At 38.4% G+C, this 144,179-nt stretch overlaps 1 protein-coding gene across 2 annotated transcripts; it reads left to right on the forward strand.

Annotated features, from left to right (window-relative positions):
* Nucleotides 1-70,348: 70,348 nt before the first annotated feature.
* LOC135675062 (probable N-acetyltransferase HLS1-like) lies at nucleotides 70,349-72,096 on the forward strand. Of its 2 annotated transcripts, XM_065185326.1 has the most exons (3): nucleotides 70,349-70,646; nucleotides 70,713-70,891; nucleotides 70,974-72,096. In XM_065185326.1, the coding sequence occupies exons 1-3, from the start codon at nucleotides 70,482-70,484 to the stop codon at nucleotides 71,833-71,835; spliced, it is 1,206 nt and encodes a 401-aa protein (XP_065041398.1). In that variant the 5' UTR covers nucleotides 70,349-70,481; the 3' UTR covers nucleotides 71,836-72,096. The 2 variants fall into 2 exon arrangements, with proteins under 2 accessions (XP_065041398.1, XP_065041397.1); XM_065185325.1 differs by having other exon boundaries at nucleotides 70,349-70,891; nucleotides 70,974-71,971.
* Nucleotides 72,097-144,179: the final 72,083 nt, after the last annotated feature.

Consider the following 144,179-nt stretch of genomic DNA (forward strand, 5'->3'; position numbering starts at 1 on the left):
GTTCCGGCAGCACTTCCGATGAATCTTCGGACTCTCGGTGGACTCTCGAACACCCATCAAACTTGACTCCGGTAGACCTACTTTATGTCTTCAAGCTATCTAATTAATCCAACACACTTAACTTAATAATATGGATTAGATCAATTAACCCATCAATTGATTTTATCATCAAAATCCGAGATTCAACAGTCTCCCCCTTTTTGATAATGACAATCAATTGATGACGGAGTTAAACATAACTCCCCTATTTAAATGCCATATAATGAGAAGATAAAAATACTTGAATTCAATCTCTTTGAATTCAAGCCTAAACCGATAAGTTCTATCCATTGAACTTATCGTTATTCTCAATAAGCATGAGCAAATACAAAACTTCATATTTCTCATAATTTCAAGTTATTAAAATTATTTTCAAGTCGAATGATAAAAGACAATTGTCATTTCGGCAAGAGATATGAACTATCAACATAAATCTCATGATATAAATGTAAGGCATGATTTCATATGATCATGAGATGAAACGACAACCAATCTAAAAACTTTCATATTGCGATGTTCTCAAAAAGTTTTGCAATGCATATAAGACATTTTTGCGATGCATATAAGACATTTGTATTACACAACATATTAGCTTTTGCAATTCATATAAGTCATGCTATCACATTTGCGATGCATATAAGACATTTGCATTACACAAGCTTTTGCAATTCATATAAGTCATGCTATCGCATTGGCACAAGTCATCAATCTTTTGCTTATTCTTCTCCCCCTTTGTCATCGACAAAAAGGAGATGAGACTTTAAGCGTACAATTTATGATCATAAAATCATTAGAAAAGGAGTTCAGCATAAAGATCGATCATCCAGCATTCATAAGATTATACAAAATTCATCTTGTAACAACAAGTTCAGCATTCGTCCAAAATTCATATTATTAGAAAGAAAATCAGCATTTATTCGAACTTCATATCATTCGAAAGAAAATCAGCATTCATAAGATTCTACAAAATTCATCTAAAAAAGAATCAGGGCTTTCATACAAAAAGAACAAAGATAGCAAAGCTTTAACTTGGTATTAAGAGTAATTATACAAGGATCACATATCAAGGTAACAGAATAAGAAGGCATATCAATTAATCCTTAGGAGGAAATCCATAGTTCTTATACATGACATCTATCTTTTGATTCATTTGTCGCAATTCCCTCAAAATTTCAACTTGTTGAGATTGAATTTGCTCTTGCTGTGATTTGAATTGTTCTTATTGTGATTTGATCTGATGCAATTCTACCATAATGAGATCTTCAGAGGATGAAGTAGGAGCAGATTCTGAAGGTGCTACACCAAAGGAATTAGGAGGAGATTCATTTCCCCTAAAAATTGGTGTTTCGGGGTGTTCGACTAGTGGAGGAACTGGATCAGTCCTTCTAGGTTGCCTAACCCAAACACCATTGCTAAAGGTGTACCTAAGTCTTTTGAGCAGGTTTCTATTGATAGTGGTAAATCAATCAACTTGAATTATTTCTTCATTGGGTGAGACACAAATATTATGGAAGTATTAATCAAGTGACTAACCCCCCATATGGTGACATTGTGTCTTTAGCTATTATATCCTGCATATGTTGCCGGATCAAGTATCCAAAACAATTATGTTGGCTTGTCATTATCCAATACATAGTGCTTAGATCTATTTAAATAATTTCATCATGATGAAATTGTTTGGGAAGTAGTATGCTAGTCATGATGTGATGAAGAAATTTAGAGTTAAAGGGCAATAAGTGCTCGCAACTTTTAGGAATCATGCCTAGGTTTAGATTTGCAAAAATAGTTTCTAAAGCTTCGGAGTAGGTTGATCCTATTGCATTGATATCCCATTTATTTCTAAAATAACAGCCCCTGTCTTTTCCGGTAATTCGAATTAATTCGCATATAGTGCTATCAAATATTTTAATTTGTGTTCCTAAGAGGTAGGTAGTTAAGCTATCATTGTCCACACATTAGTTTGAGTAAAATAACCTAACTAACCTAGAATAAATTGGTTCATTGATTTGTAGGATAGGTAAGGCATCTAAATCTGTAAACCATCTAATGGGTTCTAGGTTTCCAAGATCATCTAGATCAACATGTTTGCCCTTATGTATAGTTCTTGTTTTGAAATTAGGAAACCTAAGAGCTACTTCATTAGATCTAAAAAGGTTTTGGTCATAGGAATCTACTTCCACACTCTTTTCTTTTGTTCTTGTTGATCTCTTAGGAGCCATGTTTAAACAAGATGATAAATCAAGGAAAAAACTGTGTAGAGTAGGCAAAATAATGAGAGGAAGAAGGAAAGATTTTAGATTTTACCTTATGGAGAATTTCTTGGAAGATAGAGAGCTTGATCAAACAAGAATCCTTCTCTTAGGCTTCTAAAGGTTAGAATGAGGGTGAGAGAGGTTTAGAGAGTTTTGTGAGAGTTCTAGAGAGAGTTCTCATGGGTTGGGGGCGATTCCACCGCCGGCCCTAACTTTTCCACTTGGATTCTTGAGCGGTGCCATCGCCAATCCGAGCGGTGCCACTGCCTGGGCACCGAGCACCCAGGTGGTGCTACCACCGGTTCTAGCGGTGCCACCGCTGGCGTGCCAAAAATTTTCCTTCCCTCCCCCCTTTTTTGTTTTCAGAGGTGTTTGATTCAAGATAGGATAGGATCTTGGATTGTTCTTTAAGATGTCATTTGGAATCGAAAAAGAAAGTCAAATCCACGAAAACCGGAAAGAGGAAAGAAAAAAAAAGAATTCAAAAAATACATAAAATCAAGTTTATTCAGAAGGACAATTTAACATGCCTAGTTCCCTTTTAATAAAGTTAAATTGGTCTTCATTTAAGGCTTTTATAAAAATATCTGCTAATTGATTTTTTGTGTCAATAAACTCTAGAATGACATTATTGTTAAGGACATGGTCGCGTATGAAATGATGTATAATATCGATATGCTTAGTTCTAGAGTGTTGAATTAGATTTTTGGTAAGACAAATGACACTTGTATTATCGTATTTTATGGGAATGTTCTTCAAATAAATTCTATAGTCTTCCAATGTATTCTTCATCCAAACAACTTGTGCACAGCATGTACTTGCAGTAATGTATTCGGCTTCTGCCGTAGATAGTGCAACTGAATTTTATTTCTTGGAAGTCCAAGAAACAAGTGCATGTCCTAAAAATTGGTATGTTCCGGATATGCTTTTTCTATCTATCCTGCATCTGCTAAAGTCGGCATATACATAAGCTATTAAATTAAATTTATCATATTTCAGATACCACAATCCTAAATTGGGAGTTCCTTTAAGATATCTACAAATTCTTTTAACACTTTTAAGATGAGATAATTTAGGATTAGATTGAAACCTAGTGTAAAGTCCTATACTAAACATGATATCCGGTCTAGTCGCGGTGAGGTAAAGTAGATTACCTATCATTCCCCTATACATTTTTTGATCAAAGTTTTCACCATTTTCATCCATATCTAACTTAGTGGAAGTACTCATAGGAGTGTTTATTGCTTTTGAACCATCCATGTTAAATCATTTTAACAATTCTAATGTATATTTAGAATGATTAGGAAATATACCATCACTAAGTTATTTAATTTACAATCCTAAAAAGAAGGTTAATTCACCCATTAGGCTCATTTCAAATTCATGACTCATATATTTGGCAAATGATTCACATAGTGATTCATCCGAAGAACCAAAAATAATATCGTCAACATAAATTTGAACAATAAGAAAATTATTTTTAAAATATTTGATAAACAATGTAGTATCAACCTTGCCTTTTGTAAAATTATTTAAAATAAGAAAGGAACTAAGCCTTTCATACCAAGCTTTAGGAGCTTGTTTTAAGCCATAGAAAGCCTTAGTTAATTTAAATACATGATTAGGAAGAAGAGAATTTTCAAATCCGGGAGGTTGTTCAACATACACTTCTTCGGAAATAAAACCATTCAAGAAAGTACTTTTGACATCCATTTAAAATAGTTTAAAATCATTACTACTAGCATAGGCAAGGAGCATCCTAATGGCTTCTAATCTTAACACAGGAGCGAAGGTCTCTTCGTAGTCGATACCTTCTTCTTGGTTGAAACCTTTGGCCACTAGTCTAGCCTTGTTTCTAACCACGATACCGCATTCATCTTGCTTATTTCTAAAGACCCATTTAGTACCAATGACTAAATGGTCACTAGGTCTAGGAACAAGCTTCCATACCTAATTCGTCTCAAATTGGTTCAATTCCTCTTGCATTGCAATAACCCATGAATCATCTTTCAAGGCTTCGTTAATGCATTTAGGTTCAATTTGAGAAAGGAAGGTGTCGTTAACATAAAAATTCTTGAAGAAAGAACAGGTTTGAACCCCTTTTGATGTATCTCCTATAATTTGCTCCTTTGGATGAGTATCTACATACTTCCATTCCTTGGGTAAGGAAATTTTGGAAGAAGATACATTTAAGTTACTATTTTGAGGAGGGGGTTCATTTAAATTCAATTTATCAAAACTAAGATCATCATCAAAATTATTTTTCTTTAACTTGAAAATTTCATTTAAAACTACATGAATAGACTCCTCTATAACTAAGGTTCTTTTGTTAAAAATATGAAAAGCCTTAGAAATGGAAGAGTAACCAAGAAAGATGCCTTCATCGGATTTAGCATCAAATTTTTCTAAGGCATCCTTTTTATTTAAAATAAAGCATTTACAACCGAAAACTTTAAAATAAGAAACATTTAGTTTTTTGTTATTCCATAATTCATAGGGAGTTTTTGATAGAGATTGTCTTATTAGAACCCTACTCATGACATAGCAAGCCGTATTAACGGCTTCGACCAAAAAATACTTAGGTAGACTATGTTCATTTAACATGGTTTTTGTTATTTCTTATAAATTTTTATTTTTTCTTTCAACTACCCCATTTTGTTAAGGATTTCTCGGAGTGGAGAAGTTATGATTATATCCATTGGATTCACAAAAACTTTGGAAGTCACAGTTTTGAAATTCGCCACCGTGATCACTCCGAATTGATGAAATCATGAAGCCTTTTTCGTTTTGAATAAATTTACAAAATTTAGAGAAACATTCGAGACAATCACATTTGTGAGCCAAAAAATAGGTCCAAGTGTATCTACTATAGTCATCGACAATTACGAAGGTATATTTGCTTCCTCCTAGACTCATTGTGTCAATTGGTCCAAATAAGTCCAAATGGATCAATTGTAATGGTCTAGTGGTGCTAATTTGATTTTTTTGGTTTGAAACTAGTTTTTATTTGTTTACCTAGTTGACACGCATAACATACTTTGTTCTTAACAAACTTCATATTGGGAATCCCTCGTACTAACTCTCTAGATGAGATCTTAGCTATTAGGTTCATATTTGCATGGCCTAATCTCCTATGCCAAAGCCAAGCATCATTATTTAAAGCGGAGAAGCACATTTCATTACTCAGTTCGTCAAGGTTGATTGTGTAGACATTATTTTGTTTAAAGCAATCATTGACATGTTATTGTTTGGTTTTTCAATAATACATACATTAGATTCAAATTTAACGATGTAACTTTTATCACATAATTGACTAATACTTAGAGATTATATTTTAATCTATCAACTAACAATACATCATCAATTGAAAATTTTAATTTGTTACCTATGGTTCCCTTGCCAATGATTTTGCCTTTGTTGTTGTCTCCGAAAGTGATGTACCCTTCTTCTTTGCTAGTGAGCATAGAGAAATGAGATGGATCTCCAATCATGTGTCTTGAGCATCTACTATTAAGATACCATCTCTTACTCCTAGCTTGTGAGTTTGTCTACAAAAGAGGATGGTTTTTAGGTACTCATTTGATTTTGGGTGCCTCAAAAATTGATCGACCAATTTTGTTATTCATCATTGAACTATTTATAGTTCCTTTAGGAACCTATATCAACTTATGTGGACTAATTTTCCTAAATGGACATTTGTAAGCAACATATCTAGATTTACAACAAAAGTTTCATTTCAAGCGAGGTGAAACAAGTAATGTGGGTCCTTTAATGAAAGTGGTAGGATTTTGGTGAGATCCTCTCACAAAACCAATTCCACTTCTATTTGTGATGTGACCCTTGTTTGCAAGGATCATGTCCAATCCCTTACTACCGACTTTAAACTTATTTAAGGTCTCTTTAAGTAGCAAATTTTTATTTTTTATTGCTTCTAAGTGTTCACACTTAGAGCATGTTTGAAGATTATCAAGCTTATTTTGTAGTAAGACATGCTTTTTCTTTAATAGATTAAACTTCTTACTAATAGTCCTACACTCATCAAATAATTCATGAAAAGCGATAGAAAGTTCATTGAAAGATAAATCTTCATTGATTAAATCACATACCTCTTCTCCTAAAGCCATTAGCACGAAGTTTGCCTCCTCTTTTTTGCTAGCTTCTTCACTTTCGGAATCACTTGAATCGTCCCAAGTCGCTTTTAAAGCTTTCTTCTTTTTCGATTGCTTCTTCTTGGCTTGGGGGCATTCATTTTTGAAGTGCCTCGGCTTCTTGCATTCGTAGCATATTACTTGGTCCTTTTTATGTTCAAGTTTGTTTTTAGTGTTATTTTTAAATTTGTTCTTTCTTATAAATTTTTAAAAGTTTTGAGTTAAAAGTGCAATGTCATCGTTACTGTCCTCATCACTTGATATTCCTTTCAAGTGGTCTTCTTGTGATGTAAGCACCATATCCTTCCTGTTCTTTGGAAGGGGGTTCTAGAGCTCTTCATGAGCATGACACGTTATTTCGTAGGTCATTAGAGACCCAATAAGTTCTTCAAGAGGAAATGTTTTAAGGTCCTTAGCCTCTTGAATGGCCGTAACTTTTGGATCCCAACTCTTTGGAAGGGATCTTAAAATTTTAGTTACTAGTTCAAAGTTAGAAAAACTTTTACTAAGAGCTTTGAGTCCATTGATGACATCTGTAAAACGGGTGTATATATCTTCGATGGACTCACTTGGTTTCATTCGAAAAAGTTCGTAAGAGTGCACAAGAATGTTGATTTTGGATTCTTTCACTTGGCTAGCGCCTTCATAAGTGACCTCAAGAGTTCTCCAAATATCAAAAGCCGAATCACAAATTGAAATGCGATTAATTTCATTCTTCTCCAATGCACAAAACAAGGCATTCATAGCCTTTGTATTTAAAACAAAAACCTTCTTCTCCAATTCATCCCATTCGCTCATCAGAAGAGAAGATTTTTTAAATCCATTTTTGACAATGGTCTAAAGCTCGAAATCCATAGAAATGAGGAAGATCCTCATTCGAGTTTTTTAATACGTGTAATCCGACCCATTAAACATAGGCGGACGTGTAATGGAATGACTCTCATGCATGCCGGAGTAAGCCATCTATCTTGGGTATTAAATCAAATATGAGAGTGAGCCTAGCTCTTGTTAGGATCGGAGTGGTACTAAGAAGGGGGGGTGGGGGGGGTGAATTAGTGCAGCGGATTAAAACTTATAAATTCCAATTCGTCCATAACTTAGAGAAAGTAGCTTGAGTAAAGTGAAAAGATGAAAACCGAAAGCTTGTTGCTATGTAAAGTGAGACTTCAATTCTTCTCGGTTGGTTCCGACAGCACTTCCAACAAATCTTCGGACTCTCAGCGGACTCTCGAACACCCATCAAACTAAACTTCGGTAGACTTGCTTTATGTCTTCAAGCTATCGTAGTTAATCTTACACACTTAACTCAATAATATGGATTAGATCAATTAACCCTTTAATTGATTTCATCATCAAAATATGAGATTCAATAGAAAGTTCATGAATATCCGTCAATAAAATCCGTTTCTCATTAAAAATTCACAAGAGTGAAATCCGTGAGAGATGTATTTGTCAATGAAATCTATGAATGAAAGGACTAAGTGTATCAAAAATTATTAAGTGATGGAGCAAGGGTATGAAGTAAATTTGATACCAAGTAAATTGAAATTTTGAATTTCATGAAAGCTTTATTTACAAAATTAAATAAATTCATGAAAGCTTTACTTACAAAAAATCGAGAAAGTTTGGAAAAGATATACAACAAACACATGCATTCGGACAGTTTAACATCCCAAACTCTCTTCTAATGAAATCAAATTATTCTTCATTTAAAGGTTTTATAAATATATCAGCTAATTAATGTTTCGTATCAATAAACTCTAAAGATATATCATGGTTATTAATATGATCTCTTATAAAATGATGCCTAACATCAAATATGTTTAGTTCTAGAGTGTTGAATAGGATTTTATGTTAAACATATTGCACTTGTGTTATCATTTTTTATGGGAATATTCTTAAGGTGAATTCTATAATATTCTAATGTATTTTTCATCCATACAACTTGTGCACAACATGCACCAGCGGCTATATACTCAACTTTGGTTGTAGATAATGCAACCGAGTTTTGTTTCTTAGAAGACCATGAGACAAGTGCATGACTTAATAATTAACATGTTCCAGTTGTGCTTTTTCTATCTTCTCTACATCTAGTAAAATCCGCATTAGCATAAGCAATTAATTCAAAGTTTTTGAATTTTGGATACCATAATCCTAGATTATGGGTTCCTTTAAGATATCTAAGAATTCTTTTAATGGATTTAAGATGAGATAGCTTAGGATTAGATTGAAACCTAGCACAAAGTCCTACGCTAAACATGATGTCTAGTCTAGTTGCGGTGAGGTATACTAAACTACCTATCATACCCCTATAAGTGTTTTGATCAAAGCTTTCTCCACTTTCGTCCATGTCTAACTTAGTGTTGGTACTCATAGGAGTATTGATAGGTTTTGAACCATCCATATTAAATCAGTTTAGAAATTCTAACACATATTTGGTTTGACTAAGAAAAATACCATCACTAAGTTGTTTGATTTGTAAACTAAAAAAGAAAGTTAATTTACCTATCAAACTCATTTCAAACTCTTGGCAAACGATTCACATAAAGATTCATTTGTAGAACTAAAAATAATATCATCAACATAAATTTAAATAATAAGAAAGTCATTTTCAAATTTTTTAATAAACAATGTAGCATCGACCTTGCATTTAGAGAAATTATTTTAGATAAGAAAGGAGCTAAGTCTCTCATACCAAGTCCTCGATGCTTATTTTAATCCATAGAGAGCTTTAGTTAACTTAAACACATGATTAGAAAAAAGAGAGTTCTCAAATACGGGTGGTTGATCAGCATACACTTCTTCGAAAATAAAGCCATTTAGGAAAGCGCTCTTGACATTCATTTGAAGTAACTTAAAATTATTACTACTAGCATAGGTAAGGAGTATCCTTATTATTGAATCTCGGATTTTGATGATGAAGTCAATTGTCATTTGTTGTCTAATGTATGTGTTGAGATAAGTGTGTAGGATTGACTACGATGAAAGTAAGACATGTAGCAGGAGTTGCGCCGGAGTCATGACAATGATCACGTTGGGAGTTCGAGAGCTCAACGGAAGTTCGGACAGTCGTCGGAGGTTCTACGAGAACAAATCCGAGAAGTCCAGAAGCTTGCCAAAGGAGCTCATCGGAACTTGCCAAGTGGATCGTCGCAAGTCCAGGAGTTTGCCGGAAGTCCGCAGGAGCATCACCGAGGGTTCGTCGGATGATCGACGGAAGTTCGCCGAAAACTCGCCGGAAGAAGCGATTGACGCATCGGAGCAAGCTGCAGAATTTGTCTTAGGAAATAATCGTAGTTAGCACATTGATTAAGTTAGAAATGAGAGGTGATCCCATTAGCTTAATCTTGGGGCAATTGGGCCCCTGAAGAACTTAAATTGGGCCAAATGAATCAACCCATTCGGACCCAGGTTGCTGTGGGAGGTGCAACCGCCCAGGCAGGGAGGTAGCACCGCCCAGGCTATGTCTCCCAGCGAGACAGGGCGGTGCAACTGCCCCAGCCAAGAGGTGGCACCGCCCCGGGCTCAATCTCCGAGCGAGACTAGGCGGTGCAAACTCTTCTGTCAAGAGGTAGCACCGCTAGAGCTCAAGTTTCGAGCTCTGCCAGGTGGTGCAACCTCTCCAGTCAAGCGGTGCAACCGCCTGAGCTCGGTCTTCGAGCTCTGGCAGAGAGGTGCAACCGCCCCTGATAGAGGTGGCACCGCCTAGAGGCTCAGTCTTCGAGCTCTGCCAGGCGGTGCAACCGCCCCAGTCAGGAGGTGCAACCGCCTGATCCCGGAATTTCGGGAATTGACAGATTTGAGCTCCAAATTTGAACTGGGTTGGGGCCTATAAATACCCCACCCATTCAACACTGAAAGCAACGAACACACACTCGAAATCTTGCTGTCTTTCTGTGTTTCTTAGAGCTCAAAACTGCTAGTTCTCCTCTTTCTATTCTTCAAGTTTGAGTTGTAAAGAGAGGAGAGAAAACTTCTGTAAGGGTTGTCTCCTAAGTCCGTCAAAAGGAGTGAATCTGTAAGAGGGTGGTTGGCCTTTGCCTATTGAAGGAAGGCCTCTAGTTGACGTCGGTGACCTCGTTGGTGGAGGAAGCCAAAAGTGGAGTAGGTCAAGATTGACCGAACCACTCTAAATCTCGGTTTGCATTTCCTTTGAGTATTTTACCTTCACTACAAACTTCTCAATAGCTTACTGCCCTCTGCGATTTTACGAACGAGTTTCAAGGTTCAGACGTAAATCTGCGTTTAGACTTAAATCTACGTTTAGACGTAAATCGGCTTTCCTCGTACAATCATCATATTTCAGTTTACGTTTACATTTTGATTTCAATCATAACTATTTACTGCCTTCTGCGATCTTACGAATAAGTTTCTAAGTTCAGAATTTTCCAAATCTGCGTTTAGACGTAAATCGGCTTTTCTCGTACGATCATCATATTTCATTTTACGTTTACGTTTTGATTTCAATCATAACTGCTTACTGCCTTCTGCGATCTTACGAACAAGTTTCTAAGTTCAGAACTTTCTAAATCTGCACTTAGACGTAAATCGTTTTTTTATCGAACGAACGCAGCTTTCGTTTTAATCGCTGAAAAATATCCGCTGCACTAATTCACCCCCCCCCTCTTAGTGCTCTCGATCCTAACACTTATGACTTCTAATCTTGCCACATGAGCGAAGGTTTATTCATAATCGATACATTCTTCTTAGTTGAAACCCTTAGCTAGTAATCTAGCCTTATTTCTAACCACGATACCAAATTCATCTTGCTTGTTTCTGAAGACCCATTTAGTACCAATAATTAAATGGTCATTAGGTCTTAGAATAAGCTTCCACACCTCATTTTTCTCAAATTGGTTCAACACTTCTTGCATTGTGATAACCTATGAATCATCTTTCAAGGCTTTGTCAATGTATTTCAATTCAATTTAAGAAAGAAAAACGACGTTGGCACAAAAATTTTTAAGAGAAGAACGAGTTTGAACACCCTTTGATGTGTCTCCTATGATTAGCTCCTTAAAATGAGCATCTACATACTTCCATTCTTTAAGTAAGGATGTTTCGAAAGAAGATATATCCAAGTTGCTAGTTAGAGGAGAGGTTTCATTCAAATTTAAAGCATCAAAATTAAGATCATCATCAAATCGTTTTTCTTAAATTCGGAAACTTCATTAAAGACAACATGAATAGACTCTCCTATAACCAAAGTTGTTTTATTAAAGACATGAAAGACATTAGAAATAGAATAACTAAGAAAAATACCTTCATTGGATTTTGCATCAAACTTTCCTAAGGCTTCTTTTTCATTCAAGATAAAACATTTACAACCGAAAACTTTTAAATACGAAACGTTGAGTTTTTTATTATTTCATAATTCATAAGGATTTTTGAAAAGTAATGGTCTTACTAGAATCCTATTCATGACATAGCATGCCGTATTAATGACTTCGGCCCAAAAATATTTGGATAGGCTATGTTCGTTTAATATGGTTCTTTATATTTCTTGTAAATTCTTATTTTTTTTTCTACTACTCCATTTTGTTGAGGATTTCTCAAAGTAGAGAAATTGTGGTTGTATCTAGTAGATTCACAAAAGTTTTGGAAATCATGATTTTGAAATTTACCATTGTGATCACTCCGAATTGATGAAATCATAAAGCTTTTTTCATTTTAAGCAAGTATATAAAACTTAGAAAAACACTCAAAGTAATCACTTTTGTGTTCCAAGAAGTATGTCTAAGTATATCTACTATAATCGTCTATAATTACAAAGGCGTATTTGCTACCTCCTAGGCTTGTTGTATCAATTGGTCCAAACAAATCCATATAGATCAATTGTAATGGTCTAGAGGTGCTTATTTGATTCTTTGATTTGAAACTACCTTTTATTTGTTTTCCTAATTGTCATACATCACACACATTATCTTTAATAAACTTAATATTTGGAATACCTCTTACAAGGTCTCTAGATGAGATTTGAGAGATTAGTTTTATGCTAAAATGACCCAATCTCCTATGCTAAAGCCAAGCGTCGTCATTCAAAATCGAAAAATACATTTCATTACAAAGATCATCAATGTCAATAGCGTATACATTATTATGTTTTAGGGAAATCATAGATGTGTTTCTGTATGATTTTTTAATAATGCAAGCATTGGATTCAAATCTAATGATGTATCCTTTATCACACAATTGACTAATGCTCAAAAGATTATGCTTTAAGCCATCAACCAACAACTTATCTTCAATTAAAAAGTTAGATTTGTTACCTATGGTTCCTTTGCCAATGATTTTGCCCTTGTTGTCTCCGAAGGTGACATACCCTTCGTCTAGACTAGTGAGCTTAGAGAATTTATATGGATCTTCGGTCATATGCCTTGAGCATCCACTATCAAAGTACCATCTCTTACTCTTAGTTTGTGATGGTAAATATTTCTTAAAAAAAGGTGATTTTTATGTAACCATTTGACCTTGGGTGCCTAAAAAATCGATCTACTCAACTTATTATTTTGCATGGAGTTCTTTACGGTTCCTTTAGGAATCCAAATCAATTTATGTGGATTGTCTCTTAAACATATATTTATAAGCAACATATTCAAGTTTGCAATAAAAGTTACATTTGGTGCGGGGTGATACATGCAAGGTAGGACCTTTAACAAAGGTGGTTGGGTTTTGGTGAGAGCTACTCATAAATCTGATCCCACCTCTTCTATGAACGTGACCTTTATTGGCAAGGATCGTGTTTATAGACTTGCTACCAACCTTAAATTTTTCTAGAGTTTCTTTGAGTAGCAAGTTTTCCTTCTCAAGTTTTCCTTTTCTTAAAACCTACTTCGATCTAGACAATTATTAAAAGGTTTAAATCAAATGTTGTCCGGCATGTCATTGGTTCATCGACACTTCATCCGATTCTTCGACGCATCGTCTTATCTTGCAGCCTATTGCCCAATCAACAAGTTGACCTCTGCAACTCCTATTTTCTTAGCACAATTTTTGCTCTTCTTGGCCTGATGCCTGAACCCATGGCCGAGGCCTTCTATTGATACGGCGACTGATCCTTCGGCTCAACGTCCAATCTTCTACATGTTTCTCTCAAACCTAACATGATTCTTCCTACTTTAATTATCTCTCCCTGATTGAAGCTTCTAGCGTCACTCAAAATGCAGATCAAATTATAAACACTATCAATTGGTTTCATCATCAAAATTCGAGATTCAATAATCTTCCCATTTTTGATGATGACAACCAATTGATGATGGAGTTAACCTTAACTCCCCCTATCAATATGCCATATTGATAGAACCTTGAAGTCAAATTGAATTCAAGTCAAAGCAATATTTCATCATGAATATTTGCAACATGTGATCATAAAATCATGCATAATCAAATTTTTAATACATCATTCCATGCATGATCATTAACATAAATTCTCCCCTTTTGTCATCAACAAAAAGGAGAAGTACAACTAGCAAATTTTAGAGATATGCAAGTTTTATAACATACAAGCTAGCGAATTTTTTTATCACTTTACAATATCCCTAATCACCAAACCATCATTAATTTTAAAGATGTGCAAGATTGTAAAGTTTGCACTTTTCCTTCTTAAGATAGACAAGCTAGCAATTTTTGGTGATGTTCAAGATAGCAAGTTCTTTTTCTCTTTTGAGAAGTGTAAGTTAGCATTTTTGCTTCTACTTGAGATGTGGAAGCTAGCGAGATAGTAAGTTTTACATCAAGCAAGCTAATAAATTTTACATCATTTTAGAACATGCAAGCTAGTTCTTTCTCCTCCTTTGTCATTGTCAAAAAGAAGGGAAGAAAATAATTTTGTAATTCTTTTTCCCTTTATAATAATTTTTAAATCATGACAAAGGTAAAGTATCAATCTTATTTCAGTATATTTGTGCATCATTATAGTTTTAAATTAAAATATGCACAATTTAAAATCCTTGCATTTCCTCCTTACTTCATGCATGATACCAAAAATAAATCATCACTATGGGCATATCATACATGATACTCAAGCATTCATGATGCATCATTATAACAACAAATCATAGCATTGTATGTATCATTCTAAATCATAAATAATTCAAATCATGATGGTATCAAAATGTCAAATTACATTACATCCTATCATGCATGATCATAACTTCTCATTTGTATACATCAACATAAATTCATGAGTATTTCATGCATAATTTCATATCATCACATGAAAAATATCAAGAGAATTTTGGTGTTGAGATATACTTCATAAATACAAGGAATTATAAAAATCATATAATGAAATATAAGGTCATGTGAATACCCAAAGACATGATTCATATAGAAAATTTTCTCTTAAACAAAATACAAGAATCATATGAAAATAAAGAGTAAAAAATCTTGATTCATAAAAGAAAATCTCAAGTTAAGAAATCAAGAGAAAGTTCATGATTCGATTGGAAAAATCTTATTTAGATTGAAATCATCAAAATCATAAGAGATTCAAAATGACATTAATTGATTTATCAATCTCTTGAGATGCTAGCGATTTTCTTTCTCCCTTTTGTCATTGTAAATAAGAACGAAGAAGGGAAGAAGTAGCATATCATGGTTTGTTAGGATAAGTCGCCCTTTTTTTTTTTGTGAATAGGAAAAAGAAATAAGGAGAAAATGATCTTAATTCATAGAAAGATTTCAAGTATCAAATATCGAGAAATCAAGATCATGAATTGGATTATTTTCCTCTTTAGCAAATGATAAAGGGAAACATAAGAGATCAAATAAGAGATCTTGATTCATAAAAGATTTCATATTATAAATCTCAAGAAATTATGATTTCGATAAAACTCATTCAAATTTATTTTCATAGTCCAAGAGATTCACAAAAGCATAATATACATAGATTCATAAATCTTTTATCGAAAAGTCAATAAGATAGAGATGTTTCATTTTAAGTTGTTTGTTTCATACAAGCATGCCTTTATCTTTTTTATACCAAATAAAAATATGCATAATTGTTTAAGATCGAAAAAATAAATTTCACCATCATGACAAAAAATATGACACATTAAACATATTGCTTCTTTAAACAAGAGATTTGATTTATCATTTTAATTCCAATGATTATATATTTTTCTTTTTATGTGTTTTATTTTATATTTTATATAAATATGCTCAAGTTTTTCATATGAAAACCATCTATCTTGTTTAAAACCGAAAAAGTAACTTTCATTGCAACAAAGATCAATAAGCGATGAATCATAAAAATCATCATGCATAATTTCGAAATATAAACTTATTAAGCATGATCAATATGCATTACTACTTCGGGCATGACATCAAAGCATGACTTCAAGTTTTCAAGGTATAACATGCAAAATTTCAAACTATAAACTCATTAAGCATGATATCATCATACATAATTTCATAAAGCATTTTCAATCAAAATAAAAAATAATCTATTTAGATACACATTATTTTTTTCTTAAAAACATACATAGGATTAATCATTAGATTTAAATCTAACATTTTGTTGTATTTTCATAAAACATGCAATTATCATTATCATTTTCAAAATTAACTAGAAAAAGAAGCATGATATATATTTTTTATTTACTAACTAATTTAAAAATAACTCATAAAAAAATATTAAGTAATTTTGAAATAAGGCAAAGAGGTTTTGGTTACCTTGTCGTCGAAAGTCGTTAAGGCGTAGTTTGCCACCTCGCCTTTGTCAATTTGTTCTTCATCTTCGGAGGAACTTGGTTCGTTCCAAGCCGCCTTAAGTGACCTCTTCTTCTTTAGCAACTTTTTTTTAAGTTTATTTTTATTTTTTTAATTCTTGTTTAATGAACCTTTTAAATTTTATAGTGAGAAGTTTGAGTTCATCATCATTTGAGCTTTCACTCGAGTGGTCTTCATTTGTTCTAAGTGTCAAATCCTTCCTGTTCTTTAAAAGGTTGTTCTCAAGTTCAAGTGTCACATAAGTCATTTCATAGGTCATCAAAGACCCAATAAGTTCTTCAATTGGAAAATAGTTCAAGTCTTTTGATTCTTGTATTATCGTTACTTTAGAATCCCAATTTTTAGAAAGTGATCGTAAAACTTTATTCACAAGTTCAAGATTCGAAAAACTTTTACCAAGAGCTTTTAGACTATTGACGACATCCATAAAACGGGTGTACCAATAGTCTCGCTTGGCTTCATACAAAATAATTTAAAATCACGGATCAAACTATTTATTTTAGAGTCTTTAACTCTACTAGTGCCTTCGTGTGTGATTTCAAAAGTGTGCCAAATATCGAAAACCGTTTCCCAAATAGGAACTTGATTGAATTCTGTTTTGTCTAAGGCACAAAATAGAGCATTCATAGCTCTAACATTTAAAGAAAAAGTTTTCTTCTCCAAATCATTCCATTCTTTTATTGAAGTAGAAGACTTTTTAAAACCGTTTTTGATAATATTCTATAAATTCAAATTCATAGAAAGCAAGAAAACTCTTATCCGAGTTTTCCAATAAGTGTAGTCCGTCCCATTGAATATGGGAGAACGAACGATAGAAAAACCATCTTGAAATATGAAAAGAGCCATTTCTCTTGGGTGTTAAACCAAACGAGAAATAACATGGCTTTGATACTAACTGTTAGGAACGAGTCATCACTAAGAGAGGTGGGGGGGTGAATTAGTGCAGTGGATAAAAGCATCGATGTGAAATTTTATTCATACAATAAAATCCGCTCTCGAAAATGTTCAACTTGAAAGCATGCGGAAGTGTAGTGAAAGTAAGAATTCCATTTGCAATAAAGGTAAATGACAAGAAATAAATGCAAACCGGATTTTTATAGTGGTTCGGTCTTCGTGACCTACATCCACTCCACCGATTTCTCTTTCGTCGAGGCCACAGGCATCCACTAACAATCTTCCTTCAATGGGCGAATATCAACTACCCATATAACTTGATTCTCCTTTTGACAGGTTCAGGAGAGAACCTTTACAACCCCTTTTTACAAAGCTTCCCTCATATTCTCCCTTACAATGGTCTCTAAGCTTTAGGAGGAGGGACTCTACACTTTACAAGGGTTTTCAACTTTAGAAACACAGAGTTTTTTTATCACATTTCTTACTATTCTATGCAGGAATAGCTAGGGTATTTATAGACCCCAAATGACTTCAAAACTTAGAGCCAAAGTTTAAATCCCCAAAATTTTGGGGTACGGGCGGTACCACCACCTGCACTAGGCGGTACACCGCTTGCAGCCTGACACTGGGTGGTACCAGCGCCTAGACTGGTGACATCACTGCTTGACAGCCTCGGAGATTGAGACAGGTGGTACCACCGCCCAGACAGGTGGTACCACCGCCCAGATTGGTGGTACCACCACCTGACACAGTCTCGAAGGCTGTGCTACGTCGATTCTACCTATTGGGTCACTATTTGAGCCTTTTCACATGGTCTAACACAGCCCAAACTTGGCCCAATTGCCCCTAATTGAGTTGGCCCAATTCTAACTCAATTATGTGCTAATTATGAATTTTAAGACATTTACTAAGCTAAATAAGTCCATAAGTCTAGGTTTCTTTCGACGATCTTCCGACGAACTTCCGATGATCTCTCGACAATGTTCCAACGGACTCCCGATAAGCTCCTGGACTTCACAACGATTTTCTTAGTCAGTTTTGACGAGCATCTCTAGCAAGCTCCTAGACTTCTCAATCAATTCTGACAGAACTTTCGACGAACATTTTGACTTTCGATGAACTCTCGAACTCCCAATGAAGTCTCGTTCTTGACTCCAAGACTTCATTATGCTTTATGTCTTGCTATTGTAGTTAATCCTGCACACTTAAAACCTACTTCGATCTAGATAATTATTATAAGGCTTAAATCAAATATTATCCGGCATGTCATTGGTTCATCGACGCTTCATCCGATTCTTCGGCGCATCGTCCTATCTTACGGCCTATTGCCCAATTGGCTAGTTGACCTCCACAATTTTGATTTTCTTGGCACAATTTTTGCTCTTCTTGGCTCGATGCCGAACCCATGGCCCGAGGCCTTCTATCGATATGTCAACCGATCCTTTGGCTCGACGTCCAATCTTCTGATATGTTTCTCTCCAGCCCAACATGATTCTTCTTGCTTTAATTACCTCTCCCTGATCGAAGCTTCCTGCATCACTCAAAATGCAGATCAAATCATAAACACTATCAGTTGGTTTCATCATCAAAATTCAAGATTCAACACCTCTAAGTGTTCACACATAGTGCATGGAGGCAATGAAGGATTGTCATGTTTAAGTTTTTCAAATTTATTATTTAAAAGGGCATGCTCCTTTTTCAAATAATTAAACTTTTTGCTCATTATTCTACATTCATCGAACAAATCATGAAAAACACTTAAAAGCTCATTGAAAGATAAATTTGCATCTAATGAACCACTTACCTCATCTCTGATAGTCATTAGTGCATAGTTAGTGATTTCCTTATTGCTTTGTTCTTCGTCTTCGGAATCACTCGAATCATCCCACATTGCTTTGAGCACCTTCTTCTTCTTTGGTTGTTTCTTCTTCATTTGGGGACATTCGCTTTTAAAATGTCCTGACTTTTTGCATTCGTAGTATATAACTTGTTCTTTCTTGGGTTCAATTTTATTTCTTGGCTTCTTGCATTTATTTCTTTTTATAAATTTTTTAAACTTTCTTGTCAAGAGTGCCAAGTCATTATCATAGTCCTCATCACTTGAACTTCCTTTCAAGTGGTCTTCATGAGTTTTTTGTGTCATATCCATCTTATTCTTTGGAATATTGTTCTCAAGCTCTTCATGAGTGTTGCAAGTTATCTCATAGGTCATTAATGACTCGATGAGTTCTTTGAGAGAAAAATTATTCAAATCTTTGGTCTCTTGAATGACTGTTACTTTAGGGTCTTAACTCTTTGGAAGAGATCTCAATATTTTATTAACGAGTTCAAAGTTAGAAAAACTTTTGCTAAGCGCTTTTAGACCATTGACGACATCCGTAAACCGGGTGTACATGTCTCCAATGGTTTCACTTGGTTTCATCCGAAATAATTTATAAGTATGGATTAAAAGATTTATTTTGGACTCCTTAATTAGTGCCTTCGTGAGTGATTTTGAGTATATGCCAAATATCGAAAGTCATTTCATAAATAGACACTCAATTGAACTCATTTTTATCTAAAGCGTAAAACAAGGCATTCATAGCCTTGGTATTTAAAGAGAAAGTCTTATTCTCTAACTCATTCCAATCTTTCATTAGAAGAGAAGACTTTTAAAAGCTATTTTTCATAATGTTCCATAACTCAAAATCCATAGAAATTAAAAAAATCCTCATTCTAGTTTTCCAATAAATGTAATCCATCCCATTGAACATGGGTGGATGTGTGATTGAGTGACCCTCTTGGTTGCCGGCAAATGTCATCTCTCTTGGTTTTCAAACCAAAATGAGAGTGACCTCGCTCTAATATCAATTATTAGGATCAAGAACGATACAAAGAGGGGGGGGGGGTGTGAATTAGTGGCAGCGGATAAAAATGATAAATTTAATCGATTTCAGAAAATTTATGATAAAACTCTTAGTTTGATGAAAACCGTATTGAAATGTTGTTTGACTTAAATAAGTTTGTAATGAGTAGAGAAGAGGGGATTGGACAATTTACAATGAAGTAAAGTGAAATGCAACAAAAGTAAAGTACGCACTAAAAATAGAACACGCCAATTTTATAATGGTTCAGTCATCTGACCAATGTCCACTCCCGATTCCTCCTCTGTTGAGGTCACCAGCATCCACTAATGGTCTTCCTTCAATAAGCGAAGACCAACCACCTCTTTATAGTGCTTTCTGCTTTTCACGGGTTTGTGAGACAACCTTTATAAGCCTCACACCTCTTCTTGGATGATTGCAAAACTAAAGAGAGAGAGGAGGACTCTTTGCACTTTTATTACACTTTTACACACTTTGATTGCCCTTTAATGCAGAAAAGGGTGAGGTATTTATATTAGAGCCAAAAAGTGTCTCATCTCGGGTTTCCAGGGTACTAGCGGTACCACCGCCTATGGTGGGTGGTACCACCACCTGCAGCACTGACACAAGGTGGTACCATCTTCCAATCTGGCAGTGCTACCGCTTGACAGAGCCTCAGAGACTGGGTTCTGGCGGTACCACGACTTGACAGGGCAGTACCATTGCTTGGCAGCAATAACTACCGATAGCACCATCGCCCAGCCTGGGCGGTACCATTGCCTAGGCTTCTTGGAGACAGATCCCTAGGTAGTTCCACCACCCTAGTCTAGAAGTGCCATCGCCAGACAAGGTTCAACAACCTCGTTGGGCTTATTAAATCTCGGATTTTGATGATGAAGTCAATTGTACTTTATTTGATCTAATCTATATGTTGAGAAAAGTGTGTAGGATTAAATACGATAGCAGTAAGACATAAAGCAGGTATTGTGCCAGAGTAAAAATTGAGATCTCATTGGGAGTTCGAGAGTTCGATAGAAGTCCTGACATTCGGCAGAAGTTCTACCGGAACCAACCGAGAAGTCCAGGAGCTTGCCAAAGAAGCTCGTCCGAACTCGCTAAGAAGATCATCATAAAGTCCAAGACCTTGCCGGGAGCCCGTTGGAACATTACCGAGAGTTTGTCGGATGTTTGCCGAAAGTACGCCGAAAGCTCACCGGAAGAGCAATTGACGCACCGGAACAAGCAGCACTGTAATTATATCTTAATTATCTAAGTTATAACGTAAATTAAGTTAAGATTAGGAGGTAATCCTACTAACTTAATTAGGAGACAACTGGGGCCCTTAACAAGGCTGAATTGGGCCGAATTGAGCACCCAATTCAGCCCTTGAATACATGGCCAATGGTGGCACCGCCTGGAAGGGAGTGCCCCTGGATTTCTAGGCAATGGTACTGCTAGTAGTAATGCTGCCAGCGGTGGTACCACCCCTGTTTGACGGTGGTACCACCCAATGTCAGATCAGTGGCGATAGTACCGCCCATTAATGGCGGTGGTACTGTCAATACCCCAGATTCCGGGGATATGCACTTTTTGGCTCTAATTTTGAAGCCATTAGGGCCTATAAAAACCTCACCCTTTTCTGCATGAAAAGGCATGAAAGTATTGGCTTAATCTTGAATTCTTGAGTCATAAAAGTGTTATAAAAGTTAGAGTTCTCCTCCTTTATCTCTTAGCCTTGTAACCATCCAAGAAAGGGGAGTGAGACTTATAATGGTTATCTCCTAAACCCGGGAAAAGGAGAAAGTGTTGTAAAGAGGTGTTCGATCTTCACCTATTGAAGAAAGGCCTTTAGTGGATGCCGGTGACCTCGTCGGAGGAGGAATTCGAAAGTGGATGTAGGTCACCTTGATCGAACCACTCTAAATTTTGGTTTGTTTTTCATTTATACAATTTACTTTACTGCAAACCTCCTTAATCTTCTCTTGCACTTTTATGAAAGCTTTCAAGTTCAACTTATCTCCGAAACAGATTGAATCAAAACCATTTTCGTCAGAATCAGTTTTAAACGAAATGAATTTTTTTCTAAAATCTTGAAAGTTTTTCGCTGCACTAATTCACCCCCCCTCTTAGTGCCGCTCTTGATCCTAACAATTGGTATCAAAGCAAGGTTCACTCTTATTTTGTTTTAAACCTAAGAGAGATGGCATTTGTCGGCAACCTAGAGGGCCATTTAATTACATGTCCGCCTATGTTCAGTGGGATGGATTACACATATTGGAAGACTCGAATGAGGATCTTCCTAATTTCAATGAATTTCAAATTATGGAATATTATAGAAAATGGCGTTCAAAAGTCTTCTCTTCGAATGAATGATTGGAATGAGTTGGAGAAGAAGACTTTCGCTTTAAACGCAAAGGCTACGAATGCCTTGTTTTGTGCATTAGATAAAAACGAGTTTAATCGAGTATTGATATGTGAAATGATTTTTGACATTTGGCACAAACTCGAAGTGACTCATGAAGGCACTAGTAGAGTGAAGGAGTCAAAAATTAATCTTTTAGTGCATTCTTATGAGTTGTTTCGAATGAAACCGAGTGAGACCATTGGAGACAAGTACACTCGATTTACGGATGTCGTCAATGGTCTAAAAGGACTTGGTAAAAGTTTCTCGGATTTTGAACTAGTTAATAAGATTTTAAGATCCCTTCCAAAAAGTTGGGACCCTAAAGTAACAGTCATTCAAAAGACCAAAGATCTAAATAATTTTCCTCTTGAAGAACTAATTGGGTCACTGATGACCTATGAAATGACATATAAAGCTCATGAATTGCTTGAGGACACCCTTCCAAAGAATAAGAAAGATATGGCACTAAGTGTTGAATCTCGGATTTTGATGATGAAGTCAATTGTCATTTGGTTATCTAATCCATATATTGAGATAAGTGTATAGGATTAACTACAATGACAGTAAGACATGTAGCAGGTGTTGCACCGGAGTCAAGACCAAGATCACGTTGGGGGTTCGAGAGTTCAACGGAAGTCCGGACAGTCGTCAGAGGTTCTACGGGAACAAATCCGAGAAGTCCAGGAGTTTGCCAAAGAAGCTTGTCGGAACTCGCCAAGAGGATCATCACAAGTCCAAGAGTTTACCGGAAGTCCACCGGACCATCACCAAGGGTTTATCGGATGTTCACTGGAAGTTCGCCAGAAGCTCGCCGGAAGAAGCGATTGACACACCAGAACACGAGTTGCAGTATTAATGTCTTAAATGTTGTAGTTAGCATAAAGATTAAGTTAGGAATGGGAGGTGATCCCATTAACTTAATCTGGGGCCAATTGGGCCCTTGATAGACCCAAATTGGGCCGAATGGATCAGCCCATTCAGACCTAGATTTCCTGGCCAATGGTGGCACCGCCCAGAAGCTCGATCTCCGAGCGAAGTCAAGCAGTGGTTCCACCCCTATCAAGCGTTGGTACCGCCTGAGCTCAGTTTCCAAGCAAAGTCAAGCGGTGGTACCGCCCTTGTCAGGTGGTGGTACCGCCTGAGCTCGGTCTTCGAGTAGTGTCAAGCGATAGTACCGCCTAGTTCTAGCGGTGGTATTGCTAGGACCCGGAAATCTAGGAGATGACACTTTTAAGCTCCAAATTCAAACCAGTTATGGGCCTATATAAACCCCACCCGTTCCTACATGAAAGGGCACCGAAAGCTTACATTTATTCTGAGAATTTGAGAGCTTAAAAGTATTGTAAAAGGCTAGAAGTTCTTCTCCCTCTTTTCTTCTAAGTTTTGATCATTCAAGATAGGAGTGGAAATCTGTAAGGGTTATCTCCTAAGCCCGTCAAAAGGAGTAAAGCTGTAAAAGGGTGGTTGGCCTTCACCTATTAAAGAAAGACCTCTAGTGGACGTCGGTGACTTCATCGGAGGAGGAGTCAAAAGTGGATGTAGCTCAAGATTGACCGAACTACTATAAATCTCGATTTACATTTACATTCTGCTCTCTATCTTATCTACAAATTACCTCTATTGCTTTACTTCAACTGTACTTTTGTTTGATCTTAAGTTGAAGAACTTTCTGAATCAATTTTCATTGAAAATGCTTTTATCGTACAAACGTCATTTTAAACCAATGAAAGTTTTTCACTACACTAATTCAACACCCCGGCCCCCCAACCAACCCACCCACACCCCACACCCCCACAGGCCCCCCCCCCCCCTCTTAGTGCTCTTGATCCTAACAATTGGTATCAGAGCGGGGTTCACTCTTAATCAGATTAAAACCCAAGAGAGATGGCATACACCAGAAACCAAGAGGGTCACTCTATTACATGTTCGCCCATGTTCAACGGGACGGACTACACCTATTGGAAGACCCGAATGAGGATCTTCCTTATTTCCATGGATTTTGAACTTTGGAATATTGTTGAAAATGGATTTCCAAAGTCTTCTCTTCCAATGATCGATTGAAATGAATTGGAGAAGAAGACTTTTGCTTTAAACAGAAAGGCTATGAATACCTTGTTTTGTGCATTAGATAAAACGAGTTTAATCGAGTATTGATTTGTGAAACGATTTTTAACATTTGGCACACACTCGAAGTGACTCATGAAGGCACTAGTAGAGTGAAGGAGTCAAAAATTAATCTTTTAGTGCATTCTTATGAGTTGTTTCGAATGAAACCGAGTGAAACCATTGAAGACAAGTACACTCAATTTATTGATGTCATCAATGGCCTAAAAGGACTTGGTAAAAGTTTCTCGGATTTTGAACTAGTTAATAAGATTTTAAGATCCCTTCCAAAAAGTTGGGACCCTAAAGTAACGGCCATTCAAGAGACCAAAGATCTAAATAATTTTTCTCTTCAAGAACTAATTGGGTCACTAATGACCTATGAAATAACATGTAAAGCTCATGAAGAGCTTGAGGACACCCTTCCAAAGAACAAGAAGGATATGGCACTAAGTGTTGAATCTCGGATTTTGATGATGAAGTCAATTGTCATTTAGTTATCTAATTCATATGTTGAGATAAGTGTGCAGGATTAACTATGATGGTAGTAAGACATGTAGCCGGTGTTGCGCCGGAGTCAAGACCAAGATCACGTTGGGGGTTCGAGAGTTCAACGGAAGTTCGGACGGTCGTCGAAGGTTCTGCGGGAACAAATCTGAGAAGTCTAGGAGTTTGCTAAAGAAGCTCGTCGGAACTCGCCAAGAGGATCGTCATAAGTCCAAGAGTTTACCGGAAGTCCACTGGAGCATCACCAAGGGTTCATCAGATGTTCACCGGAAGTTCACCAGAAGCTCGCCGGAAGAAGCGATTGACACACTGGAACACGAGTTGCAGTATTAACGTCATAAATGTCATAGTTAGCATGAAGATTAGGTTAGGAATGGGAGGTGATCCCATTAACTTAATCTGGGGCTAATTGGGCCCTTGATAGACCCAAATTGGGCTGAATGGATTAGCCCATTCAGACCCAGATTTCCTGGCTGACGGTGGCACCACCCAGAAGCTCGATCTCTGAGCAAAGTCAGGCAGTGGTATCACCCCTGTCAAGCGGTGGTACCGCCTGAGCTCGATCTCCAAGCGAAGTCAAGCGGTGGTACCACCCCTGTCAGGTGGTGGTACCGCCTGAGCTCGGTCTCCAAGCAGTGTCAGGCGATAGTACCGCCCAGTTCTAGCAGTGGTATCGCCAAGACCCCGAAATCCAAGAAATGACACTTTTGAGCTCCAAATTCAAACCAGTTGGGGGCCTATATAAACCCCACCCTTTCCTGCATAAAAGGGCACCAAAAGTTTACATTTATTCTGAGAATTTGAGGCTTAAAAGTATTGTAAAAGGCTAGAAGTTCTTCTCCTTGTTTTCTTCTAAGTTTTGATCATTCAAGAGAGGAGTGGAAATCTGTAAGGGTTGTCTCCTAAGCCCATCAAAGGAAGTAAAGCTGTAAAAGGGTGGTTGGCCTTTGCTTATTAAAGGAAGGCCTCTAGTAGACGTCGGTGACCTAATCGGAGAAGGAAGCCAAAAGTGGATGTAGGTCAAGATTGACCGAACTACTCTAAATCTCGATTTGTATTTACATTCTGCTCTCTATCTTAACTGCGAACTACCTCCGTTGCTTTACTTCAACTATACTTTTGTTTGATCTTAAGTTTAAGAACTTTCCGAAACGGTTTTCATTGAAAATGCTTTTATCGTACAAACATCGTTTTAAACCAACGAAAGTTTTTCACTGCGCTAATTCACCCCACCCCCCCCCCCCCCCCCCCCCCCTCTTAGTGCTCTTGATCCTAATAATTGGTATCAGAGCGGGGTTCACTCTCAATCAGATTAAAACCCAAGAGAAATGGCATACGCCGGAAACCAAGAGGGTCACTCTATTATACATCCTCCCATGTTCAACGGGACGGACTACACCTATTGGAAGACCCGAATGAGGATCTTCCTTATTTCCATGGATTTTGAACTTTGGAATATTGTTGAAAATAGATTTTCAAAGTCTTCTCTTCCAATGATCGATTGAAATGAATTGGAGAAGAAGACTTTCGCTCTTAATTTAAAGGCTATGAATGCCTTATTTTGTGTGCTTGATAAAAATGAGTTCAATCATGTTTCGATTTATAAAACTGCATTTGATATTTGGCATACACTCGAAGTGACTCACGAAGGCACAAGTAGAGTGAAAGAGTCAAAAATCAATCTTTTAGTATATTCTTATGAACTTTTTCGAATGAAACCGAGCGAGATCATAGGTGATATGTACACCCGTTTCACAGATGTCATCAATGGTCTAAAAGGACTCGGTAAAAGTTTTTCAGATTTTGAGCTCGTCAATAAAATTCTAAGATCCCTTCTAAAGAGTTGGGACCCCAAAGTCACTGTTATTCAAGAGGCTAAAGATTTAAACAACTTCCCTCTTGATGAATTAATCAGGTCATTAATGACCTACGAAATGACTTACAAAGCTCATGAAGAGCAAGAAGACATCCTTCCAAAGAACAGGAAGGATATGACACTTAGAATTCTAGAAGATCACTTGAGAGAAAACTCAAGTGATGAGGACTTTGACGATGACTTGGCACTTCTAACAAGAAAATTTAAAAAATTTATTAAAAGAAATAAATTTAAAAATGACACTAAAAATAAACTTGAACTAAAAAAGGACCAAGTTATTTGCTACGAATGCAAGAAGCCGGGACACTACAAAAGTGATTGTCCCCAAGCCAAGAAGAAGAGAACACCAAAGAAGAAGGCGCTCAAAGCAACGTGGGATGACTCGAGCGCGTCCAAAGAAGAGGAGTCCAACACCAAGCAAGTTGCTCATTATGCCCTAATGGCCATCGGAGAGGAAGTAATGAATTTAATTGATGCAGATTTATCATTTGATGAATTGTTAAATGCATTACATGACTTGTTTGATGAATGTAAAATAATTAGTACAAAATATAAATTGTTAAAAAAGGAGCATAATATTCTTATTAATAATTTTGATAAATTAAAAACTGAACATAATGAAGAAATTCAAGGTTGGTAATAAGTCTTTGAATATGATCCTTACAAATAAGGGTCACGTTCCTAAAAGAAGTGGAATCAGATTTGTGAGAAGTCCTCACCAAAATCCAACCACCTTCATTAAAGGCCCTATCTTGCATGTATCGCACCAAAACAAATGCAACTTTTGTTACAAACATAGAGATAGAACTTATCATTATCCATTTAAGAAAGTTAGTCCAAACAAATTGATTTGGATTCCTAAAGGAACCATGATAAATTCCATGCAACATGATAAACAATTTAGATCAGTTTTTGAGGCACCCAAGATTAAATGGGTACCTAAAAATCATCCTTTCTTATAGAAACATTTACCATCATAAGTTAGGAGCAAGAATTGATATCTTGCTTTTTGGGTACTCAATATTCATGACTCGAGATCCAAAAAGACTCATGATGCTCTCTAGCTAAAATGACAAAAGAGGATCAGTAGAATTAACACTAACAATTATAGAGCGATTGTTAGGACTCTAGCTTGGAGAGTCCTAATTGAGAGGGACATTCATGTAAAAATGTTAGGACTCTAGCTAGGAGAGTCCTAATTGAGAGGGACATTCTGTTAGGACTCTAGCTAGGAGAGTCCTAATTGAGAGGGGCATTCATGTATGAGGTTTTTTCTTAGAGAAGAATTAGGAGTTGTAAGGGAATAGGAGTCTTGAGTAGGAGTCTTATTAGGAGTTGGTTAGAAGTAAGAGTCTTAAGTAGGAGTCATATTAGGAGTTAGGGTTTAGAAGCCCTATAAATAGCCATGTATTCCTTCTCTTTTCATAAGCAATAGATGAATCTTGTCTGCAGCCTTGGAGTAGTAACTTGGAGGGAGGAACCCCTATAGAGTTCCAAGGAGGCCGATCCCTTAAAGAGATCAACCCCAAGTTTAGAATCTACAAGGGTTCTAACACCTGGTATCAGAGCAATGTTCTTGGCATCTCGCTGCCCTTCCATTGCCATCCATCAACCCTCCACAACCGCCCAAAGCAATTCCCACAATTGCTTAAAAGATCGTCGCCGAATTTCGCCATCATCTCCACCACCGCGGATCATCCTTTGATCTCCCCATGAATTGCAACAGGTTCTGGTTTCCTACCTTACTGCTGCTGCAATTTAGTTATCCTTATTCAAAAATATAAAAAAAAAACTGTTCCTATATTGCTGCATAAACCTTTCGTCACAAAGTTTTCATCTCTACGACGAAAGATACATTGCAGAATTCCAACCGCATAGTACCATCTGTTTGATCTTGCTACTATGCTTTTTCTATCCAAATTTCTATGAAATTTTTATGAGATCTTTGACACTTCCTAACAGCAGATTTTCCTTTAGTTTTTTCAAAAAATTCTCAATATAAACCATTTATCTTTTACATCAAATCTGCTATACTTGAAAATCTGCACTGTAAAATTTCAGCTGCATAGCACTATTTGTTTGATCTTGATACTACATTATTTCTATCCAAATCTCTACGAAATTTTTATGATAGCTTTGACACTTTCTAATAGTGGATTTCCCTTTGGTTTCATCAAAAAATTCTCAATATAAACCACTGATCTTTTATGTCCAATCTGCTATACCTAAAAATCTGTGCTGCAGAAAATTTCAGCCGCATATTGTTGCCTTAACCCATCTATTTGCAATCTTTTTTGAATAAATTTTTTTATACACTTCATAGATCATCTTGGCTTCCATCTAAGATTTATCTATTAAGAAATTCATCGCTAAAAATGATTTTATGTTGCTGCAAATTTTTGTCGTAACCCGCTGAAATTTTTCGATGAGAATTTTGCAATCGCAACTTGCACCAATTTCCTTGTTGTTATACTGCCGAAATTTTCTTGATTAAATTAGATATCCTTGCTGTCATATAAATTGTGATTTTTCTATCAATTCCCTCCTCAATTATCTCAAGTTTTTGGTGGAAATTACGTCGAGAAACCGTTGTTTCTTCGACGATAATTCTACTCTTACAAGACAGCACATACTTGCTGCAACTTCCACTGATTTCTATCAAACCTTTGCTACCATCTACCACAGATCCAAAACATTCATCCATAGCCCTAAAACTCCACTAAACCACACCCTCAAACTACACCCAAAACAGCCACAAAACAAGCCTAAATCGTAGCCTACATCCATCGATCCACCAATCCTTTCGACCATCACTTCTCTCAACTATACATGCCTTTAACCTGACAACAAAAGAGAGATATTAACATCATAGATTTGGAGGCATATACTATGGCATCTAAAGAGGCAATCAATGCTAAATTCGAAGCCTTGGAGGCGCGAATGGAGGATAAGATTCAGACGCTCTTTACCGAACTCAGATTGGGCCGACCACTAAGCCCGAAAAAATCATATCACGGAGAGAGCTTTGCCCAATCGCACCAGGCTCGAAGAGATGAGTTCCAAGGGAGGGGAGACTCTATGACTGAACCCAACTATCCATGCATGAGAGTGGACTTCCCTAAATGGGAAGAAGGAGACTCGATTGGTTGGATCTCGCGCGCGGAGCGATATTTTCAGTATCACAAAACCGCGGATGCATCTATGGTGAAAATTACAGCTATACATCTTGAAGGGGATGCTATACAGTAGTTTGATTGGTTTGAACATACTTATGGAGTCCTTTCATGGAGCCAATTCAAATAAGGACTACTGATCCGCTTCAGACCAACCGATTACGAGAATATTGATAGATAACTAGCAAAGATATGACAAACTTCCACCATTCAGGAGTACCAAACCAGGTTTGAAATATTATCTAATCAAACTCATGATTGGTCTCAAAAATAGCTATTGAGGACCTTCATTGAGGGCTTGAAGCCGGAGATCCGAAGAGAAGTTAAAGCGCGACAACCGTATACGCTTATGGCAGCCATCTCTTTCGCACAACATCAAGAGGAGCAATTGAACCATGAAGCTCGGAGGACTAGGGTCGCTCCTCAACTAGTAATATTGAAGCCCTCAGCCCCCCCTACTATTGATCAAGTCCCTACACCAAAGAGGTTAACAAGAGAAGAGCTTCGGGAGCGATATTCGAAGGGGTTATGTTGGCATTGTGACGAGCCGTGGAGTCGTGAGCGTCGTTGTAGTTAAGGAGGACTTCTTATGATTGAACCGATAGAAGAAGAGGTCATTGAACATTCAGAAAAGAGCCTTGAACACGAAGAAAAAGATGCAGAAGAAGAGCCACAACCGACCGAAGTTACGGTACATACACTAGTTGGCTACTCAAACCCGCAAACGATGAAAGTTGGAGGACTTCTCAAACAACAACCGATCACTGTTCTCATCGACATGAGCAACACTAATAACTTCCTAAATAGTAAGGTTGCTATCCATATGAACTTACCTATTGAGAATTGCAGCAGGTTTGTCGTTAAGGTCGCCAACAGACGGATTTTAAAGTGTGATCATAGGTGCCCGCAGGTGAAACTGTTGTTGTAGGACCAAGAGATAATTGCAGATTTCTTCCTCCTCCCTCTTGATGATCATGAAGCCATACTCAGAATTAAATGATTGATGACATTAGGTGATATTTCTTGAAATTTTATGCAACTATTTATAAAATTTTACAGTAAGGAGAAACATGTGATATTGCATGGGAAACATGAGGGCGACGTAACGATGATTTGCACACAACAAATGGAGAAGGTTTTGCATAAAGCATGCAGGGGCTTTTTGGTACAACTTGAGCAGCAAATTAAAGGAGAGCCAATAGAATTTGAAGTTCCAAACCTGCTTGCTAAATTTTCAGATATATTTGACGAGCCGCACAACCTACCTCTTAGTCGTCGGCATGATCATTGTATAATAATTTTTCCAGTCAAATCTCCAGTAAATACTCAGCCATATCGGTATCCACATCTCCAGAATGATGAAATAGAAATGATTTTAAAAGAGATGCTTGCAACAGGAGTTATTCGGCCAAGTTGCAACCTCTACTTTTCACCGGTGCTACTTGTACACAAGAAGGACGGAACATGACGAATATGCGTTGATTACCGAGCTCTCAATGGCATAACCATCAAGAACAAATACCTTATTCCAATAGCAGATGAATTGCTAGATGAAAGGGAGCACAAATCTTCACGAAGCTGGACCTTCGATCCGGGTATTATCAAATACGAGTGTATGAAGAAGTCACACAGAAAACCGCCTTTCGAACACACAACGACCACTACGAATTTTTACTTTCTTCAACAAAAGGTGAAATATCTTGGGCATATCATATCAGAGGAAGGTGTGACGGTGGACCCCTTCAAAATTGAAGCAATGCAAAACTGACCTACCCCAAGGAACATAAAATTGCTACATGGCTTTTTGGGTTTAACAGGCTACTACCGTAAGTTCGTGAAAAACTATGGAAAGATCAGTGCACCACTTACTTCCTTACTGGAAAAAGATGTCTTCCAATGGTCGGACAGAGCCTCCACTACCTTCGACAAACTTAAGGCAGCCATAACGACGACGCCGGTGCTAGCGCTACCAAATTTCAACCGACCCTTCATCATTAAGGCTGATGCATCTTGAGACAGAATGGGAGACGTTCTCATGCAAGATGGTCGACCACTCACATACATTAGCAAGACATTGTCTCCCCCCTCTCAAAACATGTTAACAGATGATAAGAAGATGCTCGCCATTGTGCACGTAGCAACGAGGTGGAGATCATACTTGATCACGCGATACTTTCAAATCAAGACCGACCATAAAAGCCTAAAATATCTCTTGGAGCAGAAGATATCTTCCCCCGAGCAGCAAAAATGGGTAACAAAACTTCTTGGATTTGATTATGAAATAACTTAAAAAAGGTGGAAAGAGAATGTTGTTGTAGATGCGCTTTCGCAACTACTTGAGCAAGCTGAATTTTCGGTCGTTTTACTTCCAACCAGCGACTTCCTTGAGGATATTAAGATGGAATGGCAGGAAGATTCGGAGACCAGTAAGATACAAAAAAAATTAGAGGAAGCACCAAGCTCTATGGCTTATTACAATCGGGACTCAAAAGAATTATGCTATAAGGGACGCATTGTGCTTGTGACAAATTCTACTTGCATCTTCAAGAGCAGATTTTGGACAAAGTTATTCTATATGCAGGGTACTAAATTGAAAAGAAGTACGACATATCACCCACAGACCAATAGCCAGCCGAAAGTTTTAAATAGGTGCTTGGAGACAGCCCAAAGTCACCCACCAAATATGACTACCCAAAGAGAACTCCAGACCCAGCTAAGTGCCATTATTGATCGACGGATCGTGACTCGACGACGACGACCCACTAATGAAGTGCTAATACAGTGGGCGAACCTACCAATAGAAGATGCCACTTGGGAGAACTATGACGACTTGAAGATCAAATTCTCAAAATTCACGAATCATCAGCCTCGAGGACAAGGCTGATTTGAAGAGGGCGGGTCTGTTAGGACTCTAGCTTGGAGAGTCCTAATTGAGAGGGACATTCATGTAAAAATGTTAGGACTCTAGCTAGGAGAGTCCCAATTGAGAGGGACATTCTGTTAGGACTCTAGCTATGAGAGTCCTAATTGAGAGGGGCATTCATGTAGGAGGTTTTTTCTTAGAGAAGAATTAGGAGTTGTAAGGGAATAGGAGTCTTGAGTAGGAGTCTTATTAGGAGTTGGTTAGAAGTAAGAGTCTTAAGTAGGAGTCCTATTAGGAGTTAGGGTTTAGAAGCCCTATAAATAGCCATGTATTCCTTCTCTTTTCATAAGTAATAGATGAATCTTTTCTGCAGCCTTTAAGCAGCAACTTGGAGGGAGGAACCCCTATAGAGTTCCAAGGAGGCCGATCCCCTAAAGAGATCAACCCCAAGTTTAGAATATGCAAGGGTTCTAACAGTGATACTGATACAATCCTGTTTGATCCCTCAAATTTTGAAACTCATAAATTCCCCTACACACATCCTCTGGATTTTCAAATTCATCGGATTCATTCCTTCTTCATTTATTTTCGGATCCAACTATATCTTACAAAATCATGAACTTACCTCTTGCAAGCTAAGTTTGTATACGATATAAATCATGAACTAGCGAGGCTTACAAACTTGCATAATAAGTCATGAACATGTCAAAAACTCTATACGACATTTGAAGTAGAGTATGCACTTCACAAGATCTATCATGAATGTACGAAATTTCTCATCTTGTGATGGAAACTTTTACGTAATTATGTAATTAAGGTTGATTACTCCACAAATAAAAACTCTCTTCAAATTGAAAACACCCACATTAGTCCACACAGCCCTGAAAGCAGTGCTCACTACCTATAGGTGGTGGCACCGCCCAGTTGGCGGTAGCACCGCTGACTGTCATGGGTGGCAAGCGATTGCACCGCCCAGCCAACGGTGCCACCGCTCGCAATCTGCCCCTTTTAAACCCGAGCTAGGGCCGATGGTAGAACCGACCCCAACTCATTCTCTTCTCCTCCTAGCAGCTCTAAACTCTCCTCCGCCTCCATTTCATGCCTTTTAGCTGCCCAAAAATTGCCCATTTCGTGCAAGACCAAGAATCAATCCTTCATCCTCTTGAAGATCTCAACTAAGGTATTCTCTAAGAGGCTTTGGATTTCTATATCATCTACTCTTGCTCATTATTATCTTCCTAAATAGCAGTAGTTATGGGCTCTAGAAGATCTTCTAGGGACAAAGGGAAGAGGAGATTAGAAGAAGACTTTGATTCCACACTTTTCGATTCAAAACTACATGCCCAAAAATTTGCTTCCAGAGAGTTTAGAAATGTTCATAAGGGAAAGTATGTTGATCTAAATAAACTAAGTGATTTAGAGATAATTCAATGGTTTGCAAATCTAGATCTACTCTCAATCCTACAAATAAACAAACCCATCTACCCTAGACTTGTTAGTTGTTTTACAACAATCTACATGTAGATGAAGAAGAAAGGGTGTCTACCTATCTCTTAGGATAACATATATCCATTATGGATAGATTCATTTGCAATATGATAGGCATCCCTGTAAAAGATAAAGGTCGTTATTTTAGAGGACTATGAGATGATGAAATAGTTGGGACCACATATGTTGATGCCTTAGGAACAATTTTCGATAATCCCAACTTAGTGATACTTCCTAAAAGCTGTGAACATCTATTACCACTAAACACCAAAGTACTTTATCATATATTAATTAGTATCATTCTCCCTAAACAATACCATCATAATGAAGTGAGTCAAATGGAACTAGGAACCATGTACTGGATCATGAAAGGACATAACAACTGTTTTGGTTACCTTATCCAACAAAACATGATAGAAATATCTAAAAAATACATGATGCTTCCACATGGTGGTATAATCACTAGAATACTTAATGCTTACGATATTTCAATACCACCCGACGAAGAGGTGATAAAAGTAGATAGATTTAGCATAATAAATAAAAATCTACTTCAGCGAATGAAATGTATATTTAGAAATGGTATATGGGTTAGAATGCCTAGAAGAACCGATCCCCCTCAACCTGAACCAAAACCAGAGACACCAATCTTTAGGGGTACTCAATCTCCTCTAACTGATCCCTTTGAGGAATCACATCCATTTGAGCAAGCTCCAGCATCATCTATCGAAGACATAGGGATTTGGATGGATCGCTTTGAACAAAGACAAGATCGGCTTGAACATTGCCAAGATCAAATCCAATCTGAGCTACAGTAAATTTATCAACAATTTGACTTTTTATTTAGGCATTTTAATTTTCTACCGCCTGAATGAACATGTATATGTAGACACAAATTCTTCTTGTCTTATTGTAACATTATGTTGTTGTAAACTCTTTATACTACTCACCTTGATCACAATGCCCCTTGCCTTGATGATTGGTAATCCTTGATATATTTTACTTGATATATTATTTGGTGAGCATATACAGTGTTAGGAATATTAATTGAACACCGTTTTTGGATTTTCCTTGAATCTCTTTATGCTACTCATTTTCGGATTTTCCTTGATCACTTAAATTCCACGTTGAGAATTTTACACAAATTTGACATGATTGAATGCTTCAATAGCATGCTTACTTTATAAGTTGAAAATCTTGTGCCTTGGTTTCCATGATGAGCATGTTATATTCTCATTGTGATTTGAGAAGGTTCATTCATACCGGATTCTTAATCCTTGAGTACTACAAAACTTTGTCCGAATGCATGAACTTATTAAATTTATTTTTCGGACTTTCTTGATTCAATGATCAATAACTTAATTGCTATGATGAGGATTTTACACAATTACATGTCTTAATAACATGTTGAAAAATATGTGTTTTGGATGCAGAACTTCCAGGATGATGAGCATGTTTTACATTCATGATTGTGTTTGAAAATCCATAGCAAAACCTTGTCCGAATGAATGAATGTGTTAAATTTCACTTTCGGACTTTCTTGATCCTAACAATACATGATTTAGTATTTCTCTTCCGGACTTAATGTAGCTTTCATAAGCCTATGTCATATCAAGTTTGTTTCATATCATTGATTTTTGACATATGAAATCAATTAACAAATGCATCTCTCATAGATTTACCTTGTGAAAAATATTTTTTCTAGAAATGGATTTGATGAAATGATTCCTTCTTATGAATTCCTTCTTGATGAAGGAAGATTTTTAAAATGAAGTATGATTTAATCTCTTATCATTTTAACTTCATTCAAGTAAGTTCACAATGGCTTTCCTCCTTTATGCAAAACGTTAATGACAAATAAAAGGGAAGAAGTAATGAAAGCTATCTTCATGTCATGTTTGCTTGAAAATTTTATATAATTGTTATCCTATCACTTATTGTTGAAAAATAACATGAATCTTTTTATGATATGAATCATTACCACACTTATGTTTAAAATTTGCTTAAATCGTTCTTCTTTTTACTAATGACAAAGGGGGAGAAATATGTAGTAAATTGATGGTAGAATTACTATAATTGCCATATTTGTATTATGTTAAGATATCAAAAGCTTGCATCGTAATTTTACAATATTGATATCTTAAAATATGTGGTAAATTAATGATAGAATTTCTATACACGTAAAATGTTTGCATTAATAAAAAGATATCTATAGCTTACATTGCAATTTTACAATGTTGATATCTTGCAATGTGATGAAATGCTATGATTGCTATATACTTGAAATGCTTGCATTGTGTTAAGATATCAATAGCTTACATCGTAATTTTACAATGTTGATATCTTGCCATGTGATGAAATGCTATGATTGCTATACACTTGAAATGTTTGCATTATGTTAAGATATCAAGAGCTTACATCGTAATTTTACATGTTGATATCTTATTATATGATGAATTGCTATGATTGTTATCTTTCATATTTAAAATGTAAGACATGAAAATGGATGTCAAGCCTTGACATCATTTTCAGAGAGACACATCATGATAGGAATCATGATGGGAGTATTGATAAGGTTAAATGAACTTAACTTATCAATATGTCTCTTGAATTCAAATGCTTTGAATTTAAGAATGACTTATCTCAACTATGGCATATAGATAGGGGGAGTTAATGTTAACTCAGTCATCAATTGATTATCATCATAAAAAAGGGGGAGATTGTTGAATCTCGGATTTTAATGATGAAGTCAATTGTCATTTGGTTATCTAATCCATATGTTGAGATAAGTATGCAGGATTAACTACGATGACAGTAAGACATGCAGTAGGTGTTGCGCCGGAGTCAAGACCAAGATCACATTGGGGTTTCGAGAGCTCGATGGAAGTCCGGACGGTCATTGGAGGTTCTACGGGAATAAATCCGAGAAGTCCAGGAGCTTACCAAAAGAAGCTCGTCAGAACTCACCAAGAGGATCGTCACAAGTCCAGGAGTTTGCCGGAAGTTCGCCGGAGCATCGCCAAGGGTTCGTCGAATGTTCACCGGAAGTTCGTCGGAAGAAGCGATTGACGCACTGGAACATGAGTTGCAGTATTAATGTCTTAAATGTTATAGTTAGCATGAATATTAAGTTAGGAATGGGAGATAATCCCATTAACTTAATCTGGGGCCAATTAAGACCTTGATAGGCCTAAATTAGGCTGAATGGATCAGCCTATTCGAACCCAGATTTCCTAGCGGCGATGGCACCGCCAAGGCCGATGATGGCACCACCCAGAAGCTCGGTCTCTGAACGAAGTCAAGCGGTGGTACCGCCCCTGTTAAGCAGTGGTACCACCTGAGCTTGGCCTCCGAGCAGTGTAGACAATAGTACCGCCTAGTTCTGGCAGTGGTACTACCAAGACCCCGGAAATCCGGGAGATGACACTTTTGAGCTCCAAATTCAAACCAGTTGGAGGTCTATATAAACCCCACCCTTTTTTGCATGAAAGGGCACCGAAAGCTTGCATTTATTATGAGAATTTGAGAGCTTAAAAGTGTTGTAAAATGCTAGAAGTTCTTCTCCCTCTTTTCTTCTAAGTTTTGATCATTCAAGAGAGGAGTGGAAATCTGTAAGGGTTGTCTCCTAAGCCCGTCAACAGGAGTAAAACTGTAAAAGGATGGTTGGCCTTCGCCTATTGAAGGAAGGCCTCTAGTGGACATCGTTGACCTCATCGGAGAAGGAAGCCAACAGTGGATGTAGGTCAAGATTGACTGAACCACTCTAAATCTAGGTTTGCATTTACATATGCTCTCTATCGTAACTGCAAACTGCCTCCGTTGCTTTACTTCAACTATACTTTTGTTTGAACTTAAGTTGAAGAACTTTCCGAAATGGTTTTCATCGAAAATGCCTTCATCGTACAAACGTCGTTTTAAACCAACGAAAGTTTTCTACTGCACTAATTCACCACCCCCAAACCCCCCCTCTTAGTGCTCTTAATACTAACACTTGTAAGGGTTATCTCCTAAACCCGGTAAAAGGAAAAGAGGGGTATAAAAGGTGATTGGCCTTAGCCTATTGAAAGAAGGCCTCTAGCGGACGCTAGTGACCTCGTCGGAGAAGGAAGCCGAAAGTGGATGTAGGTCACGTTGACCAAACCACTCTAAAACTCTGGTTTGCATTTACTTCCTGTCATTTACATACTGCAAACCTCTTTAATAGCTTTCTGCCTTCAATTCATCACGTACGCTTTCAAGGTAAGTTTCCAAAATCGGTTTTTCGTCGGAAACGGTTTTTATCGTACAAAATTTTTCAAACTGACGTAGTTTTTACTACTACACTAATTCACCCTCTCCCCCCCCCCCCCCCCCCCCCCCCCTCCTTAGTGCCAACCCCCGATCCTAACAATTGCATAAATAGAAAAAGCACCTTTAGAACATGTCAACTCCTAGGTCATGTACTTGTTTCTTGGTTTTTCAAAAAAATAAAATTATGTTGTATTATCTAAAACCAAGACTAAATATGTAGCACTAGGTGCATGTTGTGCATAAGTTATTTGGATGAAAAACACTTTAGAAGACTATAAACTTTATTTAAAAAATATCCCTATAAAATGTGATAATACTAATGCTATTTGTTTAACAAAAAATCTCATTTAATACTCTAGAACTAAATATATTGATATTAAATATTATTTTATTAGGGATCATGTTAATAATCATGATATATCTTTAGATTTTATTGACACAAAACATCAATTAACAGATTTTTTACTAAATCATTGAATGAGAAATAATTTGATTTTATTAGAAGAGAATTAGGAATCTTCCAAATATATGAATTCTTCTCATATATTTTTTTATGGATCATTATTTTGATTTCTCGATTTTCATAACATGAGTTTTCTTTTCAATCAAGATTGTTTCCTATGATTCCTTCTTTTTGCTATTTACAAAAGAAGAGATTTGTTAAAATGATTTATGGTTTTTTCATGACTTTCTTTCATGATCTTTGATATCTTTCATGTGATGATTGGAACATTGACGTAAATTTTGCACCATTATATCATTTTCTTCTTTTTTTCTTTTGATAATGATAAAAGAGAGAAAGAGAAGCAAAATTACTAACTTGCATATCCTAAGAGAAGCAAAAATTGCTAACTTACACATTTTAAGAGAAGTAAAAATTGCTAACTTGTACATCTCAAAAAATTGCACATCTTAAAACACATGTACTTTTCTCATGACAAAAGAGGAGAAGTTATGATAATTTAATTTTTTTATGGATTCATGCATGTTATAATGTACCTTGATGATTTGAAGTTATGATAATTTAAAATTTTAATCATGCACCTTAATAATTTGGAATCTTTTCTCAAACATTGATATTATGAATAATGCATATGATGTATGCAATGATATGATCACTATAATTCATGATTAAAATCATTTCGACTTGAATTCTAAGGTTATCATTTTCTGAATTTAAGTTTATTTTGATATGACATATAGATGGGGTTTTTTAGTTAAAACGTCATCATCAATTGGTTGTCATCATAAAAAAAGAAGAGATTGTTGAATCCCGAATTTTGATGATGAAATTAATTGATGAAATTATGAACTAATGAGTGTTTGAAAAATGTGACACAGGACTAACTTCGATCATGAAAAGACAAATCGATTAAAGTAGAAGAATCAAACGTTGGGCCAGAGTCAAAGATCGAGAATCGACCTGGAAGTATCAGACATTACGCTAAGATCGAATATTGCGGGAGTCAACATACTAATGGATCGGGCAATATACCAAAGGAAAGCACGATGCGCTGAGAGTTCGGATGAACTAATGACATGCCGGACAATATAGGATTCATGTTTTGTAATCATTTATGTCTTGATCGTCGTAGTTTAGGTTTTAATTGAGTAGATTTTGGGTGTAACCATGCCAACTCAATTAAGGGCTCGTTGGACCTGAATCAGGGCTAATTTGGACCTATTAGAAGGCTCATTCAGTGACCTACAGTTGGGGTCAAGGGGTAGCACCGACAAACCAAGTGGTGGAACTATCTATGAGTTGGAAAGTATGAAGTATACATTTTCGAAAGACTCGACGGTAGTACTGCTAGTGTTAGGCGATGGTACCGCTAGAACATAGTCTTCAAGACTATGTCAGGTGGTGGTACCACCTAAACTGATGATAGTACCACTAGTGCTCAATGTTATAGACGGTGGTATCACCCAACACTGGCGATAGTACTGCTAATATCCCAAAAACCTATGAATGAGACTTTTTGACTCTATTTTTTAAGTCATTTGTAGCCTATAAATACCTGACTTATTCTTGGTTGAGATAGCAAGAAAAGATTATGAAAAACTTGTGATTCCAAATGTCCAAACTCTATTGAAACTCTTGAGCTCCTTCCTCCTCAATCTTTATAAGGGAGTTTACGAGAACTACTATAAAAAGAGTTATAAAGGTTCTCTCTTAAACCTATAAAAATGAGAAAAAAGTTATAATAAGGATAGTTGATTTTTGTCTATTGAAATAATATCGTTAGCAAAAGTCGATGGTCTTGACAGAGGAGGAATCGGGAGTGGACGTAGGTCGCAACAATCGAACCACTATAAATCTAATATATATATTTTTATATTTTTTATTTTTATTACTTATTGATTTAGTTATCCACTACTTTTACTTATATTTCAAGTTAAACATATTTTTGAATAAAATTTTTTAAATCATTTTAATTTTTTGAAGACACTAAGCCATTATGATCCTAACACATATAAACACATGACTTACGCCCTTAATGTCGACAGTATCCTCTCTTCTGCCTCCAATTTTCATGTTTCTACTCTCTCTCTCTCTCTCACTATGTACTCGTAACATCTAACAAAGAAATACGTTTGTACTTTTGCACTCTCACGATCGTACCAAAAGAAATAATTTCTTCGGCTCAGACTACCCTACTAAATTATCTATGTACTCACACTCTCTACAGTTAGATTAAGTTCGCGCTTTCTCCTCTCTCTCCTCTCTCTCATATGCTATTCCGATAACCCAAAATCTATCATCACTCATGCGAGTTCTACTATTCTCTCTCTCATTATATATATATAGTTCAAAGTAGATTTTGATGTAGCCCTGGAGAGTAAGTACAGTGAAGGGTGGTTAGATGCAATAATGCACCAAGCTTTGCACCTTTACGCTGGAATGGGAATGACAATTACTGGTACCTTCTTTATCTTCCCACTCTTCTTGGACAAACTATTGGCACGTGAACGTCGTCCTCTGTTCTCGTGCACACGTATAATTAAGAGCGGCCACACGTGTAATGTAATTTTTGACATTAATAACATAAGAAATCACGGGTTCTTTTCATGAAATAATGATGTTTTGGATATACCCAAATTCGTTCCCTAGGAGAGGAGAATGTGAGGTTTTTTATTTTAGAAAAAAATTCTAATACTTTTAGTAATAGGATCAGAGGAAAAATTAATGTATATAACCTTATCCATCCTACTCAAAACTCCAATGGTCGATTTATGCAGCACCGTATTTTTTTGGGTATCCAAAGGTTTCTTCTTATTTTCTTAAAAGAAATCTTCTAGGAAGTGCCAACAAAGATAATTGATGTAGAAAAAAAACAGACACCAATTAATTAGTGTCGATTCGACATATCGAGTTAAAATATTTAATAAATTTTATTATAGTCTTATCATTCATTATCACATCATCCTCAAATCAAAATGATGCAATAAGTGATTATTCAACATAACCTAAATATGAACTTGTTTGCCTAACGATTCATTGAGCCATTAGTTGTTTTGGTGTTATTAAAAGAGCTTCCTCGAAACACAAAGTTGAAACACTGCATTCTAGAATCTTATTGGATATATTTCTTATTCTCTTTTTTGCATGATTATGATTTTATTCATGTCATCAAATTTAACTAGGCAAACTGTCACAACAGTGCTGACCTATTTAACGACAGAAAGAAGTAGGTCGACTCCCATCATCGAACTGGTACTAGAAAAGGATCTATCCATTAAAAAATAAAATAATAGAGCTGTAGTTTGAAGATCTTTGTCATCCGTATCAGCCTTTCCCTCACATCAATATTTAACAAGGTTAAGACAAGACATTTGAAAGAACAAATGGATGAAGAATATAATAAAAATGGAGTTCTCAAACTGACGTCGATCAATTAATTCCCATCTTGACAAAGTGAGTCAAAGTCCAAAGAAGATTGTAAGAAATTATAGTAGTTGGACGTCCAAGTCGTTGATGACGCCTTTGTCTGCCCACGAAAAGGACAAGTGACGGTGATCGGTGGGGAAGAAAAAAGAACAGCTGAAAACCTTGTGTAAATATATTTCTTGAAACTCTCCTCAAGCGGCATGATCTTAAATGTGATATAATTCAAATAATTAAAATTAAATAAAATAAAAGTTTAAAATTAAAATAAATAAAAGAGGGTAAAAAATTTTATTAGAATATAATAATTTTTTATTATTTAAAAAATTATATTTTATTTTTTAGTTAATATAAATAAGTGTTCTTGATTCAATCCAATACATAACATATTAAAAATACTCATAGTTTCTTCTATTATTTTTTAAATTTTATAAAAAAATAAGTATGATATCAGTGCTCGATTTAAATAAGAAGATGATAGACATTGGAATAAGTATTCCTAATTAACTTCTTCCTATTTTCAAAGACAAGAATTAATAATTTTGGACTGTTAAGATGAAAACTCTATTTTATTTTATAAGAATTATGAAATTTGAGAGAAGATGATTTTATTAAGTATAATATATAGGATCCTAATGTTACTGAAGATAAAAAATTAAATAAATAAGAACACGTAGAAAGATGCAAGAGTCTTCTACGTGATATATAACAAGTAATAGATGAGTCTCTATTTTTTTTAATCATGATGATATCATCCACAGAAGCTTGAAAAATATTAAAATTAAAAAATATTAAAAAGTATATTTGAAGGTACAAATAAAATAAAATTTTCAAAGCTTCAAATTCTTTGAGTGAATTTGAAACTCTTACGTAAAAAATTTTGAATCGTTTGTTGACTTTTTCTCAAATGTCTCTTCTATTATAAACTAAATGAGGTCTTATGGTAAAAATCTAAGAGATCAAACTATAGTAAAATATTTTATGGAGTCTATCCCCAAATTTTGATATGATTTCTACTAATATAGAAAAGCTGAAGAGATAAGTATATTATCTATTGATAAATTAATAAACTCATTTTTAATCTATGAATAAAAAATAAATAGATATTTGAATAAAACTTCTGAATATGTTCTTAAATGAAGATAGATAAAAAAAGATAAAAAAATTAGAAATCAAATTTCAAGGGAGAGATCAAAATGGTAGAGGTCACAGATGATCTAGTATTCGAGATAAGGGACAAAGTTGATCAAATAAGGGTCAAAGGAACCTCGAAGGTAACAAAGAAATTTGTTAATGTTTTTGCTCTAAAAAAATTAGATATATTAAAAAGGATTGTTGGTACAAAAATAAAAATCCAAATGTTCATATATATTTTCACTATAAAAAATATAACTATCTTGAAAAATATTATTAAAATAAAAATCAGAGCCTACTCGTTCCTAACAGTTGATATCAGAGCATCATAATTTCTCATTTGGTTTAACACCCAAGAGAAATTGCTCTTTTCGGCTTTCAAGAATATCACTCTCTCATTCGTCCTTTCTTATTCATGGGACAGACTACACATATTGGAAAACTCGAATGAGAGTTTTCTTGCTTTTGTTGGATTTGAACTTATGAAATATTATTGAAAGCGGTTTTCGAAGGTCTTCTCTTCTAATGAACCATTGAAATGATTTGGAGAAGAAGACTTTTTCTTTAAATGCTAGAGCTATGAATGCTCTATTTTGCGCTTTAGATAAAACTGAGTTTAATTGGGTTTCTACTTGTGAAACGACTTTCGAAATATGGCACACTCTCAAAATCACACACGAAGGCACGAGTAGAGTAAAAGATTCTAAAGTCAATCTTTTAATGCATGATTTTGAACTATTTCATATGAAACCAAGCGAAACCATTGGAGACATGTACACCCATTTTACGGATGTCATCAATGGTTTAAAAGTACTTGGTAGAAGTTTTTCGGATTTTGAACTTGTTAACAAGATTTTACGATCGCTTTCTAAAAATTGGGATTTGAAAATAACAGCAATACAAGAATCAAAGAACTTGAACTATTTTTCAATTGAAGAACTTATAGGGTCTTTGATAACTTATGAAATGACATGCAATACACATAAAGAACTTAAGAACCACCTTCCAAATAACAAAAAGGATTTCGGACTTAGAACAATTGAAGACCACTCGAGCATAAGCTCAAGTGATAGTAAACTTGAACTCCTCATGAAAATTTTAAAACAAGAATCAAAAATTAAAAATGAACTTAAAAAGAAGAAGAAGACGACTTTGGATGAATTAAGCTTATCCGAAGACAAGAAGAAAATCAACAAAGGCGAGATGGCAAATTATGCTTTAACGGCTTTCGACAATGAGGTAAACAACTCAAACGAAACTCCTTTAATTTATTTTGAAATTACATAATACTTTTCATGAGTTATTCTTAAATTAGTTTAGAAAAATTATATATATATATATATATATATATATATATATATATATATATATATATAATTGCATGTTTAATGAAAATGTAAAAAAAATTGGATCATGCTTACTTTTCTAGTGATTTATGGATTATCAATTTTTACCACAACGAATGTGACTTTTTCAGTTTTAAAAAGGATACATATCTTGATTTGGCATAAATGATAAAGGCATGCTTATATGAAATAATATAAGTATCATGCTTGACAATTTTATATTTAATTAAGCATGATGATTTGAAGAAATGATGAATTTATATTTCAAACTTATGCATGATAGTTTTTATGACATTTTGAAAGTTCTTTTTTGTTGTTAATGAATGATGTATGGATTTGACATAAAAGAAAAGAACATGCTTGTATGAAATCAAATCACTTAGATTAAAACAAAAAGGGAAAATGCATATTTTTTGAAAATACCTCTAAAGCTTTTCAATTTTTCAACAAGTGATTCTTAGTGATGAATCTATCTTATCTAATCTTTTGAAAATGATCTTGATTTGACGATTTAAATTTAAATGAGCTTTATCTTAATTTTTTGAAATTTATAACTTGAGATTTCTTATACACAAATCAAGATCTCCTATGTTTCTTTTATCCACTTATAAAAGAAGAGATTTCTTGAAATAAATCGTCTAATGATATTTATGAAAAATTGAGACATTATGCATGAATCGAGTTCTCATGAGAATCTATTTACGTTGTCTTCATTGAATTTTTTTGAAAAAATGTTGATGATTTTGACGATCTGAATTTGAATAAGTTTTATCAAAATCATGATATTGGTTTATTGGAATTACTTGAGATATTTTTTTTTAATCAAGATCTCTTCTTTGTGCTCCTACGATTTTTCTTGGTATTTTACTAAAGATGAGATTTTCTATGTGAATCATAATATTTTATATGCATGAATTGATGTCTTATTCTCCTACAAGATTAAATGAATTTTATCTATATCATGATCTCCTAAGAGTTCTTTTCATTAATTATTTAAGAGGAGATTTCTTAAAATGGATCATGGTTTCTCTTGATTTCTCGAATTTTAGACTTGATCTTTCATTTTTTATGATTGAAATATTGATGATATGAATGCATGAAATACTCATGATATTGTTTTGATGCTCTAAAATGATATAAATTTACTAGCTTCTAAGTATCATGTATGATATGATAATTGATTTATTTTTAGTATCATGCATAGAGTAAGGATGATATGTAAAGTTTTAAAATTATGCATATTGTAAATTGAAACTATAATGATGCACAAACATATTGAAATAATGATTAAAACATTGATGTAATTATGAATGATGATTTAATATTATGCATGTAATACTTCAACTTACGGTAATGATGCATGTAATGATAAAATATTCATGATGAAAAATTATTTTGACATTCATAACTTGATTTTTCATCTTTGTTATTCATCCTTTGTCATGATTTAAAAATTATTGTAAAGAGAAAAAGAGATACAAAATTATATTCTTCTCTTCTTTTTTATAATGACAAAGGGGGAGATAGCTAACTTGCTATGGATTGGATGTCGGGCCGGAGGATCGGTCGACGTATCGACAGAAAGCTTCGGGCTATAGATTCGGGCATCGGGCCAAGAAGAGTGGATATTGTGCAAAGGATATCGGAGTTGCGGAGGTCGACTGGCCGATTGGGCAATAGGCCACAAGAGAGGACGAAGCGTCAAAGAATTGGACGAAGCGTCGATGGACCAATAACATGTCGGACGACATGATTCAAGCTTAGTAATAATTGTCTAGATCATAATATGTTTTTATGTGTGCAAGATTAACTACGATAGCAAGATATAAGACAAAATGAAGTCCTGGAGTCAAGAACGCGATTTCATTGGGAGTTCGAGAGTTCGTTGGAAATCCAGATGTTCGTCAGAAGTTCTATCAGAACCAACTGAGATGTCCAGGAGCTTGCCAAAGAAGCTTATCAGAACTCACCAAGAAGATCATCATGAAGTCCAGGAGATTGCTAGGAGTCCGCCGGAACATTGTCGGGAGTTCGTCGGAAGTTCACCGGTAGATCGTCGGAAGCTCGCCGGAAGAGCAATTGATGTACTAGAACTAGAATGCTTAGAATATGTCTTAGGAATTGTAGTTAGCACATAATTGGAGTTGGGATTGGGAGGTAATCCCATCAACTCTATTAGGGGCCAACTAGGCCCGAAGTTGGGCTAGTTTGGGCTGGATTCGAGGCCCAACCAGGATGCTGAAAGCCTGGTTGGTGGTGGCACTACCTGGGAAACTCAATCTCCCAAGTGATCTGGGCGGTGGTATCACTGATAGTAAATGCTGCTAGTGGTGGTACCACCCTTGTCAGGAGGTGGTACCGCTAGAGCTCGGTCTCCGAGCTTTGTCAAGCGGTGGTACCACCCAGTGTTAGGATGCTAGGCGATGGTATCGCTCGTACCTGAGAAACCCGGGATGAGATGTTTTTAGGCTCCAAGTTTAAATCAACTTGAAACCTATAAATACCCCTCTCATCCCTGGTTAAGAAATGCATGCACTGAGAATTTAAAAAGGGAAAAACATTGTTGTAATCTCTTGTAAGAATCTTCCTCTTCTAGTGTAAGTTTTAGAATAGTTTGAGAGATGAGTGAGTACTTGTAAAGGTTGTCTCCTAAATTTGTGAAAAAGAGAAGAGGGGTGTAAGAAGAAGGTTGATTTTCGCCTATTAAAGGAAGATCGATAGTGGATGTCGGTGGCCTCGACGGAAGAGGAATCGACGGAGTGGATGTAGGTCACGACGACCGAACCACTATAAAATTCGGTTTGCATTTCTATTTATGCAATTTACCATTACTACAAACTTACCTACTTTACATCCACTATGCTCTTCCATACGCTTTCGATCTCAAGTATTTTTCCGAAATCGGTTATATCGTACGAAGATTTTCGAACCGATGTAATTTTTACCACTACACTAATTCACCCCACCCCCTCTTAGTGTCGACTCGTTCCTAACAGTAATCATAAGATAAAGGTCAAAAGTTTATTTCAAAAGCTTGATGATTTAATCAGATTTATAGTGTAGATGGGAAATGATAATAAGATTCAAATAAAAAAAAAACAATTACTATGAATACCAAATCTAATTAAATATTTATTAATGACATTTCATTTGTGAACTGATTAATAATAGAGAAATTAAATTGGACTACTATAGTACCAAAGATCATATCTTTACAAAAGCTTTAGCAAAAAAAAAATTTATTTTTTCTCGGAACAACTTCAAGTTATAACTATTTTGAATTAAAGGGGTGTGATAAGATTAATTTAAAAAGTTAAGTCTAGATAAAATAAAAAATAAAAATTTAGATTAAAATAAATAGATGAGGGTGAAAATATTTATTGGGATATAGTATATTTTTTATGTTAGGATCGTGATAGCATTAAGAGAGGGGGAGGGCTGGTTTGAATTAGTGCTATCGTAAAAATTAAGTCGATTAGAAACTTTTGGCTAAATAAAAATATATCAAAAAAGATATTGAAAGTGTGCTTGACCTAGAATAAGAGTGATAAGCAATTAAGGCATAAAACAATAGTAATGAAAAGTAATAAGAAAGTGCACACCAATTTTATAATGGTTCGGTCGTCATGACCTACGTCCACTCTCAATTCCTCCTTTTTTGAGGCCACCCACACTCAATAATAGTCTTCTTTCAATGGGTGAAAACTAACTACTCTCTTATAACTCTTTTCTCCTTTTCACAAGTTTAGGAGATAACCTTTACAACCACTCAACCCTCCCTTAAATAGAAATTACACTCGTAGAAAAGAGGCGTGAACTCTTAAGATTACAATAGTGTTTTCCCCAATTAATGTTCTCAGTTCATATGTTTACTGAGCAAGGATGAGTAAGGCTTTTATAGGCCCCAAATAGATTCAAAAAGTGAAACCAAAATTTAAATCCTGAGGATTTCGGGATACTAGCGGTACCACCGCCAATACTCTATGACACTGGGTGGTACCACTGCCCAGTCTAGCGATACCACCACTTGATATAGTCTCGAAGACTATGTCTTAAAGACTGAGCCGTTGACGGTTCCACCGCTTGACCCTACTTTTGGATCACTGAATGGGCCTTCCACTTGGTCCAAAATAGGCCTAATTTGAGCCTAGTTGACCCCTAATTGAGTTGACCTAATTAAATTCTTAATCAACCTAATTAGAACTAAAACCACTTCGATCTAGATAATTATTACAAAGCATTAATCACATGTTGTTCGACATGTCATTAGTTCATCCGGTGCTCCGTCCGATCCTTTGGTGCATCGTCCTCTCCTTCGGCATATTGCCCATTGACATGTTGTCTTCTCACAATATCTGATCTCCTTAGTGTAATGTTTGATCTCCTTAGCATAATGTTTGATCTCCTTGGCAAGATGTCTGAACTCATGGCACGAAATCTTCTGCCGATATATCGACCGATCCTTTAGCTCGATGTCCAATCTTTTGATATCTTCCTACTTTAATCAAATTATCTTTCTATGATCGAAGCTAGTCTTACGTCACTCAAAATGCATATTAGATCATAAACTTATCGATTGATTTCATCATCAAAATCCGAGATTCAACAATCTCCCCCCTTTTTATGATGACAATCAATTGATAACGGAGTTTAATTAAACTTCCCCGATCAATATGTCATTTTGATAAAATCTTTAAATTCAGAAAATTATGCAATGTTTTAAAATATAAAAGTACATCCTACCATGCATGATTCAACTCATTATCATATCTTCTTCCCCTTTGTCATCAACAAAAAGGAGAAGTGCATTTAGCAATTTTGTTAAATATACAAGTTTTATAACATACAAACTAGCAACAATTTTGAGTTGTGCAAGTTTATAAATTTTGCTTCTTGAGATGTGTAAGTTTGTACTTTTGCTTCTCTTAGATGTGCAAGTTAGCAAATTCTTCTTCTTGAAATGAGCTAAGCTAGCAAGTTTTTCTCCTTGAAATGTGTAAGCTAGCACTACTTTCTCTCTCTTTGTTATTGTCAAAAAGAATAGAAGAATATAATATTGTAGTTTATTTCCCTTTACATCAATTATCAAATCATCATATAAAGAACATCAAGAAAAATTAATTTGGTGATGAGATATACACTTCATGAATACAAGCGAGTACTAAAATTACTTTTAAGTTATGAATCAAATATAAAAAAAAAATCAAGAGAAAAATTATGATTTATTTGGATAAATCAAATAGCGAAAAGAAGAATCATAGTAAATGATCTTGATTCATATAAAGAAAATCTCAAGTTATAATTTCGAGAAATCAAAATCATGATTTTGATTAATAACTCATTCAAATTCAAATCGTCATATCATCAAAATCACTTTCAAGATATTCAAAATGACATAAATAGATTTATCAATTTCTTAAGATGCTAGCAATTTTCTTTCTCCCCTTTGTCATTGTAAACAAGAAATAAGAAGAGGGGAATTATATAATGGTGCAATTCATTTTCCTTACATCAATGCTCTACTCATAACATAAGGTTTACAACCACAAATACAAAGGAATTATTTATAATAAAAATCATGTCATGAAAGATATTGTCAAAGATCATATGAATACTAAAAGACATGATTCATTTTAACAAATATCATCTTAAATAATAAAAACATATTGAGAGATTAAATAGTAAGGAAAATCTAAAAGTCATGAATTTCAAAAACGATATTCTCTTTAGTAAATAGTGAATAGAATCATAGGAGATCAAATAAGAGATCTTAATTCACATAAAATAAATCTCAAATCATTAATGTCGAGAATCTAGATTCGTTTGGATAAATCTTCTCTCAGAAAATAAAATCATATGAGAACAAAGTGATTCATATAAAATACATCTCATGTGATTCATATAAAATAAATCAAGTGCTTGGATAAATATGAAAACAAATTATCAAATCCAAAATCATCATCAAAATCACTTTTTATTTATTCGAAATATTTATTGAAAGTAATGTAGATTGATTCCTATAAGATTAAAAGTAGCTAAAGTTCTTTTAGTTCTAAATTTTGTGATTGATTTCATGCTTTAGTCTTCCATACAAAAGTCATGCATCATCATTTAAAATTGAAAAGTAATATAAAAATCATAAAAATACACATTATTGCTTATTAAAACATACATAGAATTAATCTTATTAGGTGTATAAGCATTAGATTTAAATCGAACATTTTGTTCCTTTATCATAAAATATGTAATTATCATGATCATTTTTTTTAAATCACTAGAAAGAGATGCATGATCCCACTTTTTTTTTAATATTTATATACTAATTAAAAAATAACTCATGAAATGCATCAAGTGATTTCGTAGTAAAGTAAAGGGGTTTTGGTTAAATCACTTACCTCATTGTTGAAAGCCACCAAGGTGTAGTTCACCATATCTTCTTTGTCAGTTTGCACCTCGTCTCCATATGCACTTGAATCGTCCTAAGTCGCATTAAGTGTTTTCTTCTTCTTTTGTAGCATCTTCTTCACTTGCGAATATTCGCTTTTGAAGTGCCTGGGCTAAGTGCATTCATAGCAAGTTGTTTTATCTTTTAAAAGTTTATTTTTATTTTTTTATTCTTGTTTTATGAACCTTTTAAATTTACTAGTGAGAAGTTCAAAGTCATCATCACTTCAGCCAAGTGGTCATCATTTGTTTTAAGTGTCAAATGTTGAATCTCGAATTTTGATGATGAAATAAATTAGTAAATTATTTAATTTAACCTATATGTTGAGAAATATGTATAGGATTAACTACGATAGTAGTAAGACATAAAGCAAGTATTGTGCCAGAGTCAAGATCGAGATTTTGTTGGGAATTTAAGAGTTCGTCGGAAGTCCGGACGTTTGTCGGAAGTTCTGTCGGAACTAACCGAGAAGTCTAGGATCTTACTAAAGAAGCTCATCGTAACTCACCAAGAAGATCATTGTGAAGTCCAATAGCTTGCCAGAAGTCCGTCGGAACATGATCGAGAGATTGTTGGAAGTTCGTCGAAAGATTATCGGAAGCTCGTTGGAAGAACAATTGACATTCTGGAACTAGAATGTTTTGTTAAATATCTTAATTATTATAGTTAGACCATAAATTGAGTTAGGATTGGGAGGTGATCCCACTAACTCAAATAGGGGCCAACTGGGCCCTAAATAGGGCTGAGTTGGGCAAGATTGAATAGCCCATTCAGCACTTGAAATCATGGTTGGCGATGGCACTGCTAGGGCCAGCAATGGCATCACTTGGGACTCAATCTCCTAGGTATGTTGGGCAGTGGTACCACCTAGACTAGATGGTGGTACCGCTGACAGTTAATGATGTCAAGCGGTGGTACCGCCAGAGCTCGGTCTTCGAGCTTTGTCAAGCAATTATACCGCCTAGACTAAGCGGTGGTACCGCCTAGATTGAGCGGTGGTACTGCCTAGTGTCAGTTCACAGGTGGTAGTACCATCCAATAATGGAGGTGGTACCGCCAGTACCTCAAATCCGGGGAAGTGACACTTTTTGGATCCAATTCAGAAGCTATTGGGGCTTATAAATACCCCACCCTTTTATGCATGAAAGCACACAAAAAGTATTAACATAATCTTGAATTCCTACAGTGTTAAAGTGTTGTAATAGTGATAAGAGTCCTCCCCTCCCTCTCTTAACTTTGTAACCATCCAAGAAAGATGAGTGAGGCTTGTAAGGGTCATCTCCTAAACCCAGTAAACGGAGAAAGAGATATAAAAGGTGGTTGGTCTTCGCCTATTGAAGGAAAACCATTAGTAGACGTCGGTGACCTCGACGGAGGAGGAATCCGAAGTGGATGTAGGTCACAACGATCGAACCACTCTAAATACTGGTTTGCATTTCTATTTGAGCAATTTATATTACTACAATCTTCCTTAACTTTCTCTTAAGAATGCCTTCAAATTCAATATCTTTCCGAAACGGATTTAATTTGAACGAGTATTTTTCGAAATCAATGATTTTTTCGCTATACTAATTCACCCCTCCCCCCCTCTTAGTGCTGCTCTTGATCCTAACATCAAATCCTTCATATTTTTTGGAATGATGTTCTCAAGTTTATAAAGTTTTATGTACATCATTTCATAGGTCATCAAGACTCGATAAGTTCTTCAAGCGGAAAGTTATCTAGATCCTTTGCCTCTTGTATTGCAGTTATTTTTGAATTTTAATTTTTAGAAAGTAATCATAAAACTTTATTAACAAGTTCAAAATTCAAAAAATATTTGCCAAGAGCTTTTAAACCATTGACGACATCTGTAAAAAGGGTGTACATATCAATAATAGTTTCACTTGACTTTATTTGAAATAGTTCAAAATCATGCATCAAAAATTTATTTTAGATTTGTGCCTTCATAAGTTACTTCTAGTGTGTGTCAAATCTCATGTACAGTTTCACATAAAAAAATATAATTAAACTTATTTTTGCTCAAAGCACAAATAGAGCATTCATAGCTTTAGCATTCAAAGAAAATATTTTCTTCTCTAAATTATTCTATTCGTTCATTGGATTAAAAAACTTTTGAAAATCATTTTCAATGATATTCCATAAATTAAAATATAAAGAAAGTAAAAAAACTCTCATTCGAGTTTTTCAACATATGTATTCCATCCCATTGAACATAGGAGGACAAATGATAGAAAGACCCTCTTGATTACTAGCAAAAGCTATTTCTTTTATGTGTTAAACCAAATGAGAGAAACATGGCTTTGATACAAACTGTTAGGATCATGACGACATTGAGAGGGGGGGGTGAATTAGTGTTATCGTAAAAATTAAGTTGATTTGAAACTTTTGGCTAGATAAAAATGCATCAAAAAAGATATTGAAAGTGTGATTGACTTAGAATAAGAGTGATAAGCACTTAAGGCAGAAAATAATAGTAATAAAGAGCAATAAGAAAGTGTACAATAATTTTATAGTGGTTCGGTCGTCATAACTTACGTCCACTCCCGATTCCTCCTCCGTTGAGGTCATTGACATCCACTAACAGTCTTCTTTCAATGGGCGAAGACCAACTATCCTCTTACAACTATTTTCTCATTTTCACAGGTTTAGGAAATAACATTTACAACCACTCAACCATCCCTTAAACAGATATTATACTCTTACAGAAGAGGAGGGGAACTCTCAAGATTATAATAGTGTTTTCTCCAATTTATGTTCTCAATTCATGTGTTTACTGAGCAGGGATGAGTGGGGTTTTTATAGGCCCCAAATAGATTAAAAAAGTAGAGCTAAAATTCAAATCCTCGGGATTTCGAGGTACTGGCGGTACCACCACTAGTACTCTCTAACACTGGGCGGTTGTTAGGACTCTAGCTAGGAGAGTCCTAATTGAGAGAGACATTCATGTAAAACTGTTAGGACTTTAGCTAGGAGAGTCCTAATTGAGAGGGACATTCTGTTAAGACTCTAGCTAGGAGAGTCCTAATTGAGAGGGACATTCTGTTAGGACTCTAGTTAGGAGAGTCCTAATTGAGAGGGACATTCATGTAGGAGGTTGTTTCTTAGAGAAGAATTAGGAGTTGTAAAGGAATATGAGTCTTAAGAAGGAGTCCTATTAGGAGTTGGTTAGAAGTAGGAGTCTTGAGTAGGAGTCCTATAAGGAGTTAGGGTTTAGAAGCCCTATAAATAGTCATGTATTCCTCCTCTTTTCATAAGCAATAGATGAATCTTTTCTGCAGCCTTTGAGCAGCAACTTGGAGGGAGGAACCCCCTATAGAGTTCCAAGGAGGCCGATCCCCTAAAGAGATCAACCCAAAGTTTAGAATCTGCAAGGGTTCTATCACCTAGTATCAGAGCAGCATTCTTGGCGTCTCGCTGCCCTTCCACAGCCATCCATCAACCCTCCACAACCGTCCAAAGCAATTCCCACAATTGCTTAAAAGATCATCGCCAAATTCCGCCATCATCTCCACCACCACGGATCATCCCTTGATCTCCCCGTGAATTACAACATGTTCTGGTTTCCTACCTTACTGCTGCTGCAATTTAGTTATCCTTATTCGAAAATCCAAAAAAAAAAAATTGTTCCTATATTGCTGCATAAACTTTTCGTCACAAAGTTTTCATCTCTACGACGAAAGATACATTGCAGAATTCCAGCCGCATAGCACCATCTATTTGATCTTGCTACTGTGCTTTTTCTATCCAAATTTCTACAAAATTTTTATGACATCTTTGACACTTCCTAATAGTGGATTTCCCTTTGGTTTCATCAAAAAATTCTCAATATAAACTACTGATATTTTATGTCCAATCTGCTGCACTTGAATTGTAGAATTCAAGCCGCATAGCACCATCTGTTTGATCTTGCTACTCTGCTTTTTCTATCCAAATTTCTACGAAATTTTTATGACATCTTTGACACTTCCTAACAGTGGGTTTCCCTTTGGTTTCATTGAAAAATTCTCAATATAAACTACTGATCTTTTATGTCCAATCTGCTGCACTTGAAAATCTATGCTTCAGAAAATTTCAGCTGCATACCGTTGCCTTAACCCATCTATTTGCAATCTTTTTTGAATGAAATTTCTTATTCACTTCATAGATCATCTTGGCTTACATCTAAGATTGATCTATTAAGAAATTCATCTCTAAAAATGATTTTATGTTGCTGTAAATTTTCATCGTAACCCGCTGAAATTTTTCGATGACAATTCTGCAATTGCAACTTGCACCAATTTCCTTGCTGTTATACTGCCAAAATTTTCTTGATTAAATTAGATATCCTTGCTGTCATATAAACTGTGATTTTGGTATCAATTCCCTCCTCAATTCTCTTAAGTTTTTGGTAGAAATTACGTCGAGAAACCGTTGTTTCTTCAACGATAATTCTACTCTTACAAGACAGCACATACTTGCTGCAACTTCTACGGATTTCTGTCAAACCTTTGCTACCATCTACCATAGATCCAAAACTTTCATCCATAACCCTAAAACTCTGCCAAACCACACCCTCAAACTGTACCCAAAACAGCCACAAAACAAGCCTAAACCGCAGCCTACATCCACCAATCCACCAACCCTTTCAACCATCACTTCTCTCAACCTATACATGCCTTTAACCCAACAACAAAAGAGAGATTTAGGGGCATATACTATGGCATCTAAGGAGGTAATCAATGCTAAATTCGAAGCCTTGGAGGTGCGAATGGAGGATAAGATTCGGATGATCTTTACCGAACTCAGATTGGGCCGACCACTAAGCCCGAAGAAATCAAATCAAGGAGAGAGCTTTGCCCAATCACACCAAGCCCGAATAGATGACTTCCAAGGGAGGGGAGGCTATATGACTGACCCCAACTATCCATACATGAGAGTGAACTTCCCTAGATGGGAAGAAGGAGACCCGATTGGTTGGATCTCGCGCGCGGAGCGATATTTTCAGTACCACAAAATCGCGGATGCATCTATGGTGAAAATTGCAGCTATACATCTTGAAGGGGATGCTATACAGTGGTTTGACTAGTTTGAACATACTTATGGAGTCCTTTCCTGGCGACAATTCAAAGAAGGATTGCTGATCCGCTTCAGACCAACCGATTACGAGAATATTGACGAACAACTAGCAAAGATCCGACAAACCTCTACCATTCAGGAGTACCAAACCAGGTTTGAAAGGTTATCTAATCAAACTCATGATTGGTCTCAAAAACAGCTATTGAGAACCTTTATTGAGGGCTTGAAGCCGGAGATCCGAGGAGAAGTTAAAGCGCGACAATCGTATACGCTTATGGCAGCCATCTCTTTCGCACGACATCAAGAGGAGCAATTGAACCATGAAGCTCGGAGGACTAGGATCGCTCCTCAACCAGTAATATTGAAGCCCTTAGCCCCCCCTACTATCGACCAAGTCCCTACACCAAAGAGGTTAACAAGAGAAGAGCTTCGGGAGCGATATGCGAAGGGGTTATGTTGGCATTGTGACGAGCCGTGGAGCCGTGAGCATCGCTGTAGTAAAGGGAGACTTTTTATGATTGAACCAATAGAAGAAGAGGTCATTGAACATCTAGAAGAGAGCCTTGAACATGAAGAAGAAGATGCAGAAGAAGAGCCACAACCGACTGAAGTTACGGTACATGCACTAGCCGGCTACTCAAACCCGAAAACGATGAAAGTTGGAGGCCTTCTCAAACAACAACCGATCACTGTTCTCATCGACACGGGCAGTTCTAATAACTTTATAAATAGTAAGGTTACTATCCAGATGGCCTTACCTATTGAGAATTGCAGCAGGTTTGACGTTAAGGTCGTCGACGGACGGATTTTGAATTGTGATCGTAGGCGCCCGCAAGAGAAACTATTGCTGCAGGACCAAGAGATAATTGCATATTTCTTCCTTCTCCCTCTTGATGATCATGAGGCCATACTCAGAATTAAATGGTTGATGACATTAGGTGATATTTCTTGGAATTTTATGCAACTAATTATAAAATTTTACAGTAAGGAGAAACAGGTGATACTGCATGGGAAACGTGAGGGCGACGTAACGACGATTTGCACACAACAAATGGAGAAGGTTTTGCATAAAGCATGCAGCGGCTTTTTGGTACAACTTGAGCAACAAACTAAGGGAGAGCCAACAAAATTTGAAGATCCAAATCTACTTCCTTTGCTTGCTGAATTTTCATATATATTTGACGAACCGCGCAACCTACCTCTTACCCGTCGGCATGATCATTGTATAATGATTCTTCCATGCAAATCTCCAGCAAATGCTCAGCCATATCAATATCCACATCTCCAGAAGGATGAAATAGAAAGGATTGTAAAAGAGATGCTCAAAACAGGAGTTATTCAGCCAAGTTGCAGCCCCTACTCTTCACCGGTGCTCCTCATACGAAAGAAGGATGGAATATGGCGATTATGTGTTGATTACCGAGCTCTCAATGGCATAACCATCAAAGATAAATACCCTATTCCAGTAGTAGATGAGTTGCTAAGGGAGCACAAATCTTCATAAAGCTGGACCTTCGATCCGGGTATCATCAAATACGAGTATGCGAAGAAGACATACCGAAAACCACCTTTTAAACACACAACAACCACTATGAATTTTTGCTTTCTTCATAAGAAGGTGGAATATCTTGGGAATATCATATCAGAGGAAGGTGTGGTAGTAGACCCCTTCAAAATTGGAGCAATGCAAAACTGGCTGACCCCGTGGAACATAAAATTGCTACATGGCCTTCTGGGTTTAACAGGCTACTACTGCAAGTTCATGAATAACTATGGAGAGATCAGTGCATCACTTACTTCCTTACTGAAAAAAGATGTCTTCCAATGGTCGGACAGAGCCTCCGTTGCCTTCGACAAACTTAAGGCAACCATGACGACGACGCCGGTGCTAACACTACCAGATTTCAACCGACCCTTCATTATTGAGGCTGACGCATCTGGAGTTAGAATTGGAGCAATTCTCATGCAAGATGGTCGACCACTCACATACACTAGCAAGGCATTATCTCCCTCCCATCAAAATAAGTCAACATATGATAAGGAGATGCTCGCAATTGTGCGCGCAGCAACGAGGTGGAGACCCTACTTGATTGGTCGACGATTTCAAATTAAAACCGACCATAAAAGCCTCAAGTACTTTTTGGAGCGAAAGATATCATCCCCTAAGCAGCAAAACTGGGTAACAAAACTTCTTGGATTTGATTATGAAATAACTTACAAAAAGGGGAAAGAGAATGTTCTTGCAGATGCGCTTTCGTAGCTACCCGAGCAAGCTGAAGTTTTGGCCATTTCACTTCCGACCAGCGACTTCCTTGAGGATATTAAGATGGAATGGCAGGAAGATTCAGAGACTAGTAAGATTATAAAAAAATTGGAGGAAGCACCAAGCTCCGTAGCTCATTACAATTGGGACTCAAAAGAATTACACTATAAGAGTACTAAATTGAAAAGGAGTATGGCATATCACTCACAAACCGACGGCCAGACAGAAGTTGTAAATAGGTGCTTGGAGATAGCCCAAAGCCACCCACCAAAGATGACTACCCAAGGAGGACTTCAGACTCAGCCAAGTGCCATTATTGATCGACGGATTATGACTCGACGACGACGATCCACTACTGAATTGCTAATACAGTGGGCTGTTGGGAAATCATAAGGGGGCGACATCATATGCGCAGCGGAAGAACAAGAAAACAAAAATCCCCGATTCCCAAAAGATGTTCATCGTCGTGCGAAGATTGGTGCGCAAAAATCCGCAAAACACAAAACTGCGTATATTGATTGTGTTACCTAGGGAGATCGTATATCCCTGTTTCCTTGCAGATCCTTAGGATAGGGTGAAGGAGGTCAAGCGTCCTCCTCTCTAGCGGTGATCCACACAGCAGGGTTGCGACGACGCTCCTCAAAACTCCAGGCCTACTCTGAGGTGGAGAGGGAGAGGAGAATAGGAAGGGCAAGCAAAGACTCTAGCCTATGAGGCTGTGAATCCCTCCTATTTATAGAGATCCCGTGTCAAAACCCTAATGGGTCCTTTCCCTAGTGGGTATTGGATCTGCATCCAATAAGACAAGGGCTCCGTCGGATATCTCATATCCGAACCTCTACTCATCGCAATGCCTACCATATGTGTGTGACCCTCTAGGCCCAATATCGAGCTGGCCGTGAGTCATACCTGTCAGAACTCCTTCTAACTCAGTGAATTATTATCTCTGTAATAATTCACTCGACTCATCGACTACGGAAGTACTAGGCCACTACGCCGTAGTCCCCAGACGATACAGGGGAATCCAATCCATTGGACCTGTCTGTCCTCAGTTACCATGTACCTATAGTCCCTCATCCATCTAATATCCCAGAGACCGTATATCGAGCATGGTGCTGTCAGACCCATACGGTTTCTACTCGAGTCTCGCTCTAATCGAATTCTCCCGGAGAACTCTTTCTCTCTCAACCCGAATGACCCTGGCCAGGGATTTGTCTGAGCAAGAACACATGGGATATTCCTCTCATGATACCGAGAGTGGATGATCCTCTATCGACACTCAATAGCCCTCGTAAGGTCGACTACCACTCCCAATGACCAGCTGTACTAGATCTGGGAACAGCCAAACCTATAAGTCTGGTATCAAAGAGTGGAGCACTCATACAGGACATCCTTGGTGTCTCAAGTCTAAGAACCAGATACACTACTAGGACTACGGAATCGTTGTCTGACAATAAGGCATCATCAACCATCCAGCATTCCGTAAGCGGATCAATCAGTGAACTCATTCTCCAATGAGCACCTGTACTGTATCCCTAGTGTCCCTACACGAGCAGCTATGAGACCAGCTGCATCCATCATATGGACGGGTATACAGCACACCAGTCTATCCGGTTATCACGATGTCCCTCTCGAGTAACCTATGACCGGGATTATTTAGGATATGTGTTTAAAGGTGAATCGATCTCATTATCGTGATCTCATCACGATCCGATTCCCATTGTACAAATCCAAGGACATCACAATATATATGCATTTATGCAATAGTTATAAAGTGATATACGCCAAAATATAATAAGCAAAAAGATTCTGTATCAAGTCACACGTGCCATCACTCACGTGATTGGCTTGCTGGGCACCTATGACTAGCAATCTCCCACTTGACCTAAAGCCAATCACCTATGTGTCTGATCCCCATCAGACCCCTGTGACGCTCAAAGACAATCTGAGACAACGTCTTTGTCAGTGGATCTGCAATGTTATCTTCGGATGGAACTCTTTCCACTACTACATCTCCTCGGGTTACGATCTCTCTTATAAGCTGGAACCTCCTCAGAACACTTCTGATGAGACCCGGGTTCCCTTATTTGAGTAATCACCCCATAGTTGTCGCAATATAAGGAAGTCGACTTGTCGCTATCTGTATCGACTCCCAAATCTGTGATGAACTTCTTCACCCAGACTCCCTCCTTTGTTGCATCTAATGCAGCAATGTACTCCGCCTCTGTGGTCGAGTCAGCAGTGGTATCTTGCTTGGAACTCTTCCAGCACACTGCTCCTCCATTCAAGGTGTACACACACCCTGAATTCGACTTGCTATCATCGACATCAGACTGAAAACTTGAGTCAGTGTAGCCTTCAACCTTAAGGCTATTACCTCCATATACTAGTAAAAGATCCTTAGTCCTTCTCAAGTACTTAAGGATACACTTTACTGCTTTCCAGTGCTCCAAGCCTGGATCCGCCTGATACCTGCTCGTGACACTCAGAGCATGCGCTATATCAGGCCTAGTACATAGCATGACATACATGATAGACCCTATTGCTGAGGCATAAGGTATCATATTCATGTTTGCCCTTTGGAATTTTCCATGCCAAACCTTTTGACAATGGTTTCTATGTACCTGGACTGGGACAAGCCAAGCATCCTCTTGGATCTATCTCTATAGATTCTAATCCCCAAGATTTAGGATGCTTCCCCTAAGTCCTTTATGGAGAAGTGTCTAGATAACCAAGTCTTTACTGTGGATAGCATTCCTACGTCATTCCCAATGATGAGAATGTCATCCACATATAACACCAAAAAGGTGATAGCGCTCCCACTTACCTTTCTGTATACACAAGGCTCATCTTCGTTCTTAACGAAGTCATAAGATCTGATTGCCTCATCAAATCTTATGTTCCAACTTCGGGAAGCTTGCTTTAGTCCATAAATGGATCTAAGCAACCTACACACCTTATCTGGGCAGTTCTTGGACATGAATCCCTCAGGTTGCATCATATACATCTCCTCCTCGAGGTTCCCGTTGAGGAATGCGGTTTTCACATCCATCTGCCAGATCTCATAATCATAGTGTGCTGCAATAACCAATAGAATTCTGATGGATTTTAGCATTGCTACGGGTGAGAAGGTTTCGTCGTAGTCAACACCTTGCCTTTGACGATACCCTTTAGCCACTTGCCTTGCTTTATAGGTCTCTACCTTTCCATCTACTCCGATCTTTTTCTTAAAGATCTATTTGCAACCGATGGGTACAATACCTTCGGGCGCATCAACTAGGTTCCAAACCTTATTGGAGTACATAGAATCCATCTCAGAATTCATGGCTTCTTTCCACTTCCCGGAGTCTATACTCATAATAGCCTCCTCGTAGGTCTGAGGATCAATATCCTCTACATCCTCTGCTCTAATATGTCCCACATATCTCTCAGGAGGATGGGATACCCTATCAGACCTGCGTAAAGTTGATACTTGTGTATTAGGTACCTGAACAGACTCGAGCTGTAGAGTGGTGCTTGAGCTTGGTTCTCCAACCTCGCTCAATTCTATCATTCTCCCACTGTCTCCGTCAAGAATGTGTTCCTTCTCAAGGAACACTGCTCTCTTAGCTACAAAGACCTTTTGGTCCTCGAGATGATAGAAGTAATACCCACAAGTTTCCTTGGGGTATCCCACAAATTTACATCGCCCTGTCCTTGATTCTAACTTATCGGGGTTGTGTCTTTTAACGTGGGTAGGGCAGCCCCAAATCTTAACAACCTTAAGATCAGGCTTCTTCCCTTTCCATATCTCATATGGTGTAGACACTACCGACTTAGTTGGAACTCTGTTCAGAAGGTAAGCTGCGGTTTCTAGGGCATATCCCCAGAATGAGATGGGTAGGTCAGCGAAACTCATCATGGACCGTACCATATCTAATAATGTACGATTTCTCCTTTCAGAGACACCATTGAGCTGAGGTGTATAAGGAGGTGTCCATTGGGATAATATCCCATGGTCCTTGAGGAAGTGAGTAAACTCTGTACTTAAGTACTCACCTCCTCGATCTGATCGAAGAGTTTTGATACTCTTTCCAGTCTGGTTCTCCACCTCATTCTTATACTCTCTGAATTTCTCAAAGGCCTCGGACTTGTACTTCATTAAGTACACATATCCATACCTTGAGAAATCATCAGTAAATGTAATGAAGTAGGAGTAACCTCCAATGGCATGAGTTGACATGGGTCCACATACATCACTATGTATGAGTTCCAACAACTCAGTGGCTCTCTCTCCAGTTCCACTAAATGGAGAGTTGGTCAGTTTTCCACGAATGCAAGGCTCACAAGTTGCATATGACACATAGTCGAATGGATCTAGATATCCATCATTTAGCAACTTTTGAATCCTTCTTTCATGGATGTGACCTAGCCTACAATGCCTAGGTATGCACTGTTCACCTCATCTCGTTTCCTCTTAGACACTTACATTCATGATATGTGGAGTAGTGTCTTGCATAAACAAACCTTTATGCAATATTCCTCTCGTCAATCTCCCCTCGGCTTTGCTAGAATTTACAATAAATTGTAGATGTGATAAGCAATATTGGTATCCAATACCAATGCATTATCACAAAAATCTGCCAATTGGAGATTGATCATGAATATACCTGAAGCTTCTCCAAGCTTCTATTTCGCCCTTTCTACAAGGTATTCTTTGTAGTTCCTCTTCCAGTGCCCATCTTTACCACAGTGGAAGCACTGGCCTTTGTCCTTTGTTGGGTCTTTCTTAGCAACCTTTGCTTTACCTTGTTTGCCCTTGCCCTTTCCCTTCTTAAGGGACCTTTCTGCTTTCCTTTTCTTTCTGGTCTCACCAGTGTAGAGAACTGGCTTCTCTTTCTTAATAGTACTCTCTGCCTCCCTCAACATATTGAGGAGCTCTGGGAGAGTCACCTCAAGCTTGTTCATATTAAAGTTCATTATGAACTGTGAAAAGGAATCTGGTAGGGACTGAAGCACAATGTCCACACACAAGTTATCCTCTAGGACCATTCCTAGACCTGTGAGTTTCTCTATCCACTCAATCATCTTTAGGACATGGTTCTGAACCGGCGTCCCCTCAGTCATCCTAGCGCGGAAAAGGCTCTTGGATATCTTATATCGTTGAGTCCTTCCCTGTTCCTCAAACAATTTACGGACATGTAGGAGAATGGATCTGGCATCCATCTTTTCATGTTGTCTCTGTAACTCTGGAGTCATAGAGCCCAACATATAGCACTGAGCAAGAGTGGAGTCATCAATGTACTTCACGTAGCGAGCGATCTCATCCTCGCTTGCCCCTTCTTCGGGCGTAGGCATCACTGTATCAAGGACGTACACGATTTTCTCCGCTGTGAGAACAATTCTCAAGTTACGGAGCCAATCCGTATAATTTGGACCAGTGAGGCGGTTGACATCAAGTATGCCACGTAAGGGATTTGAAAGCGACATTTTCTGAAAATAAAGATGTAGCAAAAATGAATAACATGCAGATTTTGCAAGATATAAACTATCAAGATATGGACTTCTATCTTAATATGCTCCCACTATTTTACTAACGAGTCACGCGACACCCTCAGCACGTGAAACGGAAGTCTCCGGCAGACTTCTAGTGGGGATCAGGATCCAATCAGCGTCTTAGTGTAACCTCGAGGGACTCGACCAATCACACTAAGCCTAAAAGGTAGACAACTCTTGCCGATCACAACTCCTTGTGATTCCCGTCCTGTTCGGCCTCCGAATCACCATAGCCTCGAGGGACTCGACCAACCATGATGCTCGGTTAAGTCAACACCTTCGTTACAAGATGAGTCTGATTTGATGATATACCCTCGAGGGACTCGACCAAGCATATCATGCCCTCAGGTCACCGGTGACATCTCTATGTCGTAAGCAAGATAGCGAATCGCGATATAGGTGAGTCTCGAGGGACTCGACCAACTCAACCTACACCGGGATTCGGTTCCTACTCATAACGATGGAAGGCCACGTGGGTCAATCTAATTGCCTCACGTTTACCGACTTAATATTATCGAGAGATGTTTCTATGATTTGGTCTCCTAATATGACATGTCACACATATACATATTTAATATATATCTACATCGCATGCAAATATATATACATATCTAGTATGTGTATAAGCAATCACACCAGATGATCATGGACCACAACCTAATATGATTAGGCCCGAGCCAGTAGGCCTAATCACTCACATCAAGATCTATGTGTGCAACGGTGCATCTCCATGCCTTGTGATCGTCCATCTCGTCCTCGTTGGTTCCGTCGACATCTTGATGCATCTCCATGCATCACGATCGTCCGTCTCGTGGGTCCCGCTATAGCTTCCACGCTCCCGCTGCGCCTCCTCATGTGATTACAACTTAATCATAGGCACGCAGGCCCGACAATAAACGAGAAATATAATGGAGGTTCGCAGACCTCAATAATAATAATCACAAGTACACACATCACACGGTCCATGATCATCCGTCCACTCATCATACATCACATGTATAAATAATCATCATCATGTAGGACTACTAGATAATAATAAAAATAATAATCAACTAAACCTTTTAATTAATTAATATTTTCTGAAATCAGGGATATATAGGGAATTTCTCAATTCCTAAGGGTATTTTCGTAATTTGGACAAAAGACAGAAACTGGAATTTCTCAAATTCCGAGGGGCAAAACTGTCTTTTTCCCAGAAAACCCTAATGCCCTTTCCCCTTTTCGCTGCTGCCGCCGCCGCCACCCTGCCGGCGGCGGCCTGTGCGGCGAGGGGCGGGGCGCTGCCCTCGCCTGCGGGCGGCACGCCCGCTGGGGTCGCTGCCGCTGCAGGTGGGCGCCCCCGCGGGCGCCGCCGCCTTCGCGGGCGGTTCTGCCCGCGAGTCAGCGCCCGCAGGTGGTGCTGTCTCGCTGGCGGCCGCCCCTGCGGGGTTTTTGCCCGTGGGAGCAGCGGCCACAGGCGCCGCTGCCCTGCGGTGCCTCAGCCCGCGCTGCTGCCCCGCGGCGCCTCTACCCGCGGGCTCAGCGGCCGCAGGCGCCTCTACCCGCGGGCTGCCAGCCCCGCCGGCAGCAAGCCTGCTGCAAGCAGGCCGCCGGCCGGCTGCTGCAGACACAGCGCTTGCGCATGCGCCGGCGCTGTGCTGCCTGGCTGCGACTGCGGCTGCCGCTGCAGGTGGCTGCAGGCATGCAGATCGAGGGCAGCAACTGTTGCTGCCCTTCCTCGCTTTTGCGTCAACGATTTTGACGTCAAAATTCTTCCTAAACACAATACACGCAGTTCAAAACCAATCATTCGCACGAACAACCTGGCTCTGATACCACTGTTGGGAAATCATAAGGGGGCGACATCATATGCGCAGCGGAAGAACAAGAAAACAAAAATCCCCGATTCCCAAAAGATGTTCATCGTCGTGCGAAGATTGGTGCGCAAAAATCCGCAAAACACAAAACTGCGTATATTGATTGTGTTACCTAGGGAGATCGTATATCCCTGTTTCCTTGCAGATCCTTAGGATAGGGTGAAGGAGGTCAAGCGTCCTCCTCTCTAGCGGTGATCCACACAGCAGGGTTGCGACGACGCTCCTCAAAACTCCAGGCCTACTCTGAGGTGGAGAGGGAGAGGAGAATAGGAAGGGCAAGCAAAGACTCTAGCCTATGAGGCTGTGAATCCCTCCTATTTATAGAGATCCCGTGTCAAAACCCTAATGGGTCCTTTCCCTAGTGGGTATTGGATCTGCATCCAATAAGACAAGGGCTCCGTCGGATATCTCATATCCGAACCTCTACTCATCGCAATGCCTACCATATGTGTGTGACCCTCTAGGCCCAATATCGAGCTGGCCGTGAGTCATACCTGTCAGAACTCCTTCTAACTCAGTGAATTATTATCTCTGTAATAATTCACTCGACTCATCGACTACGGAAGTACTAGGCCACTACGCCGTAGTCCCCAGACGATACAGGGGAATCCAATCCATTGGACCTGTCTGTCCTCAGTTACCATGTACCTATAGTCCCTCATCCATCTAATATCCCAGAGACCGTATATCGAGCATGGTGCTGTCAGACCCATACGGTTTCTACTCGAGTCTCGCTCTAATCGAATTCTCCCGGAGAACTCTTTCTCTCTCAACCCGAATGACCCTGGCCAGGGATTTGTCTGAGCAAGAACACATGGGATATTCCTCTCATGATACCGAGAGTGGATGATCCTCTATCGACACTCAATAGCCCTCGTAAGGTCGACTACCACTCCCAATGACCAGCTGTACTAGATCTGGGAACAGCCAAACCTATAAGTCTGGTATCAAAGAGTGGAGCACTCATACAGGACATCCTTGGTGTCTCAAGTCTAAGAACCAGATACACTACTAGGACTACGGAATCGTTGTCTGACAATAAGGCATCATCAACCATCCAGCATTCCGTAAGCGGATCAATCAGTGAACTCATTCTCCAATGAGCACCTGTACTGTATCCCTAGTGTCCCTACACGAGCAGCTATGAGACCAGCTGCATCCATCATATGGACGGGTATACAGCACACCAGTCTATCCGGTTATCACGATGTCCCTCTCGAGTAACCTATGACCGGGATTATTTAGGATATGTGTTTAAAGGTGAATCGATCTCATTATCGTGATCTCATCACGATCCGATTCCCATTGTACAAATCCAAGGACATCACAATATATATGCATTTATGCAATAGTTATAAAGTGATATACGCCAAAATATAATAAGCAAAAAGATTCTGTATCAAGTCACACGTTCCATCACTCACGTGATTGGCTTGCTGGGCACCTATGACTAGCATGGGCAAACCTACTAACAGAAAATGTCACTTTGGAGAACTATGATGACTTGAAGATCAAATTCCCAAAATTCATAAATCGTCAGCCTCGAGGACAAGGCTGATTTGAAGAGGGCGGGTTTGTTAGGACTCTAGCTAGGAGAGTCCTAATTGAGAGAGACATTTATGTAAAACTGTTAGGACTTTAGTTAGGAGAGTCCTAATTGAGAGGGACATTCTGTTAAGACTCTAGCTAGGAGAGTCCTAATTGAGAGGGACATTCTGTTAGGACTCTAGTTAGGAGAGTCCTAATTGAGAGGGACATTCATGTAGGAGGTTGTTTCTTAGAGAAGAATTAGGAGTTGTAAAGGAATATGAGTCTTAAGAAGGAGTCCTATTAGGAGTTGGTTAGAAGTAGAAGTCTTGAGTAGGAGTCCTATAAGGAGTTAGGGTTTAGAAGCCCTATAAATAGGCATGTATTCCTCCTCTTTTCATAAGCAATAGATGAATCTTTTCTGCAGCCTTTGAGTAGCAACTTGGATGGAGGAACCCCTATAGAGTTCCAAGAAGGCCGATCCCCTAAAGAGATCAACCCCAAGTTTAGAATCTGCAAGGGTTCTATCAGCGGTACCACTATCCAGTCTGGCGATACCATCACTTGATATTGGGTAGTACCATCGCCTAATCTAGCGGTACCATTACTTAACACAGTCTTAGAGATCGTGTCTTATAGTTTAAGCCGATGGTGGTTCCACCACTTGGACTAGCGATACCACCGCTTGACCCAACTTTTGGGTCATTGAATGGGTCTTCCACTTGGCTCAAAACAACCTTAATTCAGGCCTAGTTGGTCCCTAATTGAGTTAGCCTAATTATATTCTAAACCAACCAAATTAGAACTAAAAATACTTTGAACTAGATAATTATTATAAAGTATTAATTATATGTTGTCCAACATATTATTGGTTCATTCGAAACTTTGTCCGACCCTTCGATGCATCGTCCTCTCCTTTAGCATATTGCCCAATCGGCATGTTGTCTTCCCGTAACATCTGATCTCCTTAGCAATATCTTATCTTCTTGGCTCGATACCTGAACTCATAGTAAGAAACTTTTTGCCGACACATCGATCGATCATTCGGTTCGACGTCTAATCTTCTAACATGTTCCACTTTGGCCTAATATTAATTCTTCCTATTTGAATCAAATTATCTTTTCAAGATCGAAACTAGTCATGTATTATTCAAAACACATATTAGATGATAAACTTATCAATTGATTTCATCATCAAAATCTAAGATTTAATATTTTATTATTTAAAAAAATTATACTTTATTCTTTTAGCTAATATAAATATATGCTTTTGGATCAATTCCAAGCACTCCTAATTCTTTCTACTATTCTCTTTTACTTATGGATGTTAAAGTGTAATCAAACAAAGTTTTTGTGATGATGTTCCATCACTAAATTCACTTTCAAATTGAATGCATTGCTAAGGATTTTAATATCTTTCCTTGGATTCATAAAATATGCCAAATTATTGAATTGTTTAGCAATAATAACATCTCAAGTAATCCAATGAGAGGATGGATAAGAAGAATCATGTCCTTCATTTAAACTCATGTGATGTTAATTAATGGAGCCAATCATCATCACTATCATGGTGGTCATAATCTATCGACGTCGATCCCCATTACGTTACACCAGCATTTAACATTAGGCATATATAGAGCAATTATTGTAATATATTATTAACGAGGGTCATGCTCAAGCTCTTGCATGAAGTCAATGATTATGATATCATATTTTTCTATGGTCGATGATTAAGTTAGGGAGCCAGCCATCATTTTTTTTCTCTACTTGGAACATTTCTGGTGATGGTCAACCAAAAGATGATGACACATGAAGAAGATTACAACATAACTGCACCACCATGATCCTAATATTGAGTTTAATACGTTCATCAATAAGACGACATAATTTTAGGACTTGGTCACATCCTACCCTTGTCACGAGGAACTGTCATGAAGCTTCAGTTCACTGTTCTTGTGAACTGATTGAGTACCACGAGCTTAATTTAACATCGGAAAGTTGGCTATGGACACAAGCTATATCATTCTACTGTTTCATTAAACTATTTCAAGTCTCACTCGGATTATTTCATACCATGGCTTCCATCTAATTACTCTTTAAGAGGTCATAAACTGCTTCTTTGTGCATTTATATTATACAAAATCATATACAAGTCGTTTGATCGGACATTTCAGTGGTGAAGTGTCACAAGTCAGAGAAGGCTAATCCACGTACGCATAAAAGTTCAAATGAAATATTTTCAACAACATTAAGAGTAATTGTGAAGCTTGATGGAAATGCCGACATGTCACATCCGATTGCAGCGATCAACACTTTGGCCTTTGCGATGTGGCATGCGTGTTGGGTGAGCGGCCATGCATTCGTTACACGCCTCCAATGTTGGACGGCCATAAATGAATCAGGTGGCTCGTGATCGACGCGTACGGTCACAGCCGCCATTCCTTTTCCTACACCACCCACTCCCATGGCCATTATTGTCGTTGTTTAAGTCATGAAAAGATGGATTGATAGATTGATAGAGATAGATAGATAGAGATGCTTTGGATCAAACCCCTACCATCCTATTTATAGCACCCATTGCTGTCTCACTCTGGTCACTGGAAATTTACTACACCCAGGGAGGAGGATCACGATCGTGTGAGAATGAATCAGTTGTTTTCCTTTTTCGTTTCCGTCAGTCTGCTAATTTTCGCAGTCGCTTCATTAGAAGCTCAGCTTCCTCGATCTGTGTCTAATACAGTATCACTATAAGCGACGAGTGATAACTGTGGAGAGACTGTATCTCGGTAGGAGGAGGTAGAGGCCCTGGAGAGAGGGGAGATGGCGATTGCAGTCAGGGAGTACGACGCGAAAACAGACCGGTCGGCGGCGGAGGCGGTCGACCGGATGTGCGAGGTGGGCACGAGCGGGAAAGCGTCGCTGTGCATGGACCTTCTCGGCGACCCCCTCTCCCGCGTTCGCCACTCCCCCGCCTGCCTCATGCTGGTATATATATGTATCATTCGATCCCTTTCTGTGAGGTGGTTTACGATCCGTGTCGATCGTTCTCAGGTGGCTGAGACAACTGGCCCGGTGAAGGAGATCGTGGGCGTCGTCCGTGGCAGTGTGAAGGTGATCGCCTGCGGCAGGAACAACCCTCGACAAGGTGGCGGAGGGACGATGAAGAGCCGCACTCCGGTGTACACGAAGGTCGGCTACGTGCTTGGCCTTCGCGTCTTGCCTTCCCACAGGTAAGTTTGGTGCTGTCTGATGTGGAGTGGTGATTGGTTGTGTTCTTTGTTTCTGATGCTGATGAATCCGATGGACCCAAAGGAGGATTGGTGTTGGATTGGAGCTGGTGAAGCGGATGGAGGACTGGTTTCGGGAGAAGGCAGCGGAGTATGCGTACATGGCGACGGAGAAGGGCAACGCGGCGTCCCTTCGACTGTTCATCGGGCGATGCGGCTACACCAAGTTCCGCACGCCATCCATCCTCGTCCACCCGGTGTTCGCCCACCGCTTCGCCCTCCCCCGCTGCGCTGCGGTCCTCCGCCTCCCACCCGCCTACGCCGAAGCCATCTACCGCCGCCGCTTCTCTGCCACCGAGTTCTTCCCCCGCGACATCGACGCCGTCCTCGCCAACCCCCTCTCTGTGGCCACCCTCCTCGCCGTCCCAGCAGGCTGCGCCGCCGCGGAGCGGTGGCCAGGAGTCGAAGCCTTCCTGGCCGCCCCGCCGGAGTCGTGGGCGATGGCGAGCGTCTGGGACAGCGGGGGCGTGTTCCAGCTGGAGGTCCGGGGGGCGTCGCGGCTGCGGCGGGCCGCCGCAGCAGCCACGCGGGCGGCTGACAGGGCCGCGCCTTGGCTGCGGATCCCGTCGGTGCCGGACCTTTTCCGGCCGTTCAGGGCGTGGTTCCTGTACGGGATCGGCGGGGAGGGGCCGGAGGCGGCGGCGATGGCGGCTGCGGTGTGGCGAGTGGCGCACAACGGGGCGATGGGCGCGGCGGCGGTGGTGGCGGTGGAGGTGGCAGAGACGGAGCCGCTCCGCCAGGGCATCCCGCGGTGGCGGCGGCTGTCGGTGGCGGAGGACGTGTGGTGCGTGAAGCGGCTGGCGGAGGAGTACAGCGACGGGGCGGTCGGCGATTGGACCAAGTCAGCACCGGGGTCCTCCATATTCGTAGACCCCAGGGAGCTGTAAGGTGAAGCCAGGCTTCCCCATGTCACAGGTAGCTGCTAGCTGTAGGCTGTTGCCCATTTCCATGCTTTCTCCTTCTGCAGAAATGTTTTCATTTTGGTGTGTTTTCTGTAACATCCCGAGGAAGCTAAGGGTGAAAGCAAAGGTTTTTTTAAAAGAAAAAGACACGTTAAATTAAATGAAGTACGAACAGTACCAAGGAGGTGAAGCCCCTCTCAAAACATAGATGAAGATGAAAGGAGGTATCACACCTCTCGAACAAAAACAAGAAATAGAGTTAAAAGGGGGTGAGGCACCTCTCAAAACAGATGTAAAAGTCGGTGGAGCATCTTTTAAAAAAAAATTGTCTATAAAAAAAAATTGATTAAGTTGTGAGCAGAAGTGTGGAGGTTTATGTTTATCTAGGTTCATTGTGTGATCTTGATGTCTTGATATAATAGAAAATAATGTTACAGAGGGATTTGAAGTGTTATAGAATACTGTTAGGGTTGGAGAGCATATCGGTAATATTCTTGGAATCAGTAAAAACTTTTAGGATAATAAGCCCTCTACTTATAGGGGAGAGAGGGAGGGTGTCTATCGCAGCCTGTCAAAATCTAATTGTTCCTTGCATCGATTATAATGAAATCGAAATATACAAAAGCAAGGTAAGTGTTGAATGAGCTATTGCAGAATAAGTTAAAATAATAATAATGGCAGTAATCAGAGGCTTAGTAGTTAGTGGATGAGGGTTCTTGGGAGGGGTTCCTTGGTTCTTGGTAACGATTCCCTCTGGTTCCCCTTAGGACAAGTGATGGAGATAATATCATCATTAGTAAGAGTGATTGCTTTATGCCACGTGGAGCCAATTTGATAGTGAAGGTTGAGAAAATGATAATTATTGCTATGTTCTTTGAAAATCTAAGATTGTTGGTATAAAAGTTCGAATATAAGAGAAGATGAGTCTAGGTTTAACCCTTCCTCCAACCAAGAGCCATAAAATCAAGAATCAAAGATTTAAAAAGTATATTGAAGATTGATTTAAGTCACGTGCCAATAGTTTTCAGCAATTAGATAGTCGAAAAAGATATAATTAATTAAAACCTAGTTTGAGTTACGAATTGGGTAAGCTAATATATAGTTATGGAGGAATGGTAAAGTCCTTTCGAAGTAGGCAAGCATTTTCAAAGAAGCTTTCATAAAAAAATTTTGACTATAGAAATTATCAAAACATGTCACTTGGTTATTCATCCACACCGTTATCAAAAGATGTCACACCTTTCATAAAAGATGTCATACCGTCATTTTGGGCGATGGTACCGTCTAGCACTGCCCTCCAAGAGGTAGTACCACTAGATCTGAGCGATGGTACCGTCTACGATAGTGTTAGTGTTAACTGACACTAAGCGGTGGTACCACCCAGCGGAGCCAGTGGTACTGCCCGTGCTCGGGGAACTCGGGATGGGAAAGTTTTAGGCTCCAAGTTTGAATCAACTTGAAGCCTATAAAAACCCCTCTCATCCCTAGTTAAAGCACACAAGCACAGAGTATTCAAAAGTGAGAAAACGTTGCTGCAATCTCTTTAGAAATTCCCTCCTCTACTCTAAGTTTAGAATTCTATAAGAGAAGTATGAGTGCTTGTAAGGGTTGACTCCTAAACCCGTGAAAAGGAGAAGAGGGGTGTAAAAGGTGGTTGGTCTTCACCTATTGAAGGAAGACCTCTAGTGGACGTCGGTGATCTCATCGGAGGAGGAAGCCGAAAGTGGATGTAGGTCACGTTGATCGAACCACTCTAAAATCTGGTTTACGTTTTATTTATGCAATTTATCTTTCCTACAAACCTCTTTAATTGCTTACTACTTTTAATACATTTACAAATAGGTTTCAAGTTAAGATCTTTATGAAAAGGTTTTCGTCGGAATTAGTTTTTATCGCAACGAAGTTTTTGAAGATGTGATTTTTTCGCTGTACTAATTTACACCAAAGAGAAATGACTCTTTTCGGCTTTCAAGAGGGTCACTTTCTCATTTATCCTCCCTTTTTCAATAGGACGGACTACACTTATTGGAAAACTCGAATAAGAGTTTTCTTGCTTTCATTGAATCTCGATTTATGACATATAGTCAAAAAGGAATTTCAAATGTCTTCTCTTCCAATGAACAATTGGAATGATTTGGAGAAGAAGACGTTTTCTCTAAATGCAAAGGCTATGAATGCCTTATTTTGCGCCTTAGATAGAAATGAGTTTAATCGTATTTCTACTTGTGAAACGACTTTCAATATTTGACGCACTCTTAAAATCACACATGAAGGAATTAGCAAAGTTAAAGATTCAAAGATTAATTTTTTAATGCATGATTTCGAGCTTTTTCGAATGAAGCCGAGTGAAACCATTATTGACATGTACACCCATTTTACGAATATCGTCAATGATTTAAAAGCTCTTGACAAATATTTTTCAGATTTTGAACTTATAAACAAGATTTTGTGTTCTCTTAATAAGAGTTGGGATTCAAAAATAACAGCTATCAAGAATCGAAAAACTTGAACCAATTTCTAATTGAAGAACTAATAGGGTCCTTGATGACGTATGAAATAATGTGCAATGCACGTAAAGAACTTGAGAACCACCTTCCAAAGAACAGGAAGGATTTCAAACTTAGATCATTTGAAGACCATTCGAGCATAAGCTCAAGTGATGGTGAACATTAACTACTCACTAAGAATTTAAAAAGTTTATGAAACAAGAATTAAAGAACAAGAACAAAAAGAATGTAATTACTTGCTTTGAATGCAAGAAAAAGAATACAAAGTGGGATGAATCGAGCTCGTCCGAAGATGAGGAGAAAATCAACAAAGGCGAGGTGGCAAACTATGCCTTAACGGCTTTCGACGATGAGGTAATCGAAATCCCCTTAATTTATTTCGAAATTATATGATGCTTTTCACGATGCATTTTTTTATTTATTTAGTTTAGAAAAATTATTTTTTGAAAATTGTATAATGTAATGAAAATGTAAAAAATTACGAATCATGCTTATCATGTTAGTAATTTTGAAAATAATCATAAAAATTGCATATGATAAAGGAACAAAAAAATTAGACTTAAATCATGCTAGATTTTTTTTATGTGATAAAGTGATAATATGTATCTTAATGATCTTCATATTTAATTGAAAATACTTTACGAAATCATGCTTGATGAAATAATATAATGATGATTTGATATCATGCTTAATGATGATGCATGGATTTTGTATCAAAAACTAAGTTTGAAAAGTTAGATTCACCTAAATGGAAAAATACATATTTTATGATAAACAAACAAAATGATTCTAATTGAAAATATGAAATCATGCTTGATGAAATAATGTAATTTGAGGTCATTCTTAATAAATTTAAATTTCAAAATTATGCATGATGATTTTTAAGTAATTTATGGTTTATTGATCTTGATGATTTTTGTGATTATCGAACTTTATGATCTTTTGAAAGTTCTTTTTGACGTTAATGAATAATGCATGGATTTGGCATAAAAGAAAAGAACATGTATGAAATCAAATCAATAAGTTGAAACTAAAAGAGAAAAGCATTTTTTGAAAATTTTTTTTCTCTATCTTATCAATTTTTCACTAGGAGATTGATAAAGTTGCTTGTGTCATTTTGAATCTCTTAAAAATAATGTTGAGATTTTGATGATTTTGTTGATTTGAATTTGAATGAGCTTTGTCTTGATTTCTTACAATTATAATTTGAATTCTCTATTGAATGAATCAAGATTGTTTTCTATTTAAAAGGAGGTTTGTCGGAATGGTTCATGGTCTTTTAGTATTCATGATCTTGATAATTATGTTTTTGAAATTTTATGTAAATCAAGATTGTTAATCATGATTCTCTCGTTTAATCAAAGAGAATATTTTTCAAAATGAATCGTAAGTTGTTTTCTCTTGATTTTTCGATACCCACAATTTGAGAAAATATACCTTGATGCTTGGAACATTTTATACATAAATTGATTTTTTTTAATTCAATACTCTGTTAGGACTCTAGCTAGGAGAGTCCTAATTGAGAGGGACATTTATGTAAAACCTACCTAAGCCGACCCCTATTAAAGATGTGAAGAGGCCGGCTAGGGTTACGAGGTTGTTTCTTAGAGAAGAATTATGAGTTGTAAAAGAATAGGAGTCTTGAGTAGAAGTCCTATTAGGAGTTGGTTAGAAGTAGGAGTCTTGAGTAGGAGTCCTATTAGGAGTTAGGGTTTAGAAACCCTTTAAATAGCCATGTATTTCTCCTCTTTTGATAGGCAATAGATGAATCTTTTCTGCAGCCTTTGAGCAGCAACTTGGAGGGAGGAACCCCTATAGAGTTCCAACGAGGCCGATCCCCTAAAGAGATCAACCCCAAGTTTAGAATCTGCAAGGGTTCTAACACCTGGTATCAGAGCAGCGTTCTTGGCATCTCGCTGCCCTTCCATAGCCATCCATCAACCCTCCACAACCGCCCAAAGCAATTCTCACAATTGCTTAAAAGATCGTCGCCGAATTCCGCCATCATCTCCACCATCGCGGATCATCCTTTGATCTCCCCGTGAATTGCAACAGGTTCTGGTTTCCTACCTTACTGCTGCTGCAATTTAGTTATCCTTATTCGAAAATCCAAAAAAAAACTATTCCTATATTGTTGCATAAACTTTTCGTTACAAAGTTTTCATCACTATGACGAAAGATACATTGCAGAATTCCAACTGTATAGCACCGTCTGTTTGATCTTGCTACTGTGTTTTTTCTATCGAAATCTCTACAAAATTTTATGACATTTTTAATACTTCCTAACAGCAGATTTCCCTTTGGTTTTGTCAAAAAATTATCAATATAAACTATTGATATTTTACATCTAATCTGCTATACTTGAAAATCTGCACCGTAAAATTTCAGCCGCATAGCACTGTTTGTTTGATTTTGATACTACCTTGTTTCTATCTAAATCTCTACAAAAATTTTATGATAGCTTTAACACTTCCTAATAGTGGATTTCCCTTTGGTTTCATCAAAAATTTCTTAAAATAAACTATTGATCTTTTACGTCCAATCTGCTATACTTAAAAATCTATGCTGCAGAAAATTTCAACTGCATATTGTTGCCTTAACCCATCTATTTGCAATCTTTTTTGAATGAAATTTCTTATACATTTCATAGATCATCTTGACTTCCATCTAAGATTGATCTATTAAGGAATTCATCTCTAAAAAATAATTTTGTGTTGCTGTAAATTTTCATCGTAAATCGCTAAAATTTTTCGACGAGAATTCTGCTATCGCAACTTGCACCAATTTCCTTGTTGTTATACTGCCAAAATTTTCTTGATTAAATTAGTCATCCTTGCTGTCATATAAACTATGATTTTGCTATCAATTCCCTCCTCAATTCTCTCAAGTTTTTGATGGAAATTAGGTTGAGAAACCGCTGTTTCTTCGATGACAATTCTACTCTTACAAGACAGCACATACTTGCTGCAAATTCCACTGATTTCTATCAAACCTTTGCTGCCATCTACCACAAATCCAAAACTTTCATCCACAGCCCTAAAACTCCACTAAACCACACCCTCAAACTGCACCCAAAACAGCCACAAAACAAGCCTAAACCGCAGTCGACATCTACCAATCCACCAACCCTTTCGACCATCACCTCTCTCAACCTATACACGCCTTTAACCCGACAACAAAAGAGAGATCATAACATCACAGATTTGGAGGCATATACTATGGCATCTGAGGAGGCAATCAATGCTAAATTTGAAGCCTTTGAGACACGAATGGAGGATACGATTCGGACACTCTTTACTGAACTCAGATTGGGCCGACCACTAAGCCTGAAGAAATCACATCAAGGAGAGAGCTCTGCCCAATCGCACCAAGCCCAAAGAGATGACTTCCAAAAGAGAGGAGGTTCTATTATCGACCCCAACCATCCACACATGAGGGTGGACTTCCCCAGATGGGAAGAAGGAGACCCGATTGGTTGGATTTCGCGTGCGGAGCGATATATTTAGTACCACAAAACCGCGGACGCATCTATGGTGAAAATTACAGCTATACATCTTGAAGGGGATGCCATACATTGGTTTGATTGGTTTGAACACACTTATGGAGTCCTTTCATGGTGACAATTCAAAGAAGGATTGCTAATCCACTTCAGACCAACCGATTACGAGAATATTGACGGACAACTTGCAAAGATCCGACAAACCTCCACCATTCAGGAGTACCAAACCAGGTTTGAAAGGTTATCTAATCAAACTCATGATTGGTCTCAAAAATAGCTATTGAGGACCTTCATTGAGGGCTTGATGCCGGAGATCCGGGGAGAAGTTAAAGCGCGACAACCGTACACGCTTATGGCAGCCATCTCTTTCGCACGACATCAAGAGGAGCGATTGAATCATGAAGCTTGGAGGACTAGAGTTACTCCTCAACCAAAAATACTAAAGCCCTCAGCCCCCCCTACCGTCGATCGAGTCCCTGCACCAAAGAGGTTGACAAGAGAAGAGCTTCGGGAGCAATCTGCGAAGCGGTTATGTTGGTATTGCGACGAGCCATGGAGTTACAAGCATTACTGTAGAAAAGGGAGACTTCTTTTGATTAAACCAGTAGAAGAAGAGGTCATTGAGCATTCAAAAGAGAGCCTTAAACATAATGAAGAAGATGCAAAAGAAGAGCCACAATTGACTGACGTTACAGTACACACACTAGCTGGTTACTCAAACCCGCAAACGATGAAAGGGAGACTTTTTATGATTGAACCAATAGAAGAAGAGGTAATTGAACATTCAGAAGAGAACCTTGAATATAAAGAAGATGTAGAAGAAGAGCCACAACTGACTGACATTACAGTACACGCACTCGTCGGCTACTCAAACTCGCAAACGATGAAAGTTGGATGCCTTCTCAAACAACAACCGATTATTGTTCTCATCGACATGGGCAGTACTACTAACTTCCTAAATAGTAAGCTTGCTGTTCAGATAGCATTACCTATCGAGAATCGCTGTAGGTTTTATGTTAAGGTCACCGACGGACGGATTTTGAATTGTGCTCGTAGGCGCTCGCAAGAGAAACTATTACTGCAGGACCAAGAGATAATTGCAGATTTCTTCCTTCTCCCTCTTAACAATCATGAGGCCATGCTCAGAATTAAATGGTTGACGATATTAGGTGATGTTTCCTGGAATTTTATGAAACTAATTATGAAATTTTACAGTAAGGAGAAACAGATGACATTGCACGGGAAACGTGGGGGCGACATAACAACGATTTGCACACAACAAATGGAGAAGGTTTTGCATAAAGCATGCAGTAGCTTTTTGGCACAACTTGAGCAGCAAACTAAGGGAGAGCTAATAGAATTTGAAGATCCAAACCTACTTCCTTTGCTTGCTGAATTTTCAGATATATTTGACGAACCGTACAACCTACCTCTTACCTGTTGGTATGATCATTATATAACGATTCTTTTAGGAAAACCTCCAGCAAATACTCGGTCATATCAGTATCTACATCTCCAGAAGGATGAAATAGAAAGGATTATAAAAGAGATGCTCGAAACAGGAGTTATTCGGCCAAGTTGCAACCTCTACTCTTCACCGATACTACTTGTACGCAAGAAGGACGGAACATGGCAAATATGTGTTGATTACCGAGCTCTCAATGGCATAACCATCAAGGATAAATACCCTATTCTAGTAGTAGATGAATTGCTAGATGAAAGGGAGTACAAATCTTCACAAAGCTGGACCTTTGATCCGGGTATCATCAAATACGAGTGTACGAAGAAGTCATATCGAAAACCGCCTTTCGAACACACAACAGCCACTACGAATTTTTGCTTTCTTCAACAAAAGGTGGAATATCTTGGACATATCATATCAGAGAAAGGTGTGACGATGGACCCCTTCAAAATTGGAGCAATGTAAAACTAGCCTACCCCGAGGAACATCAAATTGCTACATGGCTTTCTGGGTTTAACAGGTTACTACCGTAAGTTTGTAAAAAACTATAGAAAGATCAGTGCACCACTCACTTCTCTACTAAAAAATGATACATTCCAATGGTCGGACAAAGCCTCCGCTGCCTTCGACAAACTTAAGGTAGCCATGACGACGATGCGGGTGCTAGCGCTACCAGATTTCAACCGACCCTTCATCATTGAGGCTGATGCATCTGGAGATAGAATGGGAGACGTTCTCATGTAAGATGGTCGACCACTCACATATATTAGCAAGGCATTGTCTCCCCCCTATCAAAACATATTAACATATGATAAGGAGATGCTCGCCATTATGTACGCAGCAACAAGGTGGAGATCGTACTTGATCAAGCAATGCTTTCAAATCAAGACTGACCATAAAAGCCTAAAATATCTCTTGGAGCAGAAGATATCTTCCCCCGAGTAGCAAAAATGGGTAACAAAGGTTCTTGGATATGATTATGAAATAACTTACAAAAAGGGGAAATAGAATGTTGTTGCAGATGCGCTTTTACGACTACCTAAGCAAGCTGAATTTTTGGCCATTTTACTTTCGACTAGTGACTTCCTTGAGGATATTAAAATGGAATGGCAAGAAGATTCGGAGACCAGTAAGATTATAAAAAAATTGGAGGAAGCACCAAGCTCCGTGACTCATTACAATTGGGACTCAAAAGAATTACACTATAAGGGACGCATTGTGCTTATGATAAATTCTACTTACATCTTCATGAGCAGATTTTGGACAAGGATTGTAGGGTACTAAATTGAAAAGGAGTACGACATATCACCACAAACCGATGGTCAGATGGAAGTTGTAAATAGGTGCTTGGAGACAGCCCAAAGCCACCCACCAAATATGACTACCCAAGGAGAACTTCAGACCCAACTAAGTGCCATTATTGATCGACGGATCGTAACTCGACGACGACGACTCACTACTGAAGTGCTAATACAGTGAGTGAACCTACAAACAGAAGATACCACTTGGGAGAACTATGACGACTTGAAGATCAAATTTCCAAAATTCATGTATCGTCAGCCTCGAGGACAAGGCTGATTTGAAGAGGGTGGGTTTGTTAGGACTCTTGCTAGGAGAGTCCTAATTGAGAGGGACATTCATGTAAAACCTACCTAAGCCAAGCCCTATTAAAGACGTGAAGAGGCCGGCTAGGGTTAGGAGGTTGTTTCTTAGAGAAGAATTAGGAGTTGTAAAAGAATAGGAGTCTTGAGTAGAAGTCCTATTAGGAGTTGGTTAGAAATAGGAGTCCTATTAGGAGTTAGGGTTTAGAAACCCTTTAAATAGCCATGTATTCTTCCTCTTTTGATAGACAATAGATGAGTCTTTTCTGCAGCCTTTGAGTAGCAACTTGGAGGGAGGAACCCCTATAGAGTTCCAAGGAGGCCGATCCCCTAAAGAGATCAACCGTAAGTTTAGAATCTGCAAGGGTTCTATCATACTCCTTTGTAATTATGATTTATTTATCGCATGATATGATTGAATCATTGTTATAAAATAAAAAGGAAATTGTTAGGTTGCACATTGGAAAAGAGAACAAAAATATATGCTAGCTTGAATGATAAAACATGAGATTGTCTATAGTACAAATTTATTGTTCTCATGAAGTGTAGATTGAAATAATGATAGGAATATTGATGTAATTATAAATGATGATTTGATATTATGCATGCAATACTTTAACTTATGATAATGATACATGCAATGATAAAATATTCATGATAAAATAATTGTTTTGACATTCATGACTTGAATTTTCATCTATGCTATTTTTCTTTGTCATGATTTGAAAATTATTGTAAAGGGAAAAAAAGATACAAAATTATATTCTTCCCTTCTTTTTGACACGACAAAGGGGGAGAAAGAGTTACTAATGTGCACATCTCAAAGAGAAAGATGCTAGCTTACACAATTCAAGAATGGAGCAAAATTTTGCTAGCTTGCACTTTGCAAAAGAAGCAAAAATGGCACTTCTCAAAAGAGAAGAAAGAGCTTGCTATCTTGAACATCACTAGCTTGCCTATCTTAAGAAACAAAAATTGCAAAAGTACTATCTTGCCTATCTCAAGAAGCAAAACTTGCAACTTGCATATTGCAATAGGAAGTGAGAATCGCAAGCTTGCACACTTCAACAAGAAGCTATCTTGCATTTTCTTTCGAAATTTTGCTAACTTGTATAATATAGAACATGTTATCTTACTATCTTGCATATCTACAACTTGATAGCTTGAATGTTCTAAATATGATATAGCATTTGCTAAATTTTTGCTAGATTGCATGATGGTAGAACTTGAAGATTTATTATGCAATGATTTGAAACTGTTATATCAAACACCTAGAAAGTGGAACTTCTCCTTTTTGTTGATGACAAAGGGGGAGAAGTATGTTGATGTCATGCATGATTTGATCATGACATGTTGCTTGGATTTTTGAATCCAAGAGTTTCTATCAATACGACATATTGATAAGGGGAGTTTGTTTAAACTCCGGGAGTTAAGGTTAACTTCGTAATCGATTGGTTGTCATTATCAAAAAGGGGGAGATTGTTGAATCTCGTATTTTGATGATGAAACCAATTGATATATTTATATTTTAATTTACGTTTTGAGTGACGCAGGATGCTTCGATTAGGATGAAACAATTAAAGCAGGAAAAATCATGTTAGGCCGGAGGAACATGTTAGAAGATTAGATGTCGGATCGGTGGATCGGTCGACGTATCGACAGAAGGCTTTGGGCCATGGATTCGGGCATTGGGCCAAGAAGAGCGGATATTGCGCCAAGGATATTAGAGTTGCAGAGTCAACTGGTCGATTGGGCAATAGGCTGCAAGAGAGGACGATACGCCGAAGAATCGAACGAAGCGTCGAGGAACCAATGACATGCCGGACAACTTGATTAATGCTTAGTATAAATCGAAGTGTGTTTTACATATGCAGGATTAATTATGATAGCAAGGCATGAAGCAAAATGAAGTCTTGGAGTTGAGGACGTGACTTCGTTGGGAGTTCGAGAGTTCATCGGAAGTTCGGACGTTCGTCGAAAGTTTTGGTAGAACTAGCCGAGAAGTTTCGGAGCTTGCCAGAGAAGCTCATTGGAACTCACCAAGAAGATTGTCATGAAGTCTAGGAGCTTACTAGGAGTCTGCCAGAACATTGCCGAGAGATCGTCGGAAGTTCGCCGGAAGATCGCCGGAAGCTCGTCGGAAGAATAGACATAGGGACTTGTTTAGCTTAGCAAATGTCTTAGGATTTCGTAGTTAGCACGTAATTGGGCTTGGATTTGGGCCAACCTAATTAGAGGCCAGCTAAGCCCATATAAGAACTGTGTTGGGCCCAATAAGAGGCCCAAATAGTGCCCCAAGAAGCCTTACCGTCGTGGCACAGTCTTCGAGACTATGTCAGGCAGTGTTATCGCTAGTCTGGGCGATTGTACCACCCCTAGCAGGGTGCTAGGCGCTGGTACCACCGGTTTGGCGATGGTACCGCCCAACACTGCCCCCTAGGCGGTGGTATCGCCAGACCTGGGCAGTGGTATTGGCTAGGACAGTGTCAGTGTTGACTGACACTGGGTGGTGGTACCGCCCAAGCCAGGGGAACCTGGGATGGGAAAGGTTTAGGCTCCAAGTTTGAATCAACTTGAAGCCTATAAATATCCATCTCATCCCTGGTTAAAGCACACAAGCACAGAGTATTCAAAAGTGAGAAAACGCTGCTGCAATCTCTTTAGAAATTCCCTCCTCCACTCTAAGTTTAGAATTCTGTAAGAGGAGTGTGAGTGGTTGTAAGGGTTGTCTCCTAAATCCGTGAAAAGGAGAAGAGGGGTGTAAAAGGTGGTTGGTCTTCGCCTATTGAAGGAAAACCTCTAGTGGACGTCAGTGACCTTGTCGGAGGACGAAGCTGAAAGTGGATGTAGGTTGCATTGACCGAACCACTCTAAAATCTAGTTTGCGTTTTATTTATGCAATTTATCTTTACTGAAAACCTCTTTAATTGCTTACTGCTTTTAATATATTTACAAACAGGTTTCAAGTTAAGATCTTTATGAAAAGGTTTTCGTTAGAATCGGTTTTTATCGCAACGAATTTTTTGAAGACGTGAATTTTCCGCTGCACTAGTTCACCCTCTCTTAGTGCCAACCTCTTGATCCTAACACCATCACCTAGTTTGGGTGGTACTATCGCTTGACAACATAGGAGATCATGTACTGATGATACTACCACCAATTTGGGTGGTTCCATCGCTTGACACTAGCGGGTACCATCACCAAGTAATCTGAAAAATGTACACTTCGTATGTTCCAACTCATAGGTGGTTCCATTGCCTAGTCTAACGGTTCTACCGCCTAGTCTAGCGGTGCCATCGCCTAACCTAACTATGGGTCACTGAATGGGCCTCCTAATGGGCCCAAATTAGTCTAAATTCAGGCTCAATATGCCCCTAATTAAGTTAGCATAGTTACATCTAAAACTAACTCAATTTAGACCTAAACTACGATGATCAAGACATAAACGATTACAAGATAGAAATTCTATGTTATCTAGCATGTTAATGGTTCATCCAGACTCCTAGTGCATCGTGCTTTCCTTCAGCATATTATTCGATCCTTTGGCATATTGACTCCCACAACATCCTATCTTGGCGCAATGTCAGATTCTTCTGGTCTGATGCCCGATCTCTGACTCCGAGCTAATGTTTGATTCTTCTACTTCAATCGGTTTACCTTTTCATGATCGAAATTAATCCTGCATCATTTTTCTCAAACGTTAGTTAGATTATAAACTCATTAATTAATTTTATCATTAAAATTCAGGATTCAACATATTATGGATAGAGCAGAGCAACCAAGGATAAAGACATTGATTCTAGGCTTTCAAATTACACAAAAAGTTTTCCATCTTATTGACTAGCACGGTAACAAGAAGCTTGTATAGGACATTGTAGAGTGAGATGGGCCTAATATCGCTAATAACAAAAGGTTTTGGTTTCTTAAGAATGAAAATTAGATGAGCTTAGTCAAAGAGTGACAGAAGTGTGGAGGAATAGAATTCAAGAGCTATAAATAAAAGGGCACTAGGGCGGTCCAGTATCTTTTGTAAAACTCAACAATGTATTTGTCGAGCCCTAGACTTTTGTCCCGATCCATACTATTTGAGTGTCATGGAGATTTTGGTTAGTTTAAAGGGGAAGATCAGCGAGGGATGGCAGGGAGAAGGTATGGTAGGAAGAGTGGGCCAATCCAAAAGGTGCAAGGAGATAGATTGGGGTGTATGAGGGGCCCAAAAGCTAGAGTATTAATCTGTGAAGGCTTGGCCTCATGTCTTCCATTAAAGCACCATTGTCAAAATGGATGTAATTGGTGATGAAAGTATTTAGTATTTTTATCTGCATCAAGAAGCCACTTTGCTTTAGCCCTCATGCTCCATTTGAGGTGTATATGTTTGGAAAGATAGTGTATTTGTTTTGAAGGCAACATAAGGAGGTGAGGTCCTGCATGGAGTGGGGAGCAAAGCTTTCCTTAATCTCAAAGGCCTTAATCTTGAGCTCAATTTGGTGCAAGGAGTTGTCAACACTACCTAAGCGATTTTTGCTCCAATGTAAGAGTTTATGTTAGAGAGTAAGGAGAATCTTGTGGGTGTTAGACATGAGATTCCTATTGAAGTTCAAAGAAAACCAGTGATAACAAATGATACAACCTGCTTCAGGGTAATTAGGCTTGTTACAGTGGTAGAGGGAGATGAGAAGGGGTTGTGATCTGAAAAAATACATAAAAGATGCGTAACGTGAGTATGTGAAAACGAGGCGATCTAAGCATTAGAAGCCAAAACCCTGTCTAAGCGAGTAGAAACACAACAATTGTTACACTAGGTAAATCAAGAACTCAGAAAAGTATATATCAGTAAGGTTATTGTTGTAAATGAAATCTTTAAAAAAGATCACAAAAAACTCCAAAAAAATTATTTGCTATCACATTTTTTAAAAGCCCAGAGGATATAATTGAAATCACCACGTACAATCTAGGGAATATTAGAAATATATAGATTAGAAAGATACTTCCAAATTGAGTTTTAAAGATCGAGAGAAGCCAAGGAGGTGTACCTTATTATTCTACCGTTAAATGGATAACTTATTGATCCTTACCTATGTTAGTTATAAATGTCCAGCAAACCAATTATGTATGATGTGAGTGATGACACGCGTGACATGATGCACACACTTTTTACTTATTATATTATTTGATATTTTATCACTTTATATTACTTGTTATATATATATATATAGTGATCTTCATGGATCTGTGCAATGAGAATTGAATCATGATGAAATCATGATAATAAGACCGATTCACCTTTAAACACATACCCTAAATAATCTTGGTCATAGATTACTCGAGAGAGATATCGAGATAACTGGACAGATTGATGTGTTGTATACCAATCCATATGATGGGGGTAGTATGTCTTATAGTTGCTCGTATGGGGATACTAGGGCTACAGTGCAAGTGCTCATTGGACTTGAGACACAAAGGATATCCTGTACAAGTACTCCACTATTTGATAATGGACTTATAGGTTTGGAAGTTTCAAATCTAGCACAGCTACTTACCGGGAGTGGTAGTCAACCTTATTAAGGCTATTGAGTATCGATAGAGGATTATCCACTCTTAATGTCATGAAAGTGTTGAATCTCAAATTTTGATGATGAAACTAATTGATTGTGTTTAGATGTTTAACTGCATTTTGAGTGATGCAGGTCTACTCGATCAGGATTAGACAATTAACGTAGGAGGAATTGACGTTGCGCTGGAGGAGATCACGTCAGGGTATTGAACGGTAGAAGGGTTTGGACGTAAGGCATCGGGCCAAGGAGAGCGGAATTGCGCCAAGGATATCGGGGTTACGGAGGTCAACCGTCGATTGGGCAACAAGCCGTAAGAGAGGACGATGTGCTGAAGAATCGGATGAAGCGCCAACCAATGACGTGCTGGGCAACAGAATGTCAATTCGCGTTGTAATAATTGTCTAGATCGGAATAGAGTTTTTGCTTGTGTGTGCAGGATTAACTACGATAATGATGAAGACATAAAGTGAAACAAAGTGTCGGAGTCAAGCGCGAAGGATTTGTTGCGAGTTCGAGAGTTCGACGGAAGTCCGAAGGTTCATCGGGAATGCTGCCGGAACTAGCCGAGAATGAGTAGGGAGCTTGCCAAAGGGTTTTTCAGAAGCTCACCGGAAGGTTCGTGGGAAGTTCACGGAGCTCGCCGAGAAAGATTGGAGCTTGCCAAAGAAGCTCATCGAAACTCGCCAAGATCAAATCGTGAAGTCTAGGAGCTTGCCGGGAGTCCGCAGAATGGTTTCCGAGAGTTTATCGAAAGACCGCCGAAAGTTCACCGGAAGAAGTCTTGACTTACGGACTTTGTAATAGCTTAAAAAATATCTTTAAATTCGTAGTTAGCACGTTAATTAGGGTTAGGATTAGGTGTTAATCCTATAACCCAAGTATGGGCCAATTGGGCCCTAGTTCGGATTGGTTTGGGCCAAGTTTGGAGCCCAACCAGTGAGCTGAATTGGCCTAGGCGGTGGCACCGCCAGTCCACTGTCAGTGTCAGAAACTGACAGGTGATGGCACCGCCATTGACAGGCGGTGGCACTGCCAGCATCGGGAACCAAAGAGAATTCAAATTTTGGAGCCCAAATTTGAATCCTCTTGAGGCCTATAAATACCCCTCAAATCTCAGCTGAGATTACAACTTTTGAAGAAGCAATTGATTGAGAGAAAGGTCTTAGAAAAGTCTTAAATAGTCTTATTTTCAATTTGCTAGTGTTCACCTCCTTTTTCTTGCTGAAAATCTGTAAGAGAGTGAACCGCTTGTAAAAAGTTGTAAGAGGGGTATTTACCCTTCCCCTTCAAGAGATTTGCTAGTGGAAGGTGGAAGCCTCATCGAATAGGGGCCTCGCAAGTGGATGTAGATCATTTGACCGAACCACTTTAAAATCGGCATGATCTCTAGTTTCCATTTACTTATTGCCATTTATATTACTGCAAACCATTTGCACTTTGATGTTCTACTTCTTTGTCTCCTTCTTACGTATCCCGTCAAGTTAAAACGCAATCGAAACGGTTTCAAACGAAACGTTGCTTTTATCGTACGAAGTTTCCGAAAGGGTTTAAATCGTCAAAAGTTTATCGTACTTTACCGCTGCACTAATTCGCCCCCCCCCCCTCTTAGTGCCGCTCCGATCCTAACAATTGGTATTAGAGCCACGATTTTCTACTTTAGTTTAACACCCAAATAAAAATGACTCTTTATGGCTTTCAAGAGGGTCACTCTCTCATTCGTCCTCCCTTTTTCAATGGGACGGACTACACTTATTGGAAAACTCGAATGAGAGTTTTCTTACTTTCTTTGGATTTGAATTTATGGGACATAGTCGAAAATGGATTTGAAATGTCTTTTCTCCCAATGAACCATTGGAATGATTTGGAGAAGTAGATGTTTTCTCTAAATGCAAAGGCTATGAATGCCTTATATTGTGCACTTGACAAAAATGAATTTAATCGCATTTCGATGTGTGACTCGGCTTTTGATATTTGGAGAACTCTAGAGGTCACTCATGAAGGCACTAGCCGAGTGAAAGAGTCCAAAATCAATATTCTTGTGCATTCTTATGAACTTTTCCGGATGAAACCAAGTGAGTCCATCGGAGACATGTACACCCGTTTCACAGATGTCATCAATGGACTCAAAGCTCTTGGTAAAAGTTTTTCTAATTTTGACCTAGTCACTAAAATCTTAAGATCCCTTCCAAAAAGTTGGGATCCAAAAGTTACGGCCATTCAAGAGGCCAAGGACCTTAAAATATTCCCTCTCGAAGAACTTATTGGGTCTCTAATGACCTACGAAATGAACAATGTGACAAAAAGGAAACTCGAGAACAACCTTCTAAAGGACAAGAAGGATTTCGGATATAGAACACATGAAGACCTCTCGAGCATAAGCTCAAGTGATGATGAACTTAAACTACAAATGAAACAAAAATTAAAAAGAAAAAAGAATAGAACTACTTGCTTTGAACGAGCTTTATCTTGATTTTTCGAGATTTATAACTTGAGATTTACTCTATAAAAATCAAGATATTGTATCCTCAATGTTCCTTTTTAGCATCTATTATCCAAATGAATTATGATTGGTATCATTACTATATTTCTTCTTATCGTGCACTAAAGAGAAAATTTTCCTAAATGAATCGTGATATTTCGGAACCACAATTCTTTTTATGATTCATAATGAATTGAGAAATTTTATATGCTTGAATTAATATCTTATTCTAAGATTGAATGAATTTTATTTATATCATGATCTCCTAAGATTTTTCCTTGATTATTTAAGAAGAGATTTTTTAAAACAAAACGTGTCTTCTGTTATTATCTTTTCATAATATGATTTTTATGCAATTCCTTGTACTCATGAAATATTTATCTCATCACCCAATAACTCCTCTTGATATTCCTTATGTGATGAAATGAAATAATGCATGAAATTCAAATAAGAAGTTAATGATCATGCATGATAGGATGTAATGAATTTTGACATTAAATACTATCATTTGAATAGCTATGATCATGTTGCCAAAATGATTTATCATGAATGTTTGAATATCATATATGATATGCCGATATTGATGATTGAGTTATTTGTATCATGCATGAAAAATAAAAGATATAGTTTTGAAATTTTGCATGAATTTGAAAATATGATGATGCATAATGATGAAATTGTGTAATGAAAATATTAAACATTTTGAAACCATGTTTTAGTGTTATGCATAATGATCATGCTTAATAAATTTTAAAATTATGCATGATGAATCTTGCAATTTACGGATTATTGATTTTTACTATAATGGAAGTGCCTTATTGATCTTTGTTGTAATAAATTTTACACTTTTGGTTTTAAACATGATACATGTTTTTATTTGCCATAAATGAAATAAAATCACATGAATTGAAAGAACTAAAAAGAGAAAAATATTTTTTCCTTGAAATTTTATTTTTCTCTATCTTATTGATCTTGATGATTATTATGATAAATCTATGTATACCATTTTGAATCTCTTGAAAGTAATATTGAGATTTTGATGAATTTGACGATTTGAATTTGAATGAGTTTGTATTTAAATTATGATCTTGATTTCTTGGATTTACTACTTGAGATTCTTTTTTAATCTCAATCTCTTCTTTGTACACCTACAATTTTTGTTATTTATAAAAGGAAGATATTTGATAAAATGAATCATGTCTTTTGGTATTCAAATGGTCTTATCTTTGATGATATGAGTTCTTTATATCTATGATATAAATGCCTTGAAATGATTGAAATATTTTATATTTTTATGCTCTTCCCTACTTCTTTCTTGTTTTCAATGATAAAACGGGGAGAAGTTTTGATCATGCATGGTAGGATATAATTTGACAAAATTTATACCATTATGAAACATTTATGATTTGCAATGATGCATGCAATACTTGTGCTTTCTAATTATGATGTGATGTATTGCATATGATGTAAATCATGATTTAAAATGCTATGAGTTGTTGCTAAAATGATAAATGTTGATTTAATGTTTTGTATCATAAATGCTCTAAATGATGATTGTTTGGTATCATGATCAAAATATTGATAAATAGTTAAAAATTTTAGTATCATGTATGATATCCTCATAATGTCGATCGATTTATTCAATATCGTGCATGAATGAAATATAAGGTTTTTGAAAATATGTATATTTTAATTTGAAAATATAATGATGCACAAATAAGATTGACACTTAACCCCTGTCATGATTTGAAGATTATAGTAAAGAGAAATGAATTACACTATTGTATTGTTATTCCCTTCTATTTGATAATGACATAGGGGGAGCAAATTTTGCTAGCTAGCTCGTAAATATCAAGAGAAGCAATTAGTGCTAAGTTACACATTATGAGAAGAAATTGCTATATTGAAACATTAATGTAATTATGAATGATGATATGATATTATGCATGTAATACTTCAACTTATGATAATGATGCATGCAATGATAAAATATTCATGATGAAAAATTGTCTTGACATTCATAACTTGATTATTCATCCTTTGTCATGATTTTGAAATCTTTGTAAAAGGAAAAAGAACTACAAAACTGTATTCTTCTTTTCTTTTTGACAATGACAAAGGGGGAGAAATATTGCTCACTCAAGATGCAAAATTTGAAAACTTGCACATTGTAAAAGAAGCAAAACTTGCAACTTGCACATTGTAATAGAAAGCAAGAATCATGAGCTTACACAAGAAAGCTATCTTGTATTTGCTTTCGTAATTTTTTGCTTGCTTGTATGTAGTAAAACTTGCATATCATAAAAATTGATAGCTTATAGTCTAAAGAGAAGCAAATAGTTGCTATCTCAAAATGCAAAATATGCTAACTTGCTACAGAAGCAAAATTGCTAGCTCAAACATTGCAAAGGAAGCAAAAATTTGCTAGCTTGCAACTTGCATATCGTGAAAACAGCTAGCTAGTAGTCTAAAGAGAAGCAATCAATAGCTATCTCAAGAAGACCAAACATGCTAAACTTACACATCTTTAATCGTTAGATTGCATGATGATAAAACTTGATATTATGTTTTTCATGCAATAAGTTGAATTCATCTCTCAAACACATAGAAAGTGACACTTCTCCTTTTTGTTGATGACAAAGGGGGAGAAGTATGTTGAGGTCATGTCATGATTTGATCATGACATGTTGTTTGGAGTTTTGAATCCAAGAGTTTCTATTAATACGGCATATTGATAGGGGGAGTTTGGTTAAACTCCGGGGAGTTAAGGTTAACTCCGTTAGTCATCAATTAGTTATCATCATCAAAAAGGGGGAGATTGTTGAATCTCAGATTTTGATGATGAAACTAATTGATTGTGTTTAGATGTTTAACTGCATTTTGAGTGATGCAGGTCTACTCGATCAGGATTAGACAATTAACGCAGGAGGAATTGACGTTGCGCTGGAGGAGATCACGTCAGGGTATTGAACGGCAAAAGGCTTCGGACGTCGGGCATCGGGCTAAGGAGAGCGGAATTGCGCCAAGGATATCGGGGTTACGGAGGTCAACCGCCAATTGGGCAACAAGCCGTAAGAGAGGACGATGTGCTGAAGAATCGGATGAAGCGCCAACCAATGACGTGCCGGGTAACAGAATGTCAATTCGCGTTGTAATAATTGTCTAGATCGGAGTAGAGTTTTTGCTTGTGTGTGCAGGATTAACTACGATAACGATGAAGACATAAAGCAAAACAAAGTGTTGGAGTCAAGCGCGAAGGATTTGTTGCGAGTTCGAGAGTTCGACGGAAGTCCGAAGGTTCGTCGGGAATGTTGTCGAAACTAGCCGAGAATGAGTAGGGAGCTTGCCGAAGGGTTTTTCGGAAGCTTGCCAGAAGGTTCGTTGGAAGTTCGCGAAGCTCACCGAGAAAGATTGGAGTTTGCCAAAGAAGCTCATCGGAACTCGCCAAGATCAAATCGTGAAGTCTAGGAGCTTGCCGGGAGTTCGCAGAATGGTTTCCGAGAGTTTATCGGAAGACTGCCGGAAGTTCGCCGGAAGTTCGCCGGAAGCTCGTCGGAAGAAGTCTTGACTTACGGACTTTGTAATAGCTTAGAAAATGTCTTTAAATTCGTAGTTAGCACATTAATTAGGGTTAGGATGAGGTGTTAATCCTATAACCCAAGTAGGGGCCAATTGGGCCCGAGTTCGGACTGGTTTGGGCCAAGTTTGGAGCCCAACCAGCGAGCTAAATTGGCCTAGGCGGTGGCACCGCCCAGCACCCGAGAGCTGGGTGGTGGCACCGCTTGGTTGAGCGGTGGCACCGCCAGTCCACTGTCAGTGTCAGAAATTGACAGGCGGTGGCACCGCCAGCATCGGGAACCAAAGAGAATTCAAATTTTGGAGCCCAAATTTGAATCCTTTTGAGGCCTATAAATACCCCTCAAATCTCAGTTGAGATTACAACTTTTGGAGAAACAATTGATTGAGAGAAAGGTCTTAGAAAAGTCTTAGCTAGTCTTGTTTTCAATTTGCTAGTGTTCACCTCCTTCTTTCTTACTGAAAATCTGTAAGAGAGTGAACCGCTTGTAAAAAGTTGTAAGAGGGGTATTTACCCTTCCCCTTCAAGAGATTTGCTAGTGGAAGGTGGGAGCCTCATCCAAGAGGGGCCTCGCAAGTGGATGTAGATCATTTGACCGAACCACTTTAAAATCGGCATGATCTCTGGTTTGCATTTACTTATTGCCATTTATATTACTGCAAACCATTTGCACTTTGATACTCTACTTCTTTCGCTCCTTCTTACGTATCCCGTCAAGTTAAAACGCAATCGAAACGGTTTCAAACAAAACGTTGCTTTTATCATACGAAGTTTCCGAAAGGGTTTAAATCGTCAAAAGTTTATCGTACTTTACCGCTGCACTAATTCACCCCCCCCCCCCCCCCCCCCTCTTAATGCCGCTCCGATCCTAACAGAAAGAAATATCTCATATGTTCTGGCTCAAACAAATCCCTGGTTAGGGTCATTTAAATTAAGAGAGAAAGAGTTCTTCGGGAGAATCCGATTAGAGCGAGACTCGAATAGAAACTATATGAGTATGACAGCACTATACCCGATATATGGTCTTTGGGATATTAGATGGATGTGGAACTATAGATACATGATAACTAAGGACATATGGGTCAAATGGATTGGATTCCCCTATATTGTCTAGGGATTACGACGTAGTGGCCTAGTACGTCCGTAGTCGATGAGTCGAGTGAATTATTATGAAGATAATAATTCACTGAGCTAGAAGAAGTTTTGATAGATATGACTCACGACTAGCTCGATATTGGGCCTAGAGGGTCACACACATATGGTAGGTATTGCGACGAGTAGAGGTTCGGATATAAGATATCCGTCGGAGCCCATATATTATTAGATATCCAATAAGCCCCTGAATTATTGGATTCTATGAATGAGATCCAATAATAAACAGAATGAGATCCAATAATAAGCAATATGAGATTATTAGATAGAGATCCACTAATATAAGAGGCTTGGGTAGTTGGATGAAGATCCAATACCCAATAGGATAGGATCTATTATGATTAAGTAGACAGGGGACCTCTATAAATAGGAGGGAACCAAAGACCCATCAGCCAGAGGCTTCTTGGTTGCCACCTCCTATTCTCCTCTCCCTTTCTCCACCTCAAATAGTAGGTGTGTAGATTTAGCCAACGATTTAAGGAGCATCGTCGTAGCCCTATTATGTGGATCACTACTAGAGAGGAGGATGCTTGACCTCCTTTATCCTCTCCTACAAATCTGCAAGATTCAGGGATATACGATCTCCCTAGGTAACACGACTATCTCACACGTGGTTTTATGTTTCATGGGTTTTTACACACCAATCTTCGCACGACGATGAACACATTTTTGGGAAATTTGGGGTTTTTGTTTTCTGTTCTTCCATTGTACATGTGATATTGCTTCTAGATTTTCCTACAGTGGTATTAGAGTCAGATTTTTCATGCAAAAGATTGATTTTGAACTACATGTGTTGTGTCATAGAAAATCTTTTGACGTCAAAATCATTGACATAAAAATGAGAAAGGGAAGCAACTGTTGCTGCCCTTACTACCCTCGTAGATGGTAGCTTGCTACCCATCTACGTGCGTGCAGTCGCCTGTAGTGGTAGTCGCAAGGGTAGCGATTGTAGGCAAGTGGCATGACGTTCGTAAGCGCAACAACTGTTGCTGCACGTAGTTGCAACCACATGCAGCCGGTCGCCCTGTAGGCAAAGTGTTAGGATCAAGAGCACTAAGAGGGGGGGGGGGGGGGGGTGAATTAGTGCAGCGAAAAACCTTCTACGAAAAATAAAAACTGCGTTCGTTCGTTAAAAGTGATTTTGGTAAGAAAGCCAATTCGTAAATCACTTTAACTTTTGTTTAAGCGAGATGCAACAAAGATATAAATGCAGTTTGCAGTTATGATTCTAATCAGATAGTAGGCGCAAACTGAAATATGATATTCGTATGAAAAAACTGATTTACGTCTAAATGCTGATTCGTAAATCACTTGATTAAGCAAGATGCAGTTTAAGCAAGGATATAAAGGCAGTTTGCAGTTGTGATAGAAATCAAAACGTAAACACAAACAGAAATATGATGATCGTACGATGAAACTATTTTACGTCTAAACGCTGATTCGGAAAGTGCGAAACTTGAAACCCGATCGTATATGAGCAGAAAGCAGTAAGCTTTAGAGGAGGTTTGTAGTAAAGATAATATGCTCAAAGTAAATGCAAACCGAGATTTAGAGTGGTTCGGTCAATCTTGACCTACTCCACTTTTGGCTTCCTCCATCGACGAGGTCACTGACGTCAACTAGAGGCCTTCATTCAATAGGCGAAGGCCAACCACCCTTTTACAGTTTCACTCCTTTTGACGGGCTTAGGAGACAACCCTTACAGAATTTTCTCTCCTCTCTTTAAAGCGCAGAACTTGGAAGAAAAGAGGGAGAAGAACTTTTGGCCTTTACAACAATTTTTGAACTCTAAAAATCATAGAACAAGATTAGGATTTCGGTGTATATTCTGTCCCCTTTCAGTGCTGAATGGGTGGGGTGTTTATAGGCCCCAACCCAGTTTGAATTTAGAGCTCAAAACTATCAATTCTCGGAATTCCGGGATATGGCGGTTGCACCTCCTGACTGGAGCGGTTGCACCGCCTGGCAGAGCTCGAAGACTGAGCCTCTGGGCGGTGCCACCTCCTGTCAGGGGCAGTTGCACCTCCTGCCAGAGCTTGAAGACCGAGCTCAGGTGGTGCCACCTCCTGACTAAGGCGGTTGCACCGCTCAGGCATAGCTCGGAGACCAAGCCCAGGCGGTGCCACCTCTATCAGGGGAGGTTGCACCGCCCAGTCTCGCTCGGAGACTGAGCCCAGGCGGTGCCACCTCCTGGCTGGGGCGGTTGCACCGCCCAGTCTCGCTCGGAGACTTAGCCAAGGTGGTGCCACCTCCTGGCTTGGGCGGTTCAACAGCATGGCAGAAATCAGGGTCCGAATGGGTTGATCCATTCGGCCCAATTTGGGTTTTTCAAGGGCCCAATTGCCCCAAGATTAAGTTAATGGGATCACCTCCCATTTCCAACTTAATCATTATGCTAACTATGATTTTTCCTAAGATATTTACTACAACTTGCTCCGGTGCGTCAATCGCATCTTTCGGCGAGCTTCCGGCGAACTTCCGTCGATCATCCGATGAACCTTCGGTGATGCTCCTGCGGACTTCTGGAAAACTCCTGGACTTGCGACGATCCACTTGGCGAGTTCCGACGAACTTCTTTGGCAAGCTCATGGACTTCTCGGATTTGTTCCCGCAGAACCTCCGACGACTGTCTAAACTTCTGTCGAACTCTCGAACTCCCAATGTGATCATTGTCTTGACTCCGGCGCAACTCCTGTTGCATATCTTATTTTTATCGTAGTTAATCCTGTACACTTATCTCGACATACAGATTAGATAACAAATGACAATTGACTTCATCATCAAAATCCGAGATTCAACAATCTCCCCCTTTTTGATGATGACAATCAATTGATAATGGAGTTAACCTTAACTCCCCCTGTCTATATGCCATACTTGAGATAAGTCATTCTTGAATTCAAAACCTTTGAATTCAAGAGACATATTGATAAGTTAAAATCATTTAAACATATCAATACTCCCATCATGATTCCCATCATGATGTTTCTCTCTGAAGATGATGTCAAGGCTTGACATTCATTTTCAAATTTTACATAATAGGTTTGAATGATAGTAATAGTAGCAATTCATCATATTGTAAGATATCAACATGTAAAACTGCGAAGTAAGATTTTGATTTCATTACATGATACAAACAAGGCATAATGCAAATTATAGCAATCATAGCATCAATTCATATATCTCTTGGTGATGCAAGCATGGCATTAATACTCATATATTTCTCGATGATGCAAGCATGGCATTAATACTCATATATTTCTCTCCCTTTGTCATCAACAAAAAGTATGGTAATTGTGATAGCAGGAGAACAATAAGCGAATTTTGAGCATAAGCGTGATAGTTGTTCATGCCTTTACATGTTATTTTCCAAGCATATAAAGGAAAGCATGATACATAGATTGCTTTGAATACTTCTTCCTTTTTATTTATTATAATCTTTTTGCATAAAGGAGGAAGGCTATTTGTGATACCAGCTATTTGTGAGTTTACTTTGAGTGAAGTTAAAACCGATGAGAGATCAACTCATGAAGTTAAAGTCGATGAGAGATTGAATCATGCTTCATTTTTACAGGTATCAAGATATGTATGTGAAACAAATCTTTGCAAGTAAAAATACTATTATTCATATTTCAAGATGGAATTCATAAGCTAGAATCATTTCATTAAATCCATTTCAGAAAAATATTTTTCATAAGTGTATGAGAAAATCCGATTGTTAGGATACCAATTGTTAAGCGAATCCGAAAATGAAATTAACACTTTCATGCATTCGGACAAGACTATGCTATTGATTTTCAAATACAATCATGAAGACAAAACATGCACATAATTTCCAACATGTTATTTAGGCATGTAATGGCAATCAAGTGATTTGATCATTCAATAAAGTTCGAAAAATAATTTTAACTAGTTTATGTATTCGGACACATCAACATTCCTAATTCTCTTCTTATGAAATCAAATTGTTCTTCATTTAGAGGTTTTGTAAAAATATCAGCTAGTTGATGTTTAGTATCAATGAACTCTATGATTACATTATGATGAGTAACATGATCTCGTATAAAGTGATGTCTAATATCAATATGTTTTGTTCTTGAGTATTGTATAGGATTCTTCGTTAAGCATATTGCACTTGTGTTATCACATTTAATGGGAATATTTTTAAGATGAATTTTATAATCTTCTAAGGTGTTTTTCATCCATACAACTTGTGCACAGCATGTACTTACTGCAATATATTCAGCTTTGGTTGTTGATAGTGCAACCGAGTTTTGTTTCTTAGATGACCAGGAAACAAGGGCATGTCCTAAAAATTGACATGTTCCTGATATGCTTTTTTTATCTAGTTTACAGCCAGCAAAGTTTGTATCAGCATAAGTAATTAACTCAAGATTCTTTGATTTTGGGTACCATAATCCTAGATTTGTGGTACCATTAAGATATCTAAGTATTCTTTTAACTGCTTTGAGATAAGATATCTTAGGGTTTGATTGAAATCTAGCACAAAGTCCTACACTGAACATGATATTTGGTCTAGTTGCAGTGAGGTAAAGTAAACTTCCTATCATGCCCCTATAAGTTTTTTGATCGAAGCTTTCTCCACTTTCATCGATTTCTAACTTAGTGGAGATGCTCATAGGAATGTTAATAGCTTTTGATTTATTCATATTAAATTTTTTTAGCAAATTCATAGCATATTTAGTTTGACTAATAAAGATGCCATTGCTTAGTTGTTTGATTTGTAAGCCTAAGAAGAATGTTAATTCTCCCATTAAACTCATTTCGAATTCAAGACTCATAGTTTTAGCAAAAGATTCACAAAGAGATTCATTTGTAGAACCAAAGATAATATCATCAACATAAATCTGAACAATGAGAAAATCATTTTCAAAATTCTTGATGAACAATGTAGTATCAACCTTGCCTTTTGTGAAATTATTTTCGATAAGAAAAGAACTAAGTCTCTCATACCAAGCCCTCGAAGCTTGTTTTAAACCATAGAGAGCTTTAGTTAATCTAAACACATGATTTGGGAGGCTATTATTTTCAAATCCAAGAGGTTATTCAACATAGACTTCTTCGGAAATAAAGCAATTAAGAAAAGCACTTTTAACATCCATATGAAACAACTTAAAATTATTACTACTAGCGTAGGCAAGGAGCATCCTTATAGCTTCTAATCGAGCCATAGGAGCGAAGGTTTCTTCGTAATCGATACCTTCTTCTTGGTTGAAACCTTTGGCCACTAATCTAGCCTTGTTTCTAACCACGATACCATATTCATCTTGCTTGTTTCTAAAAACCCATTTAGTACCAATAACTAAATGGTCATTTGGCCTAGGAACAAGCTTCCACACCTCATTTCTCTCAAATTGATTTAATTCATCTTGCATTGCGATAATCCATGAATCATCTTTCATGGCTTCGTCAACACATTTTGGTTCAATTTGGGAGAGAAAAGCGGCATTGGAACAAAAATTTTTAAGAGAAGAACGTGTTTGAACTCCCTTTGATGTGTCTCATAAGATTAGCTCCTTAGGATGAGCATCTACATACTTCCAATCCTTGGGTAAGGATATTTCGGAAGTGGATGCATCCAAGTTGCTAGTTGGAGACGGGGTTTCATTTAAATTCAAGGAATCAAAATTAACATCATCATCAAAATCGTTTTTCCTGATTTCGAAAATCTCATTGAAAACAACATGAATGGATTCTTCAATAATTAAAGTTCTTTTATTGAAGATACGAAAGGCTTTAGAAACCGAAGAATAACCAAGAAAGATTCCTTCAAGGGATTTAGCATCAAATTTTCCTAAGTTATCCTTTTCATTCAAGATAAAACACTTACACCTAAAGACTTTAAAATATGAAACATTGGGTTTTTTGTTGTTCCATAACTCATAGGGAGTTTTGGTGAGTAAGGGTCTTACTAGAACTCTATTCAAAATATAGCATGCAGTATTTACGGCTTTGACCCAAAAATATTTGGGTAGGCTATGTTCATTCAACATGGTTCTTGCCATTTCTTGTAAATTTCGATTTTTTCTTTCTACTACTCCATTTTGTTGAGGATTTCTAGGAGTAGAGAAATTATGGTTGTATCCATTGAGTTCACAAAATTCTTGGAAATCATGGTTTTGAAATTCACCACCGCGATCACTTCTAATTGACGAAATCATAGAACCCTTCTCATTCTGAACAAGTTTACAAAACTTGGTAAAATATCTAAAGCATTCACTTTTCTGTTTTAAGAAGTAAGTCCATGTGTATCTGCTATAGTCATCCACAATGACGAAGCCGTATTTGCTACCTCCTAGGCTTGATGTAGAGATTGGTCCGAACAAGTCCATATGGATCAATTGTAAGGGCCTAGAGGTGCTTATTTGATTCTTAGATTTGAAACTGCCCTTAATTTGTTTACCTAATTGGCAAGCATCACATACATTATCTTTGATGAACTTGATATGAGGAATTCCTCTTACAAGTTCTTTAGATGATATTTGAGTGATTAGTTTCATGCTAGCATGACCTAATCTTCTATTCCATAGCCAAGCATCTTCATTCAAAATCGAAAAACACATTTCATTACACAAATCATTGATGTCAATAGTGTAGACGTTATTTTGTTTTAATGCAATCATAGACATGTTTTTGTGTGGTTTTTCAATGATGCAAGCATTAGATTCGAATATGACAATATATCCTTTATCACATAATTGACTAATGCTCAAGAGGTTATGTTTTAAACCATCAACTAACAAAACATCTTCAATAAAGAAGTTGGATTTGTTACCTATGGTTCCTTTGCCAATGATTTTACCCTTGTTGTTGTCTCCGAAGGTGACATAGCCTTCGTCTATGCTAGTGAGCTTAGAGAATTGAGATGGATCTCTAGTCATATGCCTTGAGCATCCACTATCAAGGTACCATCTCTTGCTCCTAGCTTGCGATGGTATAGGTTTCTACAAGAAAGGATGATCTTTAGGTACCCATTTGCTTTTGGGTGCCTAAAAAATAGATCTACATTGTTTATCATGTTGCATAGAATTTATCATGGTTCCTTTAGGAACCCAAATTAATTTGTTTGGACTAATTTTCTTGAATGGACAATAATGTGTTTTGTGTCCAAGTTTACAACAAAAGTTGCATTTGTCTTGGTGTTGAACATGTAAGATGGGGCCTTTTATGAAGGTGGTTGGATTTTGGTGAGGACTTTTCACAAATCCGATTCCACTTCTTTTGGGAACGTGACCCTTGTTTGCAAGGATCATGTTCAAGAACTTGCTACCAACCTCGAATTTCTTCAAGGTGTCCTTAAGTAGCAAGTTTTCCTTTTGGAGAGTTTCTAGATCATGGCATTTTATGCATGAACCTAAACTATCATGATATTCAGCTTTTAGCTTATCGAAATTACAAGTAAGACTATCATGCTCCTTTTTTAGCAATTTATATTTTCTACTAATAATCCTGCATTCATCAAATAAATCATGGAAGACATTTAATAATTCATCAAATGATAAATCTGCATATATTAAATTCGTTACCTCCTCTCCGATGGCCATTAAGGCGTAATGAGCAACTTGCTCGGTGTTGGACTCCTCTTCTTCAGACGCGCTCGAGTCATCCCATGTTGCTTTGAGCGCCTTCTTCTTTGATGTTCTCTTTTTGACTTGGGGACAATCACTCTTGTAGTGTCCTGACTTTTTGCACTCATAGCAAATAACTTGGTCCTTCTTGGGTTCAAGTTTATTTTTTGTGTCATTCTTAAACTTGTTTCTTTTAATGAATTTTTTAAATTTTCTTGTTAGAAGTGCCAAGTCATCGTCACAGTCCTCATCACTTGAGTTTTCTCTCAAGTGGTCTTCTGAAGTTCTAAGTGCCATATCCTTCCTGTTCTTTGGAAGGAAGTCTTCTTGCTCTTCATGAGCTTTGCAAGTCATCTCGTAGGTCATTAATGACCCGATTAGTTCTTCAAGAGGGAAGTTGTTTAGATCTTTCGCCTCTTGAATAGCAGTGACTTTAGGATCCCAACTCTTAGGAAGGGATCTTAGAATCTTATTTACGAGCTCAAAATCTGAAAAACTTTTTCCGAGTCCTTTTAGACCATTGACGACATCCGTGAAACGTGTAAACATGTCACCAATAGTCTCACTCGGTTTCATCCGGAAAAGTTTGAAAGAATGTAACAAAAGATTGATTTTTGACTCTTTCACTCTACTTGTGCCTTCGTGAGTCACTTCGAGTGTGTGCCAAATATCAAATGCGGTTTCACAAACCGAAACATGGTTGAACTCGTTTTTATCAAGCGCACAAAATAAGACATTCATAGCCTTTGCATTAAGAACGAAAGCCTTCTTCTCCAATTCATTCCAATCGATCATTGGAAGAGAAGACTTCGAAAATCCATTTTCGACAAGATTCCAAAGTTCAAAATCCAGAGAGATAAGAAAGATCCTCATTCGGGTCTTCCAATAGGTGTAGTCCATCCCATTGAACATGGGTGGACGTGTAATAGAATGGCCCTCTTGGTTTCCGACATATGCCATCTCTCTTGGGTTTTAATCTGTTTGATAGTTAACCTCGCTTTGATACCAATTGTTAGGATCAAGAGCATTAAGAGTGGGGGGTGAATTAGTGCAGCGGAAAACCTTCTACGAAAAATAAAAACTGCGTTCGTTCGTTAAAAGTAATTTTGGTAAGAAAGCCAATTCGTAAATCACTTTAACTTTTGTTTAAGCGAGATGCAGCAAAGATATAAATGCAGTTTGCAGTTATGATTCTAATCAGATAGTAGGCGCAAACTGAAATATGATATTCGTACGAAAAAACTGATTTACGTCTAAATGCTGATTCGTAAATCACTTGATTAAGCAAGATGCAGTTTAAGCAAAGATATAAAGGCAGTTTGCAGTTGTGATAGAAATCAAAATGTAAACGCAAACAGAAATATGATGATCGTACGATAAACTATTTTACGTCTAAACGCTGATTCGGAAAGTGCGAAGCTTGAAACCCGATCGTATATGTGCAGAAAGCAGTAAGCTTTAGAGGAGGTTTGTAGTAAAGATAATATGCTTAAAGTAAATGCAAACCGAGATTTAGAGTGGTTCGGTCAATCTTGACCTACTCCACTTTTGGCTTCCTCCACCGACGAGATCACTGACGTCAACTAGAGGCCTTCCTTCAATAGGCGAAGGCCAACCACCCTTTTACAATTTCACTCCTTTTGACGGGTTTAGGAGACAACCCTTACAGAATTTTCTCTCCTCTCTTTATAGCTCAGAACTTAGAAAAAAAGAGAGAGAAGAACTTTTGGCCTGTACAATAATTTTGAACTCTAAAAATCACAGAACAAGATCATGATTTCGGTGTATATTCTGTGCCCTTTCAGTGCTGAATGGGTGGGGTATTTATAGGCCCCAACCCAGTTTGAATTTGGAGCTCAAAACTATTAATTCCCGAAATTTCGAGATCTGGCGGTTGCACCTCCTGACTGGAGCGGTTGCACCGCCTGGCAGAGCTCGAAGACTGTGCCTCTAGGCGGTGCCACCTCCTATCAGGGGCGGTTGCACCTCCTGCCAGAGCTCGAAGACTGAGCGCAGGCGGTGCCACCTCCTGACTGAGGCGGTTGCACTGCTCAGCCAGAGCTCGGAGACCGAGCCCAGGCGGTGCCACCTCTGTCAGGGGAGGTTGCACCGCCCAGTCTCGCTCGGAGACTGAGCCCAGGCGGTGCCACCTCCTGGCTAGGGCGGTTGCACCGCCCAGTCTCGCTCGGAGACTTAGCCCAGGCGGTGCCACCTCCTGGCTTGGGCGGTTCAACCGCCTGGCAGAAATCAGGGTCCGAATGGGTTGATCCATTCGGCCCAATTTGGGTTTTTCAGGGGCCCAATTGCCCCAAGATTAAGTTAATGGGATCACCTCTCATTTCTAACTTAATCATTGTGCTAACTACAATTTTTCCTATGATATTTACTGCAACTTGCTCCGGTGCATCAATCGCTTCTTCCAACGAGCTTCTGGCGAACTTCCGTCGATCATTCGATGAACCTTCGGTGATGCTCCTACGGACTTCCGGAAAACTCATGGACTTGCGACGATCCACTTGGCAAGTTCCGACGAGCTTCTTTGGCAAGCTCATGGACTTCTCGGATTTGTTCCCGCATAACCTTCGGTGACTGTCCAAACTTCCGTCGAACTCTCGAACTCCCAACGTGATCATTGTCTTGACTTTTGCGCAACTCCTGTTGCATATCTTATTTTCATCGTAGTTAATCCTGCACACTTATCTCAACATATAGATTAGATAACAAATGACAATTGACTTCATCATCAAAATCCGAGATTCAACACAAAACTGCCTACGCGTAGGCACTGCACCTACAGTATAAGCGACGGTGCCCCCAGACACGAAGTGCCCACAAGGGCAGCGGTTGCAGGCAGGCAGCACAACGTCGGCAGCAGCCAGCCAGCGGCCTGTGGCGGGCAAGGGTGGGCTGGCAGCTTGCGGGTTCCCTACTCTCGGGCGCAGCCTTCGGGCACAGTGCACACAAGGGCGGCTCCTGCGAGTGGTAGAATGCCCGTAATAAGGGGATGCCGCCCGCAGGCATGACGCCTACAAGCACTGCACCCGTGAGGGTGTCACCCGTAGGCCCGGCGCCTGTGAGAATTACACCGGTGGGCACACCACCCGCAAGGGCACCTACCTGTAGGTGCGGCGCCTACGAGCACTACATCGGCAAGCACAGCACCCGCAGGGGCAGTGCCACTTGCATGGGCTCCCGCCCGCGCATGGGGGCAACACCACCCGCATAGGCGCCCATCGCCGATAGGGTGGCGGTGGCCGCAACATGTAGGGAGAAGAGAGCATTAGGGTTTTATGGACAAAAGATAGTTTTGCCCCTCAGAATTTTAAAAATTCCAAGTTCTCTCATTTATCCAAATTATGAAAATACCCCTCATAATTTAAAATTTTTCCTACATGTCCCCAATTTCAGAAATTATTAATTAATTAAAATATTTAATTGATTATTATTTTTATTATTATCTAGTAGTCCTATGTGATAATGATTTATATATGTGATGTATATGTGTATGGTTGATCATGACCGTGTGATGTGTGTACTTGTGATTCTTATTATTGGGGCTTACAAGCCTCTATTTTATTTCTTGTTTATTGTCGGGCCTGCGTACCTATTATTAAGTTATAATCACACGAGATGGTGCAGCAGGAGCATGGATGCGATAGCGGGACCCACCAGACGGATGATCGCGATGCATGGAGATGCGTTGAGATGTTGACGGAACCAACGAGGACGAGATGGACGATCACAGGGTATGAAAATAAACCGCTACACACATAGATATTGATGTGAGTGATTAGGCTCACTTGCTCGGGCCTTATCATATTAGACTTGTTGAATCTCGGATTTTGATGATGAAGTCAATTGTCATTTGTTATTTAATCTATGTGTTGAGATAAGTGTGCAGGATTAACTACGATAAGAGTAAGACAAGCAGCAGGTGTTGCGCCGGAGTCAAGATCATGATCACGTTGGGAGTTCGAGAGTTCGACGGAAGTTCGGACGGTCGTCGGAGGTTCAGCGAGAACAGATCCGAGAAGTCCAGAAGCTTGCCAAGCGAAGCTCGTCGGAACTCGCCAAGTGGATCGTCGCAAAGTCCAGGAGTATGCCGGATGTCCGCAGAAGGATCACCGAGGGTTATCGGTTGATCGACGAAAGTTGGCTGGAAACTCGCCGGAAGAAGCGATTGACGCATCGGAGCAAAGCTGCAGAAGTTGTCTTAGAGTTAATCGTAGTTAGCATGATGATTAAGCATGAAAATGGGAGGTGATCCCATTAGCTTAATCTTGGGGCAATTGGGCCCCTGAAAAGATTCAAAGTGGGCCGAATGGAGTGAACCATTCGGACCCTGATTGCACCAGGAGGTGCAACCGCCCCAGCCAGGAGGTGCAACCGCCTGGGCTGTGGGGTTGGGAGGTGCAACCGCCCCAGCCAGGAGGTGCAACCGCCAGGGCTGCGAGGCTGGGAGGTGCAACCGCCCCAGCCGAGAGGTGCAACCGCCCAGAGCTCAGTCTTCGAGCTAGACTGGGCGGTGCAACCTCCTCTGCCAAGAGGTAGCACCGCCAGAGCTCAAGTTTCGAGCTCTGCCAGGCGATGCAACCACCGAGCTCAGTCTTCGAGCTCTGGCAGAGAGGTGCATCAGCCTGAGCTCAGTCTCGAGCTCTGCCAGGTGATGCAATCACCGAGCTCAGTCTTCGAGCTCTGGCAGAGAGGTGCATCAGCCTGAGCTCAGTTTGGAGCTCTGCCAGGTGATGCAACCACCGAGCTCAGTTTCGAGCTCTGCCAGGTGATGCAATCACCAAGCTCAGTCTTCGAGCTCTGCCAGGTGATGCAACCATCGAGCTCAGTCTTCGAGCTCTGGCAGAGAGAAGCAATCGCCTGAGCTCAGTCTTCGAGCTCTGCCAGGCGGTGCCACCTCTCCAGTCAAGAGGTGCAACCGCCTGATCCCAGAATTCTGGGATTTGATCGATTTGATCGTTTTGAGCTCGAATTTTGAATTGGGTTGGGGCCTATAAATACCCCACCCATTCAGCACTGAAAAGATACAGACCTACACCGAAATCTTGATCTTTTCTGTGATTCTAAGAAGCTCAAAAGTGTTGAAAAGCCTTTAAGTCTCCTCCTTCTGTTCTTCAAGTTTTCAGTTGTAAAGTGAGGAGAGAAAGGTCTGTAAAGGTTGTCTCCTGAGCTTGTCAAAAGGAGAGAAATTGTAAAAGGGAAGTTTGGCCTTCGCCCATTGAAGGAAGGCACCTAGTTGACGTCGGCAACCTCATCGGTGGAGGAAGCCAAAAGTGGAGTAGGTCAAGGCTGACCGAACCACTCTAAATCTCTGGTTTGCGTTTATTTTTGAGCACTTTATCATTACTGCAAACCTCCCTCATTACTACTGCTCTCTGCGCTTTCACGAACAAGTTCTAAGTGTTGTTCTTCCGAATCTGCATTCAGACGTAAATTCGTATTTTCATACATTACAGTTTACGTTTACGTTTGATTCTGCAGAACTGTTTTCCGTGCTTTTACGAACGAGCTTCTTTGCAGTTTACACTTACACTTTAATCCTATTGATAACTGCAATCTGTCCTCTACGATTTTACGAACGAGTTTCAGCATTTAGACGTAAAACTGCATTCAGACGTAAATCGGCTTTCCTCGCTCAATCATCAGATCTCAGTTCACATTTACGTCTTGATTCCAACTGCATACTGCCTTCTGCGAGTATACAAACAAGTTTTTGAGTTTAGACGTAAATCTGCGTTTAGACGTAAAACTGCGTTTAGACGTAAATCTGCGTTTAGACATAAATCTGCGTTTAGACGTAAATCTGCGTTTAGACGTAAATCTGCGTTTAGACGTAAAACAGTGTTTAGACGTAAATCTGAGTTTAGACGTAAATCTGCGTTTAGACGTAAATCTGCGTTTAGACGTAAAACAGTGTTTAGACGTAAATCTGAGTTTAGACGTAAACTGCGCTTAGACGCAAAACTGCGCTTAGACGCAATCTGCGCTTAGACGCAAACTGCGCTTAGATACAAACTGAGAATTTGCTTTTGCATCATAACAGTTTTTGAACGAACGCAGCTTTTGGTTTTTAATCGCTGTAAGATTTCCGCTGCACTAATTCACCCCCCCCCTCTTATTGCTCTCGATCCTAACAAGACTGTGGTCCATGATCATCTAGTGTAATTGCTCATGTGATATATGATTGCTTATACACTTGCTAGATATGTATATATTTGCATGTGATGTAGATATATATTAAATATGTATGTGTGTGACACGTTACTATTAGGAATGAGTCGGCACTAAGAAGGGGGGGGGGGGTGAATTAGTGTAGAGGTAAAAATGTCGATTTTGGAAAATATTCATTCGTTGAAAACCGATCGGAAAGATGTTAACTGAAAAATACTTTCATAAGCATGGAATGAGGAAGTAGAGTAGTGAGTAAGTAAGTTGATTTGCAACAAAGTAGAAGGCAGTAAACCAATTTTATAGTAGTTCGGTCGTCATGACCTACATCCACTACCGAATCCTCTTCCATCGAGGCCACCGGTATCTACTAATGGTCTTCCTTCAATAGGTGAAGATCAACCACCTTCTTACACCCGTCTTGTCCTTTTCAAAAGTTTAGGAGATAACCTTTTATAAGCACTCACTCCTCCCTATACATAATTCTAAACTTAGAACGTTAGAGGAGGGAATCTCTCAAGTAATTACTATAGTGTTTTCTCACTTTTAAATTATCTATGCTTGTGTTTGTTAACTAGGGATGAGAGGGGTATTTATAGACCTCAAGTGGATTCAAACTTGGAGCCTTAAAAAGTCACATCCCCAATTTTTAGGGTATTGACGGTACCACTGCTTGTGCTTGGCGAACCACCGCATGTAGCGCCTAGTCTAGGTTTGGGAGACTATGTTTGGGTGGTACCACTACTCAGATTGGTGGTACCACCGCCCGACAGTCTCGGAGATTGAATCTAGGCGATACTACCGCCTAACATAGTCTCGTAGACTGTGCCATGACGGTTCTACCTATTGGGTCATTGTTTGAGCTTTTTACTTAGCCCAACACAGCCTAACCTTAGGCCCAATTGGCCCCTAATTGAGTTGGCCCAATTCCAACCCAATTATGTGCTAATTACGAAATTTAAGACATACACTAAACTAAATAAGTCTAGTTCCTTCCAACGAGCTTCTGGTGATCTTCCGACAAACTTCCGGTAAACTTCCGGCAATCTCTCGATAATGTTCCAGTGGACTCCCAGCAAGCTCCTGGACTTCATGATGATCTTCTTGGCGAGTTCCGACAAGCTTCTCTGGCAAGTTCTTGGACTTCTTGATCAATTCCGACAGAACTTCCAACGAACGTCCGAACTTCTGACGAACTCTCGAACTCCTAACGAAATCTCGTTCTTGACTCCGGGACTTAATTTTGCTTTATGCCTTGATCGCTATCGTAGTTATTCCTGCACACTTAAAACCTACTTCGACCCAGACAATTATTACAAGGCTTAAATCAAATGTTGTCCGGCATGTCATTGGTTCATTAATGCTTCGTCCGATTCTTCGGCGTATCGTCCTCTCTTGCGGCCTATTACTCAATCGGCTAGTTGACCTCTACAACTCCGATTTCCTTAGTACAATTTTCGCTCTTCTTGGCTCGATGCCCAAACCCATGGCCCGAAGCCTTCTGCCGTTACGTCGACCGATCCTCCGACTCGATGTCCAATCTTCTAACATGTTCCATTCTAGCCCAACATGATTCTTCCTACCTTAATTGTCTCTCCCTGATCGATGCTTCCTGCGTTACTCAAAATATAGATCAAATCATAAACACTATCAATTGGTTTCATCATCAAAATCCGAGATTCAACAATCTCTTCTTTTTTATAATAACCAATTGATGATAGAGTCTAAACAAACTCCCAGAGTTTAAACAAACTCTCCCTATCAATATGCCATATTGATAGAACCTTGAATTCAAGTCGAAGTAATATTTAATCTTGAATATATGCAACATAAAATCATGCATAATCAAATTTTCAATACATCATTCCATGCATGATCATCATTATAACTTTTCCCCCTTTGTCATCAACAAAAATGAGAAGTACATCTATCAAGTTTTAGATATATGAAATATTAGCAATTTAGCAAATTTTTCATGACTTTAGAACATGCAAGCTAGTTAGTTCTTTCTTCTCTTTTGAGAAGTACAAGCTAGCAAGTTTTTGCTTCTTTTGTAAGTTTCCAAATTTTGCATCTTGAGCTAGCAATTTTTCTCTCCCTTTATCATTGTCAAAAAGAAATAAAGAATACAATGTTGTAATTCTTTTCTCTTTACATCAATTTTCAAATTATGACAAAGTTAAAGTATCAATCACTTTTTAATATCTTTGTGTATCATTATAGTTTCAAATTAACACATGCATAATTTTAAAACCCTATATTTCATTCTTACTTCATACATGATACCAAAAATAAATCATTACTACGGGCATATCATACATAATACTTAAGCATTCATAATATATCATTTCAAATCATAAATATTTCAAATCATAATGGTATCAAAATATCAAATTGCATTACATCCTATCATGAATGAGAATTCTCAAGATTCATATAGAAAATCTCCTCTTAAGAAAATACTAAGAGGAATCGTAAGAGGACAATTAATGAAAAATCTTGATTCATATAAAGAGAATCTCATCTTATCACGTTTTGATAAATATTCTCTTAAAAGAGAGAATCATACGTGCATCAAGAAAGATGTTTAATGTTGAATATATCACAAGTCGTAAATACGATAAATGATTTAGTTGGATATATCATCTCATTAGTCATATGAAAATAGATCCAAAATTATCATCAAAATCATTTTTCGGAAAATTCAATGAAATCAACATAGATAGATTCACATGAGAACTTGATTCATGCATAATGTCTCAATTAAAAAAAAAGATTAGTTATAATTCCAAAAAATTCATGATTCATCTACAAAATTTTCTTCTTTAGTGAATGACAAGAAGAAGCATAGGAGATCAAATACAAGATCTTGATTCACAGAAAAATCTCAAGTATCAAATATCGAGAAATCGAGATCATGAATTGGATTATTTTCCTCTTTAGTAAAATGGCAAAGAGAAACATGAGAGATCAAATAAGAGATCTTGATTCATAAAATATTTCATGTTATAAGTCTCGAGAAATTATGATTTCAATAAAACTCATTCAAATTTAAATTATTTTCATAGTCCAAGAGATTCACAAAAGCATAATATACATGGAGTCATAAATCTTTTATCGAAAAATCAATAAGGTAGAGATGTTTCATTTTAAGTTGTTTGTTTCATACAAGCATGCCTTTGTCTTTTTATGTCAAAGAAAAACATGCATCAACGTTTAGGATCGAAAAATAAATTTTGTCATAAAAACCATCAAGACCAAAAAGTATGACATATTAAACATAAGGCTTCTTCAAACAAGACATTTGATTCATCATTTTAATTCTAATGATAATATATTTTTCTTTTTATGTGTTTCATTTTATGTGATTAATTTTATATAAGTATGCTCAAGATTTTAGTATGAAAACCATTCATCATGTTTAAAATAGAAAAGCAACTTTCATTGCGCCAAAGATCAATAAGCCATGAATCACAAAAATCATCATGCATAATTTCGAAATATAAACTTATTAAGCATGATCATTATGCATCACTACTTTGGGCATGACATCAAAACATGGTTTTGAGTTTTCAAGGTATAGCATATACAATTTCAAACTATAAACTCATTAAGCATGATATCATCAAATATGATTTCATTAAGAATTTTCAATCAAAATCGAAAATCATCAATTTAGATACACAATATTTTTTCTTAGAAACATACATAGGATTAATCATTAGATTTATTTTTTTATATTTTCATAAAACATGCAATTGTCATGATAAAAAAAAAAATATTTAAAACTAATCATGAAAAGCACTAAGTAATTTCATGGTAAGGAAAAGGATATTCGATCGAGTCGCTTACCTTGTTGACGAAAGTCGTCAAAGTGTAGTTTGCCACCTTGCCCTTGTTGGTTTGCTCCTCATCTTCGGATGCACTTGTTTCGTCCTAAGTCACTTTGAGTGTTTACTTCTTCTTTGGCAACTTCTTTTTAAATTTATTTTTATTCTTCAATTCTTGTTGAATGAACTTTTTAAGTTTTATAGTAAGAAGTTCAAGTTCATCATCACTTGAGCTTTCACTTAAGTGATCTTTATTTGTTTTAAGTGTCAAATTCTTCCTGTTCTTTAAATGGTTTTTCTCATGTTCATTTTATGCCATACAACTCATTTCATAGGTCATTAAAGACACGATAAGTTCTTCGAGAGGAAAAGTATTCAAATTCTTTGATTCTTGTATTGTCATTACTTTCAAATCCTAATTTTTGAAAAGTGATCGTAAAACTTTACTAATAAGTTCAAAATTCGAAAAACTTTTACCAAATGCTTTTAACTATTGACGACATCCGTAAAACGAGTGTACATGTCTCCAATAGTCTCACTTGGTTCTATAAGAAATAATTCAAAATCATGCATCAAAATGTTGATTTTCGAATCTTTAACTTTACTAGTGCCTTCTTGTGTGATTTTAAGTGTATTCCAAATATCAAAAGCTGTTCATAAATAGAAACAAGATTAAACTCATTTTTGCTCAAAGCACAAAATAGAGCGTTCAAAGCTCTAGCATTCAAAGAAAAAGTTTTCTTCTCCAAATCATTCCATTCATTCAATGGAGTAAAATACTTTTGAAAATTGATTTCGATAATATTCCATAAATTTAAATCTATTGAAAGCAAGAAAACTCTCATTCGAGTTTTCCAATAAGTGTAGTTCCTCCTATTGAACATGAGAGGATGAACGATAGAAAAGGCCTCTTGAAAGTCAAAAAGAGTCATTTCTCTTGGGTGTTAAACTAAGTGAAAAATAATGCGGCTATGATACCAACTGTTAGGAACGAGTCGGCACTAAAAGGGGGGGGGGGGGGGGTGGGTGAATTAGTGTAGTGGTAAAAACGTCGATTTCGAAAAATATTCGTTCGTTGAAAATCGACCGGAAAGATGTTAACTGAAAAATACTTTCATAAACGTGTAATGAGGAAGTAGAGCAGTGAGTAAGTAAGTTGATTTGTAGCAATGGTAAATAGCAAAGTAGAAGGCTGCAAACCAATTTTATAGTGGTTCGGTTGTCGTGACCTACATCTACTCCTGATTCCTCTTCCATCGATGCCACTGGTATCCACGAAGACCAACCATCTTCTTACACCCCTCTTCTTGTTTTCATAAATTTAGGAGACAACCTTTTATAAGCCCTCACTCCTCCCAATATAGAATTCTAAACTTAGAACTTCAAAGGAGGGAATCTCTCAAGGAATTACTATAGCGTTTTCTCACTTTTAAATTCTCTGTGCTTATGTCTATTAACTAGGGATGAGAGGGGTATTTATAGGCCTCAAGTGGATTCAAACTTGAAGCCTAAAAAAGTCTCATCCATAGTTTTTAGGGTACTAGCGGTACCACCGCCTATGCTGGGTGATACCACCACCTACAACACTGATATTGGGTGTTACCATCGCTTGAGAGATTGTGTCTGGGCGGTACCACCGCTTGGGAGATTGTGTCTAGGCGGTACCACCACCTAGACTAGCAGTATCACCGATTGACAGTCTCAGAGACTGAGTTTGGACGGTACCACTGCCTGACATAGTCTCAGAGATTATGCCATGACGATTCCACCTGTTGGGTCACTGTTTAGGCTTTTCACTTGGCCCAACACAACCTAACCTTGGGCCTAATTGGCCCCTAATTGAGTTGGCCTAATTTCATCTCAATTATGTGTTAACTATAAAATGTTAGGCATACACTAAGCTAAATAAGTACGGTTTCTTTTGGCGAGCTTCCGGTGATCTTCCGGCGAACTTCCGATGATCTCTCGGCAATGTTCTAGCGAACTCCCGACAAGCTCCTGGACTTCATGATGATCTTCATGGCGAGTTTCGATGAGCTTCTTTGGGAATCTCTTGGACTTCTTAGTCAATTCCGACTGAACTTCCGACGAACTCTCGAACTCCCAACGAAATCTCGTTCTTGACTTCGGGACTTCATTTTGTTTTATGTCTTGTTCGCTATCATAGTTAATCCTGCACACTTAAAACCTACTTTGATCTAGATAATTATTACAAGGCTTAAATCAAATGTTGTTTAGCATATCATTGGTTCATCGATGCTTCATTTGATTCTTCAACGCATCATCTTCTCTTGCGGCCTATTGCCCAATCAGCTATTTGACCTCCGCAACTTCGATTTCCTTGGCATAATTTTTGCTCTTCTTGGCCTGATGCCCAAACCCATGGCTCGAAGCCTTCTGCTAATAGTCGACCGATCCTCTGGCTCGATGTTCAATCTTCTAATATGTTCCATTCCGGCCCAATATGATTCTTCCACCCTTAATTGTCTCTCGATGATTGAAGCTTCCTACGTCGCTCAAAACGTAGATCAAATTATAAACACTATCAATTGGTTTCATCATCAAAATCCGAGATTCAACAGTTACATTAGGAGACCAAGTCAAAATCCCCTCTCTCGATAATATTAAGTCGGTAAATATGAGGCAATTAGATTGACGCACATGGCCTTCCATCATTATAGGTAGGGACCGATTCTCGGTGTAGGTTGAGTTGGTCGAGTCCCTCAAGGCTCACCTATATTATGATTCGCTATCTTGCCTACAACATAGAGATGTCACCAGTGACCTGAGGATATGGTATGCTTGGTCGAGTCCCTCGAAGGTATATCATTGAATTAAACTCATCTTGTAACGATGGTGTTGACTTAACCAAACACCATAGTTGGTCGAATCCCTCGAGACCATGGTGATTCGAAGGCCGAATAGGATGGGAATCACAAGGAGTTGTGATTGGCAAGAGTTGCATACCTTTTGGGCTTAGTGTGATTAGTTGAGTCTCCCTAGGTTACACTAAGACACTGATTGGATCCCGATCCCCACTAGAAGTCTACCGGAGAATTCCGTTTCACGTGCGGAGGGTGTCGTGTGACTCGCTAGTAAAATAGTTGGAGTAGATTAAGATAGAAGTCCATATCTTGATTGTTTATTTTTTATAAAATCTACATATTATTTATTTTTGTTGCATCTTTATTTCAGAAAATGTTGCTTTCAAATCCTTTACGTGGCATACTTGATGTCAACCGCCTCATTAGTCCAAATTATACAGATTGGTTTCGCAACTTTAGAATTATTCTCACGACGGAGAAAATCGTGTATGTCCTTAATACAGTGATACCTACGCCCGAGGAAGGGGCAAACGAGGATGAGATCGCTCACTATATGAAGTACATTGATGACTCCACTCTTACTTAGTGTTATATGTTGGGCTCCATGACTCCTGAGTTATAGAGACAATATGAAAAGATGGATGCTAGATCCATTCTCCTACATGTCCGTAAATTGTTTTAGGAACAGAGAAGGACTCAAGGATATAAAATATCTAAGAGCCTCTTCCGTGCTAGAATGACTGAGAGGACACCGGTTCAGAACCATGTTCTAAAGATGATTGAGTGGATAGAGAAACTTACAGGTCTTGGAATGGTCATAAAGGATAACCTATGCGTGGATCTTGTGCTTCAGTCCCTACCAGATTCCTTTTCATAATTCATAATGAGTTTTAATATGAATAAGCTTGAAGTGACTCTCCTTGAGCTCCTCAATATGTTGAGGGAGGCATAGAGCACTATCAAAAAAGAGAAGCTAATTCTCTACACTAATGAGACTAGAAAGAAAAGAAAAGCAGAAAAGTCCCTTAAGAAGGCCAAAGGCAAGGGCAGACTAGGTAAAGCAAAGATTGCTAAGAAAGACCCAACAAATGACAAAGGTCAATGCTTCCACTATGGCAAAGATGGACACTGAAAGAGGAATTGTAAAGAGTACCTTGTAGAGAGGGCGAAACAGAAGCTTGAAGAAGCTTCAAGTATATTCATGATCAATCTCTATTTGTCAGACTCTTATGATAACACATGGGTATTGGATACCGTTAGTGCTTATTATATTTGTAATTGATTGTAGGTTTTGGCAAGGCCGAAGAGATTGGCGAGAGGCGAGATGGATCTCAAGATAGGCAATGGAGCAAAAATTGCTATAGTAGCTATTGGCGAGATCGCCCTACATCTGCCTAGTGGAGCTATTATTGCATTGGATGCATGCTATTTTGTTCATTCTATTATCAAAAATATTATTTCCATTTAATGTTTGACAGTTAGTAGATATAAATTAGTTTTTGAGAATAATAGTTATTCAATATTATTAGATGATAAGATTATCACGAGAGAAACATTGCATAATGGTTTGTTTATGCTAGATACTGTTCCACATATCATGAATGTAAGTATGTCCAAGAGGAAACGAGATGAGGTGAATAGTGCATACTCGTGGCATTATAGGCTAGGTTACATCAATGAGGGAAGAATTCAAAAGTTGCTAAAGGATGGAGATCTAGATCCATTCGACTATGAGTCATATGCAACTTACGAGCCTTGCCTTCGTGGAAAACTGACCAACTCTCTATTTAGTGGAACTGGAGAGAGAGCCATTGAGCTGTTGAAACTCATGCATAGTGATGTATGTGGACCCATGTCAACTCATGCCATTGGTGGTTACTCCTACTTTATTACCTTTACTGATGATTTCTCAAGGGATGGACATGTGCACTTAATGAAGTACAAGTCCGAGGCCTTTGAGAAATTCAAAGAGTGTAAGAGTGAAATGGAGAACCAAACTGGAAAGAGTAGCAAGACTCTTCGATCAGATCGAGGAGGTGAATACTTAAGTATAAATTTTACCCAGTTCCTCAAGAACCATGAGATTCTATCCCAATGGATACCTCCTTATACACCCCAGCTCAATGGTATATTTGAAAGGAGGAATCATATACTATTAGACATGGTGTGGTCCATGATGAGTTTTGCCTACCTCTCCGTCTCATTCTAGGGATACGCCCTAAAGACCATAGCTTACCTTCTAAATAAAATTCCAACTAAGTCAATGGTGTATACTCCATATTGTTAGGATCGAGTCGACACTAAGAGGGGGGAGTAAATTAGTGTAATGGATAAAAACATCGGTTTTGAAAATCCCATTCGATAAAATCATTTCGATAAAGTGAGTTTAACTTGGAAGCATACGGAAGAGTATAGCAAGTAAGGTAGTTTGCAATTAAAATGAAAAGCTTAAAGTAAATGCAAACCAGATTTTTATAGTGGTTCGGTCGTCATAACCTACATCCACTCCTGATTCCTCTTCCGTCAAGGCCACCAGCATTCACTAACGATCTTCTTTCAATGGGAGAAGATCAATAACCCTTTTATACTCTTTCTCCTTTTCACGGGTTTAGGAGACAACCCTTACAAGCCTCTCTTTCTTAGACCTCACTTCTCCCTTTAGACAAACTTCTAAATACTAGGAAGAAGTGATCCTAAATCTTAAGAGAGTGTCTCAAGTTTTTCTCAAGATTTCCCCCCCCTTTTTCAACTCAATTTTGAGCTCAAATCTTGCTACTCCATACATGAATAACTAGGGTATTTATAGACCATAAATGACTTCAAAATTAGCCAAAAAAAGGTCTCATCCCTGGTTTCTCAGGTCTTGGCTGTACCACCGATTATGCTGAGCGGTACCATCACCTACAGCACTGACACTAGGCAGTACCACCACCCAATCTAGCAGTACCACCTCCTAGGAGGCTGTGTCTGGGCGGTACCACCGCTTGATAGTCTCAGAGACTGAGTCTGGGAGGTACCACTACCTAACACAGTCTCGGAGACTATGCCACAACGATTCCACCTGTTGGGTCATTGTTTGGGCATTTTACTTAGTCCAACATAGCCCAAACTTGGGCCCAATTGGCTCCTAATTGAGTTGGCCCAATTCCAACCCAATTACGCCTAAAACCTACTTCGATCTAGACAATTATTACAAAGCGAATCGATTGTTGTCCGGCATGTCATTGGTTCATCAACGTCTCATCCAATTCTTCGGCGCATCACCCTCTCTTACGGCCTATTGCCTAATCGGCCAGTTGACCTCCACAACTCCAATATCCTTAGCGTAATTTTTGCTTTTCTTGGCCTGATGCCTGAACCCATGGCCTGAAGCCTTCTACCGATATGTCGATTGATCCTCCGGCTCAACGTCTAATCTTCTGACATGTTCCACTCCGGCCCAACATGATTCTTCCTGATTTAATTGTCTCTCCCTGGTCGAAGCTTCCTACGTCGCTCAAAACGTAGGTCAGATCATAAACACATTAATTGGTTTCATCATTAAAATCTGAGATTCAACAATCTCCCCCTTTTTGATGATGATAACCAATTGATGACGGAGTTAACCTTAACTCCCCCTATCAATATGCCATATTGATAGAACTTTATAATTCATATAATTATAATTATTTCACCATTGCATTCATCATTAATATTGAAATCACCAATTAATCATTATTGAATCTCGGATTTTGATGATGAAGTCAATTGTCATTTGTTTATCTAATCTATATGTTGAGAAAAGTATGTAGGATTAACTACGATGGCAATAACACATGCAGCAGGTGTTATGCCAGAGTCAAGATCAAGATCACGATGGGAGTTCGAGAGTTTGTCGGAAGTCCGAACGTTCGTTGAAAGTTCTAAAGGAACCAGCAGAGAAGTCCAGGAGCTTACCGGGAGTCCACTGAAGCATCGCTGAGGGTTCGTTGGATGTTCGTCGGAAGTTTACCAGAAGCTCGCCGGAAAAGCGATTGATGCACCGGAACATGAATTACAGTAATGATATTTTAATTATCGTAGTTAGAGTGTAGGTTAAGTTAGGATTAGGAGGTGATCCCACTAACTTAATCAGGGGCCAATTGGGCCCTTAACAGACCCAAATTGGGTCGAATGGAATAGCCCATTTGGCCCCTGAAATCCTGGCTGGCGGTGGCACCGCTTGGGAGACTTAGTCTCCTAGGATTTTTGGGCGGTGGTATCGCCCCTCTCAGGCGATGGTACCGCCAACAATTATTGCTGCCAGCGGTGGTATCGCCCTTGTCAAGTAGTGGTTCCGCCAGAGCTAAGTCTTCAAGCACTTTTAGGTAGTAGTACCGCCCAGACTGAGTGGTAGTCCCGCCCAGTGCTCGATGACAAGCGGCAGTACTGCCCAGTAATGGCGATGGTACCGCCAGGACCCCGAAAATCTAGGAATGGACACTTTTAGGATCCATATTTGAACTTATTGGGGTCTATAAATATCCCACCCTTTCCTGCATAAAATGCAAATGAAATTCATGAAATACTCTTGAGTCTTGAGGCCTTAAAGTGTTGTAAAAAGTTAGAGTTCTCCTCCTTCTTTCTAAGTATTTAGATCATCTAAGAGAGGAGTGAAAACTTGTAAGGGTTGTCTCCTAAGCCCGATAAAAGGAGAAAAGCTATAAAAGGATGGTTGGCCTTCGCTTATTGAAGGAAGGCCTCTAGTGGATGCTGGTGATCTCGTCGGAGGAGGAAGTCGATAGTGGATATAGGTCACATTGACCGAACCACTCTAAAATCTCGGTTTGCATTTACTTTGATCATCTTTCCTTTATAGCAAACTGCCTCTCCTCCTTACTATGCTTTAAATACGTCTACATTCGCTTTGATATAAAACTTCTTTCGAGATTGGCTTTCTACGAAGACTTTATGAAATCTACGTTTTTTCATTTATGTGATTTACATTGCTACAAATCACCTTAGTCCTCTCTTACATTTTCACTTAAGACTTCAAGCTCAAATTCCTTTCGAAACGAATTGAGTTGAAATCATTCTCGTTGAATCAACTTTAATAGAAATAAGGTTTTTGAAATAGCAAAATGTTAGAACCCTTGCAGATTCTAAACTTGGGGTTGATCTCTTTAGGGGATCGGCTTCCTTGGAACTCTATAGGGGTTCCTCCCTCCAAGTTGCTGCTCAAAGGCTGCAGAAAAGATTCATCTATTGCTTGTGAAAAGAGGAGGAATACATGACTATTTATAGGGCTTCTAAACCCTAACTCCTAATAGGACTCCTACTCAAGACTCCTACTTCTAACCAACTCCTAATAGGACTCCGACTCAAGACTCCTATTCCTTTACAACTCCTTATTCTTCTCTAAGAAACAATCTCCTAATCCTAGTCGGCCTCTTCACCTCTTTAATAGGGGTCGGCTTAGGTAGGTTTTACATGAATGTCCCTCTCAATTAGGACTCTCCAAGCTAGAGTCATAACAGACCCGCCCTCTTCAAATCAGCCTTGTCCTCGAGGTTGATGATTCATGAATTCTGGAAATTTGATCTTCAAGTCGCCATAGTTCTCCCAAGTGGCATCTTCTATTGGTAGGTTTGCCCACTGTATTAGCACTTCATTAGTGGGTCGTCGTCGTCGAGTCACGATCCCTCGATCAATAATGACACTTGGCTGGGTCTGGAGTTCTCCTTGGGTAGTCTTCTTTGGTGGGTGGCTTTGGGTTGTCTCCAAGCACCTATTTACAACTTTTGTCTAGCCTTCGATTTGTGGGTGATATGCCGTACTCTTTTTCAATTTAATACCCTGCATGTGGAATAACTTTATCCAAAATCTGCTTGTGAAGATACAAGTAGAATTTGTCACAAGCATAATGCATCCCTTATAGTGTAATTCTTTTGAGTCCCAATTGTAATGAGCCACGGAGCTTGGTTCTTCCTCCAATTATTTTATAATCTTACTAGTCTCTGAATCTTCCTGTCATTCCATCTTAATATCCTCAAGGAAGTTGCTGGTCGGAAGTGAAATGGCCGAAACTTCAGCTTGCTCGGGTAGTTGCGAAAGCGCATCTGCAAGAACATTCTCTTTCCCCTTTTTGCAAGTTATTTCATAATCAAATCTAAGAAGTTTTGTTACCCATTTTTGCTGCTCAGGGGATGATATCTTTCGCTCCAAAAAGTTGTTAGGACTCTAGCTAGGAGAGTCCTAATTGAGAGGGACATTATGTTAGGACTCTAGCTAGGAGAGTCCTAATTGAGAGGGACACTCTGTTAGGACTCTAACTAGGAGAGTCCTAATTGAAAGGGACATTCTGTTAGTAGGTTTTTTCTTAGAGAAGAATTAGGAGTAAGAGTCTTAAGTAGGAGTCCTATTAGGAGTTAGGGTTTAGAAGCCCTATAAATAGCCATGTATTCCTTCTCTTTTCTTAAGCAATAGATGAATCTTTTCTGCAGCCTTTGAGTAGCAACTTGGAGGGAGGAACCCCTATAGAGTTCCAAGGAGGCCGATCCCCTAAAGAGATCAACCCCAAGTTTAGAATCTGTAAGGGTTCTAACACCTGGTATCAGAGCAGCGTTCTTGGCGTCTCGCTACCCTTCCACAGCCATCCATCAACCCTCCACAACCATCCAAAGCAATTCCCACAATTGCTTAAAAAATCGTCGCCGAGTTCCACCATCATCTCCACCACCGCAGATCAACCTTTGATCTCCCCGTGAATTGCAACAGGTTCTGGTTTCCTACCTTACTGCTGCTGCAATTTATTTATCCCTATCCAAAAATCCAAATAAAAAAAAAAATTCGTTCCTATATTGCTGCAAATTTTCATCGTAAGTTGCTGAAATTTTTCGACGAGAATTCTGCTATCGCAACTTACACCAATTTTCTTGCTGTTACTGTCGAAATTTTTTTGATGGACATCCTTGCTATCATATAAACTGAGATATTGCTGTCAACTCTCCTCAAATCTCTCAATTTTTTTGTGGAGATTTCATCGAGAAACCGTTGTTTCTTCGACGATAATTCTGCTCTTACAAGACAACATAATTCTGCAGCAAACTTTCACTGATTTCTATCAAACCTATACATGCCTTTAACTCGACAACAAAAGAGAGATCTTAACATCACAGATTTGGAGTCATATACTATGGCATCTGAGGAGGCAATCAATGCTAAATTTGAAGCCTTTGAGGCACGAATGGAGGATAAGATTCGGACTCTCCTTACCGAATTCAGTTTGGGCCGACCACCAAGCCCGAAGAAATCATATCAAGGAGAGAGCTCTAACTAATCACATCATGCCCAAAGAGATGACTTCCAAGAGAGGGGAGGCTCTATGACCGACCCCAACTATTCGCGTATGAGAGTGGACTTCCCTAGATGGGAAGAAGGAGACCCAATTGGTTGGATCTCGCGCGCTGAGCGATATTTTCGGTACCATAAAACTGCGGATGCATCCATGGTGGAAATTGCAGCTATACATCTTGAAGGGGATGCCATACAATGGTTTGACTGGTTTGAATACACTTATGGAGCCCTTTCATGGCGACAATTCAAAGAAGGACTACTGATCCGCTTCGGACCAACTTATTACGAGAACATTGACGGACAACTAGCAAAGATCCGACAAACCTCCACCATTCAGGAGTACCAAACCAGGTTTGAAAGGTTATCTAATCAAACTCGTGATTGGTCTGAAAAACAGTTATTGGGGACTTTTATTGAGGGCTTAAAGCCGGAGATCCGGGGAGAAGTTAAGGCGCGACAACCATGCACGCTTATGGCAGCCATCTCTTTCGCACGACTTCAAGAGGAGCGATTGAACCATGAAGCCCGGAGGACAAGGATCACTCCACGACCTACAATACTAAAGCCCTCAGCCCCCCCTACTATCAACCGAGTTCCTACATCGAAAAGGTTAACAAGAGAAGAACTTCGGGAGCGATCTGCGAAGGGGTTATGTTGGCATTGTGACGAGCTGTGGAGCCGCGAGCATCGCTGTAAAAAAGGTAGACTTCTTATGATTGAACCAGTAGAAGAAGAGGTCATTGAACATCTAGAAGAGAGCCTTGAACATAAAGAAGAAGATATGGAAGAAGAGCCACAGCCGACCGACATTATGGTACACGCACTAGCCGGCTATTCAAATCCGCAAACGATGAAAGTTGGAGGCCTTCTCAAACAATAGCCGATCATTGTTCTCATCGACACGGGTAGCACTAATAACTTCCTGAATAGTAAGGTTGCTGCTCGGATGGCACTGCATATTGAAGGTTGCAGCAAGTTCGATGTAAAGGATGCTAACGGTAGAATCCTAAAGTGCGACCAAAGATGCCCGCAGGTGAAACTATTACTGCAAGACCAAGAAATTATCTCCGATTTCTTCCTCCTACCAATCGATGACTATGAGGTAGTGCTTGGTATAGAATGGCTGACTACACTAGGTGATGTCTCTTGGAACTTTTCTAAATTAATTATGAAATTCTACTGTAAGGGCAAACAGATCATCCTACGCGGGAAGCGCGGAAGCAACGTTACCACTGTTTCGACCCAACGAATGGAGAAAGTTTTACACAAGGTAAATGGTGCCTTTTTGATGCACCTCCAACAGCAACCAGAGGGGAAGAAAATAGAAGTTGAAGATCAAAATCTTGCCCAATTGCTTATTGAATTTGCCGACATATTTGCTGAACCGCGCGGTCTTCCTCCTTCTTGGCAACATGACCATCGAATTCCAATTCTTCCGGGCAAGCCACCAGCGAACACTCGACCATACCGATATCCTCACCTCCAGAAATATGAAATTGAAAAGATTGTAAAGGAGATGCTTGAAACAAGGGTGATTCGACCAAGTTGCAGTCCCTATTCCTCACCGGTGCTACTTGTACACAAGAAGGACGGAACTTGGCGGATGTGCATCGACTACCGAGCTTTAAATGGCATCACCGTCAAGGACAAATACCCAATACCAGTGGTGGATGAACTTCTTGATGAATTGAAAGGAGCTCGAGTCTTCACGAAGTTGGACCTCCGATCCGGTTACCACCAAATTCGGGTATGTAACGATGACATTCAAAAAACTGCATTTCGCACACATGATGGCCATTATGAATTCTTGGTAATGCCTTTTAGACTCACTAATGCTCCTTCAACCTTTCAAAGTCTCATGAATGATATATTTCAGAGCTTTCTTCAAAAATTTGTGCTGGTATTTTTCGATGATATTCTCGTTTATAGCCCTTCTCTTGAGACTCACTTTCAGCATTTACGGATTGTTTTGACGATCCTTCAGGAGAATACTCTTTTTGTTAAGCAACCAAAGTGCAGCTTTCTCCAGCAAAAAGTAGAGTACCTTGGGCATATAATATCAGAAGAAGGAGTGCGGTAGACCCAACAAAAATTGAGGCAATGCAAGGCTGGCCGAAACCTGCAAACGTGAAATTACTACGGGGGTTCCTTGGACTAACGGGCTACTACCGAAAATTTGTTAAGGACTATGGGAAGATCAGTGCACCACTCACTTCTTTATTGAAAAAAGATGCTTTCCAATGGTCGGACAAAGCCTCTGCTGCCTTCGACAAACTTAAAGCAGCCATGACAACGACGCCGGTGCTTGCGCTACCAGATTTCAATAGACCCTTCATCATTGAGGCCGACGCATCTGGAGTCGGAATTGGAGCCGTTCTCATGCAAAATGGTTGACCACTCGCATACACTAGTAAGGCATTATCTCCCTCCCATCAAAATATGTCAGTATATGATAAGGAGATGCTTGCCATTGTACACGTAGTAACGAGGTGGAGACCCTACTTGATCGGCCGGCGATTTCAAATTAAAACTGACCATAAAAGCCTCAAGTACTTTTTGGAGCAAAAGATATCATCCCCTGAGCAGCAAAAATGGGTAACCAAACTTCTTGGATTTGATTATGAAATTATTTACAAAAAGGGGAAAGAAAACGTTGTTGCAGATGCACTCTCACGGCTACCTGAACAAGCTAAGGTTTCAGCCATCTCCCTTCCTACCACCAGTCTCCTCGAGGACATTAGGGAAGAATGGAAGAAGGATCCAGAGATCAGCAAGATCATAAAAAAATTGGAGGAGGATCCAAGTGCAATAGCCCACTACACCTGGGATTTGAGGGATTTACGCTACAAAGGTCGTATTGTGCTTATACCTGACTCCCCTTGCATCGTAATCATCTTGCATGAAATGCACTCTATACCTTCAACAGGGCACTCTGGATTCCTAAGAACCTACAAAAGAGTGAAGCAAAATTTTTATTGGAGAGGGATGAAAAAAATTATCGCTGAATATGTGGCACAATGTGATGTATGTCAACAGCACAAGGGTGAAACTGTGGCAAATCCAAGGAAGCTATAACCATTACCCATACCAGACTCAGTATGGACTGACATCTCCATGGACTTTATTGAAGGGCTGCCATCTTCCAAAGGTAAAAGCACGATTATCATGGTGGTTGATCGACTTACGAAATATGCTCATTTTTGTGCTGTGAGAAATCCCTACACTACTGCTAGTATTGCTCAGATTTTCATAGAAAATATTGTTAAACTGCATGGGATACCAAGGTCCATCGTAAGTGATCATGACAGGATCTTCACTAGTAAATTTTAGACCGAGTTATTTTAGTTACAAGGCACCAAACTCAAGATGAGCACAGCATATCATCCACAAACTGACGGCCAAACAGAGGTGGTAAATAGGTGCTTAGAGACATACCTCCGGTGTTTCGCTAGCGACCGACCAAAAGAGTGGGCAAAATGGCTTCCTTGGGACGAATGGTGGTATAATACTACATATCATTCATCTACAAAATGTGCCCCTTATGAAGCATTGTATGGTCGACCAGCACCTGTGATTCCAAAGTATGTAATTGGCTCGGCCAAGGTAGATCAGGTTGACCAAGAATTGATTGATAGGGACAAACTCTTACAACTATTAAAAGATAATCTCTCTACCGCTCAAGCCAGAATGAAGCAGCAAGCCGACACACGACGAAGTGAAAGAGAATTTTCAGTGGGAGATTGGGTTTATCTTCGCCTACAACCATACAAGCAACTCTCTATCAACACTCGAGCCTCCATGAAGCTATCCCCACATTTTTATGGGCCCTATCAGATCACAGAGCGTATTGGAGCCGTGGCATACAGACTTAAATTACCTGAAGATGCCAAAATTCACCCTGTCTTCCACGTATCATGCCTAAAGCCCAAGTTGGGAGAACACGAGTCACCCCAGATCCAACTGCCCAACACAACTGAGGATGGAGTTATTCAAGCCCAACCATAGGCCATCCTCGATCGCAGGATCGTGATGCGTCACCGACATCCCTCTACTGAAGTACTAATGCATTGGAATAATCTACCACTTGAAGATGCCACATGGGAACCATATGAGGAGCTGAAGACCCGATTCCCTGAGTTCATGGAATCTCAGCCTTGAGAACAAGGCTGATTTGAAGAGGGCGGGTCTGTTAGGACTATAGCTAGGAGAGTCCTAATTGAGAGGGACATTCTGTTAGGACTCTAGCTAGGAGAGTCCTAATTGAGAGGGACACTCTGTTAGGACTCTAACTAGGAGAGTCCTAATTGAAAGGGACATTCTGTTAGGAGGTTTTTTCTTAGAGAAGAATTAGGAGTTGTAAGGGAATAGGAGTCTTGAGTATGAGTCATATTAGGAGTTGATTAGAAGTAAGAGTCTTAAGTAGGAGTCCTATTAGGAGTTAGGGTTTAGAAGCCCTATAAATAGCCATGTATTCCTTCTCTTTTCTTAAGCAATAGATGAATCTTTTCTGCAACCTTTGAGCAGCAACTTGGAGGGAGGAACCCCTATAGAGTTCCAAGGAGGCCGATCCCCTAAAGAGATCAACCCCAAGTTTAGAATCTGCAAGGGTTCTAACAATTTTGAAGAGGTCCACTGTCACACCTTCCTCTGATATGATATGCCCAAGATATTCCACCTTCTGTTGAAGAAAGCAAAAATTCGTAGTGGTTGTTGTGTGTTCAAAAGGCGGTTTTCGGTATATCTTCTTCACACACTCATATTTAATGATACCCGGATCAAAGGTCCAGCTTTGTGAAGATTTGTGCTCCCTTTCATCTAGCAATTCATCTGCTATTGGAATAAGGTATTTATCCTTGATGGTTATGCCATTGAGAGCTCGGTAATCAACGTATATTCGTCATGTTCCGTCCTTCTTGTGTACAAGTAGCACCGGTGAAGAGTAGAGGTTGCAACTTAGCCGAATAACTCCTGTTTCGAGCATCTCTTTTACAATCCTTTCTATTTCATCCTTATGGAGATGTAGATATTGATATGGCCGAGTATTTGCTGGAGGTTTGCCTGAAAGAATTGTTATATAATGATCATGCCGACGGGTAAGAGGTAGGTTGTACGATTTGTCAAATATATCTGAAAATTCAGCAAGCAAAGGAAGTAGGTTTGGATCTTCAAATTCTATTGGCTCTCCCTTAGTTTGCTGCTCAAGTTGTACCAAAAATCTGCTGCATGCTTTATGCAAAACCTTCTCCATTTGTTGTGTGCAAATCGTTGTTACGTCGCCCCCATGTTTCCCGTTCAGTATCACCTGTTTCTCCTTACTGTAAAATTTCATAATTAGTTGCATAAAATTTCAAGAAATATCACCTATTGTCATCAACCGTTTAATTATGAGTATGGCCTCATGATCATCAAGAGGGAGAAGGAAGAAATATGCAATTATCTCTTGGTAAGGCCTCATGATCAACAACAGTTTCACTTGCGGGCGCCTACGATTATTAGTACTGCCCGTGTCGATGAGAACAGTGATCGGTTGTTGTTTGAGAAGGCCTCCAACTTTCATTGTGTTCGGGTTTGAGTAGCCAGCTAGTGTATGTACCGTAACTTCGGTCGGTTGTGGCTCTTCTTCTGTATCTTCTTCTTTATATTCAAGGCTCTCTTCTGGATGTTCAATGACCTCTTCTTCTATTGGTTCAATCATAAGAAGTCTCCCTTTACTACAGCGATGCTCACGGCTCCACGGCTCGTCACAATGCCAACATAACCCCTTCGCATATCGCTCCCGAAGCTCTTCTCTTGTTAACCTCTTTGGTGTAGGGACTTGGTCGATAGTAGGGGGGGCTGAGGGCTTCAATATTACTGGTTGAGGAGTGACCCTAGTCCTCTGAGCTTCATGGTTCAATTGCTCCTCTTGATGTCATGCGAAAGAGATGGCTGCCATAAGCGTATATGGTTGTCGCGCTTTAACTTCTCCTCGGATCTCCGACTTCAAGCCCTCAATGAAGGTCCTCAATAGCTATTTTTGAGACCAATCATGAGTTTGATTAGATAACCTTTCAAACCTGGTTTGGTACTCCTGAATGGTAGAGGTTTGTCGGATCATTGCTAGTTGTCTGTCAATATTCTCGTAATCGGTTGGTTTGAAGCGGATTAGCAGTCATTCTTTGAATTGTCACCATTAAAGGACTCCATAAATATGTTAAAACTAGTCAAACCACTGTATAGCATTCCCTTCAAGATGTATAGTTGTAATTTTCACCATAGATCCATCTGCAGTTTTATGGTACCGAAAATATCGCTCCGCGTGCGAGATCCAACCAATCGGGTCTCCTTCTTCCCATCTAGGGAAGTCCACTCTCATGTATGGATAGTTGGGGTTGGTCATAGAGCTTCCCCTCTCTTGGAAGTCATATCTTTGGGCTTGGTGTGATTGGGCAAAGCTCTCTCCTTGATGTGATTTCTTTGAGCTTAGTGGTCGGCCCAATCTGAGTTCGGTAAAGAGCGTCCGAATCTTATCCTCCATTCGCGCTTCGAAGGCTTCGAATTTAGCATTGATTACCTCCTCAGATACCATAGTATATGCCATCAAATCTGTGATGTTAAGATCTCTCTTTTGTTGTCGGGTTAAAGACATGTATTGGTTGAGAGAGGTGATGGTCGAAAGGGTTGGTAGATTGGTGGATATAGGCTATGGTTTAGGCTTGTTTTGTAGCTATTTTGGGTGCAGTTTGAGGGTATGGTTTGGTGGAGTTTTAGGGCTATAGATGAAATTTTTGGATCTATGGTAGATGGTAGCAAAGGTTTGATAGAAATAAGTGGAAGTTGCAGCAAGTATGTGCTGTCTTGTAAGAGTAGAATTGTCGTCGAAGAAACAACGGTTTCTCGATGTAATTTCCACCAAAAACTTGAGAGAATTGAGGATGGAATTGATAGCAAAATCATAGTTTATATGACAGTAAGGATATCTAATTTAATGAAGGAAATTTCAGTAGTATAACAGTAAGGAAATTGGTGCAAGTTGCGATTGCAGAATTCTCGTCGAGAAATTTCAGCGGGTTACGACGAAAATTTGCAGCAATACAAAATCATTTTTAGAGATGAATTTCTTAATAGATCAATCTTAGATGGAAGCCAAGATGATCTATGAAGTGTATAAGAAATTTCATTCAAAAAAGATTGCAAATAGATGGGTTAAGGCAACAATATGCGGCTGAAATTTTCTACAGCACAGATTTTTAAGTATAGCAGATTGGACGTAAAAGATCAGTGGTTTATATTGAGAATTTTTTTATGAAACCAAAGGGAATTCCACTGTTAGGAAGTGTCAAAGCTATCATAAAAATTTCTTAGAGATTTGGATAGAAACAACGTAGTATCAAGATCAAACAAACAGTGCTATGCGGTTAAAATTTTACAGTGCAGATTTTCAAGTATAGTAGATTAGACATAAAATATCAATGGTTTATATTGAGAATTTTTTGACAAAACCAAAGGAAATCTGCTGTTAGGAAATGTCAAAGATGTCATAAAAATTTTGTAGAGATTTGGATAGAAAAAACATAGTAGCAAGATCAAACAGACGGTGCTATACGGTTGGAATTCTACAATGTATCTTTCGTCGTAGAGATGAAAACTTTATGACGAAAAGTTTATGCAGCAATATAGGAATAATTTTTTTAGGATTTTCAAATAAGGATAACTAAATTTCAGCAGCAGTGAGGTAGAAAACCAGAACCTGTTGCAATTCACGGGGAGATCAAAGGATGATCCGTGGTGGTGGAGATGACGGTGGAATTTGGCAACGATCTCTTAAGCAATTGTGGGAATTGCTTTGGGCGGTTGTGGAGGGTTGATGGATGGCTGTGGAAGGGCAGCGAGACGCCAAGAATGCTGCTCTGATACCAGGTGTTAGAACCCTAGTAGATTCTAAACTTGGGGTTGATCTCTTTAGGGGATCGGCCTCCTTGGAACTCTATAGGGGTTCCTCCCTCCAAGTTGCTGCTCAAAGGCTGCAGAAAAGATTCATCTATTGCTTGTGAAAAGAGGAGGAATACATGACTATTTATAGGGCTTCTAAACCCTAACTCCTAATAGGACTCATACTCAAGACTCCTATTCCTTTACAACTCCTTATTCTTCTCTAAGAAACAACCTCCTAACCCTAGCCGGCCTCTTCACCTCTTTAATAGGGGTCGGCTTAGGTAGGTTTTACATGAATGTCCCTCTCAATTAGTTCTCTCCAAGCTAGAGTCCTAACACAAAAGTTTTCTACTACACTCATTCACCCCCTGCCTCTTAGTGCGCTCTTGATCCTAACAATTGATATCAGAGTGAGGTTTACTCTCAGTTGGCTTAAAAATCAAGAGAGATGGCATTTGCCGGAAACCAAGAGGGTCACTCAATTAAACATCCGCCCATGTTCAATGGGACGGATTACACCTATTGAAAGACTCGAATGAGGATCTTCCTAATTTTTATAGATTTTAAGCTTTGGAACATTGTAGAAAATGGATTTCAAAAGTCTTTTCTTCCAATGATCGATTGGAATGAATTAGAGAAGAAGACTTTCGCTTTAAATGCAAAGGCTATGAATGCCTTATTTTGTGCACTAGATAAAAACAAGTTCAATCGTGTTTCAATTTGTTAAATGGCTTTTGATATTTGACATACACTCGAAGTGTCTCACGAAGGCATGAGTAAAGTAAAAGAGTCAAAAATCAACCTTTTAGTACATTCTTATGAATTATTTCGAATGAAACCGAGTGAGACCATTAGAGACATGTACACTTGTTTTACGGATGTCGTTAATGGTCTAAAAGGACTTGGTAAAAGTTTTTCGAATTTTGAGCTTGTTAATAAAGTTTTAAGATCCCTTCCAAAGAGTTGAGACCCTAAAGTCACGGCCATTCAAGAAGCCAAAGATTTAAACAACTTTCCTCTTGAAAAATTAATTGGGTCGTTAATGACCTATGAAATGATATGCAAAGCTCATGAAGAGCTTGAGGACACCCTTCTAAAGAACAGGAAGGATATGACACTAAGAACACAAGAAGATCACTTGAGAGAAAACTTAAGTGATGAGGACTTTGATGATGACTTGGCACTTTTAACAAGAAAATTCAAAAAATATATTAAAAGAAATAAATTTAAAAATGATACTAAAAATAAATTTGAACCCAAGAAAGATCAAGTAATTTGCTATGAATGCAAGAAGCTAGGCTCCTCTTCTTCGGATACGCTTGAGTCATCCCATAGTGAGCAATATGGGATGACTCAAGCGTATCCGAAGAAGAGGAGCCCAACACCGAGCAAGTTGCTCACTATGTACTAATGGCCCTTAAAGAGGAGGTATCAAGTTCAATTGATGCAAATTTATCATTTGATGAATTATTAAATATTTTTCATGATTTATTTGATGAATGTAAAATAATTAGTAAAAATATAAATTGTTAAAAATGGAGCATGATTCTCTTGTTAGTAATTTCGATAAATTAAAAATTGAGCATAATGATAGTTTAGCTCCATGTATGAAATGTCATGATTTAGAAATACTCCAAAAGGAGAACTTGCTACTCAAGGATACCTTGAAGAAATTTGAGGTTGGTAGCAAGTCATTGAATATGATCCTTACGGTCACGTTCATAAAAGAAGTGGAATAGGATTTGTGAGTAGCTCTCATTAAAATCCAACCACCTTCATTAATGGCTCTATCTTGCATATTTCACCCCAAAACAAATGCAAGTTTTGTTGCAAATGTGAACATAAAGCTTATCATTGTCTGTTTAAAAAGTGTAGTCCAAACAAATTAATTTGGGTTCCTAAATGAACCGTAAAGAATTCCATGCAACATAATAAGCAATATAGATCGATTTTTGAGGCACCCAAGGTCAAATGGGTACCTAAAAGTCATCCTCTTTTGTAGAAACGTATACCATCACAGGTTAGAAGCAAGAGATGGTACCTTGATAGTGGATGCTCAAGGTATATGACCGGAGATCCATCTCAATTCTCTAAGCTCACTAGCATAGATGAAGGATATGTCACATTCAAAGACAACAACAAGGGTAAAATCATTGGCAAAGGAACCATAGGTAAAAAATCTAACTTCTTTATTTAAGATATTTTGTTAGTAGATGGTTTAAAACATAACTTCTTGAGCATTAGTCAATTATGTGATAAAGGATATATTATTAAATTTGAATCTAATTCTTACATTATTGAAAAACCACACAAAAACACATATATGATTATATTAAAACAAAATAACGTATACACCATTGACATTAATAATCTTTGCAATGAAATGTGTTTTTCGATTTTAAATGATGATGCTTGGCTTTGGCATAGGAGATTAAGTCATGCTAACATGAAACTAATTACCCAAATTTCATCTAAATAACTTGTAAGAGGAATTCCTCACATCAAGTTCGTCAAAGATAATGTGTGTGATGCTTGTCAATTAAGAAAACAAATAAAAAGTAGCTTCAAACCTAAGAATCAAATAAGCACCTCTAGACCTTTGCAATTGATCTATATGGACTTTTTCGGACCAATTTCTACATCAAGCTTAGGAGGTAGCAAATACGCTTTTGTCATTGTAGATGATTATAGTAGATACATATTGACTTATTTTTTGACACACAAAAGTGAATGCTATAGATACTTCACCAAGTTTTGTAAACTTGTTTAAAATGAAAAGGGTTTTATGATTTCGTCAATTCGAAGTGATCATGATGGTGAATTTTAAAACTGTGATTTTCAAGAATTTTGTGAATCTAATGGATACAACCACAACTTCTCTACTCCAAGAAATCATCAACAAAATGGAGTAGTAGAAAGAAAGAATAAAAATTTATAAGAAATTGCAAGAACCATGTTGAATGAACATAGCCTGCCCAAATATTTTTGGGCCGAAGCCGTAAACACGGCATGCTATGTCATGAATAGAGTTCTAGTAAGACCCTTACTCACCAAAACTCCTTATGAGTTGTGGAATAACAAAAAACCCAATGTTTCATATTTTAAAATTTTTGGGTGTAAGTGTTTTATCTTGAATGAAAAAGATGACTTAGGAAAATTTGATACTAAACCCAATGTTTCATATTCTTCGATTTCTAAAGCATTTCATATCTTTAATAAAAGAACCTTAATTATAGAATAATCCATTAATGTTGTTTTTAATGAGATTTCTAAAATTAATAAAAATGATTTTGATGACGATGTTAATTTTGATACTTTGAATTTAAATGAAACCCCTTCTCCAACTAGCAACTTGGATGCATCCACTTCTGAGACATCCTTACCCAAGGATTGGAAATATGTAGATGCTCATCCTAAGGAGCTAATCATATGAGACACATCTAAAGGGGTTCAAACATGTTCTTCTCCTAAAAATTTTTGTGCCAACGTCGCTTTTCTCTCCCAAATTGAACCTAAATGTATTAACGAACCCATGAAAAATGATTCATGGATTATCGCAATGCAAGATGAGTTAAATCAATTTGAGAGAAATGAGGTGTGGAAGCTTATTCCTAGGCCAAATGATCATTTAGTTATTGATACTAAATGGGTCTTTAGAAACAAGCAAGAAGAATCTGGTATCGTGGTTATAAATAAGGTTAGATTAGTGGCCAAAGGTTTCAACCAAGAAGAAGGTATCGATTATGAAGAAACCTTTGCTCCTATGGCTCGATTAGAAGTTATAAGGATGCTCCTTGCCTATGCTAGTAGTAATAATTTTAAGTTGTTTCAAATAGATGTTAAAAACGTTTTTCTTAATGACTTTATTTCCGAAGAAGTTTATGTTGAACAACCTCCCGGATTTGAGAATGATAGTTTCCCAAATCATGTGTTTAAACTGACTAAAGCTCTCTATGGTTTAAAACAAGCCCCAAGGGCTTGGTATGAGAGACTTAGTTCATTTCTTATTGAAAATAATTTCTCTAAAGGCAAGGTTGATGCTACATTGTTTATCAAAAATTTTGAAAATAATTTTCTTATTATTCAAATTAATGTTGATGATATTATTTTCGATTCAATGAATGAATCTCTTTGTGAATCATTTGCTAAAAGTATGAGTCTTGAATTTGAAATGAGTTTGATGGGAGAATTAACTTTATTTTTGGGCATACAAATTGAACAACTAAGTAATGACATCTTTCTTAGTCAAACAAAATACGTTTTAGATTTGCTAAAAAGGTTTAATATGGATAGCTCAAAAGCTATCAACGTTGAATCTCAGATTTTGATGATGAAACCAATTCATAATTGTTTATGATTTTAATCTGCATTTTGAGTGACGCAAGATGCTTCGATTAGGATGAGACAATTAAAGCAGGAAGAATCATGTTGTGCCAGGGGAAAACATATCAGAAGATTGGACGTCGAGCCGGAGGAATGGTCGACGTATCGACAGAAGGCTTCGAGCCATGGATTTGGGCATTGGGCCAAAAAGAGCGGATATTACGCTAAGGATATTGGAGTTGCAGAGTCAACTAGCCGATTGGACAATAGGCCACAAGAGAGGACGATGCGTCGAAGAATTGGACGAAGCATCGAAGGACCAATGACATGTCGGACAACTTGATTGATGCTTAGTATTAATTGTCTAGATCGAAGTATGATTTTATATGTGCATGATTAACTACGATAGCAAGACATGAAGCAAAATGAAGTCCCCGAGTCAAGGACGTGACTTCGTTAAGAGTTCGAGAGTTCATCGGAAGTCTGGACATTCATCGAAAGTTCTAGAGGAACTAGCCAAGAAGTTTTGGATCTTGCCAGAGAAGCTCATCGGAACTCGCCAAGAAGATCATCGTGAAGTCTAGGAGTTCACCGGAAGTTTGTCGGAAGCTTATCGGTAAAATAGACATAGGGACTTGTTTTGCTTAGCAAATGTTTTAGGATTTCGTAGTTAGTACGTAATTGGGCTTAGATTTGGGCCAACCTAATTAGGGGCTAGCTAGGCCTATGTAAGAACTATGTTGGGCCCAATAAGAAGCCCAAACAGTGCCCTAAGAAGTCTCACCATTGTGGCACAATCTTCGACACTATGTCAAGCGGTGGTACCGCCAGTCTAGGTGGTTGTACCGCCCCTAGCAGGGTGCCAGGCGGTGGTACCACCAGTCTGGGCGGTGGTACTGCCCAGCACTGCCCCCCAAGCAGTGGTTGTTGAATCTCGTATTTTGATGATGAAACTACTTGATATATGTTTATGATTTAATCTGCATTTTGAGTGACGCAGGATGCCTCGATCAGGATGAGACAATTAAAGCAGAAAAATCATGTTGTGCCGGAGGAACATGTCAGAAGATTGGACGTCGGGCCGGTGGATCGGTCGACGTATCGACAGAAGGCTTCGGGCCGTGGACTCGGGTATCGGGCCAAGAAGAGCGGGTATTGTGCCAAGGATATCGGAGTTGCGGAGCCAAGTGGCCGATTGGGCAATAGGCCGCAGGAAAGGACGATGCGCCGAAGAATCGGACGAAGCGTCGAGGGACCAATGACATGCCGGACAAGTTGGTTAATTACTTAGGATTAATTGTCTCGATCGAAGTTTTTGTTTTACATGTGCAGGATTAACTACGATGAAAGTAAGACATGTAGCTGGAGTTGCGCTGGAGTCAAGACTATGATCACGTTGGGAGTTCGAGAGTTCGACGGAAGTTCGGATGGTCGTCGGAGGTTTTGCGGGAACAAATCCGAGAAGTCTAGAAGCTTGCTAAAGAAGCTCGTCGGAACTCGCCAAGATCAAATCGTGAAGTCTAGGAGCTTGCCGGGAGTCCGCAGAATGGTTTCCGAGAGTTTATCGGAAGACCGCCGGAAGTTCACCGGAAGCTCGCCGGAAGAAGTCTTGACTTGCGGACTTTGTAATAGCTTAAGAAATGTCTTTAAATTCATAGTTAATACGTTAATTAGGTTTAGGATTAGGTGTTAATCTTATAACCCGGTTAGGGGCCAATTGGGCCCGAATTCGGACTAGTTTGGGCCAAGTTTGGAGCCCAACCAATGATCTGAAATAGTGCCAAGAGGTGCAACCGCCCAGGCCAGGAGGTAGCACCGCCCAGGCTATGTCTCCCAGCGAGACTGGGCGGTGCAACCGCCCCAGCCAAGAGGTGGCACCGCCCCGGGCTCAGTCTCCGAGCGAGACTGGGCGGTGCAACCTCTTCTGTCAAGAGGTAGCACCGCTAGAGCTCAAGTTTCGAGTTCTGCCAGGCGGTGCAACCTCTCCAGTCAAGCGGTGCAACCGCTTGAGCTCGGTCTTCGAGCTCTGGCAGAGAGGTGCAACCGCCCCTGACAGAGGTGGCACGGCCCAGAGGCTCAGTCTTTGAGCTCTGCTAGGCGGTGCAACCGCCCCAGTCAGGAGGTGCAACCGCCTGATCCCGGAATTCCGGGAATTGACAGATTTGAGCTCCAAATTTGAACTGGGTTGGGGGCTATAAATACCCCACCCATTCAGCACTGAAAGCACAGAACACACACTCGAAATCTTGCTGTCTTTCTGTGGTTCTTAGAGCTCAAAATTGCTAGTTCTCCTCTTTCTGTTCTTCAAAGTTTGAGTTGTAAAGAGAGGAGAGAAAACTTCTGTAAGGGTTGTCTCCTAAGCCCGTCAAAAGGAGTGAATCTGTAAGAGGGTGGTTGGCCTTCGCCTATTGAAGGAAGGCCTCTAGTTGACGTCGGTGACCTCGTCGGTGGAGGAAGCCAAAAGTGGAGTAGGTCAAGATTGACCGAACCACTCTAAATCTCGGTTTGCATTTCCTTTGAGCATTTTACCTTCACTGCAAACTTCTCAATAGCTTACTGCCCTCTGCGATTTTACGAACGAGTTTCAAGGTTCAGACGTAAATCTGCGTTTAGACGTAAATCTACGTTTAGACGTAAATCTGCATTTAGACGTAAATCTGCTTTTAGACGTAAATCTGCTTTTTCGTATGATCATCATATTGCAGATTGCTTTTACGTTTTGAGCTTTACCATAACTGCACATTGCCTTTATACTCCTGCTTAAACTGTGTCTTATCTAATCAAGTGATTTACGAATCAGCATTTAGACGTAAATCAGTTTCTTCGTACGAACGTCGGATTTCAGTTTGCGCCGATATTCTGGTTTTCATCATAGCTGCAAATAGCCTGCATAGTTTGACTTTAACCTTGCTTAGTATCAACTTTCATACAGAAGTTGTTTTTATCGTTCGAACACAGCTTTAGATTTTAATCGCAGAAAGTTTTCCGCTGCACTAATTCACCCCCCCCCCCCCCTCTTAGTGCTCTCGATCCTAACAGTGGTACCGCCCAGGGCAGTGTTAGTCAGACTAACACTGGGCGGTGGTACCACCCAGCGCAAGCTGTGGTACCGCCCATGCCCAGGGAACCCGGGATAGGAAAGTTTTAGGCTCCAAGTTTGAATCAACTTAAAGCCTATAAATACCCCGCTTATCCCTGATTAAAACACACAAGCACAGAGAGTTTAAAAGTAAAGAATTACTGTAGAAATCTCTTATGAGAATCCTCCTCTAATCTAATTATTAGAATTCTATTTAGAGAAGAGAGTGAGTGCTTATAAGGGTTATCTCCTAAACCCATGAAAATGAAAAGAGGGGTGTAAAAGGTGATTGGCCATCACCTATTGAAGGAAGGCCTCTAGTGTATGCCGGTGATCTTGTCGGAGGAGTTCGTCGAAAGTGGATATAGGTCACGTTGACCGAACCACTCTAAAACTGCTGTGTTCTCTGGTTTACATTTTATTCTTGCCATTTACATACTGCAAACTACTTTACTTAGTCACTACGCTTTTATATGCTTCCAAGTTATTAAGCTTCCGAAATCGGTTTACGTTGAAATCACTTTTTATCGTACGAAAGTTTTTAAACCGACGATATTTTTCCGCTGCACTAATTCACCCCCCCTTTTAGTGCTAACCCTGATTCTAACAATTGGTATCAGAGCCTCATGATTTCTCATTTGGATTAACACCCAAGAGAAATGGCTCATTTCGGCTTTCAAGAGTGTCACTCTCTCATTTGTCCTCCCTTTTTCATTGGGACGGACTACACTTATTGGAAAACTCGAATGAGAGTTTTCTTGCTTTCATTGCATCTCGATTTATAGCATATAGTCGAATCCGATTTTCAAATGTCTTCTCTTTCAATAAACCATTGGAATGATTTAGAGAAGAAGACGTTTTCTCTAAATGCAAAGGCTATGAATGCCTTGTTTTGCGCCTTAGATAGAAATGAGTTTAATCGTGTTTCTACTTACAAAACGGCTTTCGATATTTGGCGCACTCTTGAAATCACACATGAAGGAACTAGCAAAGTTAAATATTTAAAAATTAATTTTTTAATTCAAGATTTTAAGCTTTTTCAAATGAAGCCGAGCAAAACTATTATTGACATGTACACCCATTTTACGGATATCGTCAATGTTTTAAATGCTCTTGGCAAATGTTTTTCGGATTTTGAGCTTGTAAACAAGATTTTGCATTCTCTTAATAAGAGTTGGGATTCAAAAATAACGACTATTCAAGAATCGAAAAACTTGAACCAATTTCCAATCGAAGAATTAATAGGGTCCTTGATAACCTATGAAATGACGTGCAATGCATGTAAAGAACTTGATAATCACCTTCCAAAGAACAGAAAGGATTTTGAACTTAGAACATTTGAAGACCACTCGAGCATAAGCTCAAGTGATGGTGAACATGAACTACTCACTAAGAAATTTAAAAAGTTTATGAAACAAGAATTAAAGAACTTCCAAAGAACGCAGTTACTTGCTTTGAATGCAAGAAGAAGAATACAAAGTGGGATGAATCGAGCTCCTCCGAAGATGAGGAGAAATTCAACAAAGGCAAGGTGACAAACTACGCCTTAACGGCTTTCGGTGATGAGGTAATTGAAACCCCTTAATTTATTTTGAAATTACTTGATGCTTTCCATGATGTATTTTCTTTTTTATTTAGTTTAGAAAAATTATTTTTTTTAAAATTGCATGTTTAAAAGTGAAAATGCAAAAATTAGGATCATTCTTATCATTCTAGTAATTTTGAAAATGATCACGAAAATTACATGTTTTATGATAATGCAATAAAATGTTAAATATAAATCTAATGATTGTACACCTAGTAAGATTAATTTTATGTATGTGCTTAAGAAGCAAAAATGTATATTTTGATGATTTCCATATTGCTTTTCAATGACGATGCATGGCTTTTGTATGGAAGGCTTGATGATTTTTTTTTATGAACCTTGTCTTTGGTTTTCAAAATGATGTATGGTTTTGACATAAGAACAAAAATTTGGGCATGCTAATATAAAGTCAATCATATAAATTAAAACTAAAGAAGTTTTAGATATCTATAAGAATAATTCAAAATTATGTTCAATATGAAATCATGCTTGATGAAATTATGTAATTTGAGATCATGCTTAATAAATTTAAATTTCAAAATTATGCATGATGATTTTTATGATTTATGGATTATCGATTTTACTATAATGAAAGTAACTTTTTCGGTTTTAAAAATGATGCATGTTTTGATTTGGCTATAAATGAAAAAGACATGCTTATATGAAATTATGTAAGTACTGTCGATTGTATATTTAATTATGCATAATGATATAATAAAACCATTAAATATTTTGATACCATGATTCACGATTTTATGCATGAGATTTTAAAATTATACATGATGATTTTTGGGATTTATTGATCTTGATGATTTTTATGATAAATCTTGCACTTTCATTTTAAACAATGATATATGTTTTGATTTGACAAGTTGAATGATTGAGAATGAATGATTATTTTTCTCTTGAATATAAATTATGATATTTTTTATGAATCATCATCATGATTTTGAACTCCTACCATTTTTCTAGAAAGGAGAGATTAATGAATCTATTTATGTCCTTTTTATTAATCTCTTGATAAATGCTATGATTTGTTACCAAAATGATGTCATTTATGCTTGAATATCATGTATGATATGCCCATAATGATTAATTTATTTATATAATGCACGAAGAAAGGATACAAATCTAAAGTTTTAGAATTATGCATGTTTTAATTTAAAACTAGGATGATGCACAAACATATGGAAAAAGGATTAATACTTTACCTTTGTCATAATATGAAAATTGATATAAAGGGTCTTCCCTTTTTTTCGACAATGACAGAGGGGGAGATAAAAGATGCTAGCTCGCTCAATTCAAGAAGAAAGCAAAAATTACACTTCTCAAAAGAGAAGAAAGAACTTGCTTCTTGAACATATCAAATTGTTAGCTTCCATGTTGTAAAATAATGTAACATTTTGTTAGCTTGCGTTTGTGCAAAGGAAGTAAACATAATCGCACTTCTCAAAAAAAAAAAAAAATTACTATCTTGAACATCACCGAGAATTACTAGCTTGAAATCTCAAGAAGATGCAAAAATTATGCTATCTTGTACATTTCAAAAACATGCTAGTTTGAACATTGTAAAGAAAAGCAAATATGCCAACTTGCACATCTTTAAATTTACTAGCTTGCATGATGTAACACTTATTAAATTTTGTAGTTTACAAATTGCATAATGATAAATGCAATGTTTGAACTTGTATTTCCAAACATTTGATAGTTGGTACTTTTGCTTTTTGTTGATGACAAAGGGGAAGAAATTTGTTGATGTCATGCATGATTTAATCATGACATATTTGCTTGGATTTTTGAATCCAACAGTTTCTATCAATAAGGCATATTGATAGGGGGAGTTTGTTTAAACTCCGAGAGTTTGGTTAACTCCATCATTTATTGGTTGTCATCATAAAAAAGGGGGAGATTATTGAATCTCGGATTTTGATGATGAAACCAATTGATAATTGTTTATGATATTAATATACGTTTTTAGTGACGTAGAATGCTTCGATTAGGATGAGACAATTAAAGCAGGAAGAATCATGTTGTGCCGGGAGAAAACATGTCAGAAGATTGGACGTTGAGTCGGAGGAATGGTCGACATATCGACAAAAGGCTTCGGGCCATGGATTCGGGCATCAGGCCAAAAAGAGCGGATATTACGCCAAGGATATTAGAGTTGCGGAGTCAACTGGCCAATTAGGCAATAGGCCGCAAGAGAGGACGATGCGCCGAAGAATCAGATGAAGCGTCGAGGGACCAATGACATGCCAGACATCTTGATTAATGCTTAGTATTAATTGTCTAGATCGAAGTATGTTTTTACATATGTAGGATTAACTACAATAGCAAGGCATGAAGCAAAATGAAGTCCTGGAGTCAAGGACGTGACTTCGTTGGTAGTTCGAGAGTTCGTCGGAAGTCTAAACGTTCGTCAGAAGTTCTAGATGAACTAGCCGAGAAGTCTCAGAGCTTGCTAAAGAAGCTCGTCAGAACTCGCCAAGAAGATCGTTGTGAAGTCCAGGAGTTCGTCAGAAGTTTACCGGAAGCTCACCGGAAGAATAGACATAGGGACTTGTTTTGCTTAGCAAATGTCTTAGGATTTCATAGTTAGCACGTAATTGGGCTTAGATTTGGGCCAACCCAATTAGGGGCTAGTTAAGCCTATGTAAGAACTGTGTTGGGCCTAATAAGAAGCCCAAATAGTGCCCCAAGCAATCTCGCCATCGTGGCATAATCTTCGAGACTTTGTCAAGCAGGGGTACCGTCAGTCTGGACGGTTGTATCGCCACTGGCAGGGTACCGGAGTCAAGGATGTGACTTCGTTGGGAGTTCGAGAGTTCGTCGGAAGTCTGGACGTTCGTCGGAATTTTTGGAGGAACCAGCCGAGAAGTCTCGGAGCTTACTAGAGAAGCTCATCGGAACTTGCCAAGAAGATCATCGTGAAGTCCAGGAGTTCGTCGGAAGTTCGCCGGAAGAATAGACATAGGGACTTGTTTTGCTTAGCAAATGTCTTAGGATTTCATAGTTAGCACGTAATTGGATTTATATTTGGGCCAACCTAATTAGAGGCTAGCTAGGCCTATGTAAGAATTATATTGGGCCCAATAAGAAGACCAAATAGTGCCCCAAGAAGTCTCACTATCATGGCATAGTCTTCGAGATTGAGTCAGGCGATGGTACCATCAGTCTGGGTGGTGGTACCGCCCAGCATTGCCCCCCAGGCAATGGTACCACCAGACTTGGGTGGTGGTACTGCCCAGGGCAATGTCAGTCAAACTGACACTAGGCGGTGGTACCGGCCAGCGCAGGCGGTGGTACCGCCCGTGCCCGGGGAACCCAGGATGGGAAAGTTTTAGGCTCCAAGTTTGAATCAACTTGAAGCCTATAAATACCCCTCTCATCCTTGGTTAAACACATAAGCACAGAGAGTTTAAAAGTAAAGAATCACTGTAGAAATCTCTTATCAGAATCCTCCTCTAGTCTAAGTGCTAGAATTCTATTTAGAGAGGAGAGTGAGTGCTTGTAAGGGTTATCTCCTAAACCAAAAGAGGGGTGTAAGAGGTGATTGGCCTTCACCTATTGAAGGAAGGCTTCTAGTGGATGCCGATGATCTCGTCGGAGGAGTTCGCCAAAAGTGGATGTAGGTCACGTTGACCGAACCATTCTAAAACTGCTGTGTTCTCTGGTTTGCATTTTATTCTTGTCATTTACATACTGCAAACTACTTTACTTAGTCACTACACTTTCATATGCTTCCAAGTTATTAAGTTTCTAAAATCGGTTTATGTCGAAATCATTTTTTATCATACGAAAGTTTTTAAATCGATAATATTTTACTGCTGCACTAATTCACCCCCCCTCTTAGTGTCGACCCCGATCCTAACAATCAACATACCTATGAGCACCTCCACTAAGTTAGAAATTGATGAAAGTGGAGAAAGCTTTGATCAAAAAGCTTATAGGGGTATGATAGGAAGTTTACTTTACCTCACTACAACTAGACCAGATATCATGTTTAGTGTAGGACTATGTGCTAGGTTTCAATCTAATCTTAAGATATCTCATCTCAAAGCAGTTAAGAGAATACTTAGATATCTTAAAGGAACCATCAATCTAGGATTATGGTATCCAAAATCCAAGAATTTTAAGTTAATTGCTTATGCTAATGCAGATTTTACTGGATGTAGACTAGATATAAAAAGCATATCAGGAACATATCAATTTTTGGGACATGCCCTTGTTTCTTGGTCATCCAAGAAACAAAACTCGGTTGCACTATCTACAACCAAGTTGAGTACATTGCAGCTAGTGCATGCTGTGCACAACTTGTGTGGCTGAAAAACACTTTAGAGGATTATAAGATTCATCTTAAAAATATCCCCATAAAATGTGATAACACAAGTGCAATATGTTTAACAAAGAATTCCATTCAACACTATAGAACAAAACATATTGATATTAGGCATCAGTTTATATGAGATCATGTCACTAATCATGATGTAATCCTAGAGTTTATTGATACTAAATATCAATTAGTTGATATTTTTATAAAGCCTTTAAGTGAAGAACAATTTGATTTTATTAGAAGAGAATTAGAAATGTTGATTTGTCTGAATACATGAATTTGTTCAACTTCGTTTTCGGAGTTTCTTGATTCCTTGATCACTCACTTAAATTTGGTGCTGAAAATTTTATGATACGAATTTTACACGATGGTAAGATTGTGTGCTTCAATAACATGTTTACTTTGATGTTGGAAATTTTGTGCCTTGATGCTAAAAGTTTCCATGATGATGAGCATGTTATACTTTCATGATTGTGATTTGAGAAGTTTTAATCATATATCAGATTCTTAATCTTTGAGCACTACAAAAGCACTAATGTTTTTGCTTCATGTAAGTAGTGATGAAAGCTATGACAAAACATTATCCGAATGCATGATTTTATTGTATTTCTCTTCCGCACTTAATGTAGTTCTTGAATGGAACTTTCATGAGCCTATGTCATATCAAATCTATTTCATATCCATGCTCCATCACTAAATGATTTTTGATATATGGAATTAATTGACAAATGCATCTCTCATGAACTTATTTTTTGTGAATTTTTATTGAGAAATGTATTTGATATAATGATTCTCTCACATGAATTCCTTCTTGATAAAGGAAGATTTTTTGAGATGAACACTTGCAAGGATTTAATTTCACATGTATATCTTGATCCTTATAAAAAATAAACCATAATCAATCTTAACTTCATTTAAAGTTGGTTCTCAATGGCTTTACCTTTCTTACTTTCCTCCTTCATGCAAAGCCTTGATGATAAATAAAAGGGAATAAGTAATGAAAGCTATCTCCTTAATGTTGAGAAATTTTGAATGATACCATGTCATGAATGCTTGAAATATGATTGGTATGATTTTGTGACATTAATTTTTACAACACTTGCATTTATTATTAAATCGTTCTCCTTTTTGTTGATGATAAAGGGGGAGAAATAAGTGGTAAATTGATGATAAATTGATGTATACAATTTTACACTTGAAATGTTTGCATTATGATAAGATATCTAGAGCTTATCTTGTAATTTTACAAATTGATATCTTATCATAGAATGAATTGCTATAATTGCTATTCTTCATATTTGAAATATAAGACTTGAAAATAGATGTCATGCCTTGACATCATTTTCAGAAAGTTACATTATAATAGGAATCATGATGGGTGTATAGATAAGTTTAAATGAACCTAACTTATCAATATATCTTTTGAATTCAAAAGTTTTGAATTCAAGAGTGACTTTTCTAAAGTATAGCATATAGATAGGGAGAGTTAAAGTTAACTCCGTCATTAATTGATTGTCATCATCAAAAA

The sequence above is a fragment of the Musa acuminata genome, chromosome BXJ1-5, assembly GCF_036884655.1.
Source record: "Musa acuminata AAA Group cultivar baxijiao chromosome BXJ1-5, Cavendish_Baxijiao_AAA, whole genome shotgun sequence".
Lineage (NCBI taxonomy): Eukaryota > Viridiplantae > Streptophyta > Magnoliopsida > Zingiberales > Musaceae > Musa > Musa acuminata.

What these genes read in the sequence shown, in the direction of transcription:
- LOC135675062 (XM_065185325.1), top strand. Translation starts at nt 70,482, where the DNA reads ATGGCGATTGCAGTCAGGGAGTACGACGCGAAAACAGACCGGTCGGCG. An exon ending in CGCGTCTTGCCTTCCCACAG is followed by an intron (nt 70,892 to 70,973) that starts GTAAGTTTGGTG and finishes ATGGACCCAAAG; the next exon opens with GAGGATTGGTGTTGGATTGG.